Source organism: Podarcis pityusensis (genome assembly GCF_964106645.2).
Source record: "Podarcis pityusensis genome assembly, chromosome: 12".
NCBI lineage: Eukaryota > Metazoa > Chordata > Lepidosauria > Squamata > Lacertidae > Podarcis > Podarcis pityusensis.
Window position 1 is genome coordinate 45,947,998 of NC_138037.1, and position 129,299 is coordinate 46,077,296.

General features: G+C 43.9%; 1 protein-coding gene and 1 long non-coding RNA gene across 4 annotated transcripts; one reads left to right on the plus strand and one right to left on the minus strand.

The window, feature by feature from the left end:
- Positions 1-4,115: 4,115 nt before the first annotated feature.
- LOC308459634 lies at positions 4,116-15,416 on the plus strand. Its single transcript, XR_013978246.1, has 2 exons — positions 4,116-4,234; positions 14,688-15,416. It is a non-coding gene; the product is annotated as an uncharacterized lncRNA (long non-coding RNA).
- Positions 15,417-17,288: 1,872 nt separating this feature from the next.
- ZNRF2 (zinc and ring finger 2) lies at positions 17,289-81,004 on the minus strand. 3 transcript variants are annotated; one of them, XM_080975088.1, is made up of 5 exons: positions 80,106-80,990; positions 52,985-53,080; positions 35,844-35,949; positions 35,159-35,241; positions 17,289-22,058 (listed from the first exon to the last, which is right to left on the minus strand). In XM_080975088.1, exons 1-4 carry the CDS (start codon positions 80,563-80,565, stop codon positions 35,184-35,186), a joined length of 720 nt encoding a protein of 239 aa, XP_080831214.1. In that variant the 5' UTR covers positions 80,566-80,990; the 3' UTR covers positions 17,289-22,058; positions 35,159-35,183. The 3 variants fall into 3 exon arrangements, with proteins under 3 accessions (XP_080831214.1, XP_080831213.1, XP_080831215.1); XM_080975087.1 differs by having other exon boundaries at positions 35,163-35,241; positions 80,106-80,988; XM_080975089.1 differs by lacking the exons at positions 17,289-22,058; positions 35,159-35,241 and adding an exon at positions 40,373-40,445 and having other exon boundaries at positions 80,106-81,004.
- Between the last annotated feature and the right edge of the window lie 48,295 nt (positions 81,005-129,299).

Consider the following 129,299-nt stretch of genomic DNA (forward strand, 5'->3'; position numbering starts at 1 on the left):
TAGTCAGTAAAAGCTGAGGAGGAGGGGCTGTTTGGAGAGATTCCCCAAGCAAGACCTAACCCCACCCCCCACGACTGCAAGTAGCCTCCTTCCTTAGAAACAAAGACACTGTGAGATGAATACTCTGAAAGAGGCATGCAGGGGATTTGAAGAAAAACTATCACATGCTGCAATGCAGCCGTGTTCTTTGCAAATAAACACTGCGGTTGGGGTTTTAAACAAGGCGGATAATTCTGTAATCACGTCGTAACCAAAGAACTATCTGTGCTATTGTCATGCGAAGTTAATGGACTTGTTCCCAGTCCCATCAAGACATTTCTTTAGTTGAATTGCAGCTCAGATCTAAATACCAACCCACCAGTGGACCGCGACACCATTAAAGAAAAACCATTAGTACAGCAGAGCATTAAATCTAAACAAGACACCGAAACAACCCAGCATGAAATATTTATTCATTGGAAGCATTTTTTTTAAAAAAAATAACCTTGCTTCTTAACGGGGGGGGGGGGGGGGAGAGAATCTCCAGAGCAGTTTATAAGACAAGTCCCTGCTTATAGTCAGCAGTACAGTGTAAAAAAGCAACTCAAAAGGAAAGAGGATTGTGTGTGGAGAAGGAAAGATGTGAACTCAGACACTAGTTCTTAATTACAGGATACTTGTAAAGATTGGCTGGAATGGAAAGAGTGCAAAGGGAGGAAGAGCTCAAAGTTGCTGAGCTGGTGAAAAGACTCAGCCATATTCCTCTCTCTCTTTCTCTTTCTCTCCCTCTCTCCTCTCCTCAACCTTCTGCTGATGGAATTGTTGGTGCTAGATGACCACGTTCAAAATACAAAAAACCCAAAAGAAGCCTCACTGAAACAATAACTTCCAAAGGCCTGGGCAAATAAAAATAAGCACTGGTGGGGCATCCCTTTAAAGCAACGGTGGGGAACCTGAAGCTTTTCTGACGTAAAGGTAAAGGGACCCCTGACCATTAGGTCCAGTCGTGACCTACTAGCCGTCAAGGTGCAAGTAGATAAATAGGTACCGCTCTGGTGGGTAGGTAAACGGCGTTTTTGTGCGCTGCTCTGGTTCGCCAGAAGCGGCTTAGTCATGCTAGCCACATGACCCGGAAGCTGTACACCGGCTCCCTCAGCCTGAAAGTGAGATGAGCGCAGCAACCCCAGAGTCGCCTTTGACTGGACTTAACCGTCCAGGGCTCCTTTACCCTTTACCTTCTGAAGTAAGAAAGATGGTGACTGGGGACAGGGCCTTCTTGGTGATGGCACCCTCCCTACCCACGGAACCTTTTCTCCAGGAAGGTTTGCTTCTTTCTGGTGCCTGGCAAAGACCTTAGGGAAGTCTTGAAAGCCTTGTTTGCAGAGCTCCCAGAGAACGAAAGTCACTCATCTCCCTGCTTTTCGCCCCCTGCATGATGTCCTGGCAGTGATGTCTAGTACAGCTTGCCACTGACACCTTCCCCCATGTGTGGAGCTTCGACACCAACAGCAGCATCGGCACTAGGGAGTAAGCTTTCCATGCAACTCAGGAAGATCCACGTCGCGAATGGCATCAAACGTTACAGGTGAAGGACGGGAACAGGGCATCCTCTGGGGATACAAAGGCGCATCCCTGTTACAAAGGAAAGCTTTATCCTGCCTTCTTTCTCATATACCCGAATGCGTTTGGCTACCTGAATGCAATTTACACACAGTAAATAATTTAAGCCAGCAAAGAGCTACATGCTTTATAGCTTAGGGCAAGTGAGAATTGCTTGTAAGCAAGGGAAGCTTTTTTCCAATGAGAAGAGAGCTGGTTATTTCATTTTCCTTGCCCGTTAAAGTGCTGGTAGTGCAGTTTGTGCCCTCATTTGTACCAGGGCAAAGGAACAGCCTAATACGATCTGTATCTTCACAGGCAAAAAATGTATTAATGCCTGGACTCTGCACATCCAAGGTCTATTAATTAAATGCAACATTCTGCTGTGTGCCAGATTCCTCAAGTGTACCAGGAACTCATCTTGCAGTATCCCTGTAGAGAGAGAAAAAAGTCCATCTTCTCCTGCATTACTCATTTAAGAGGCAATGATGAAGTACTACTTTGAGAACCTATTGCTAGAGGGCTCCATCTACTAGCTGTCAGAGGATAGCTGCCTGCCCAGGGAGATTTCTGTGCTTTGCCCTGGCAATATTTACACTTTAGCTTCTTCCAGCCTTGAACCTGGCAGCCGAAGCTGCAGGCTAGGTGACAAGTTCCGGACCTCGCTGATAGCTTGGCGCAAGGTCCTTAGACACAGACAGCAAGATCTATTGAACCGTTGCTGTTTGAAGGTCCAACCCCGAACAGAAAGAAACACAAAGAAGCGATAAGGTGCGGCGCAGAAGTCCAAATTGGTGGATGAGTCATACGAAGCATGTCTGGAGCACAAAGCAAGAAAGCTGTGTGGTGAAAGGTTAAGGAATCCTGCCAAGTGGGATGTGCCTTTTAAACTATTTGTCAGCCTAGTCCGCAGTAAAGCATCATTCTTCTCAGGTTGGAATACACCGGGTTCAAAACACTTTCCGCAATCAGGCAGGCTGGTTCGATGATAGTCTCTCACAAACCCTCCCAATATCTTCCCCAACAAACATAAAAGTCCTTCCATATGAGAAGACCCTGAATTACGCAGCAACCTCATTTCAAAACAAATGTGGGAGCAATTTAATACAATGCCCTTTGAACTCCTATGCCCAAACAGCATAATAACTAAGGGTTAGTATTTGGCCAATGGGATGCGGGTGGCGCTGTGGGTTAAACCACAGAGCCTAGGACTTGCCGATCAGAAGGTCGGCGGTTCGAATCCCCGCAACGGGGTGAGCTCCTGTTGCTCAGTCCCTGCTCCTGCCAACCTAGCAGTTCAAAAGCACATCAAAGTGCAAGTAGATAAATAGGTACCGCTCCAGCGGGAAGGTAAACGGCGTTTCCATGCGCTGCTCTGGTTCACCAGAAGCGGCTTAGTCATGCTGGCCACATGACCTGGAAGCTGTACGCCGGCTCCCTTGGCTAATAAAGCGAGATGAGCGCTGCAACCCCAGAGTCGGTCACGACTGGACCTAATGGTCAGGGGTCCCTTTACCTTTACCTAGTATTTGGCCTCTGCACCGATTCCATCACGAGGCTACGACGCAAGGATCTGTAGTTTACCCCTTGCAGAGCTACACTTTCCAGCACCCTTAGTAAGCTACAGTTCCCAGGATTCATTGAGGGAAGCCATGTTGCCAGAAGATTTTTATTAGGAATTGTAGGTACCGATATCCCAAAGGAGCAGAAAATACTTTCTATGTGTGCAACAGCCACATGGATGCTATTAGTCCAGAGATGGAAAGAAGACAAAGTCCCTACTAGAGAGGAATGGCAAACTAAGCTGTTGGAGTACACCAAAATGGCAAAACTGACTGGAAAACTCAGGAACCAAGAAGACAAAAACTTCAATAAAGAATGGGGGGGGGGGAGAATTATAATGTATTTAGGAGACCACTGTAAGCAGATGAAAACATTAGCAGGATTCTAATAACACCTGTAATGTAACAAATATTATGGACAATATGGAGAGACAGAAAATATGGATTATGAAATAATATGCAGTTGAAAATGTTGACAATAAGACCCATGGAGGGGAGGGTGGGAAGTCTGGAGATTCGGAGAAATCTCTAAAGATGGATATGTATTTAGTATTGTCCTGTGGTACTTCATATATTCTTGGGACTCCCAGCCAGCCAGCATGGTCAATGCTGAGAGAAGTCAGGAGTTTGATCCCAACAACAGACGTAGGTTAGTGTTACATGTAAACCTGGCCAGTGTGCTAAGTTTCATGTAGACTAGATGGCTTTGAGGTGTGATAGGAATTTTGAGGTCTTAGATATATGTTAAATGTTCATAAGTGTACCAACCAAGCACCTACACAGATCAGCACAGGAAGACCGACCTGGAACCATTTTGATTCCTAAACTGAGCAAATGTTATCTCTGCAAGGTCAAAGTGGGAAACCTCCCCATTGTCTCTTTCCTCACAAATCCTGCCTTAAGGGCACATTTAAGATATGAATAGGGTGTGAGCCTGTGACAAAAAGACTGGCCAGACTCCCCAGGGTATCCAATCAAGCAACCTTCCAGACAGGAGATAAACGACGACAGGAGCAAAACAACATTCAAATTTCTGTTGTAGACCGCCTTTTCTGTGATGTAGGTGTGATGTATCGGGGGGGGGGTGGTCTTAGGTTACACCCCTTCTGTGATGTATGTATGATGTATGGAGGGGTGGTCTTGAGCTCCAGGGCAGGGAATGTCTATATAAGGCCTTGCATGCCATTGTTCTGGGTTCCTCCTCCCTCCTGTGTGTAGTGAGTGAGGACCCTGTTGCAACAGATCAATAAAGATCAAGCTTACTAGCGGCTTTGCTTCTCAATATTCTCTGATTGTCCTCTGTTATTTTCTCCTACCAATAGGGAACCTACGTAAGGGCTCTTGGATACCCCATAAGGGAAAAGGGCAGATTTTTGTTTACAACAGAGGTCTCCTACCACACTGTAGGATTCTGCAAAAATCTGATTCACTAGGTATGGATGGATTTGAAAGTTCAGTATGAAGCGTTTAAGGACACTCTTTCCTCTTGCTGCCACTTTTCCTTGGCATCTACAATCGCTCGGGCTACTCTGCGTTGATTCAGATTCATAAATTGTGCTGTCACACATGGATCCATAATAGGCCAGGCCAAAAAAACGATAGCCCTAGCTCCCTCAGAAGAAACAGGCCAAGATCCAAACATTGATCCGTGTGCAGATGAGTGGTGGGCTGCAATCCAAGAAGAGGATGTTGTACTTTGCAAATGGATTTTGACTTCGGCACAAAGCTGAAGAGCAGACAGGGTAGATAACATATCATCCTTGAGAGAGAATACCTAATCTGCCCAGCAAGGCTATTCGCAAACTGCACTGCAGTGGAGCGCATGATTATGACCTTTCTATTTTATTTTATTTTTTGAAGAGCGAGCCCCTTCTATATAGGAAAGCCTCTATAAACAAAAAGGCCAGAATATCCTGAGCCAAGGGAATATGATCTGAAAGAGAACTGAGCAAAGAATGCAATCATGCAATAGTCTCCTGCTGGAACTGGGTTGTCTTTTCATTGGCACGTGAATATACAAACCTTTATCTTGAGCCAGGCATTGATGCTGGGCCCAGCAAGATCTTTTTTTTAAAAAAAAAAAAGTTAAAGTGAAGCTGCTTTTATTATTTTAAACCCCAGGGATAGGCAGTCAGTATTTAATCAATTAAATCTGTAGCATAAAGAAAACAGGAATTGAAAAGCATGCTTATTTCAGACATCAGAATATTTGTTTTAATAAGAGACACAGTGAGCAATTCCATATTGAAAGACCAAATGTCTCTTTGTTCTGCATCTATCAGAGAATGCCCACTCTCTGTCCACAGAAATGGAATTACAGACGAACCCCATTGTGTCCTATGGCTATGTACATTTTTTACGTTGATTGTACCTTGGAAGTCAAACGGAATCCGTTCTGGAAGTCTGTTCAACTTCCAAAACCAAAGTGTGGCTTCTGATTGGCTGCAGGAAGCTCCTGCAGCCAGTCAGAAGCTGCGGAAGCCCTGTCGGACTTTCAGCTTCCAAAAGAAAGTTCGAAAACTGGAACACTCAATTCCGGGTTTCGATCGTTCGGGAGTCAATTTGTTCGGGAGCCAAGGCGTTTGAGATCCAAGGTACAACTGTAAAAGCAAAAGCATCTGAATTATTTTTGTTTTCTTAAAAAGTGTTACTTGGAACAAGCCGTACTAAGTTTGCAAAGGACCCTTTATGCTTTGGCAATGACACATAATCAGCCTGCTCCAGAAATCTGTTGTTGTTGTTGTTTAGTCGTTTAGTCGTGTCCGACTCTTTGTGACCCCATGGATCAGAGCACGCCAGGCACTCCTGTCTTCCACTGCCTCCCGCAGTTTGGTCAAACTCATGTTAGTAGCTTCAAGAACACTGTCCAACCGTCTCGTCCTCTGTGGTCCCCTTCTCCTTGTGCCCTCTATCTTTCCCAACATCAGGGTCTTTTCCAGGGAGTCTTCTCTTCTCATGAGGTGGCCAAAGTATTGGAGCCTCAGCTTCACGATCTGTCCTTCCAGTGAGCACTCAGGGCTGATTTCCTTCAGAATGGAGAGGTTTGATCTTCTTGCAGTCCATGGGACTCTCAAGAGTCTTCTCCAGCACCATAATTCAAAAGCTCCAGAAATCTAGATACTGCCAAATGTGTCCCTTCAGAGTGACCGTGATTAGGCTAAAGTCCTTTTAAAGCATTAAACTGGGTTACGGTAAACACATAAAAGGCGAGGACAGTGAAATTGAGTGCATCAGCTCACCTATCACCATTCCTGTGGAAGGTCTGAACTGGGGAGCCAGCAAAAACCATGGAGACTCTCCACTTCCCCCCATCTATGCACACATTTTAGAACTGGGTAAAAAATCAGTGCAATAAAGCATGCAGGGAACCTCCACCAATGCTCCCCTCTTTAGATCTCTGCCATTCATAAAGTGACGGGGGGGGGGGCAGCTAACATACTCATCCCCACCCACGTGCTTGCTTTAATCTAATTGTGACTCCTGCCAAGGGCTTAAGGAAGGGTTTAAACCAGAATTTATGACATATTTATCCAGAGAGATTTACCGAGCTTGTAAACTATCCTGGACCTGAAATAAGTAAATGTCTAAAAATGTGTTATACATTTTTTTTAAAAGCAAGCAAGTAAATATCTGTAAAATGTCCGGTTACTCCTAAATGCAGTTTACTCAGGTGTAAGCCAGGCTTGGAAGATCAATAGTATAACTGAGGAAGGGAAGGTACTCTTGTCAGTCTTCTGTGTTAAGAGCGTAGGTCATCCAAAATCCCATTAAAATTTACACTTCTGTTATATCTATCTACTGCTGCAAGTTGTAGAAGAAAAACATTTTGCTGGCTTTTTAAAGGGTTTTCTATCAACTGAAATGGCATGCGCCATTTTTGGTCTGCTTGCTTTTTTCATACTGTTTGGGTGAGGGAAGTTGCCACATTTGTACTAGCGTTTGTTGTTTCAAGTGAATGTATTAAGCAAATCGCTCTTGACTGTATTAGTAAAGGTAAAGGGACCTCTGACCATTAGGTCCAGTCGTGACCAACTCTGGGGTTGCGGCGCTCATCTTGCTTTATTGGCCGAGGGAGCCAGCGTACAGCTTCCGGGTCATGTGGCCAGCATGACTAAGCCGCTTCTGGTGAACCAGATCAGTGCACGGAAACGCCGTTTACCTTCCCGCTAGAACGGTACCTATTTATCTACTTGCACTTTGATGTGCTTTCAAACTGCTAGGTTGGCAGGAGCAGGGACTGAGCAACGGGAGCTCACCCCGTCGCGGGGATTCGAACTGCCGACCTTCTGATTGGCAAGCCCTAGGCTCTGTGGTTTAACCCACAGCACCACCCGCGTCCCATCTTGACTGCATTACAGACATGCAAATGTATGCGTTGTTGTTCTAACCTTATCTTGGTCTTTGGTGATGGCTAAAACTGGGAACTGAAACAAGCCATCAAAACAAATGTTCTTCAACCTTGGGTTCCCGGGTGTTGCTGAACTACAACTCCCATCATCCCTGACCTTTGGGCTAAGCCGGATGGGGATGATGGGAGTTGGAGTCCAACAACATTCGGAGACCCAAGGTTGGCAAGCAGTAAAATACAGGGAGTTTCTAAGGGTCAAGTTTTGCATTTGGCTAGATTCCCTGGACATGGTCTCCAAACTCTACGTGGGGCTACCTTTGAAGGTGACTCAGAAACTACAACTAATCCAGAATGCGGCAGCTAGACTGGTGACTGGGGGCGGCCGCCGAGACCATATAACACCGGTCTTGAAAGACCTACATTGGCTCCCGGTACGTTTCCGAGCACAATTCAAAGTGTTGGTGCTGACCTTTAAAGCCCTAAACGGCCTCGGTCCAGTATACGTGAAGGAGTGTCTCCACCCCCATCGTTCTGCCCGGACGCTGAGGTCCAGCGCCGAGGGCCTTCTGGCGGTTCCCTCATTGCGAGAAGCAAAGCTACAGGGAACCAGGTAGAGGGCCTTCTCGGTAGTGGCGCCCACCCTGTGGAACACCCTCCCACCAGATGTCAAAGTGATAAACAACTACCTGACATTCAGAAGACATCTTAAGGCAGCCCTGTTCAGGGAAGTTTTTAACGTGTGATATTTTACTGTATTTTTGGTTTCTATGGAAGCCGCCCAGAGTGGGCGGAGTATAAATAATAAATTATTATTATTATTATTATTATTATTATTATTATTATTTTATAAACATAGTACACAGTCAGCGTGTAGCAGTAGTTAATGTTAGACTAGGACCAGGAGATCAAAGTTCAAATTCTGATCTCAGACATAAAGCTCACAGAGGGACTGACCTTGGGCCAGTCATAGTTTCTCAGCCTATTGTATCACAGAGGGTTGTTGTGAGGAACCAGGGAACGGGAGGGATATTATTATTATTATTATTATTATTATTATTATTATTATTATTATATTCTGCCCTATACCCAGAGGTCTCAGCATGGTTCACAGAAAAGATCATAACATATATAACCAGAATAAAAACAACAGCCCAATACCATGCCCCACGCCCCTGAACAGTGCCACAATTTTAAAGGGTAAAGGTAAAGGGACCCCTGACCATTAGGTCCAGTCGTGTCCGACTCTGGGGTTGCGGTGCTCATCTCGCTTTATTGGCCGAGGGAGCCGGCATACAGCTTCCGGGTCATATGGCCAGCATGACTAAGCCGCTTCTGGTGAACCAGAGCAGCGCACAGAAATGCCATTTACCTTCCCGCTGGAATGGTACCTATTTATCTACATGCACTGGTGTGCTTTCAAACTGCTAGGTTGGCAGGAGCAGGGACCGAGCAACGGGAGCTCACCCCGTCGTGGGGATTCGAATCGCCAACCTTCTGATCAGCAAGTCCTAGGCTCTGTGGTTTAACCCACAGCGCCACCCACGTCCCTCTGTAGTCAGAGACCACCCCCCAAAACATCATACATACATCACAGAAGGAGGTGGGCTACAGCACAAATCCTGTCTGGCAGGATAGTGATAATGGTTACTTGATTGCTTCACCTGGCCAGCCCGGCCATTCTTTTGTGGTGGTAAATACTTTAATTCCTGAATCCAGGTCATAGGCTCACCCTATTCATACATAAAGATACCCCAAAGACAGGTAAGCAAAAGACAAAGGAAAGGCTTTCCCATTTTCTTCCTCCTAGGCTCTGTGGTTTAGACCACAGCGCCACCCGTGTCCCTTATTATTATTATTTTTGTATAGGATGTCAAACAGATCAACCAAAGGCCTGGTTAAAAAGGAACGTTTGTTTGTTTTTTTTAATGATATTTATTGAGATTTCAAAAACAAAAAATTACATAAAAGACAATGAAAAATATAGAGAGAGAAAAAAAAGAGAAAAAACATACAAAATGCAAAGTATAAAAAAATATATAGAAAGAACACTTAGAAACAAATTTATCCTTTCGTATCTTACATTTCATTTCCTTACTTTCCTGACCTCCTCTCACCTCCCTTTTTTGTATTCCGGTTCAATTGGTTAATTCAGCAATTCCTTTCCCTCTTTGTTTTTGTCTTAGTCCTTTAACTTAATATATTATAGCTTTAGATTCTCACCTATTAACCATCCATTTTTGCATACACCTTTATGACATTGCTGCTAAAACCACTTAACTTCATTCCGACATCATTCTAACATTCATTAATTTTACAATATTTCTGTAAATAGTCTTTAAATTTCTTCCAATCTTCTTCCACCGACTCTTCACCCTGGTCTCGGATTCTGCCAGTCATTTCTGCCAGTTCCATGTAGTCCATCACCTTCATCTGCCATTCTTCCAGAGTGGGTAGGTCTTGTGTCTTCCAATACTTTGCAATAAGTATTCTTGCTGCTGTTGTAGCATACATAAAGAAAGTTCTGTCCTTCTTTGGCACCATTTGGCCGACCATGCCCAGGAGAAAGGCCTCTGGTTTCTTCAGAAAGGTATATTTAAATACCCTTTTCATTTCATTATAAATCATCTCCCAGAAAGCCTTAATCCTTGGGCATGTCCACCAAAGGTGAAAGAATGTACCTTCAGTTTCTTTACATTTCCAACATTTATTGTCGGGCAAATGATAGATTTTTGCAAGCTTGACTGCTGTCATGTACCACCTGTATATCATTTTCATAATACTCTCTCTTAAGGCATTACATGCCGTGAACTTCATACCTGTGGTCCATAACTGTTCCCAGTCAGCCATCATTATGTTATGTCCTACATCTTGTGCCTAAAAAGGAACGTTTTTGCCTGGCGCCTAAAGGTGTATAATGAAGGCGCCAGGTGAACTTCCCTGGGGAGAGCATTCCACAGATGGGGAGCCACTGCAGAGAAGGCTCGTTCTCATCTTGCCACCCTCCGGACCTCTCAAGGAGATACACAAAGAAGGGTCTCAAAAGGTGATCTCAGAGTCTGGGTAGGTTCATATGGAAAGAGGCAGTCCTTGAGGTATTGCGGTCCTGAGCCGTTTAAGGCTTTATAGGTCAAAATAATGCATGACACCTTGAGCTTCTTGGAGCAAAAGTACAATAAGTGCCCCACATTTCCTCTGATTTGATGCCCTCCCAATCCTTTTAAGAACTTGCACTACTAGCTCCTCCCTCACCCCAATCCAGTATGCCGCACAAGTCCACTGAGCAATTTTCTGAAGACAGCATTCAATAACAAAATAAAGCTACCAAATTAATGCAGAGCTACCCAAGTCAGCAGATTCCATATTCCATTTGCTGGTGAGGAGAGCCTTCTGCAAACCTCACCATCACACCGCAGATCATTGCCTGCTACAGATCCTCAAAGTGCTGATAACTGTGTGATAGAACTCCTATCACGCAGGGAGGCGATGTGGCTTCTGAAATTCTGCCTTGGCAGGAAACGTCAAGACCCACATAACAACCATTTATCACACTTGTAAATTGCGTGCTCTTGCTGGGAAACGGAGCAATGACGACAGGCGTGATGCGTTTGTGTTTCACCCGGGTGATGGAGCGAGGAAGAGGAGTCATTCTGAAACATCGTGTTAAAGAAATTCAGCTAGCATAGCCTAAAACGGGAGCATTTTGCTCCAGGGTGGGCAGGAAGGCAAAGTGATACAACTGTCATTGGGATCGGCTAGGGGAGGGAGAAAAGGGCTTCAAAAAGAACCAGTCACATACAGTGGTATCTTGGTTCTCAAACTTAATCCGTTTCGAAAGTCCGTTCCAAAACCAAAGCATTCAAAAACCAAGGCACACTTTCCCATAGAAAGTAATGCAAAATGGATTAATCCGTTCCAGACTTTTAAAGACAACCCCTAAAACAGCAATTTAACATGAATTTTACTATCTAATGAGACCATTGTTCCATAAAATGAAAGCACAATCAATCAATCAGTAGCTGAACTGGGTTCCCCGCAGTCACACAAACAAAACAAAAGAGCTGCAAAAGCAAAAACGCAAAATAAATAGCAAAAACAGACAGAAGTGTGACACTCAAAACAGAAGTGTGGCACTCAAACTGGAAGCAAAACACTCAAAACGGAGCATGTTCGGCTTCCAAAAAAAGTTCGCAAACCGGAACACTTATTTCCGGGTTTGCAGTGTTTGGGCTCCAAGTTGTTTTGAGTACCAAGACGTTTGAGAACCAAGGTACCACTGTACACACACACAGGTCACAGGAAGAAAGACACTGTGCTTTGATCCAAAGTCTGAAATGGAACAAAACATGTACTACATCAAGGCATCTCCTGCAAATCAACAGTTCTTGTTTAAAGCTCCAGCCTCCTAGAGAGGCACAGGAAGTGGCGTGGCCAAGACAAATGACAGGGCGCCCCTAACCCCAACCCCAGATGCTTTACGTAGCCTTGTGGAGAAAAAGCATCAAGCCACTTTGCTCCACACTCAAAACTGAAACACAGCTGCACTTTTACCCATTACTTAGTAACCAACAGAGGGATTAGGACAAATTCAAAACCACTTGCTCAAAGCTAATCATTCTTCAACATGCTCCTCACCACCCAACCGTTGTAAGTAGCTGGGCAATTAAGGAGTAGCAGAACTGTGGGTTGGGTCTAATCTCCCTATGGGGGCCAAGCAGTAAAAACCAGTCTAGCCCGGGTGGATTGTCAAAACAAAGATTTTAAAGGGTCCTTACCAGTTTTAGTACATGAAAATGCTATGTTTGCACCTTGCCTTATAGGCAATGATCTTGCTTTCTGAAAGCATTTAGCTCAGCAGCAAAAAGAGCTGTCGCCAGATCCTAAAGGGTTAACTTTTTGGTGAATGTCTAGCCAATGTGTTGAGGAAATGTGTTCCTGTCATTGGAAATGTAAATCAGTTTGATGAAGTTTGTGAGCCAGCAGAAATTTCCTTGACAAAGTCTGGTGAGAATACCATGACTTCTTCATGGTAGAAATTCTACCTTGAGGGAGTTTGTTCCTGGAGATAAAGTGTTGATTTTGCACAACAGGTTGGTCAGGATAGTTAAGCTGCACAGCCAAAAGCTGATATGATATCCTTCAAACAATTCACATGGTTCTTCTTTGGCAAGCACTCATAGCCAAGTAAGATTGTCTTCCATAAACACAGTTTTAAAAGTGAGTCCAGAAGTGACTGTGGAGGCCAATTCTAGATTCACAGGTTCTTCCACAGTGGGGCCGTAGGTTTCCGGGCGGGATTTGATCACGGTGACGGTTTGCCAAGCGTGCCTTCCTCTTAGCACGTTCCTCCCTTTCGTCCTGAGTTTGAGTGTCTTCAAAGTCCACGACACTTGTGGTAAAGGCTGTTCTCCAACTGGAGTGCTCGCAGGCCAGTGTTTCCCAGAGGTTAGTTTTTATACTACTTTTTTTAAAATTTGCCTTGAGAGAGTCTTCAAACCTCTTTTGTTGACCACCAGCATTACGCTTTCCATTTTTAAGTTCGGAATAGAGTAGTTGCTTTGGAAGACGATCATCAGGCATCCACACATCATGACCAGTCCAACGAAGTTGATGTTGAAGAATCATTGCTTCAAGACTGGTGATCTTTGCTTCTTCCAGTAAAAAAAGGTAAAGGGACCCCTGACCATTAGGTCCAGTCGTGGCCGACTCTGGGGTTGCGGCACCCATCTTGCTTTATTGGCCGAGGGAGCCGGCGTACAACTTCCGGGTCATGTGGCCAGCATGACCAAGCCGCTTCTGGCGAACCAGAGCAGCGCACAAAAACGCCGTTTACCTTCCCGCCGGAGCGGTACCTATTTATCTACTTGCACTTTGACGTGCTTTCGAACTGCTAGGTGGGCAGGAGCTGGGACCGAGCAACGGGAGCTCACCCCGTTGCAGGGATTTGAACCGCTGACCTTCTGATCGGCAAGTCCTAGGCTCTGTGGTTTAACCCACAGCGCCACCCGTGTACGCTGGCATTAGTTCGCCTGTCTTCCCCGGTGATGTGTAAAGCACCTGACCACCTCTCCAGGTCCCACCCAATTCACAAAAAGTGGGCAGCGCAATTCGGAGGGTGCAACCCGGGCTGGTTGCCGCTCCAAAGTGCTGCGCACAGACAGCAAAGGGTAGAAAACCTTTGTGGCTTTGACACATCTGTGCTTGTTCAGGAGCGCTTTTGCTGAACCGCAATTTGCAAGCTGATTGAAGTTCTTTGGTTTTGCATGCCACAGTTTGCTTGAGGGCAGGCAGGAGGGGTGGGCATGTTGCACCGAAAAAAGGTATGATGTTGACACAAGATTCTCCCGTATCCCATCAGGCCTAGAAGGATAGCTTGTTGATCTTCCCCTTCTAGTGCGTGATAGAGAAGGCAGGAAACTCTCCGGCTGACTGCACTCCGAGCGATATTATTCATCTGTCCCTGGTTTCCCGTTATACGCAGATTAAGTCCAGCCAACAGGCCCCATTCCATCCCTGGCATAAGGAATGTAATATCTAAGCAAGTCTACAGGCACGTACACTACATTAGACCAATGAAGCACAACCCTCGTAATTTGAAGGCAGAGCCAATACATAGAGGAGAGAGAGATGGTGAGGAGGCCACAGGTGCTCATTTAAATTCCACACATGAACTTCTGCACCTACTAGACTGGAATAATTTCCTTTTGCAAAGTCGGAACAAGGCTACTCCCGACTATCAAGGGTGCCCACAGTTGATTTTCACGGGGAACCATAGCCAGTGGCAATAGAAGACACTGTGATAGGAATTTTATGGTCTTAGATATATGCTAATGTTCATAAGTGTACCAACCAAGCACCTACATAGATCAGCACAGGAAGACCAACCTGGAACCATTTTGATTCCTAAACTGAGTAAATGTTTTCTCTACAAGGTCAAAGTGGGAAACCTCCCAATTGTCTCTTTCCTCACAAATCCTGTCTTAAGGGCACATTTAAGATATGAATAGGGTGTGAGCCTGTGACATGGCCCAGGAACTAAATATTTATCATTACAAAAGACTGGCCAGGCTCCCCAGGGTATCCAATCAAATAACCTGCCAGACAGGAGATAAACAAGGACAGGAGAAAAACAACATTCAAATTTCTGTTGTAAACCGCCTTTTCTGTGATGTAGGTGTGATGTATCTGGGGGGTGGTCTTAGGTTACACCCCTTCTGTGATGTATGTATGATGTTTCTGGGGGTGGTCTTGATCTACAGGGTGGCAATTTCAAAAGTCTTTATAAGGCCTTGCGCGCCATCTTTCTGGGTTCCTCCTCTCTCCTGCGGGTGAGGGGAGCACCCTGTTGCAACAGATCAATAAAGATCAAGCTTACTAGCTGCTTTGCTTCTCAATATTCTCTGGTTGGCCTCTGTTATTCTCTCCTACCAATAGGGAACCTATGTAAGGACTCTATATGGGCTCTTGGATACCCCATAAGGGAAAAGGGCAATTTTTGTTTACAACAACACCCACTTATGCCCTATACAAATTCAATACATAAATAAAAAATAATGTTGGCTGCCAGCGGAAGCTAGTAGTTTCAAAAGGTTTCACAGTAGCCATAGGCTAAGAGGTAAGTTTTCTTTTGAGGATATAAGGGTGAATTCAATGCATGCAGCATTAGAACTGTGGAAGTTAAGAGTGTCGTGCCGACAATGCATGTTCCATCTTTGTGTGAGACAAATGCATCCCTTCCAACTCTACAATTTTATGGTTCTCTGTTGTTGCAATAGGTTCCTTCCCTGCCTCTGCATTGTCTCAAGAACTGTGGTGGGGTTGTGGCATTTTTAGCAAGGAGGGGAATTTAAAGATCAGAAGATCAGCCGGTCGAGCAAACGAAAGGGTTTGTTTTATCCAAATGCAATTAAAAAAATTAATTTCTAATTATGCTAAGTTGCCTTGCGACAGTTTTCATATTACCTTTCTTCAAGCGGTGCAGAGACTGAACATTTGCAGGCTTGCATTTAACAAACGGACAAGGAGTGAATCTTAACGAGTTGGCCCCGTTCATACAGAACGCTCTTCAACAATTTATTTTCTGCTAGGACTCTTGTTTGGACAGACAACAGGGGAGAGATCAGAGGCACAGATGAGGCAGATGAACTGGAGATTGTGTAACATTCCTCACTAATCCCCAGCCAGCTCCTAGCTCCACCCATCCAGCTCCAATTGGATTCAGTTCTTGTGTGATCACATTGCTTCCTTGACAACAGAGCCTAGTGCAGCAAGTTATGGTCAGTAAACCTGGAAGGTGTCTAGCAAAACTGCTGAGCAAGGTTTGCAGAGCCTTTATTAGAACAGATTCAAAATTATAGAACATAGAATTGAGAGTTGGAAGGGACCGCAAAGGTCTTCTGTTCCAAACTGCCTTCTACCAAGTTGGACCAGGCTGCTAAGCACCTGTTCTAACTCCTCTTCATGTTCTTTCGCAGCTCTCTCTCTCTCTCTTCTCTCATATATTTAAATCAGACACTAGGAAGTGAATCTGGGGCCTTAAACCAGGATTAGGCTGCAATCCTAAAAACACAATGCTTCCTGATTTAATAAACATGCATAGGATTACACTGCTAAAATATGTGCTCTACTACTGAGCTATGATGATGATGACGATAATTTATTATTTATACCCTGCCTACCTGGCCTGGTTTCCACAGCCACTCTGAGCGGCTCCCAACAGAATATTAAAAACACAATAAAATATCAGACATTAAAAACTTCCCTAAACAGGGCTGTCCCCCAAAGGTACTAGACCAGGGGTCGGCAACCTAAGGCCCATGGGCCAGAACCGGCCCACAGAGACTGTTTAACTGGCCCACGAGCCACCCCCGAACCAAGCCGCCCTCTCGGCAAGTCCCCATGCACAGCACTAAACCGGCACAGTGTGGCGACTCTCTTCTGCGGCTCCGGAAATCGCTTCTGCACATGCCCAGACGCCTGTGCATGTCCACGTCGCCAGAAATCGCTTCTGTGTAGGCGCAATTTCCAGCATCTGGGCATGTGCAGACACGATTTCTGGCATTGTGCTGCACTGGCCCGGCCCACGGAGGATCTCTGAGGGAGTGATCCAGCCCATGCCCGGTAAGCCTTGCCGACCCCTCTACTAGACAGTGTGGGCTCTTGGCATGGGGTGAAGGCAGGATTTGAACACCTGGAACTGATGGCAGAAATGGAGGATAGTTACAGGGACCAAATCTCTCCATATGAACCTACCTGGACCTTGAGATCATCTTCTGAGGTCCTTCTGCATGTTCCTCCTCCACAAGAGATCCCAAGGGTGGCAACACGAGAACAGGGCCTTTTCTGCAGTGGCTCCCCGTTTGTGAAATGCTCTCCCCAGGGAGGTTTGTCTGCTGCCTTCATTATACATCTCTAGGTGCCAGGTAAAAATGTTCCTCTTCAACCTTGGCTTTGGCTGACTGATATCCAATGCCCTTTAAAAATGCTTTGGGGAGGGGAGGGATTATTTTTATTATGCATTTTGTGTTTTTATATTGTGCTTTTATGTTGTGAGCTGCCCTGAGACCTGTCGGTATAGTGACGTATACAAATTTAATAAATAATAATAGTAATTACAACTAAGCCATTGCCCCATAGCAGCTGGTGAATAGGGACCAGAATGAGTTAGGGCGCAGTTGAAGATACACCCCACTTTTCCTTCATTACATGTTTTTCTAACAGCAAAAATCCAAAAACACAACAGAAAATCAGAGTTCAGTTTCCTGTTTTAAAAAGCCCAGAAGATACCCAGTCATAATGGAAAGTGTGCTTCAATTTTTTTTATTAACTTCTTGTACATTATTTTACACAAATGGAATGTTAAAACATACAACCTAGATCAGTTAAAAAAAGGGGGGGGGGTGTGGAATCAATGATCATTTACCGGCAGACCAAGTACATGATGAACCTTTTAAAAAATCCTCATTTCCCCAACCATACAGCTCAGTTAAAAAAGTTACAAACGTGTTACATTAGACGTCGCTAATTGCACTCTGTTTTATTAGCAGGGTAAGGAAGGAAGACTTCTTGCCCACTGCCACTACCAAACATTAAGCTGCGTCCTGCTCACAGTTCCATCTAACGTGTTGTGGAAATGAGTTAGTCCAAACAGCTGATTCATAGCATGAATCTAATGGTTTGAAGAGCACACACTCTTGGTCAGTACAGATAGTCCTGAATCGTTGCTTGGTAAAAAGATAGCCTTCCAACTTAACTATGCTCAAATGCGCCTTCTAACTGCTTAGTTTCCCCCTCGCCATTCTTCAAATTATTCTTGCATCTTCTCAAAGCTGGGGAGATGGTGGGAGGTGCAATCTTGCTTCATACATGAAAATAAAATATTTCATCCCTGTTTAATGAGTGCATCCCTTATCCCGGTGGTTTGCATGCTATGCTGCAGAAAATACTGGGAAGTCTGTTAGATGTTATACAATGAGAAGATATGGGCAGAGAAGTTTTCTGTTCAGACACTGTTACCACCCACTATAAATCCTGGCCTACCATGAAGTTCTGGGTGTGTTAGAGGACATTCCCTCAGTTCGTCAGAAGGTGTGGCAAGGCCTGACGAGACTGGCCAGTACCTCATGTGAACTGTCTTAGAATTTCAGAATTCTTTCCAAGGCACAGTGGCTCCTTGGTGGCAAAGAAAAGGGGGAAAAAAGACAACAGAAAAAGGATTCCCTGAAGGTTTTTAGTTTGAAACCGCAGACCATACAATTTGTGAAGGAGCCACTTTTTGCAACTTGCATGAACAATAGTTTGCCACTGACGACACTTAAAAGAGAAAAAGTGCAAATGTTTTGTCTAACGAAAAGGGGTTTAAGGACTCAATGAGGATTCACTCTGTATGTCGCCATGTGTAGGAACAAGGGCAAGCAGTTTGCTAGTTGTTTGATGCCTTCTGAATGATAAATCCACAGAATCTGGATACATGAAAAATTCAGTATTGGGTATCTTTTGAGATGTTTAAGAGAAGTGCAAAGTAACCAACTACTTCATTTAAAAAGCCTTGACTTATTAGAAGGTCATCTTTAAAATATTTCCCTTTCCCCCCATCACAATCCAGATCCAAAAATAGCCTCAAAAATGAGCAACAGTACCCTTAACCCTCTGCATCTCTGCTTAACGTTTGTTCCAGTAGATCTAACATTTACCTCCATCAATCAGTCAACTAATATTGTGGCCAACTAATCTGGCAATTCATGTTTGCAGGCTGGAATGCAAAGCAAAATCTTTGCTGAAGCAACTTCTGAAACACTTAAACAGATGCCACATATATAAAGAACTAGACTGACAGCAAGCAAAGTCTGCACATCATTTATGCCATTTCTTTCAAGCAGATAGGGATTCTTGCCTTTTGGCAACTCAGAGACACAAAAAAAGTAGTACCAAAAGCAAGTCAATTTTCCAAATAAATGCTGGACAGCTTTGAGTCTTCAGCACTGTTTTGCATTACTTTTACAGTTTCCACCACTGTGGCACGAAACATACCAATGTACTCTAGAGAATGCCTTCCAGCAGCCTGAGAATTTTCCAACAGCAGCAACTTACATTGTTCTGCTTCTGAACTGCAACCGCAAATTTGGCCTCCTGACTGAGTTAATTTAGAACAATGCACTACTGTCTTTTCAATATATCCAGCAGAACACGGAGCAAACACCGTACTTAAGAACCGAACCTGGCTGGCTGCACTTTGGAGCTTTTCAGTTTCATTGCACAGGGCTGGATCAGAAGCCAGAGCCATCTAAAGAAAGCTGCTACTATTGGACACAAGGAAGTGGTTGGGCCAAAATGATGGGAAAAGCTTCTCCTCTGGCGAGATCTGTATAATGGAGTGCTAATTGAGGTCAACAAAAGAGTTTGCTCAAATAAAAGAGGCAGGGCAGAATAAGGCTCAAGACTGCAGTGTGCAATGACTTAGAAGGAGGAAGTAAGGAGGAAAGAGATTTGAAGCTTAAAGTCTAAGACAAGGAAGTATAAATAGCAAGTTATGCTATCAAGAAGATCAACACTGAGATTAGCTCATTGGCAATGCAGAGTGGGGACTTTCCATACCAGCATGTCTGCTTGACAAAGCAAAATCGTATCTGGAAAATCCCACTCTGGCTCAAAACCAGCCAAGAGAATAAATGACAGTAAAAGACAGGTTTCTTCCTTTTCTTTCCTTAAGTGTACTGGAGTAGCAAGCAATATAAACATATATTTCTGGACCCACCTGCTTTTTTGTGTGTAAGGAGACTGAATAGAATAAAAGCTTTTGAGGCCTCAAAGGAAAAAGGTACTTCAGTTAATAGATACGTGAAGAAACCAGACTGAAAAGTGCCCAGTCTGAAATATTCACATTCCAGGGCCATTTACAAATTACATGGAATCAAACTCCAGGTTGCTCAAGAGTCACAGCCAATCCTGGCTCCCTGATATATGAATAGGTATATTGATTAACTCTTCCTCCTAAGAGCTCCTGTATACCAGTGTTACACGTAAATCTAAAAATGTAAAGTACCAACAGGACACTGGGAAAGGTGGAGAACGATAAGTTAGTGCAGAAAATCACAAGTACATTTACATTTAAATTACTGCCTTGCTTATATTGTCCCAACCTCAGTGTCTGGTACCAGCAGTAATGATCCCTGAAAAAAAAATCATTGAATCCCAGCAGCTGCAGCAAAAGATCTGATTTAAGTTCAAGGGAGGGAAAGTCCCTGAACGGTACGACACAGTGCTGTTACATGAGATGGAGACATAATTTAAAGCCAATGAATGCAAGTCTTTACTGTCAGAAGGTAAAAAGAACTTGAGATACCAGGAAGGAGTAACAGGCTGCCTACAGGCTAATAAAACTCTTTTCTCTCTCTATCCAATATCCTAAAGCTACAAGAAACCACCATATTGCTTCCTTTCATTTGACAGAAGTAGGTATTGGGTGGCAAAGACAGGTTGCCTTGCAAGGTGGGGTGAGGGAGACATTTGCAGGGCAGACATAGAAGTGGGCTACTTAACCCTTCTCCATTTGCCACTTTTTTTGGTGGGGAGGGGGAGTCTTAACAGAAGCATAATTTAATTCTTAAGAACAAAATAATGTGAAATACATCTTATTTTTTGCTATATAAACATGTGAAAAGTTTCAATCACCTTTATTCAACGCTTTTGTTACAAACTTTACAAGGTACTTTTAACAGCTTCCAAAACGGGTCCCTTTTTTGTGTGGAAACAGATATATTCTTAACAGCTCACAATTTTACTTAGTGAGCTTCTTCCCTACCCTATCCCATACCCCTCATTTTTCAATTTATGGTAAGCCACAGTAGTGTAAAGTTTTATTGGTTCAAGAAATATAGGTGGTTCCTTCAAACGAATGCTCACAGTTATGTATGTTTAAACCCATTTATATCAATGGGATGAAGGATGAGCAATTGGGTACAGAATTATAGCTACTGTCAAAAGCCTGGCTAACAGCACTGAACATGAACTACTATGATCTGCCACTGAGACAACCTTGAATAATAATAATTAAAAAAAACAGACAAAAGTCAATCCAGGTCCCATCCCCATGAAATGTATCACTTTGCCCACCTTTGTGACTACTCAGCTAGAGAGAAACAGCCTGGAGATTAAAGTAGTACAAGAAAATAACTACCTGAAACATGTTTAAAAAATACCCGTTAAATTACCTTAACTGGCAGCACTTGAGATGGTAATTCTTATTTCCCTATAATTTATTTTAAAAAATATTGCATAGCTGCTAAATTATGCTCTCTCTCTCTTTTCTTTTTTAAGTTTTGTTGCTGCATTGATATCCACAAGCAGTAAAGGTGAATTTTAGTAAATGAACACAGTATGCGGATTTCAATTAACTCTATAGCCTGATCAACGACGTCAATTAATGATCTGCCTTGATTACATTTTGCTCTTTGGGCTGCACTCTGGCAAAGCTTTACTTAAAAAATAAAAATAAAAATCCTAAGTCAAGGAATGTTGCATTCTTTCACAGAAAAAATGTGAACAGCATAAAGGGTGCAAAATTTCATGAGGAAGTTCACACCGCTTAACTGTATGTACTTCATAGATTGCCTTTACCCCCAATGCCAAGCTCCTGGTACACAGTGGGAGTGGGGCGGATTCCAACTCCAAAATGGCATTTTCCTTGTACAATGTCCCAGAATCTTGATCCGGAGCACACAGCTTCCATTCAAGAAAGAACATGAGAACAAACTGCTTCTGTAGACAGTTTTCTTTTAAAAATAAAAAATAAAAATAAAATGAAAGTTAGTAACTTTGGCCTGTAGATACAAAATGTTGTCCGTAAAGTCTGTGGGAAGAGGACTTTTCCAGGATGTGCAGCATTTTCAAGAATCCCTGTGTCTCCTTTAAGCTGAGTGTCGGTACACTGAGCTTCCAGCTTCGCATCACTTGTCCCGTGTCGTGTTCCATCTCCCTCTTAACTTTCCAGTACAAAGTGAACAGAAGTCCAGTCTCACGTCGGCATCTGAAGATGAAACGCCAAATCCTTTACACGTGATGATCAGTGTGAGAGACTGGAAAGAAATTCACAGAGAAGGAAGTTAACTTTCTTGGAAATGGAGTGTGTTCTATAAACAGCAGTTTTGGGTTTTTTCGGGGGGGGGGGGGAGTATGAGTCTCTCTGGACACCACTTAAAAATAAATTGCCCTTGTGTGTATAAACAGCCATAAGAACCAGCTGATACTGAGAAAACGATTCACTTGTATTTATCCTGTAATAGTGGTGTATTGGGGATTTTGAGAAGGAATACTTTTCTCCTTGGCATTTCCCATAATTTACCACCAAGATGTGCTACCCCGTCCCACATACAGTGGTACCTCAGGTTAAGTACTTAATTTGTTCCGGAGGTCCGTTCTTAACCTGAAACTGTTCTTTTTTTTTTTTTTTAAAGCAATTTATTAAGTTTTACAATAAAAATAAACATAATAAACAATGTAACATTGATCTTAACATATTTTCACATTTTCTTTGGACTTCCTCACATCTCCCGCTCCCATTTTCATCGTTAAAACATTTTGTCAGCAATTTATCATCTTATTTAAATTCTTATATCCCTTCTATATTTCCTAATCTTATAATTCTCAGAAGAAGCTAAATTTCACAGTCTTACTTATTTTCTTAAAAACTTCTAAATTTAGTGGTGCTCAGTTATTTTGATCTAGCATCTTATTTAACATTCACTCAAATTGCAATACTTTTGTAAATAGTTCTTAAATTTCTTCCAGTCCTCCTCAATCCTCTCTTCTCCCAGGTCACGGATTCTGCCGGTCATTTCAGCCAGTTCCATGTAGTCTATCAGTTGTATCTGCCATTCTTCCAGTGTGGGTAGATCTTGAGTTTTCCAATGTTTTGCGAGAAGTATCCTTGCTGCTGTTGTTGCATACATAAAAAATGTCTGGTCCTTCTTTGCCACCCCTTGGCCGACAATACCCAAAAGGAAAGCCTCTGGTTTCTTAGTGAAGGTATATTTAAATACCTTTTTCAGTTCATTATAAATCATTTCCCAGAACGCCTTCACTTTAGGGCAAGTCCACCAGAGGTGGAAGAACGTTCCCTCGCACTCTTTGCATTTCCAACACTTATTATCAGACAGGTGGTAAATTTTAGCAAGTTTGACTGGGGTCATATACCATCTATAAATCATTTTCATTACATTTTCTTTCAGGGCGTTACATGCAGTAAATTTCAATCCATTACTCCACAACCTCTCCCAGTCCTCAAACATGATATTATGCCCAATGTCCTGTGCCCACCTTATCATAGCCGATTTAACCGTTTCGTCTTGTGTATTCCATTTCAACAGCAAGTTATACATCCTTGAAAGTACCTTAATCTTTGGTTCTAACAATTCTGTTTCTAATTTCGATTTCTCCACCTGGAACCCTAGTTTCTTATCATTTTTAAAAACTTCTTTAATCTGAGCGTAATGTAACCAATCTCGCACTTTGTCTTTCATTTTCTCCAGACTCTGCAATTTCCAATTGTCTCCATCCTTTTCTAGTATTTCCCAATATTTTGGCCATTTAGCCTCCATATTGGGTCTTTTTCGGGCCTTGGCTTCCAAAGGTGAAAGCCACCTTGGTGTTTTATTTTCCAGCAAGTCTTTATATTTTGTCCAGACATTAAACAATGATTTTCTGACAATATGGTTCTTAAAGGCCTTATTTGCTTTAACCTTGTCATACCATAAATATGCATGCCATCCAAAGGTATTGTTGAACCCTTCCAAATCTAACACATCAGTGTCTTCAAGAAGTAGCCAGTCTTTTAGCCAGCAGAACGCTGCGGCTTCATAATACAACTTTAAGTCTGGCAGGGCAAAGCCCTGTTTGATAACATTGAGATCAAAGGAGGAAAGGGATAAGATTTTGGGACTACACTTTGTAAAATCACTGGAGGTGTTGGATAGAAGAATTGAAATTTATAAAGATATCCCAAGACTACTGCTTGATCTTAGAGCCGCCTATTCTGAACTTGTTAAACTACTAAGGAGCAACGCAATTCCATTCAGGTGGGAATTTCCCCAAGGATTATCTTTTACCTTTAGAGGGAGAAAGGTCAAAGTGAGAACACTTGAAGAGAGAGACAAATTTCTGTTTACATACGGAGAGGACCTTCAAAAAAGAATTGAACTACCTTCTGGGCCTGAGGCAACGCCAGTACCAACATCAGCATCTGTGGAACCTGAAGACCCTGAGAAGATACCACCCCTTGAAAAATAACCAGATAGTTCAGGATGTCTCTGCAACTGTTGAGCTGGAATATTAATGGTTGTAACATTCCGGAAAAAAGGAAGAAAATATTTCATATATTAAAAAAAGAACAATTGGACATTATTTGTTTACAAGAAACACATGTGACGAGGCTCCATAGAAAAGTGTTAATAAATAAAAGATTGGGTCAGGAATTTGTATCTTCGGACAAAGTTAAGAAGAGAGGCGTGGTGATATATGCAAAAGAGAGCCTGTCACCTAAATTCCTGTTTAAAGATGAACATGGAAGAATTTTGGCTATTGAGATACAATATCAAGGAGAGAAACTGCTGATATTAGGAATTTATGCACCTAATGAAGGGAAATCGGAATTTTACAAGAAGCTGCAGGAGACAATGCTGGACTATCTAGACTACAACAACATCATAATGATGGGAGATATGAATGGGGTCGTATCAACTAACATGGACAAGTCACAAAGTCAAAATGTTACAAAAGACGGCAGACTACCTAAAACCTTTTTTGAAATGATTGACAATATGGATTTGATTGACATTTGGAGGACAAAGAACCCACTAGGAAGAGAGGGAACATTCTTTTCTGAAGCCCAACTGACCTGGACAAGAATCGACCAAATATGGATTTCTAGAGGCCTGGCGCCTAAGGTTAGAAAAGTGGAAATCTGCCCAAAGACCTGCTCCGACCATAATGCAGTAAAGATGGACATGACACTATTACCAACTGGATCCTTCAGATGGAAGATGAATGACAATTTGTTTAGAGATCAGGAAATTACCAAGAAGGCCCAAAAAGTTTTGAAGGACTATTTTGAGATAAACATGAATAATATGGTGGAAAAAAGAATAATCTGGGACGCAAGCAAAGCTGTAATGAGGGGATTCTTGATACAACAGAATGCAGTGAAGAAAAGAACACAAAATGAGAAAAAAGATAAGATTTTGGATAAAATAAAAGAATTAGAGAAGAAATTAAGAGTGAATCCGAAGTCACAGCCAACTCTGAGAGAAATTAAACTTTATCAAACACAATATTCTAAATTGATAAATCAGGAAATTGAATGGAAGGTTAAATTAATGAAACAAAAAACGTTTGAGTCGGCGAATAAATGTGGAAAACTGCTAGCTTGGCAGTTGAAGAGAAGACAAAGATTAAATACTGTTACAAACTTAGAGGTTGATGGAAAAAACATCCAGAATCCAGTGGACATTAGAAAGTGTCTCCAGAGATACTTCAAAAAATTATACACCCAAGGGCCACAAGATGAGGTTGAGATTAAACAATTTTTGGCAAAAAACGGACTATCTAAATTGTCACAAGAAAATAGGACAACCCTGAATTCTAAAATAACACGACAGGAGATCGAACAAGCTATCCAGAACATGCAACTTGGCAAATCTCCAGGACCAGATGGGCTGACCTCCAAGTACTATAAGACATTGAAAGACTATTTGATACAACCTTTGATGGAGGTCAGCAATGAAATTATGGAGGGGAGGAGGGCACCGGAGTCGTGGAAGGAAGCGTTTATCACATTAATACCAAAGTCGGAAGCTGAAAAGACACAACTTAAGAACTACCGTCCCATCTCTCTTTTAAATGTGGATTACAAAATATTTGCAGACATTTTGGCAAATAGATTTAAGAAAGTTTTAAATGAAGTAATTCATAAGGACCAGGCTGGCTTTCTCCCAGGAAGACATCTGTTTGCTAATACAAGGAACATTATTGACATTTTGGAACTTTTGCAAACAGACATAAATACAAAAGCAGTTTTAATTTTTATAGATGCGGAGAAGGCCTTTGACAATATCTCCTGGAAATTTATGATGGGAAATTTGAAAGAGATGGGAGTGGGACGGGGTTTTGAGAATGGGATTGAGGCGATATATTCAGAACAGAAAGCTAAACTGATAGTTAATAATGTGGTTACAGAAGAGTTTAAAATTGAAAAAGGGACACGACAAGGTTGCCCTATCTCCCCTTTGTTATTTATTTCGGTTCTGGAAGTGCTATTGAACATGATTAGAAGGGATCGGTTGGTGGAAGGAATTCAGGTCGGTCAGAAACAATATAAATTAAAAGCTTTCGCAGATGACCTGGTTTTGACCTTGCAGAAGCCAGAGCCCAGTACGAAAAGAGTATTACAATTGATTAATGACTTTGGTCGGGTGGCTGGATTTAAATTAAATAAACAGAAAACTAAGGTTTTGGGGAAAAACTTGACTAATACAGAGTCAGAACGGTTTCAGAATGAGACGGAACTTAATGTGGTTAAAAAAGTAAAATACCTAGGGGTAAACATAACAGCAAAAAATCTAAGTCTATTTAAGGACAATTATGAAAAATGTTGGACAGAAATTAAGAGAGACTTAGATAGTTGGTCAAAATTGAAACTTTCTTTGTTAGGCCGAATTGCTGCTATCAAGATGAATGTATTGCCAAGGATGTTGTTCTTATTTCAAACACTTCAGGTTTTGGACAAAACGGAGTGCTTTCAGAAGTGGCAGAGAGACATTTCTAAGTTTGTCTGGCAGGGCAAAAAGCCCAGAATTAAGTTTAAGATATTAACCGATGCAAAACCTGAAACTGTTCTTAACCTGAAGCACCACTTTAGCTAAGGGGGCCTCCTGCTGCTGCCGCCGCGCCGCCGGAGCACGATTTCTGTTCTCATCCTGAAGCAAAGTTCAGGAGGGACCTATTTCTGGGTTAGCGGAGTCTGTAGCCTGAAGTGTATGTAACCTGAAGCGTATGTAACCTGAGGTACCACTGTACAGAGCAGCAGGAAGCCAAACCCTTCTGCGTTTCACATGATGGCAGGAGGAAGGAGAAATAAGAGGGAAGCAGCCACGCAAATTCTCCCCACTATTGCCCACCATTTTCTCAGTGCCCATATGATGTATCTGGGCTTGGCCAAAAAGTAGTGAGCTCCATAACTCATTTGGACGTGAAAACTTCTTTTGTTCTTGGACTACCTAAGCAGGAGAGAGCAGGAGAGAAACCTGCTCTGCAAGCAATGCCAAGCCAAATATGCCCAAGTGAGTTGTTGCAAATTTAGAAAATTTGTCCCTCCTGCTGGTCCTGCAGTTGCCATCTTAGTGCTATATGTGAGCCCAGGCTTGTGGTTTGTCGTGGTCCAAGCAAACCACAAGCTGTAATCGGAGTTAGCTCTCGGCTTACCGTTCATGGTTTGTTTGGAGCAAGACCAGCTACAAGGCTGGGCTTGTATAGCTAAGCCAAACCATGGTTCAGCTTCTGGAAGTACAGCAACAGCAGGACTGGCTGAAGAGCAAAGAGGCTGTGATTTTCTAAACATGCACCTGCATGCTTGCTTGTTCATGCCAAACCATAGTTTGGCTTAGCATTATGTGTGAATTGAGCCACCGTTTGTCACAATGCTAGTTTTTCAATACTGTATTAACATGTTAACAACAGAAAAGGCTTGAGGTGCAGGGAGTATTTTTAAATGGCAGCACCCATCATTCAGTGCCATAACTCCTCCCCACTCCCACCACATCTGTATTGTGGTTTCTAAGATGACCGAAGAATGCAGAAATAGTAGATGAAACCTGGTAAATAGTAAAAGGGAGGGGGGAGAAAGGAAAAAGAAAGGGCCTTCTTTGATCAAGGCTATGGTGATTGTCAGGGAACTGCCATCGGAAGGAAGGGAAGTGAAAGGGCTCACACAGGTTGGGAGAGACTCAGCAGCTGAAGAGGGAACCAGTAGGGGGAGAGGAGCTGAGCTGAGGGAAAGGGAGCTGGAGGGATGGATCAGAGACACTTCCAGCGAAAACAGTGGGGAGGTTTCAGGACCTCCTGTAGGGACACCCACTCCTCGCCGGAAACTGTCACGCAGAGAGTCCAGAAGACGTGTTTCCGTTAAGGAGCTTTTATGTTGGAAGCGATTCCGAAAGCAACCACTGTCGGAATCTGCCAGCGACTGACGGAGCCATGTTTAAGGGGCTCCGTTACAGACAGAGGTTTGCAAACTTGACCAAACTCTGAGGGACTAGGATTTTACACACAAGCAGCTCATCGTCCCATCACAGCATTCCGACAGTCTTCGTGAGCAGCTTGTGCAGGAGAAGGCATCATGAGCAACCCAGCCGGAACCGGAGAAGCAGGAGCTGGAGCGGGTCCAAGCCTGGAAGAAAGGTACCGGGTGTTGGAGGTCCAGCTAGCGCTGCAGACGGCGAGGCTTGAGGAGAGGAGGGCTCAGGATGCAGACAAAAAGGGGAAAGACACCCAGCTCATCAGAAAGGTACCAGGATTGGTGCAGAAGTTTGGGGGGGAGCCCAAAGACTATCATGGCTTTCGGACAGAGATGCAATATGCCCTCAATCTGCAGTTTGATGAATTCCCTGACGAGGAATCACGAGTGGCTTTCGTGATTGGGCATCTTGAAAAGGGGGCGAGAGACTGGGTTAGACCCCTGATGGCAGCGAATAGTGACGTCCTAAAGGACACGATGAAGTTCTTTCGCGCCATGGATCTGATGTTTTCCAGCGATATTGAACAGGGAGTGGTCCGCAGACAGTTAATGGCTTGCAAACAGGGGAGCCGATCTGTCCGTGAGTACTGGACTGAGTTCACCATGTTGATCCATAAATTGGGGTGGGATCTATCGGCGGAACCCATTCAAATGCTCTTTGAAGAAGGGCTTTCTTCGGCTGTGAAAGACGAACTTTCCCGGGCGCCCAGGGCGGAGTCTATGGACCAGCTGACCAAATCAGCGCTGACCATAGGAGCGCGCCAGGAGGCGAGAGCATTGGAGAGGCGGGAAGGGAAGGGGGAACGTTGGAAGGAGTTCCGCATTCCAGACATTCCAGAGCCAACTTTCCCGCCGGCAGAGCCGATGGAAATCGGAACAGCGCGCGCGCGCGCAGTTTCAAAGCCCAGTGAGGGGGGAAAGAAGGAGGGAAAAGGCGCCCGGAAATGCTATCTCTGCCAACAGCCAGGTCACTTTGCCAGAGTCTGCCCCCAGAGGAAGGAATGGCAAGGGATGGTAGGAGCTGTGGAGGGAAGAGAGGAAGAAATACCGAAGCAAGTAAAAGCCAACGCCTGGCTGCCACCGTCGGGGCACAGCAGCCAGGCCAAAGAGCAGTGAAAGTGCCCACGCCAGAACCTCCTAAACCCGCCCTAGTGATAGAAGTGGCGCTAGAGCTGCCAAACGGACACCCTCTAAAGATAAAGGCGCTGTTGGACTCAGGCAGCTCCTGCAATTTCATGAGCAAAGAGTTTGCAGCTGAACACCAGATACAGACGATCCCTTTAAGCAACCCCCTGCAGGTGACCACGATCGATGGCAGGGAGCTGTTGGGAGGAGAAGTCAGCTTGCAGACCGTCCCAATGATAATGAAGGTGGCAAGGCACACCGAACTGATAGCGTTTAATGTGGCCACCTTGGGAGGAGCTCCCATTATATTGGGGATGAGCTGGCTAGCGTTACATGATCCGCTGGTGGGCTGGCATCAGAGAGTGGTTTCTTTTGGTTCAGCACATTGCTTAGAACACTGCAAAGAGGGAAAGGGTTTGGCAGGGGCCCAAGCCACCCTAGCAGGGACTGAAGTAACGGAGAACGTGAAGGTACCACGACAATACGCAGATCTCCGCGACGTCTTCAGCGAAAGGGAAGCTGACCAACTACCCCCGCATAGACCCTTTGACTGTCAAATAAATTTACTCCCTGGGGCACAGCTCCCTGTAGGCAAGCTGTACGCCATGTCAGACAGAGAGATGCAGGAGCTAAGAGAGTTCATTGACAAGAACCTGAAGAGAGGGTTCATCAGAGAGTCCAGGGCGGTGGGGGGCAGCCCAGTGTTTTTTGTGGATAAAAAAAAACACGAACAAGCCGAGGCTTGTGTGTGACTTCAGGGCCTTAAATGCAGTGTCAGAACCAGTGGCTTTCCCTATGCCCAGGATTGACGACATTTTGACAAGGGTCAGGAAGGGAAAGATTTTTACTAAACTGGACCTAAGGGGGGCGTACAACCTGATACGAATAAGGAAGGGGGATGAATGGAAAACCACCATGTTCACCCCTTTGGGGGCATTTGAATATTTAGTTATGCCCTTCGGCCTACAAGGAGGCTCCGCGTGCTTTCAATCGTTTATGAACCATGTCCTGGGGCCTTTGCTTTACAAGAATTGTGTGGCCTTCTTAGACGACGTGTTGGTGTATTCTGAGAATGAGGAGCAGCATGCGAGAGACGTCAGAGAAGTGTTGAGCAGGCTGCAAGCCAACCAGCTGTGGGTGAAACTGGAGAAGTGTCAGTTTCATACCAAGGAGGTGGAATTCCTGGGGTATCGCCTGTCAGACAAGGGATTGGCCATGGATCCCGGCAAGGTCCAGGCGGTGCTGGAATGGAAAACACCCAAAACAAGGAAGGATGTGCAGAGGTTCCTAGGATTTGGGAACTTCTATCGTAAGTTCATCCGAAACTTTGCCCACCTGACGGCGCCCATTACGGACTGTCTCAGCAGTAAGAAGAAGTTCGTTTGGACTGAGGAGGCGGAGCGAGCATTTGAGGAACTAAAAAGGGCCTTCGCCTCGGAACAACAACTCCTGCATGTGGATTTACAAAAACCGATGAGAGTGGAAACTGACGCATCAGACAGAGCTATTGGGGCGGTGCTTCTGCAGCCAGGGAAGGAGGAGTCAGAGTGGAGACCGTGTGCTTTTTTTTCGCGAAAGCTGAACAAATCCGAGAGGAACTACACGGTGTATGACCGAGAACTACTAGCCATTCATGAGGCGTTCCGGAGATGGAGGCACCTGCTAATTGGCGCACAACATAAGGTGCAAGTGTGCACTGACCACAAGAACCTAGAGTATTGGAGGACGGCACGAGTGCTCAACCAACGGCAAGTGAGATGGGCCCAGGAGTTCTCCAAATTTAACTTTGAGATTTGTTACGTGCCAGGCCCAGAGAACATTAGGGCGGACGCTCTCTCACGCAAACCTGAATATTTGGAGGGGGAGGGAGCACCCGAAGAGAGACATGTCATTCCAGAGGACCGCTGGGTGTGTGGGGCGGCATTGGTGGGACAAAGAGAACTGGTAGAGGAAACAGAGAATGATGAATACGCCCAGAATAAGCTCAGAGGTCTTAGGGGTGAGGGAGAGGAACCAGGGGGTTTCGAGGAAAGAAATGGAGCTTTGTATTACAAAGGGGCACTGTATATCCCTGAAGGAGACTTAAGGGGGAGGGTACTCAAGCAGTTGCACGACAGCCCCACGGCGGGGCATTTTGGACAACACAAAACCATGTGGTTGGTCACCAGGGAATTTTGGTGGCCTAAGGTGAGGGAAGATGTACGGGAGTATGTAAGAGGGTGTGAGCAATGCCAGCGAGCCAAAGGGGAGAGGCGGGCACCGGCGGGGCTATTAGAACCCTTACCAACCCCAGAACGACCTTGGGAGGCAGTGTCGATAGATTTTATGACTGATCTGCCGAAGTCCAAGGGGAAAACAGCCATCATGGTGGTGGTAGACCTACTAACAAAGATGTGCCACTTTGTAGCCTGCTCGCATGCAGTCACGGCGGAAGAGACAGCGAAGTTATTTGTAGAACACATTTTTAGGTTGCACGGGGTGCCATTGAGGGTGGTCTCAGACCGAGGAAAACAATTTACTTCCAGGTTCTGGAGGAAGCTCATGAGCTTACTGCAGGTGGAGGTCAACTTTTCGACTGCCCGGCACCCTGAAACCAACGGGCAGGCGGAAAGAGCAAACGGGGTCCTCCAGCAATACCTGAGGTGTTATGTCAATGACAGAGAGAATGACTGGGTAGAAAAGTTGGCGCTGGCGGAATTTGCCTACAACAATGCCGAGAATGTGTCCACAGGGATGAGCCCCTTCTTGGCTAATTATGGGTGTCATCCCAGGGCTTTCCCAGGGGGAGAAGGGGAGAGATGGGGTGTCCCGGCAGCCGAGCATTTTGTAGAAGAAATGGAAGCAATCCATCGTCAGCTCCAACTCAACTTAGAAAGGGCGAAGGAAGAATACAAGAGGCAGGCAGACAAGAACCGAAGGGAAGGTGAAACCATAAGGGTGGGAGATAGGGTGTGGCTGTCAACCCAAGGGTTGCCGTTCAAAGGAGGTTGTAAGAAATTAAGACCCAGGAGATTGGGTCCCTTTGAGGTCATTCAACAGGTCAACCCAGTGGCTTTCAGGCTCCGGTTACCCAACCACATGAAACTGCACCCAGTATTTCACAGGTCGTTACTGTCACCGTATGAGGGGGGACGAGAAGGGATGGCCACTCGGGGACCGGTCATAGAAGAAAGGGAATGCAGCAGCCATGTGGCAGAAATCCTCGACGCCAGATGGAAGGGGGATCAGGTGGAGTATTTGGTAGCGTGGGAAGGAGAACCGGAGTCAGAAAACACTTGGGTAATGGCAGAAGATATCAATGACGAGGTATTGATAGAAACGTTCCATCAAAGGTTCCCAAGGAAACCTCAGCCTGTGGAGAGGTTCCGGAGGGAATACTTTGGGACCACCGATGAGGAGGAGGAGTTGGAAGGATTCTCGGAATCGGAAGGGGAAGGGGAGATGGACTCTGAGGAGGTGGAGTACTTCGAGACCAGGAACCGCAACAGGTGGAGAGAAGTGTTCGGGACATCGGAAGATGAAGGAAGTTCATTCCGGGGTTTTGCCTCCTCACCGCCCGTAGAGGAGGGGGCGAGAGGGGATGAAGGGGGCCCTGGAGGGGAGGTGGATGTCAGGGAACTGCCATCGGAAGGAAGGGAAGTGAAAGGGCTCACACAGGTTGGGAGAGACTCAGCAGCTGAAGAGGGAACCAGTAGGGGGAGAGGAGCTGAGCTGAGGGAAAGGGAGCTGGAGGGATGGATCAGAGACACTTCCAGCGAAAACAGTGGGGAGGTTTCAGGACCTCCTGTAGGGACACCCACTCCTCGCCGGAAACTGTCACGCAGAGAGTCCAGAAGACGTGTTTCCGTTAAGGAGCTTTTATGTTGGAAGCGATTCCGAAAGCAACCACTGTCGGAATCTGCCAGCGACTGACGGAGCCATGTTTAAGGGGCTCCGTTACAGACAGAGGTTTGCAAACTTGACCAAACTCTGAGGGACTAGGATTTTACACACAAGCAGCTCATCGTCCCATCACAGTGATTAACAATCAAGAGACCACATGAGTAACGCTATGGGCACAGTGAGACTTTTCACTATACATTTCCATTAAACAGACATTCATTGTGGGTCACAAAAAAACATTTCTGAAAAATTAATCATGCTTCAAGAGCCATTTTTGATACAGCATGTGAGGGCTGTTGTTCAGGGTGCGTGTAGAGAGGAAAGCCTTCCTGGTACCTGCGAGCCTAAAGGAGTTATTTGTATTGTGCGCCAACTCAAATAACTTGACACAAATGCCAACAGGCATTTAAAAATAGGAAGTTTAGAAAGTATTGCTGCCCCCTCCACCCTGCTCTAACACAGTTGTGGTTTTCAAGTTTTAAAAAAATATGCCTGAAATATGACACACAATATTTTTTCCTTGTGGGGATAAAGTCATGAAAAAGATGTTACTGAATAGTAACATGTCTAGTTCCAGCAAGTCACAACTGAGTATGCTAAGAGACAACTCTTTAAAGAGCATCTCAAATGGCACCGATTGCTGGTCTTTGCCAGACTGTCTTGTTCCACATTGATGATGCCTGGTGAAAACAGCTACCACTGTCATTACTAAGCATTAGGCACCAAGATGCTAAGTGCTACATCTGGGAAGACACAGGGTAAGAACTGGTGTCTGAATGGCGCAGATAATGCCTTTATAAAGTGTTTGCCATAGCAGGGCCGCCATTTATTTACATGCCACTTCAGGCAGCAAAATGTCTTGGGCCTGCACTGCTGCCCAGAATGGTAAGATGGCTCCAGCAGAATTGGATTAATAATAATAATAATAATAATAATAATAATAATAATAATTTTTTATTTATACCCCGCCCTTCCCGGTTCAGAAAACCGGGCTCAGGGTGGCTAACAACAAATTTAAAACAATTATAATACGACATAGAAGCAGCATAAAATACAGTATAAAAGCATGAATGACAATAAAATTCAAAGTTCAAAAATCAATTTGGGGAAAATCCGTCCAATAAACATTAGATAGTCACCAGGGCTAGCTGGCTGAATTAGTCCTACTTGGGCCAGCGAGGAGGCCAGGGGAGAATTAGCTGTGGGGTCCCAGAGTGGGTAATCTTCATAAAAGAGGAGGGGGAGGGAAGAGAAGGAAAAGATCAGGCTGAATTCAAATTAAAGGCCAGGCGGAATAGCTCTGTCTTACAGGCCCAGAGAAAGGAGGTTAAATCCTGTAGGGCCCTAGTCTCATGGGACAGAGCATTCCACCAGGTCGGAGCCATCACTGAAAAGGCCCTGGCGGAGGATAGTCTAACTTCCTTAGGGCCCGGGACCTCTAAACTATCGTTATTCGTGGACCTTAAGGTCCTCTGCAGGGCATACCAGGAAATGCGGTCCCATAAATATGAGGGCCTTAAGCCTTTAAGTGATAAACCACCACTTAAAGGTGGTTTATCGGGTTAAGGCAGGAATTTCTTGACACAAAAATCCCCATGGCAAGAGTAGGAAGCAGGTGGTTCAGGCTGCAAGGATTCAGCATTCATCCCCATCATCAGTGACAGGATCGACGGTCTGAAGTCTCTAGCATGTGCAAGAATCAAATACATTTAACAACTGCGTCCAATCCCAGAAGTTATTGTGCCAATGTACCATTAAGAAAAGTAGCTGAAACAAAAGGTTATTGGAGCATTAGAACTCATGTTGTGCTACAGCCAGATATTGAAAGCTACTCAGCTTTATAGATTGGTCTTTGGGGACAGCAACCTATATGACAGTCGTTACCTACACAAAACAGGAAACTCTGACGTTAATCTGAGGGATGTTCAGGACAAGATCTGTTTACTTCAAACCATTCGTCTATGCATCTACGAGAGAGAGACAGAGAGAAGAATTATTTCTTTACTGCAGCTGAAACACAAAGAGAAGTTTGCTTATCAGTCAGCTCCACGGAAACAGAATTTTTTCCCCCAAGTAAATGCTTTCTTTATAATGAAAGTATCGTGTTAACTAGGGCAATCATTCAGAAATGGTTAACAGACTTGTAATTGATTAATCAATCAAAAAGCTATATATTGGAAAACCTCAGTAAAGGCGTCTTTTTGAGGGTCCTTGCATACTATGAAGTAAGATTTCCAAAGAAAAACAATTAAGAGGAAAAGTAAATATGCTGAGGGGATAAGCTCTAGAAATTCCACCTTGTCAAATCTCATTTTTAAATGCAAATCTATTAAAATTATTTCAGTGAATTATTAGAATGGTTAAGTGGAACAGATTCCCCCAGGAGGTTGTGGACTCGCCTTCCTTAGAGGTTTCTAAGCAGAGGATGGATGGCCATCTGTCATGGATACTTTAGTTGAGCTTCCTGCCTTGCAGGGGGTTGAACTAGATGACCCTTTGGGTCCCTGCCAACTCCACAATTCTATGATTCCAAGTCCCAGCTGCTGAATTCTGTTTCGCGTGTACTTACCCTTTATGATATATGCATAGACAAGGCAATCGTGCTATTGTATCCCCTTGCTGCAGCTCTTCCAGGCATATTGCACACTCTCCAGCATCTTTACTCAGCACATCCTCTACAGACACAGGCAAAACACAACAGAGACAAAAAAATATATATTTCATTCCCAGTATTGACAATATCCTTTAAAGAAATGGCAAGGAAGATGAGATCTATCACGTTGAACATTCAATGAAGTTAGCAGTCACAAAATCAAATCATACTGTGGTTTGATTTAGTCTAATGGAATACTGTTGTGAAACAAGCTACTGGAATGTAGGGCTAAAGATTACAATACCTCACATGCTTGTGCAGATAGAAAACAACAAGGAAGACCTGCATCAAAGCTTTCCAGCCAGCCATGCCCTCTTCCAGTAAACTCCAATGCATCCCACGCTCTCCCAGTTTTCCACCCTTGAACAGTTAGACAGCATTCTGTGACCACTAAGCATGCTTGGTCCTCACAGGCTCTTTTGGGGTTTTCCACCTCTTAGGGATTTCTTCCAAAGCCTTTTTGTGTGTGGGGAGGTGTTGCTTGGGGGTTTCTCCCCAAGCCTACCAACCTTCGTGTTCTAAATTGATGGTACCCACTTGGCTACTAAGGATCCACACTTGGAAAATGAGTTATTTATGATGGTATAAAATATATTTCAACTCAGATATAGACAGAAAATAATATAAATGCTCTCTCAGCCTTCCCCATAATTCAAAGATCAATATTTATAGTATATACCTCCTTACGGAACAGAGACCTTTATCACCTGAAGCCTGAACATGGAAAAGAAGCACCTCTGACATACTAGATTCTGTACATCCCTACTGCTGAAGTGGTGATCATAAAAAGTAACTAAACATCAACACTAGATACACCCATTCGCTTCCAGATTGCAAGTTGTGCAATATGGTTTCCAGATGGCATAGGGCTGGACAAAACCTGAGGCAGAATTTCTGCAAAATAAGCCCATGTGCTTGATTTCTGTAGCTTTACCTCACCAGAGTTCGCTCAAACTGGCAGAGGTTTGCCAGAGCCAACTACTACTCCTGCGCTGACCTGGAAAGCAGTGTTCCACGGACACCACCTGCCAGGCTTTCGAAGCAGCTGATGAATGTGAAAGAGGTTTAAATTCTGCACAGCATTGCCAATTTTGGATTAAATTGTGCTGAGTGCCTATCCATGTATGCTGCACCTAGAACTGTCTCTTACAAGAAGTGGATTGGCCTTGCCTTCTGCCTTTGCAAGCTAGGGATGGCTAAATCTATGCCTGCCATATCTAAATAACAAGGATATTCCAGAACCAGTGTGACCCTCCCTTTTCCCTTGCAATCCATGTCCATTTCCACTTGATTAGAAGTTCAAAACCAGCTCCAGAATTTGGAGGCATCTCTTTTTGTGGAGTGAAAATGAGTTCTGATGGTGTAAAACCAAAGGCATGTGACAACACGCCATAATTTAATTTCAAAGTAGGTTATGAATGATGGCACATAGATACCTTAAATGGTTTTCTTCCACTGAAGAAGCAGAAACTGGAAGTTTACAACTTCTTAACTAATGAAAGAGTAAAAAGTTTGTAAGTTATTCATACAACTGAATAACTTTTCAAGCATGCTCTCTATTTGACCAGACAAAAACAGCCAAGAAGGGGTTCCTCCCACCCAAATTGAGCATTTTCTCAGTAATTTACTACTAGTAGTGGATACAATGATCCCCCAAACGGGGATATTTTTGTAGGTGACAAAGCTGCAATACCAATGCAACAACAATTCTGTGATGAATCCTTTGAATTAATGTCAAGATTTACTATAAACTGATCTCTCTGTGTTGAGATACAAATCAGTAAGGAAAAATCAGAATTGCTAATTCTCTCCACAGAACTAGGGCTTGAAACAAATTCTTATTTGTTCCTGCGAAATCTTTATGAAATACTTTTCAGGCAATTTCAGTATGCTACATGAAAGGTAACCTTCCTATTTCCACAGTATGAAGAATTCGCAGAAGCTGGTCAAATTAAAATGTCCTCAGTTTATAAGAAGCAATTTCTACCTATACTGGCATGGTTTTATGAACCTCCTGTTTCTAGTCAATAATTAAAACATGGATTGCATTCACATGTAACACTAAACCACAATTTAGCACTATGTCAACATGCCTGAATGGGCCCGAGCCAAGAACTGGGCTTACATGCTCCATTCTGTACTCCTCTTCCCAAATGGCTAAGATAATGATTTTGGTAGTGTTTCGTTTTAGTTGGTAGGATCCTGGTTTAAACATACATTTTGGTAAGTTTCATACTATGCCAACTTGAAACCAAGTTAGCTTATTACAACACAGTCGTATCTTGGTTTTCGAAAAGCTTAGTACTCGAACGTTTTGGCTTCCGAACATCGCAAACACCGAAGTGACTGTTCCGGTTTGTGAACTATTTTTGGAAGCCAAATGTCCAACGGGGCTTCTGAGGCTTCCGATTGGCTGCAGGAGCTTCCTGCAGCCAATCAGAAGCTGTGCTTTGGTTTCCGAACGTTTTGGAAGTCGAACGGACTTCCGGAACGGATTCCATTCGACTTCCAAGGTACAACTGTAATTAGATTATTTGTTTGAATACACAGTAAGGCTGGGGTTAATTAAAGCATAACTAAACTCTGCCAAAGTAACCCTGGCCCTATAGGAGAAGGAACACACAACCCTGGCAGTTCACTTGTGCTTGCCTGAACTCATCTAACACTAAAGCAGGGGTGAGGAACCTCCAGACCGCAGGCCAAATTTGGCCTACATCCCAAATTGGCCAACTAAGCTGTTTTCCTAAAACCACGCCCATCATGCTCATGGGTACAGATGTGGCTGGAATGGCTGCGCAATCTAACTTCCCATGGGGAAACTTGATTGTGCAGCTGATCCCTGCAGAAAGCAGCTTTTCTGGCCCTTTGCTCAACTCCTGGGAAACACAGAGCTTGCAATGTGCTTTGCACAGCATTTCCCAAGCACCCAACAGCCAGTTGTTTGGCTATTGGCCAGGCAAAGTTGGACTGTGGTGATGGAGACAGATAAAATCTGGTCCACCAGGTCAAAAAGGTTCCCCACCCCCCTGCACTCAGCCATGATCTAAAATTATGGCAATCCAGCCAGTTGGCAGGGTATGAACTCCAAGCTTTTGTGGGATACTTAAAAACCAAGGGAAACCTGATTGGCATGGACAGCGAGGCCTAAGTGTCTTATGCCTACACTATGAAGAAGCTCACTCTGTTTTACCGACTGATTCACTTGGCACTTTAAAGGCATCTTCTCTAAATATCTATTTATCTGATTTATATGCCTCCCTACACCACAAGATCTCTGGGTTGTTCACAAGATAAAAGATGCTGAATTTTCTGTCCAATCCCCAATCACCTCTGAGCCTCATCCTGGCAGGCTTTGAGCTTGCACAATCCACTGTTATGAAGGCATAATTTTTAGAAGCAACTTTAAAATTCAAGTCTCGTTTCAGATCAAATTGATGTAAGCGCCTAATGCATTTACAGACTTTCCCACAAAGAGCCATTTCCACAAGTCTACTCTACAGTCTCCACGGCGGCCAGATAAGCTAAGACTCACATACCACAAGGCTCTCCTCAGTCTCCTCTTCTGCATAGCAAATGTTGTCACCGTAACATTGATGTACAGAGAAACTATACCCTAAGCAACTGCTTGGAGTGAATCAATGCCAGATTCTGAGCACAAACCCAATCATCCCTGGTTTATCACCAGTGTGGCATGATAAATGCAAAGAGAACATGACACACAGAGAGAACAAAGTCATAAATGAACCTTGCAGCAAACCAATTTGTACTGCTGTGGAGGTTTCCATAACTGCCATGATATCACTACCTGCTGCCACAAGGCAACCCAGACTGTGCAGACAGCACTTAGTCACACCCTTGCTTAGCAAGATCTATGATAAAGAAATAGAAGCCCCAGAGTTCTCTCCTACATCTGACCTGGCCTTGCTTAAACCAACTTCAGGTTCAGCTGCTTACAGTGGAGGCTAGTTAGACATAACTTATTATATGCTTTGATATTTAGTAGTTGGGTATGTAAAGATTTTACCACTGGAGAAAAGGAGATAGCTACTTAAAGGCCAATCAATTAAATGCTGCTTGTGCGTCAGTGAACTCAATATACTAGGTGCTTCTGTAGACATTTATATCAAGTCTGGAATCAGTAGCTTTCATGCACCCAAAATGCAAAATAAAAAGCTCTTCTTAGTAAACGTCTATACTAATGTAGGTCAAGGCAGCATGAGTAAAGCAGACAGCAAAACAAAAGCCTGTTATCTGCAATATATATTGGTTTTAATGAAAGCATCCAACAGGATTCCATGCTCTGCTCCATAACAGAAATATTTGCCATTCAGACGAAGCATCCAAATAATTCATCTGTTTCAGTGGAAATGGGGGCGGAAAGGGGGAGGGAAGGAGAGAGACAGACAAGCACTACAACTTGACTGATGAAAGATCAGGCATGTTACCTGAATACTTTTTTGTTCTTGAACCCTCAATGATAGCAGACCATCACAAAAGCAGCACACAATGTGCACTCCCCTAGAAAAATCAAGAGTGATAATAGATTTTATTTTAGTAATAGTACAGAAGCCGCCGAGAATAAAATGCTATTCCTTGGCCAGTGACAGTTGCCCTAAGTTGCAGAGATACTTCTAATTTCCATAACATGTAGATGTTTTTTAAGTGCCTGACATTTTGACACCCCCCCAAAAAAAAAACTTCATCTCCTTTGTGCTTATTTTACATGCCAGGGCAAGCAACAATGGACTCAAGTGCTTAAGTCCTCAAAGCAGAACTCTACTGCATGCAAAGAAAAGAGAGAAACTTAATAAAGTGTGTGTAAAATTAGTGAGAAAGCTTGTTGTTGTTGTTTTTTAATTATGTACTGCAGTCACTGATACTGGCAAATTAAGCAAACATCTTGTATGTCAAGTCGATTTCATACAAATATAAATTGACAATGATCAAACCAATCTTAAAATCTGATACATTAGTAAATTGTAAAACAATGCAAGTGGCATAGCCTAATGAAAGTTATAACATACGGAAGAATCTAAGAAGAGCCTGCTACAACAGGCAAATGGCACTTCCAGTCCGGCAGCCAGTTCTCAGAGTGCCAAAGTAATACCTATCGGAAGCCCACAAGCAGGACCCAAGCAAAAGAACACTCTCTCCTCCTGAAATTTCCAACAACTGGGATTCAGCAGCATTCTGTCCCCAACCAAGCTATGGCAAGAAGCTCTGGATGTTTTGATTTTACTCTTAACGAAGGACAAGCTTCAAACCTGTCTGTAGTTTTATTTTTACACATTTAGCAAGACTTCAATATGGCTGTTAACAATGCATTTTCTTCCTGGTAAGTCAAGGGATTGTGATGAGTTAATACAGTCATGCTTGCCTCAACCTCTCTTTGTTGGCATGTGTACCTGTAGAACCGTACCTCCCAAAATAGGGTGTTATTTATTCTTGCCTTTCAATCAAATGACCCTAAGTTAGGATCTTACGTTTTCAATTGAGGGGCTCTATAAGCACACATCCAAAGTAGACATTTACAGCAAACACATGGAGAGCAGAGTAGGGTGGACTCCAGGAGGTGGCCAATGCTGCATGTAATCATTGTTCTGAGGATGTTTACCCATTCTGAGTGCTTACATAGAGCCACAATGAAGACGGGAATACCAATATAAAAGACATATGACTTCCCTGAAAGTTTTAGACCTCAACAAATACAGCACTAAATCACTTCACAAAAGAAAAATGGTTTGCGTACATTAAGACCAAAATTCAAACCTTAGCATCTCCAATTATGGGTCCAGGCAGGTCTGAATAATGTCTCTACCTTAGACCTTGGAGGGCCAGCCAGGTTAGACAGTACTGAGCTACATACATCAATGGGCTGATTCAGGGCAAAACAGTTCTAGCACCTTATAGACAAACCAGTGTACTTGCAGAACAAGCTTTTGTAGTTTGAAATAACCCCTCTTCACTGTCATAGCTGACAGTTACATAGCTGTCTTCACTGTGAGAGTTACACCAAAGTTTGGCTTACCGTAGCATGTCATCTGAGCCCAGGCTAGTGGTTTGTCATGAGCTGTAGCCAAGATTTGTTCTTGGTTTACAACTTGTGGCTTGCCTGGAGCAAGACAAATCACGTGCCTAGGTTCAGACAATGCACTAAACCAAACCGTGGCTTGGTTCAGAGCAGCGAGACCAGAGGAAGAGCAAAGCAGCTGCGAGCCACAATCTCCTCTCTGGGAGCCTGCACCAAGTCATGGTTTGATTTAGCGTTGCACGGAAACCGAGTCAATATACATCTGTGAGGGGAAGCAGCTATGAAGGCAGAAGCTAAGGCAGCACCTATGTTCAGAGTCCTAACCACTAAGATACTGACACCTCCTAGAGAGACTACTTTTGGGGTGTTTACAGGAAACCAAAAGCACTGAAAAATGCACAAGGGAACCATGCTAGCTAGTCCAGTCCCACCCCCAATGACCATGACAGCCATGTCCCTCACAGCCAGGTGTGGGGCTCCTCAATATAAGGAGGAATACTGAGTAATTGCAGTAGTGAAAGATAGTAGCGTGTGTGTGTGTGTGTGTGTGTGTGTGTGTGTAGTAATCAGGAGGTTTCCAACAAATGAGGGGGCTCCCCTTGGTCTGGACTCTGCTTCATCTGTTGCAGAATATGGTGGCTTGTGGGGGCAAACTGCTGCCAGGAATTAAACCTGGTTTGTAGGATTTTCACCGACTGCCACTCCGCTACTGGATCAAATTCAAGGCATTGCCACTGTAAGATCCTTTACAACTCAGGACCAGGTTACATGAGAGACAACCTCATGCCATATATACTAAGTGGGTCGCTGCTGACTTCAGGAGAGCTTCTCCTTCAAGTTCCAAAGATATCAGAAGCTCCCTCCACAGTAACTTGGAGCAGGCTACACCAGTTTTGTAGAGTGGTATTCCTGTCACGTTATATGACAAACACACACTGTACTTTCTAGAAGCTATTGAATATATTTTTGTTCAAGGAAGCTTTGCAGCTGGATGGATAGCTCTCTGCCTGCTTAGGATTTGCTTGTGTTGTTTTTATTGTATTTTGTATATCACCTTAAGGTATGTCTGCGGAAGGTGATTAAACAAACTGAAAGCAGTAGCACCAGAGTGTCCCATTGAATGAACTAGTCCAGGCTCAGATTGACTAATGGAAAGGAAACACTTGGGAAATTCTACTTGGAATTCAACTCACCATCGTTGTGAGCCTGGACCAGTTTATTAACAAGTAATTTTCTAGACACTACGGTGGAAAAACATTATGGACATAAGCACCCTCTGTTGGAAACCTACTGACAACTATATATATATATCTACATGTTTTTGTGTAGAACTGCCTCTGTTCTGACTCACAACTAAAGGATTTACACCAGGTGTTTCAGTCTACAATACTCATCCAGTGAAATAAAAGTTCCACAGTGTTGTAGCCAGAAATAAATCTACTACAGGGCAGACCTAGAAAAGGAAAATGAATGCTACTTGTCACCCAAGTAAAACATAAGGTGCCACAAAAAAGTTGTTAATGCATTATACAGTGGTACCTCGAGTTACAAACACCTCAGGTTACAAATGCTTCAGGTTACAAACTCCGCTAACCTGGAAGAGTTACCTCGAGTTGAGAACTTTGCCCCAGGATGAGAACAGAAATCGTGTGCTGGCGGCGCAGCGGCAAGAGGCCCCATTAGCGAAAGCATGCCTCTAGTTAAGAACCATTTCAAGTTAAGAATGGACCTCCAGAATGAATTTAGTTTGTAACTAGAGGTACCACTGTAGTTTTAAATTTTCACAATGGAGCTTCCCCTTTGAAGTTGTTTTGTTGAAAATGGGGACCAATAGGAATAGATGTAATCCTGCAAGTTCTGAAGTATTTGGATGTAGACTTGCTATGGTAAAAACCTGCATAGCCACATCCATTAGGAGACCACTCCAGTTGAGTTGCATGTGTACACAACTGTTCAGGCACCTCTTCCACTGTTATTGTGGATGTTAGGTTCTGTATTCCACCATAGCTCTCAGCCTGACATTTTGTACACAATTCCTCAACAGCATGCAACCAGGGCCCTTAGATAAGCATTTCAAAGGTAAGATTAACACATTAGCTTAAACCCCTGTAAGTAAGATGACACTGTTATACAAATTATGGAAACACTGGGTGTTTCCAGTGTAAAAAATGTAAACAGTCAACACTGTATGAAATAAGCTACAATGTTAAACAATGTCACAATTCTCCGTCTTGGCGCAGCAAGCATTTTCCAATCAAAAATCCTTCTCAATAGTTCAGAAATTCCTACTTGGATTTTAACATAATCAAACCAGCAACACATACACACCCCTTCCTGCAATAAAAATTGATTTAAAAAACAAAAATAGGTATAAATTAACAGTACTATATTTTCATCTGAAATAGAAAAGATCGTTCCAGTATGCGTAACTCTGTCACAGAGTCGCAACCCTGGAAAAGACTGAGGCAGGCATAAATTGCAACCCTATCTGGTGTCTAAGCTGTTGCAGAAAATGCTGAAGTCAAGAATTTCCTTTGCTACTGACTCATACCACATCACATTTCAAACAAAATCCACATTGTGAGAGATCAATTACAGCTTTAGGATTTATTTACTTTTTAAAAAACACCAAAACACTTTAGCTAACAGTATACCAAAAACTCACAGACCTAAACTTAAACCTATTGCTTTCAATAGGTCTGCTCCAATTATGACTAATGTTGATTAAAGCTGCAATCTGATACACACTTAACTGGGAGTATGCCCCATTAAGCAGATTTCTGAGTAGACATACACAGGGCTGCAATGTAAGGTATAACAACTGCAAACCTGCAAAATACAGTCATAAGGACAGAGAAACCCTGAAAAAGAAAACTGCTTTTATTGATTCAAAGAGCTACATCAACAAAATAATTGTGGTCTCTTGTGAGATGCTTATACGGTCAATCAAATAAAATTACTCCATAAACATAGTGAAAGATAAGGCTCAGGTTTGCCCTCAGGTACAGTTCCTAGCAGTCATAAGACTGCAGCAGTTGCAGACACAATTTATGATATCCTCGGAATGACCTTTAAAGTTAGAAACTGATTAAGTGTAGGACATTCCAGGTAGTTCTTATCCAGCAGAATCACGAGGTACAGAAAACAATCCTTGTGCATTTCTCATAAGAAAATGTACGCATACTGTATTGTAAATCTACACGTGCAAAAGCTCCACACCCTTTTTTCTCTGAACTGCTTTTAGTGACTTTTTGCATACCTTTCTTAGCAATTCATTCGTATTTGTGAGATTATCAATTCCAATGGCAGAAGCATTTCAGTTAATGGCAAAAGTAAAACATTTGCTCAAGGGCTTATTATTTGCTTAATGTGTGGGATTCTACCTAGGGTTAGTAAATCAAAAGCTTTACTGGTACCAACCAAAACCACAATGTACTTGTGCAAGCTTGTGGTTTTTCAGTTAATTCTAATACAACTGTTTTACTATTCGTGCGTGGAATAGTCTTAACAGACCAGACCAGCTACTCTGGCTTTTATTGTGTAGATGTAGAAACATCTCCGAATAAAACATAGTTGAATATCACCCTATAAAGGTGCAATTTTAAAAACTGGCTACATGATTATGGTGAAACCAAATCTAAGAGTTATTATAGAAGACACTGCAAGACAAGAAACTAGGGTTAGCAAACAGTGGAAGAAGCAAGTGTCATTGGAAAGCAGGGCAGCAAGGTCAGGGTGACTCACCCAAATAATGAATATGCAGTATCGCCCAATTACATATTTGTAATACTGTAATTTAGTCTGCATGATGGCTGAAGTCTGCCTTAGAGTCTAGAGATTAGATACTGTTATATGAAAACAGAAACAGGAAAATTTCAAAGAATGGATCTTGTGAGGGGCAGAACAGCAACAAGACAATCAACTGGATAATGAGAAGGGAAAACCAAACTAAGCCTAATGGCTCTGATAAGAAACTCAAGTACAGTCAAAGCAGAAAATAATGGGTCAGAGTCCGCAGCTAACTTAAATCAGTTGCATTTACCCATGTAACAGCTTTAAATGAGATAGCAGTAGCGACATTCAAACCTTGTTAAATTAATCTTGTATTTGGATCCACTTCTTTCTCTCAGCATATTTTAAGAGCATGTGGAATGCATGACTGCATGTGTACATTTTAGACCATCCTAACCTAAGGTTTGCATCTGGCATGAAAACAAAGCACCCCAAAGCTCCCAATTGCAGCAGAACCCAACCATGCTCCATCTTACAAAATATAAATTTATAAAATGCAAAATGCAGAGTTTCATTCAGGTTGTTTATAGCATGTGTAATGCCTTTCCAAGGACTCACCTAATTGCAAGACAGCAGATGCGGCACCCGAAGAAAACTCCTAAGCACCTAGTTGCTCAGATTCCTAAAAATGTTGTGCTAGTGCCAGTAAGTTCAGAACGTTTGTTCTGTCTTCAGAGAGCTTGACTCTAAATGTATGATATTGGCTCCAAAATATGGATGCTGCTGCCTAAGTATATAAAACATTTCTCCAGCACCAATGATCCAGAATTGCAACTGTTATTTTGCTTGATTTGTGTGTGCATGAGCTGCTGCTCATAATGGGCCCTGTTGTTCACAATGCCCATCAAAATAGGTTCCAACTGGGACAACTGATCTCAGTGATCATGGGTTGGAGGAGGAGTTACGCTAAGACGAGACCATGTCATTACCGAGGAGGCAGGTTTAGTCGTTATTTGAGGACTATCCCTTACTCCGGGTCTGGTCTTGTCCGGACGGATACTGGAATCAGCAAGGGATACCCACATGACCTGAAGGTGCTGCTGTGCAATGCCAGGTCAATGATTCATAAGGCTACTGCCATCCATGACTTGATCATGGATGGAGGACTTGACCTGACATGTGTAACAGAGATTAGGTTGGATGAAGCAGATGGGCGTGTCCTTGCCGCTGCTTATCTACCAGGTTTTTCTTACACACAGCAACCCATGCCTTGGGGGGGGGGGGGTTTGCAGAGATTTTTAGGAAGTCATTAGTTTGCACCAGGCGTCCTACTGGGAAGACCTAGTTCTCTGAGTGCATGTTCTGAAGTTGGGCAATAGGGGCAGTGGACGAGTGAAACCAACCACCTGTCTCCTTGATCCTTGCCCATCCTGGCTTATAAAAGCTAGCTGGGCGATGGGCTTCACAGGGTGGTGAATGCATCTCTCCGTGAGGGAGCCTTCCCAGACCCTCTGAAAGAGGCAGTTATCAAACCGCTTCTCAAAAAACCATCTTTAGATGCTGCCAATATGGCCAACTATCACCCAGTCTCAAATCTTCCATTCTTGGGCAAGGTGACTGAGCGAGTGGGTGCTGACCAACTCCAGGCACGCCTAGAAGAAGCAAACCATTTGGATCCCTTCCAGTCGGGATTCAGGCCTCATCATGGGACTGAAACTGCCTTGGTCGCACTGGTCGATGATCTCTGGCGGGCTAGGGACAAAGGTGAGAGCTGTTTCCTAGTTCTGCTGGATCTCTCAGCGGCTTTTGATACCATCGACCATAACATTCTTCTGGACCGTCTAGAGGGGCTGGGAGCTGGGGGCACTGTTATGCAGTGGTTCCGCTCCTTCCTCCTGGGCTGTGTTCAGAAAGTGGGGGGGATGAGTGTTCAGCCCCTGGGGTCTCACTTGTGGGGTGCCTCAGGGTTCTGTCCTCTCCCCCATGCTTTCCAACATCTACATGCAGCCGCTGGGAGAGATCATCAGGGGGTTTGGGTTGGGTGTTCATCAGTATGCGGATGATACCCAGCTCTACCTCTCTTTCAAATCAGAACCAGTGAAGGCGGTAAAGTCCCTGTGTGAGTGTCTGGAGGCGGTTGGAGGATGGATGGCGGCTAACAGATTGAGGTTGAATCCTGACAAGACAGAAGTACTGTTTTTGAGGGACAGGAGGCAGGCAGGTATGGAGGACTCCCCGGTCCTGAATGGGGTAACTGTGCCCCTGAAGGAGCAGGTGTGCAGCCTGGGAGTCATTTTGGACTCACATCTGTCCATGGAGGCGCAGGTCAATTCTGTGTCCAGGGCAGCTATTTACCAGCTCCATATGGTATGCAGGCTGAGACCCTATCTGTCCACGGACTGTCTCGCCAGAGTGGTGCATGCTCTAGTTATTTCTCGCTTGGATTACTGCAATGCGCTCTATGAGGGGCTACCTTTGAAGGTGACCCGGAAACTACAACTAATCCAGAACGCGGCAGCTAGACTGGTGACTGGGAGCGGCCACCAAGACCACATAACACCAGTCTTGAAAGATCTACATTGGTTTCCAGTACGTTTCCAAGCACAATTCAAAGTGTTGGTGCTGACCTTTAAAGCCCTAAACGGCCTTGGTCCAGTATACCCGAAGGAGCATCTCCACCCCCATCATTCTGCCAGGACACTGAGGTCCAGCGCCAAGGGCCTTCTGGCAGTTCCCTCGCTGCGAGAAGCCAAGTTACAGGGAACCAGGCAGAGTGCCTTCTCGGTAGTGGCACCCTCCCTGTGGAACACCCTCCCACCAGATGTCAAAGAGAAGAACAACTACCAGACTTTTAGAAGACATCTGAAGGCAGCCCTGTTTAGGGAAGCTTTTAATGTTTAACAGATCACTGTATTTTAATATTTTGTTGGAAGCCGCCCAGAGTGGCTAGGGAAACCCAGCCAGTTGGGCAGGGTAATAATAATAATAATAATAATAATAATAATAATAATAATAATATATTATTCCAAGAGTCAAAGGATAAAGTACAACATTTTGTGATTCCTGGACTGCCAACATTTGGTGTATGAACATCGGACCTTCACTTGCAGGGGTACAAAGCACAGTGCTCAGGTTTTTATAACCTTGAATCCTTGCCTGTGAGTGAATTAACATTCCAAATTGAACAAGACAGCAAGCTGCCCTAGAGCTTTCTCTTTTGAGTTTTGTGCTGTTTTCTGTCATGCTGTATAGCATATCATGCTCAAGAACATTTACTACACTAAGGCAAGAGACCACACGACAGAGCTGCTTGAGATATCGCTTAGACAGAGACTGAAACAGCTTTCAGTAAGGCACAAAAAGGTAACTATCCGCTCCAGAGTTTAGAAGGCAGTTTCTCCTCTGAATAATCCATTTCAAAATCCTAGATAATGGCAATCATCCGGCCAATTCTCTACTTTTTAGGGCAATCATTAGTTAGTAGGACCTAGGTTCTATGTGGAAAACATCATCCAAACCAGCACAATATGATGTGCATTATGCAAACCTTCCCAGGAGCCTATGTAGTCTTCTGGGGGCTCTAACCCTTTGTGGGTCATCACTGCACGGTACAACATTAGCATGTCATCTACTAAGGATTTTGGAAAGTGGTTTGTCTGTCTGTTCATTCTCTTGTCAATTCGGACACATCTTTAGACGGCATCACCAACTAAGTACAAGGGTTCCCAAGGTGGGGACAGAAGCTTTTAAAGATACTTAGATGCTGGTCCCCAATATTTTTTGCTTTCCAAAAATTCCTGGGCAGCACTGGGCACTCCCCACTATCAGGAAATAAAATTAAATATAGGCCTGAAGAAGGAAGGAATGCCTCCAATTGAATAACTACTACATGTGTGTCACACCCGCAGTCAGGACTCCATATGGTGCAATTCTGCAGTGTGGTAGAGTGTGCAGAAAGCAGCTTCCTGCAAATCTCAGCTTTTTCTTTTTTAAAAAAAATAAAAAGTTTCTAGAACTTTAGAAAATGTTGCAAATTGTGCCAGCTAAAATCTCAGAATGAAGAAAACTGGCTGAGAAGGACTCAGTGTGCTGGGCTGCAGTGTTAGCCCCTCCTTTGATTTGCAACAGTAGAAACAATTATGTAAATCAAGAAAAACTATGCACACTTGCTCAATTTCTATTATTTATGAGGGTCATGGAGCTCAGCATTTCTGAGCACTGACTTAAAAAAAAAAAATGCACAGAGTATAACCACCATGTCATTTAAAGAAAATCAGCACAACTATACACCAGTGTCTCGAACAGAGTAGAAATGAAATGCTATTCCTGCCCTCTATTCCATCTCTTCAGTACCGAATGCATCACTAATAGTTTTAACTCCTCAGCACCAGGCTGTAGTTAAAAGGCCATTACCTCAGAAGCCAGAAATAGCACAAGGTAGGCATATCAGAAGGGTAATATGCAAATAGAAAACTCTTGAGAACTGCACAAGCTATACAGATTGTAGCTACACACAGTATAATAAGCAAGCAAAGGGGGGCATTCTCCAAATAGGGAACCTTATTACTGGTATCATTACTTGACATCTGAATCGCCACTTTAAGGGGCAGCGATCAGCTGCCTGTTCATAGAACACAGTGGCTCATGAAGCCATTGTTTTTGCTGTTGAGTGGAAGCTGGGCGACAGTCTTTCCGTATTGCTAAGTAAGGGTCATTTTCAGGGTCATTTTTTTTTGTAAGGAGCAAGGAAAATAAAGAGAAGCAGTCTGAAATCAAAGTTTCAGCACAATATACCTTGTAGCAAGTATCATGCTTCAGGCTCTGAGACTGGGGGAATATGGAGGACTAGGTAGAAACTTTCCATGATGTGTAGCTACTCAGTAACCCAGTTGTTCAAATCATCCTGAGGGTGGTGAAGATACATGAAGCACCCTCCTACTTTCTCAGATTTCTGATCAGGTATGTTAGTGCAATAATGAGGTGGTTACATGCAACAACTGACCAAGATAGTCTTGGCTTATGAGCCAGCCTGGGTGTGTGGTTGCCCACAAATCTTTCCCCATCCCAGCTCCTCCAGGATGCGCAGAGAGCTTGGGGAAGAGACAGGATTCCTCTCATTTGCAGTGTGGCACCAAAAAAAGGAAATAAAAGAGCATTATGGATTTGTGCCATTTTTTAACCTTCTCCAACCCCCAGTGCTAATGAGATTTGATAGCATTGCTTCCCTGCTTGAAGCATTCGACATTGGAAAGATGTATTATGAATCCACACATGTATTTATGGATGCCTGGCTATATGCACAAAAAGCTAAGTCGCAATCTTCCTTTGAAAAGGCTGCTTTGTCCATCTTCCCTTGCAATCAACAGCAGCAGAGGTGGATGACTTCTTTCCAGTGTGGATTTATACTTCACATGGGGCAACAATGAGGCAAAACAGATACGGCTGGTGTTCTGCATGAACTGCTAGCACCAACAGGTTTGATCTGTCCTCTAAGAATATCATACTAAACACTATTGTGGTTGTACAGTAGCTTTACAAACTTCCTTACTGTAATAGCTTTACATTTCTAATCTGTTTTAAAATCCACGTTACACAATGGCTTATTTAATATCTAACCATCTAAAAAGATCACAACAGTTCTCAAAGAGTCAAATAGGACAAGGCTCTCTCTAGGCTAAATGCCTTCAACAATGGAATAATAATTTTTAAACCCTGTAAAATAGCATGATTTACATACTGGGCAAGACAGCAAGAGACCCGAAACATTATCTTAGCATAGTTGTAAAAGGCTGCAAACATATTGAGTGTAGTGGAAAACGTGGAAATTTAATAGTTGTGGGAGAGAATGAATTGCACCGATTGAGCATGTTAGAAAACTATCAAATATAAGTAAAAACCTTTATGTACATTACAACAGAAAGTATCCCAAAATTATGCTGCAATAAGTCGTTGCAGATTTATACTTTGTAATCTTTCAAGAGATCCAAATAAAATAAAAACAAACATATAATACTTAACTAAAACACAACATTTTGTGTGGTCTGAGAACTTCAGATGTTATAAAAAGGAACCACTTGTCACATGTTCTAGGCAACAGAAATATTCCTGTATCTACTGTATACTCCTAAAGCCTACACACTTCTCCACATTGTAGTTTTAAGGAAAAGATATGGACCCAATGTCTGACCACAGAAAGTAAAAAGTACATACAATAGGACTCATTGGATCACACAAAATGCTAAACCATAGTTTGACATTATATGGATGAGACACACTGAACCCAAGCAAGCACTGGGTTCACATAGCCCCCCTTCCTTATTCCACGCAGCCACAAGAAAGACTTCTGTAGTGCTTACTTTTATTTCCAAATATTCTCGACTTGGTGTTATGTGAACAAGGAATCCCAGTTTAAAGCAATGGTTAATTCCTAAACAAACCAAATTCAAACCATGGGTGATGCAAGTTATATTGTTTGGCAATTACTATTTGTATTAAACCAGGATTCCTGGTTTCCAAATAATATTACCAAGAGATCCTTTTAAATTGAAAGTAAACTCAGTAGAAGTTGTTCTTCTGGCCACACAGGAGAAAGAGGGCAAAAGGAGAGGGGTGTATGTGAACCCAATGTTTTGCTCAGGATTTGCTCAGGATTGCTCAGTGCTAAAATATGATTTGTTAATTATATTATTTCTGTACTCTTACGAGAAGTTAAGTAAGTGTGCATCTGGATAAAAGAATCTGGGAACAAAACAGACAGAACCACCAACTCCTGGTTTACTAGCTTAAATCTGCTGTTTGTGACCCGCAAATGTATCTGCTCTTCAATGACCTGCTATATTGACTCAACTTTTTGTTTTAGCCTTGATGGTCAATTATTGCCAGGATTTCTGAAATAACCAATTTTCATTTTCAGTACTCCAGAGGAAGGAGATATTTTAGTGCCCCATTCAGACAATACCAAAAAGTCAGGAAACTAGAAAAGACTCACTTGCACGACTGAAATACCAAGATTTTATGTCCAAACAATAATTGTATCCCAACTAGTTTCCCAACTAGAATGATTATGGCTCTTGAAGAATGAAATGAAAACAAAAACATATAAGAGAGGCATCAATGAAATGGATGAAATAATTAACAGAATGGGTCAGCAGAAATGTGAGGTTTTTATCAGTGTCAAGTAAGCATTAGTAAATAGTTCTTTGTATTTGCTGGTTTAAATAATTGTATCAACTTAGTTCACAGCTGATCTTAATTCAGTTACATACTACAAGCAGTAATTAGCTTACTTTCTTACCATTGTAGGTTATCCTTGGTTTTGTCAAACACATCACAAGATGTAAATCCATTTCATCTGAAGAGACAAACTTGGAACAAACAGGGCACTTGAATCCTAAAGCAAAAAAGAAAAAAGGAGAGAAAAATATTGAGAAGTGTGACAACTTTTGTATAGCTCCATCTTTTCATTATATGTAAATCAAAATATTTCTTTGGTTTATGGAAGTGTCATTATACACAGGTATTAAAGGACAACACTGCTTTAGAGGACAGGTGCTTTGCGCTTAACACAAGTTAATGATGCAGGCATACTTTATTCTTTGCAAATTCATTTTGATACAAACTGGGAAAAGAGAGTGTGTGGAAGCAGTTCAGTTCTGGGCTAGACTAAGTTGGCTGTCAGTTCAAAATAAATTGCACTGCACTAACAGTGAGAAACACTGAGAGTCAACAAGGACATTCTCAATTCAGAGGAAATGCCATAAATATGGACAAGAGAAGAGAACTGTATACGACACTGATATTTTTTAACTCAATAGGGAGAATTAAATAAAAAATTCACCTTGTGAAATCTGGTAGTGGCCAACGACAAGAGATGGCAACCTAGCCAATATTCATTTCCAATGTGAGAGAGAATGAATCAAGATTCATGTAAAGCTGGACTATATAACTGCAGATTAACATTGCCCAAGGCAGCAACAAAACTAGGCTTTATTTTACATGGGTCAAAAACCCCGTTTGGTACCCCCCCATGCACATTTGCGCGCACACACACACACAGGTTGGGAGCATCAATGGCCCTCCTCTGGGGGCTTCACCCGGGGTAAAAAACCCAGCTAGACGCCCCATAGCTACGACTCTGCCCAAGGAACCAGTTCATCACAATGTAGTCTCTGAAAATCCTTGTTGTGACCTTACCCTACATATGTAGGAATCTCTCTATCCCTGTCACATACTAGCAACCCCATAATTAGGACTAGGAAGGATTAAATCAGTTTTGCATGAAACTAGGTCAGAGAGGCTAGACATCTGCATGACCACAACCGCACAGTGAATTGTGGTGTCTGATTTCCAGTATAGCATCTGTTGTATATTTCACTTCTGAGAATCTTCGCTTTGTTTAAGAACAATATCAGCAAGTAATAAGCTCTTCTGGCTTTATAAAATGAATATGAGACAGACAGCTCCACTTTTACATTAAAAATGCACAAATTAAAATTCATCAGAAGTCCAATAAATGCTAACTATTTTTATGAAGATGTAAATATTTCTATATGCTTAAGACTTTCTGTCCACCAGACTGTTTTGAATGTTACACAAAAGTTCAAGAAAAGTCTGACAAGCCCAATATTGGAATAGATGAAATTCACCATTGCTCCCCCTCTCCTGTTAAATCAGAAATACTAACTTGGAGATCCACAGAAAACACGTTTGCCATAGAAATAGAAAAGAAGTTAAATACTATGATCCTGCATTATTGATATGGCAATGTTACTGTAACCATGTTACAGTACTAGATATGGCAATGTTACTAGATACCATGGCAAACCCCATTATCAAACAAAATAATGGAATAAACTGTATTTAAAAAACCAACCAACCAACCAACCAACCAACAATTGTGATTTTACACTTACATCTTGTTAGCATTAAAAGGACCAGGGAATATTTTAGATGAGTACAAGCTTCTGCTGGAAGTCAGCATGTTTGCATGGTCATGGTAAGCTACAGTTTGAGATAAATCAGGCAATCAAGGCAAAACTTCCGTTTTTAGTTGCTGCATGAGGTCAAGGAAACTACAAAGTACAAACCAGGATGAGAGACAGTAAAATACTACTCCGGAATTAATTTTGTTTCAGGCAACATGCTATTGAACTCTAAACCAATCCAATTTTCATGAAGGAAAAAGAAGAAACAAGCATTTTATTTTACACAAAAAAGTGCAAGATGACAGGGCAACCTGGGGCCCTTTAGATGTTGCCGGACTACAACTCCCATCATCCCTGACCTTTGGTCCTGCTGGCTAGGGCTCATTGGGGTTTGACAACCTCTGAAGGGCCACATGTTCCCCCATCCCTGGCTGAAGGGAACATTCATGGACGTTCTTGCAATAGCTTTTTGATCTACTTGTGTTGTAGTTCAGATATGATGATACAATGCTATAAGTTCTGTATTGTGGGGCGGGGGGGATATGATGTGTGAAAAATGGCAGAGAATGACCCCTGAGTATCTCCTGAACCTAGCTCCTTGATGTTTTGAATTGACGTCTAGTTTTGTTCTAGTTTAGCTTATGAAAATAACTCCCACAATTTTGTCCAATGTAATAAAGAGGGAAGTGTCTTTTTCATTTGAAAAAACCAAGTAGGCACATAAGATACATAGGGCAGGAAGGTGTACATTGGCAAAGTCTTCTGAATGCCTAATCTGAAAACTGGTAGAATAAGGCAACATTTCCTTTAAGTGAACAGCCCCCTTGCCTAACCAACAAATCCAGAAAGCCTTCTTGTCAAAAGAGGAACATCACTTGACCAGTATACTTATTCTATACTAGTAACAGGAACAGAACCAGAATGAGAACAAAGCAATATACAAACAAAACTCAAAGTGGGAAGTAGTATTTATTACATGCTGACAACTGTAGGCTTACTGAAAATGTGCTAAACCCAGAGAGGAACTTGCTACTCCCTGGTCCTATCATCATCAACATCATCAGTTAAATTTCTATACAACCCATCATCCAAGGATCACATGGTAGCTTACAATATAAAACCACAAAAATACACATAATAATAATAAACAAAAACAATAACTTGAGCACACACAGTTTAAAAGGCCATAGATAGTCAAAGGCCTGAGAGAAGAGGAATGTTTTTGCCTGGCACCTAAAGATATATAATGAAGGCGCCAGGCGAGCCTCACTGGAGAGAGCATTCCAAAACAGGGAGCCACCACCAAAAAGGCCCATGCTCATGCTGCCACCACTCTCTCAGAGGAGGCGTACGAAGAAGGGCCTCAGGTGATGATTGCAGGGTCTGAGTCAGTTCATTTGGGGAGAGGCAGTGCATCTTGGCAGCGAACCCAAAAACAAACCTGAGTACAGATTGTGGTTAGGGAGAGAGTTCAAGCACAACCCTGGGTTTGGATAACACACTGAGCCAAACCTGCCACACCACACTGAGCTAAAGGGGCCCGGGAGGAAGAAAGTGGGCACATTCTTCCTCCTGGAGCCAGTAGTATGGCTTAGCATTACGTGTGAATATGGCCATCCTGTACCTTCAATAAAACAAAAGCCTTCTAGATAAAGTTACACAGGCGATTTAGATAATTTAGTTTTCATTTAAAAAGAGAAGGTTTAAACCCTTATAGAGAAAAGAAGAAGAAGAGGGGTATATAGAGCAGTGTATCCTGCTCACCCAAAAACCAGAAGATGGTTAAAGTGAGATCAGGCATGTGCGCGCACACACAAACAGACCCATTAGCTGCTTCAAAAACTCAGCTTCAAATTTCACCCCTTGGTTTTCAAAGGTTCATTTGGTTCAGAACACACCTGATGAGAGCAGAGTGTCACAGCTAGTTTTGAGGAATGTATTGCAGCATTTTATTTTAATTTAACAAAATCTGTATACTGCTTAACTGTGAATAAAACCTCCAAGTGGTTTATAAAGGTGGTTCTTCCTACTTACACAACTAAAAACTTGCAAGAATGGCCTGGTTTTCACAAAAACACTAAGACACTAAACCATACTGTGGCTTAGCATTATATGCAAGCCGGGCACAGCAGCTTAACTAAAGTTTGCTTATTGCCAACAAACCATTTTCTGGAGCCACCGTTTGCTGTTTTACAAGCCAAGTTAACACAGCATTCTTCCTTAACCACTGTTAATTGCTGTCAGGGAACTGCCATCGGCTCAGAGGCAAGAAATAGAAGGGCAGTTGTGTTACAGGGAGCCTCCGAAAATCTTGCGAAGCAGTTCCTCTTCCAGGGAGGAGGAAAGCCCCACCTCCGGTGGGGAAGAGGTGCAAGGACCAGAGGATGCTGGTGGGAGCCTTAACACCACTCCTGGGCAAGCCGGACAGGAGGGAAACACGCCCTTGCCATCGCCCATCCTACGCAGTAGTCTAAGTCGCAAAGAGGGAAGGAGAAGGCTGGCGGTAATGAAACTCTTATGTTGGGGGAGGTCCAAAAGATGACCACTCCCGGATTCTGCTAGCAATTGAGCCAGACATGAGCTTTGGGGCTCTTCACTGTAAATAGTTTGCACCAAAATAAAGCCTGTAAAAGACAGGTTGGAGTCCTGGCTGATTACTCTCGAGCAACCGCAACAGCCATCTGACAGTTGCCTATCCCAGCCCAAATGTTCATCAAGCCATAACGGCATCTGGCAAGAGCAGCTATAAAGCAAATGGAGGGAAAAGTCATTGTTTGACTCATGGTTAACTTGTGGTTTGTTAAACTATGGCTTGAACAAACCATGGTTTTGCATTATATAAGTGCAGGCCTTCTCAACAGATGGGCTACATCTTGTTTTCAGATCGTCCTAATAACCTCCATTCGCTCTCTTTACCCAGAAGCTTATTAAGTGGCAATACAAAAAAGAATGTAATAAGTTTAATGGCGATGATCAGGCACTCAGTAGGTTTATGATAGTATTCTTATTTCATTCTTATTTATTAAATTTATATACCACCCTTCGTCACATCTCAGGGTGGTTCACAGAATAAAATACAAGATGTTGAGTTTAACTGAGAAAGTAAAGCCATTTGTGCAATTTCAAACACAAGTAACTGCAGCCTTCATCACATAACATGCCACCAGTATTCACCAAAGTGCCACAGGGATTAAAAATCCACAATAAATCACTTCCTTCAGTCGGATGCTAAAGGAGAAAAGCATACAAACACACTATACACATGGAGATGCTTGAGACTTCAGGGATTAATTACTATTTTTATCTCTCTTTGCTTGCCAAGAATTTTCTATCAATAGCCTAGACTGGCTTCTTTTGCACTGCATATGGGGTAAAGAAAGATGAGTTAGGATGCACTGTTACTGGCTTTGCTATCCCACAGGGACAACACACTGGTTGTGAACACACTGGCTTGGGAACCCTCAGCACCCTACAAATAGTTTAAAAAGTACTTTGAAAACTGTTACTGAGAATCAAGCAGGACATCCCCTTTCACTATGAAAAGCTTGACACAAATAGCACAGCCTTCCATTTCTGCCACAGCTTCAGCTACAGTTTGCATAATTTAAGCTGCTCACAATACTGTTTGTACTGTTTCCATATATATATATATATATATATATATATATATATATATATACATACACACACACACACACACACAGAAACACACACACACTAAACTGAAGTTAATCAAAAATGGAATCAAAAGCTTCCAATCTCTTCTCCTAATAGACACCAAGATGAACTGAAGGAGGAGAGGGGATGGGGGAGCATGCAAGCCCAAAGCTCAGGGTTGCTTGTTCCCTTCACAATAAGCCAAGGTCTACCATGAAGTCCAAACACAGACTTCAGTGTCCTGATTATTCTTACTTCCAACAATTTCTTCAACTGGGTAATAGCAACTATCTGAGAAAGCACTCAAGGTAACAGACGTGTCCATCGGATACAAAGTTTTCACTGAAGTCAGCGAGGGTCTAATGTCCTCACTAGGCAAAACTTTGTAAAATCTGATTTAATTGAAATACTTACCGGTAGCTAATGGTTCCTGGAGGAACACAGCAGCAATAAAGAAAGAAAGGAAAACCTTATCAATGACAAAAAAAGTCAGAATGTAATACATACATATGTGATGGAAATTTCCGTTAGATAAATGTGAAGGTCAGGTTCTGATGCAACTTTTTGCTTCAGGCCTAGTGCAGAAATAGTGCTAGCTCCTGCAGACTTGGGTTTGTGAGTTAGAAATCATGCTCAGGAACATGCAATTCCTCCTCTTGTCCAATTCAACCATAGTTTAATCTTACACCTTCACCAATGCTAAAAATGATTAATAGCATCCAGACTCGCTTCTTAACAAAAATGTGAAACTACTGTTTAGTGGGTTTGCAAATTCTGGTTTAGAAGGGAACGTGCTGAATTTTGACTATGACTACTCATAAAATATATGAAGGCAGCTTACAACATAAAATACAAAAAATAACAATCAATGAACATATTAAAAACATCAATGAAAATTCAACAGATACTGTTGGTTAAAAAGAAAAAAATCATATTGTGAAAACCTGTCGAAAAAGGATCTGCCGCATTAGGATTGGTTCCTAATGAAGGCCAACTAAACTTCCAGGTCATGGAAAAGCCCCAGAAGATCTCCGTGACTGAGGTGGAGTACAAGAGATCAGGTGGTACTTCATGCCTAAGTTGTTCAGGGCTTTGCAAATTCACAAAGGAGCCTTGGAATTGGTTTGATAGCAAATTGGCAACCAGTGCAGTTCTCTCAGCAGTAGAGTAACATGTTGTCTGTAATTTGCTCCTGTGAGGAGCCTGGCTAATGCATTCTGTACTCGTTGCAGTCTATGGACCAGATACAAGGGAAATCCCACAAAAAGTGTGTTACAGTAATCCAGCCTCTCCTGATTCAGATGAAATGGATAAGTAGAGTTGGGTATCATCAGCATACTGCTGATACCTGGCTCCAAAGCTCCTCATGGCTGCTCCCAATGACTTCATACAGATGTTGAATAGCATTGGGGACAAAATAGTGCCCTGCGACACCTCAGAGCGCAAACATCAAGGGGCCGAAGAGCTGTATCCCAATGCTACACTTTGTTCATGATCCTTCAGCTAGCAATGGAACCAACGTAGCACCGTGAGACCAATATCCACCCCACAGAGTCAGTCCAAAAGGATACTGTTTTCAACCATGGTATCAAAGACAGTTGAGAGATTGAGCAGAAGGAGCAGGATTGCACTCCCACTGTCCTTCTCTCTATAAAGGTCATCCATCAGAGTGACCGAAGCAGATTTGATCCCAAACCCAGGCCTGAACCCAAACTGGCATGGATCCAGACAGGCAGTCTCATGCAGGTATGTCTGCAGTTGTTCTGCCACAACTCTTTCAATCCCTTCCTCAGGAAGGATGTATTTGCAACTGGGTGATAGTTGTTACAATCCACTGGTTCCAGGGTTGGCCTTTTCAATAGTTGCCAAGCTGGTGCCAAATGTATTGCTCTGCTTTCTTTTGGACATTAGCAAGGCTGGGGGGAGTCTTGTTGTCTGGGCAGCCCCAGACCTCCATACACACTGTCAAGGCTTGCGGCCCAAAGGGGTCACTTCAGTGCTGCTAATACAGCAAAAATAATGTGAGTCACACCAGTTACAAGTTATGAGTCTCTGCAGTCACAACAGCCGCTGTGATTCTCCAGAGTTTTGACTTCCCACCCCGGAGGAGTGAGCCATAGTCTCTCGAGACAGATGCCAACAACAACAACAATAGGGTAGGTTAAACAAGAACTTTAACCTTAATTTTAAAGTCGAATCAAAACACAATATTTCATAGCTGATCACATTGGTGAGACAGGTGATAATGCAATTCTTTCCCACTCCTTCTTGCCAATTATTTGTAATTCAAATCAATATTCTTTAATTACCCAAAGGTCCATGTTGGTATCTAAAATAGATATGTTATCTACTTTAATGTGAGGTATCTAAAAGCCAGTCTAACCATAAAGCCACAGCTGTCATACAAGGGGGAGAGAATAGTTCTCAAACAAAAAACAGATGGTCCATCAGCATGCTGCCTAGAAACAAGAGCAGAAACAGAGGATCAGGGCAATGCTGATGTCTCTAAAGAAAGAACCTTGAGGAAGAAAAAGGGGGCAAAAAGATGGGGTTACCTGAGAAAAAGCCATCTACACAAGGTAAGATGCACATCCATCCATTTGCACTGCACAGTCAACAAAGTGCCAACTTCCACTCTCTATCTGGTGAGTAAAGGAAGAACAGCTGTATCATGCATTACCAGGATGGCATGGAAGCTTCTTCTCCACTGTCTGGTCCCACACCAAATGGCTCCTCTTACAGATAATCAGATCTCACATTACTCGAGCCTATTAGGAAACAGCTCCCTAACTAATGAACAAATCGGCCTAACAGTGCTTTTCCGCCAGTTTCCTCCCATTCCACCCAGAAAGCAGCCCCTTTGCAGTATTTTCCTTTTCTTTTTTTGGCCCTTGCTTAAATCGAAGACATTTATAAGTTTCATGTGTTTTATTTCTTTTCAGTTACTATTGATTTTAATCATCTTTTGAATGTCTATTGATAATTTTAATGTTTCATTTTGTATTTTGTGTAAACCACTTTAAGGTTCCCTTACAACCAAGCACTACATAGATTATTTTTAAGTAAGTTGTAACAAACAACAGTAAAACTGACAGTTAAGAATCAAGCATCTCCATTGATAGCAGTTGTTTTTGTACCAAGTTTGATCGCTAAAGGGAAAGAGGAAACGGAACTGTCAGAGCCCGCAGCAAGTTTTAGCTAACACAACAAAGAAAAAACATACGCTAGTGAAAGTTGGTAAAGTACTGTATTTATTTACCAGAGAGGCTGCTCTATTTGTCTGCAGCAGCAAACAAAATATTTGTCTGATGAAATTGACCCTAATCCATGAATGCTTACACCAGGGGAAAAAATTGTTAGTTTTAAGGTACCACAAAACTCTTTCAACAGAAATAAAAGAGAACCAAGGTCACTTGAAAATGTATTTAGCATTATACCTTTATTTCTTAAGAAATGTTATCCCACTTAACTTCATTACTACATGCAGTAGAACAGTCTGGCTGCACAGGGCTGGCCTAAAACATTTGGTTGCCTGAGGCAAAGAACGAAGCTGCCCCTTCCATTCCATGGACAGAAGCTGACTGGGCTGGCAGCTGAATCTTGATTCAACACTGGCAATGGGACAGCATCCTTCAGTGCACCCAAGGGAAGCAGGCTAGCTTAGAGAGTGCATGACAAGCTCGTGGCACACATAGTTCTGATCTTTAACAGAAGCAAATAGCCAAGGAGTTCAGGTGATTGGTCCTGTATTTTTGTGCACACTGGTAATTGCCTCACTATGACTAATGGTAAGGCTGGCCCTTAGGCTAGCACGTTTCATTTTATATCAGCAAAGGTACAAAGTAGCTACAAAATGCAGCACTTGACCTCTTTACATTCACTATTTTGTTACGTGCGTTGGTGCAGAATATGTAAAGCACAACACAGGGTAAAGGAGTTTTGAATGAAGCAGGGCCAAAATGCAAATAAGGCCTACTCCATATTGTGGTTGTTGCGGAGCTAAAGGCATATGCTAAGCAGGAAAACAGCATCAGGTACCCGATGCAAATGCAATCTTCAATAACAATCGTTTGAGACTAAATTTATTGGGGGGGGGGAGGAAGCAGACAACGTGTACTATATAAGGATCAATTTATTTTCTCATACAAGTGCTTAAGGAGTGTCAACACAACTACTTTAAAAATGTTGAAGAACTGGCTCCTGGGGGAAATCAGAATTTTAATCCATTTCAGGTCAAAAGAAGAAATAGATAACATAAATTATTTTGTGGTATTTTAACCTGCTCAACTTCTCAACCATTTGTGAGTGTTTTCCTGCTTAATTTACAGTGTGTCCGTTTCTTATTTGCTTATTTAACTAATTTATGCATCTGATTTCATAACTCAAAGAAGCATGAGAAAAAAATTAACAGATAAAAGTTTAACACTGCTTTTGCAATATTATATCTGTCCTTATACAGTTTCTGCATTTTTGGAATATAGATGGCCCAAAGGATGACCTCTGATGTTTGGTAGAATTTTTTTTTTTTTACGCTGTGGTCACTGAAGATTCTATTGGACTTCTTTGTATAGCTATACCCCTGTATTGAGAGGAATTAACTCTTATTAAAGTATATATTAAAGTATGTATACATTAAACTGACTTTAGCATCAAATGCATCTGACTGGGTTTTCAAGAGGTCTATCTTACCAACACTTCATTAATAATCTGCTTTCCCCAAGCACAGAAGAATTAGCCATGAGAAAAAGTAACATCAGTAGTTATCCCAATCAGCTGAAAAGTATACTTGGAAATAACTTGGTTCAGAACCCATTAAATGCATTTTAGAATACTTTCTAGCGCTTGGAAGCTCACTACAGAGAAGCAAAGGGCAGACCTCTGAGGAAAACACCCAGAGTCTGGCTTTCACCAAAGGCCCATTTTGAACAATACATTTTGCACCTTGTTGACACACAAACTTACTGCAGCTTGTTATGAAGGACAAGCACACGTAATCCTCAGTGATAAAATCTTATGCTTGGCATCCAAGGGGTTTCAGAATCAGTCTTTAACATTACCAACTAAAAGATCTTAAACAGAAGTCAGAGGAAACCTCTGTCAGAGATCCTATACATGAAACTATTCTGTTCAAAATAGAGTGACAACTGAGATATTCCAGCTCCTACTTGCAAATGTTTTGAAGAGAAAAAGCTACAAATCACATAACTGTCCCATCCATAACAGACCCTATATGCCTGCATTTTGTTCCCTGGTACGTGGTTGCAAAAAGCAGCGAACATATTTCACTGAAACTGAAAAGAAGAAATCTGTGTTGGTGAAGCATATAGTACAGCAATTGCTCTAGGTGCAGTCACAATACGTTTTCTTGGCTTTGATTTCAGTGCCAAGTAGGCTATATGGGGGGTGGGGCAGCAGAACAAACACACACAAAACACCTTGTAAGCCAATGTAGACTCAAAGTGCAGATTTTAAAAATTCATCTCAAAATATATATTGATATATTCCCTCTGTGTGTGTGTGTGTGTGTGTGTGTGTGTGTATTCTGCATATATATTCCAGTATTTTCCTATTAAAGTGTAAGATAACCAGAAAAGTTCCATGTCACAACTTTTTAGGGGGGAGAAGGGACATTAAGTGGGGCACCTCTCCACCTCTTAAAGTATTCCACTTGATATTGTTGAATGTTCTGTCTGCCTGGTAAAGTGACCAGTTTAACTAATGTAAGCAAGTGGAACATAGAATTAGCAAGATTTTGTGCTTTCAGGAGCTAGCAATCCGACCATGAAATAACCAGAGTCCTTTGGAGTCTTTCCAATGGGAAATTATCTCTCTTCTGTCAACTGGCCCTAAGACCTCCAGGTATAGGGTGGTATATTAATTCTAACAACAACAACAACACTGCCAAAAAAACCCCACAAACCTTGCTAGTTCACCTGCTTCCAAGCAGCTAAAAGCATCTTGCAGCCACTCAGAAGCTTTGGTTTCCGAATGTTTTGGAAGTCAAACGGACTTCTGGAATGGATTCCGTTTGACTTCCAAGGTACAACTTGGTCATGAAGTCTCAAAACCACCTCTCATCACATACAATGAAACAATCAGCTTCTGGAACACACATCCCATGCCAGTCTCCATCAGTGCCTGCAGCTACAGACTTTCTGGCCAATAACTAGCATACATATTTCAATCAACCACAAGTATCTGAAATGCAGGAACAGAACACCTGCTTTATCTAGTCATTCCCTACAGTAACTATTTATAAACATAGGTGGAACCGGCACAGCAGTATTATTGGAAAAGCACCAATGCAAATACGTACTGAGGCCAGTAGTATAAAAAACTGATGCACTCCTTGCGAAAGTTAAAGACTTACAGGTTAAGGATGTGCTTTACTGACTGCTTTCCACCTTCTGTTTATGCTCTACGGATCAGTAAACCCCACTGGACTTTGAACGCATGAACTTCAGTGGTAAGAGAGAGAGAGAGAAGAGAAAGAGTGAGTCAGCACTTGTCCCTTGAGTTGTGTCAGGGTTCACTTTTTCTTCCAGTGCTGCATTTTGCATGAGAAATATTTTGTGCTGCAAAATTTTTGCCTAAAAGAAATCTTAGCCAAATGTAATTTCAGTGGTATAAACTATTTGTTACTCCCTTGTCAATACGCGGAGGCATGAGATGAAAAGGGCAGGGCACTTGTAGGATTAGAAGAGGGCTTCTGCAGGAAAAAGATTTTGAAAAACAATGCCCCTCAATCAAAAAAATGACAGGCCAGAACGTTGCATATGTGCAATTTCTCCATACCATTCGGGTATATATGTTTTAACAACAAGATGTTCCCCCCCCCGCCCCCCAGAGTACACAATAAGAAAATGTATTCAGTACAAGACCTACAAAAATGAACAAACTAATGAAGAGCAAAACTGTTAAGGGGCAGCTATATAAATGCAGTATAATAATTTTATTTTTTAAATTACGTCTGCATTTTTCCCTGTAAGGTTTTGTATAGATAAGATTGAGAGTGCTTTAAAGAGGCAGGGATTGCACAGGGACAAACCTCACCATTCTGAATCATGCCAAGTCAGCCTTCAAAAGCAGTAATTTTAATTAGGGAGGATTTTACTCATGAAGCTTGAAAAACAGAACATGAATGGAGATCATCTCCAGGTTTATAAAGTGTAGAATAAGAAATTCAGCAAGGTTACACAGCTTCCTCCATAAACAGAAGCAAACCGAGGTTAGCATTATTTACGCTTCAGCTTTATTGTAGTCTCTGTAGGTGTAAACACAAGGAACTTCCACGTACTGTAGTCAACTATTCTGCTTTGCTATTCCGCCTTATGCCAAAAAAAGTGGTGACTTTTTTTAGATTGCATCTGACCATCTGCGCCAATTGCCATGCTTTCAAATGCATTTAGGATGCTTTCTAGGGCAATCCGAATAAGCGATTCACTCCTAGCTTCCATAAGATGTAAACAGCAGTCCAGCACCATTGTTTCACGGCAGGGATTCTATGCCATCTGAAGATATAGTCCCTGTATGTCAGGCATGTCCAAAGTCCGTTTTGGAGGCCTAATCTGGCCTGCCGGTCGGTTTAATCCAGCCCCTGTTGCAGTTTTTCTCCTGGGGTAAAATCCTTTAAAAACCCTCAACAACTTCAATCCTAAAAAAAGGTTGGCCCCTTGGTCGGCCCTCACGGCCCTTCACTTCATCAAATCTGGCCCTCTTTGAAAAAAATTTGGACACCAGTGCTGTATGTGATACCACTCTATTTGACAGCTTTCATTCTTCCTGCCATGACAGATAGAAATATATATCAATAGCTTGCATGCACCAACTTCCAATGCTTCAGCTTCCTCCCTTACTTTCCTAGTTGTACAAGTTAAACTTTCAGTTTTCTTTTGATTTGTCTCTATGGACTTAAGTATTCTGGAAAATGACAATGCATCCTTCTATTACTGACTGGAACTCGACTCAGACGTTTCACGGCATTCTCTTGAAATAAGGCAGTTCTGTTATACACCTCCCTTGGTTTCGATGTGATGAGAAGACAGCACCAGATGCACAATTCAAAAGAAAAAGTTAATGATATCGGTAACCAGAACTTTTAATAATCTAGCTGGTATTGTGGTTGTCATGAAATAGATAGCACAGAAGCCCTAACACAAATCTTGGGCGTTCAGTATCTTGACTGACACAACCAAAGCAAATGGTAGAGGAATGAAATGCTTCGTGGCCCTGGAGGGAAAGGTGGGCTGAAGGTTGCAAAGAAGTTATGTCTGCTCTTGTTCACAGTAGGAAAAATATTTAACTCTCCCCCAAAATGAAACATCCTCAAGGAAGAAATTTATTCTCCTTTTCATTTTAGTCATTAGCAGGAGCAATTACTTCAATACTTCTGTGGTACTGCCCTTCAGCAGATTTTAATAAGCAGTTCTTCTCTTAATGCTGACAAACCCTTGTATCAGAGCACACATCTTAATCCTTTACTCTCTTGCACATGACACATTCTTATTTTGTTGTGTTTGGCTTTAAAAAAAAAGTTTTCTTATAATGGATCATTTTACACATTATCCAGGCATAAAGGGAAACCACACTGACAATGTCATAGAGCCAAATCCTTATTATTTCATTTTTTTACTCATTTCCCATGAGGCATTCAGCAGCAATTTGCAGGGCAGTACTGTATAACATATTCAAAACAGATTGAACTAGAAATAGCACATACATAAAATCAATTCAAATCCAAGAGAGATGCCAACTGGGGTGTTTTTTAAGCTTTCTTGAAAGAGGAATGTATTTAGCAGGCACCAAAGAGACATATCACCTGTCTGATATAGAATGGGAAGGTAGGTGTGCCCACACTAAAAGCCTGATTCAGACATTGTGCAGAATGGACCGCTTGATAAGGATGATATCTGAAGGATGCCCTCTCCTGCAGAACACAGTGATAGGTTGAGTATGTAGGGGATGAAATAATATTTTAGATATTCTGGTACCAGGCTGTACAGGGCTTTGTACACCAATGTTGCCACCTTGAGTAGCCTGGTAGCTAAATGACAGCCAGTGCAATTCTTTCAGCAGTAGCGTAATATGATGATGATATTCCACTCCAGTGAGCAGTCGAGCCATCACATTTTGCAATAACTGCAGCTTCTGGGTCAGCCTCAAGGGCAGTCCTCAAATTGTCTTGCAAACAAATAACAGCAGGATCCCACAGGATCTAGAATTCCACTGCCTGGATCAGAAATAAGCAGACCCCAAAGAGTACAAAACAAAACAAAACAAAATTCCACTGAGGATGCAAAGAAGGCAGAAAAGTGGGTGTTCTTCACCATCTTCACTGTTATGCAGTAGGCACGGCTCTGTGTTCTCACTCATGTTCAGTCAGTTCTGCAGCACATCTTCTACATCCTGCACTCTACTTGTCATCCAGTTTGTTTCATTACCATTAGGTCTCTGGTAACCCAAGATGCAGAATGCGTTCCACAATCCTTATCCTCTGCCACATTCCATGCATAAACATACAGCCAGGAAGTGCCCACAGTGACTTCCTCATAATACAGCTGCAAGGGTGCTTAGAAGACCAACCACCCCATCGTGGGGGGACCCAGATGTTGTTGGACCTTGTATCTCCCACCATCCTTAACCCACTGGACCATGCTGGATGGAGCTAACAGGCGCTTCAGTCCAACAACACCTGGAGAGCACTGGGGTTATGTCCGGGAGTCCACAAAGGCAAAAGCATGCAAAGTCAGAATGAACCCAGGAACTGTCCCGGCCATTTGAGATCTCACAACGTCTCGGACGGCCCCGCAAGGGCCTTGTACTACCACTTGAGAGCCCCGTAGGCAAGGCGCATGGCTTAAAAAGCTGTTTCTGTGAATGAAAACCCTTCAGATGGCCCCGCAATATCTTGCGAGAGCCTCCAGAGCCCGATAAGCTAAGGTCTCCCTCCTCTTTACTATGTATTTATTTGTGATTCATCTAAAGCTGTGATTGTGTAAGAAAAAGAAGCATAAGATGTGGACCTACTGTACTGTGAAGAACCAGTTAAAAGAGGTTGTAACCGGAAAGTATGCACGTGATGTTCTGCCTTATCCACATGGAGGAATTCAAACAGTTTGAAATATAGCGCTATAACACACTATTTATGATATTTACTTCAGTTCCCGATGAAGGTAGATACCAGAATGGGAGAGGAGGATCTGTGTGCAGGATTCCCTTCGGTCAGGACATAGCAAAAATGTTGGGTTCTGAAATTAGAAACTTCTCCTTCTTACTACAGAGTGACAGCAAGCAACACTGCTGATAGTAAGAGACCAAAGCCAACTCTCTCACCCTGTCTCCAACATCCATGGAGTTTTGCTACAACCCAGTAGGATAGATAGTCTGCCTTATTGCCCTTTTCCAGCATGGGGATCAGTATGTATGGAGAAAGTAGATATGAAAGAAGCAGAAACACAAAATGGGCATTGGCAGTCTATCAGCCACAGCAGTAGACAAAGAAAGATGGGTACATTAGTTCTTGGCTCCTAAACTACACCTATCCTTCTTTCTTACTAGTCTAAGAAGAGTGCACACCAGGACAGAAAGTTGTATGAGAACAGTTCTTTTAATTGATACTTCTTTACTGGTGTAAGAACAAAAGCCCAGAAGGATCAATATTAAAACACAAGAGTTTAACAACTCAGTGAAGGATAAAAGTGGTCCCTGCAAAAGCATCTTAAACCTAGAGAAATTGATGGAAACTTCAGAGAGACTGATGTTAACGACAGTTATAATCATAATAACTACTGTTTTGAGGACCCTATAAAACAACATGTGAATAAGGCCTTAAGGAAGTTCAGCTCCTACCCCTCCAAAGCCTATTTACACTGAACTATTCAAGACTTAATAGGTATCTGGGCTGCATATGGAAGAAAGAAGAGAACCACTCCCAAGCAAGTCCATTTCTAAGATGACAGGAGAGATGAAGCACTCAAATATGGTGCAATAGTTTCTATCTGACACAAGAGGAACCCAGGATCAAAGCTCCCACACCCCAGAGTATTTTCCAGTACATTTCCTGTCTTTTCCAGAAATACTGGTTTCAGCAGCAGTGCTTCAATTTAGGTTACAAACCAGGTTTACTTTAGCTTTTCTCAAACATACAAAGATGTGCTTAAGTAAATGGCACAAACGTTTACTAATTTAAGGAAAGCTTCTGACAAACCAGTGTGAGGTCTTACAGGTTTTAGGAGCCCACAGAAACCTAAGCATGCCCATATTAATATTTTCATTACATCATTTTTTACTAGAAACAGATTTTCTTGTGCAGAGACAATAATCTACTATTTGATGGTTTGGGAGTACAGTTCCCCAAAGCAACTCAATTAATTGTCTCCAACAGAAGCTTCCATAGAAGGAAAAAAAATAACTTTAAATACAGTATTGTAAAAATAGTGACTCAGAACTGCACAGCATATTGAGCATATGCTGAAAGCAGCAACAGGCAAAATATGAAGCACTTTGGACATAAATTAGGCTAAATGCTCTTTCATGAACTACAATTTTGTGGGAATTATTCTAATTTATGTCAAGTGAGATAAAAAAATGTATTTAAAAGGAATTTAGCTTGGGTCTTCAACCATGCCTTAAGGAGTAACATTAAATAGGGGAAAAACCTAATTTTAAAGAATTTATCAGGAATTCCAGATGTCAAAAATGAACAATGGTTTCATGGCCTTCATGTTTCCAGTCCCACTCCACCCTATACACAATGTTTTTTAAAACATAACATATTCACAAAATATAAATTCACTTATTAGGATTTATGTAATTGTGCCTTTAAACAGCCAGGCCAATTGCAAAAATAACATTCTTACATAGTTAAAAACTAAGGTCCTGTCTCTTTCCTTTCTACCACAGTCGAAATAAAAAAATTCCTTCCTGTAGCACCTTAAAGACCAACTAAGTTAGTTCTTGGTATAAGCTTTCGTGTGCATGCACACTTCTTCAGATACAGTGTATCTTCTTCAGTGTATCTGAAGAAGTGTGCATGCACACGAAAGCTTATACCAAGAACTAACTTAGTTGGTCTTTAAGGTGCTACAGGAAGGAATTTTTTTATTTCGACTATGGCAGACCAACACGGCTACCCATCTGTAACTTTCTACCACACATAGTCTTATCTATTTGAATTCCTAACACATCTGCTTATCTATTTAAATAATTTAATTTCAGCTCCACTCCTTTTCTTCATTGGTCTATCTTGAGTTCTCAGAACAATATTCTGGAACATTTCAACTTTAAAAGATTGCAGGATTTTTCTTGAACGTCTAACTGAGAATTAGTGTCTCCTACATAGGCAAGTACACTGGTGTGAAAACTCGCAAGGAGGCGCACTAAACCTCTTCACACAACTTATTTCCAAACTTAAGTCTTTGTATGCACATGGAAAGTTCTTATTTGTTGAAGGATATTTCTTGTTTTGCAAATGGAGGCCCATCTAGGTAATGGTCAGGCAGAGAGAAGACACAAGATAGCCAGTCCAGCCACAGCCCACTAGGATGACTTTCATTCAAACACTTAATTTGCAAGATGGGTGAGGTGAAAAGCAGGCAGGGAATTCTGAGATAAACTAGCTGCTTATCACAAGGTCTCCACTTCCCCTCTCCATTGGCATGACTTGACCAAACGAGTAGAAAGGAAGCCTAAAATTTGAGTATAAAGGAAGTGGCACTCCTAGCTCCAACAAGGACCTTCATTCATCGCTCACAGGGAACAAACAGGCACACATAAAGACAGGTATATGCTTTCTCCCTGCATCTCCATTTCTTAAATTAGTGTGAGTCCTGCTGGCAAAATTGTTACACTCACTTCTGTAGGCTTTTGAGAGTAGGTAGGGATTCTTCCATTCTTTAGATCAAGGTATGTATGATAGCATTTGCTGCCATCTTAAATTGTGATTGTCTGAAACAACATTTATGTATTCTATTATTTTCATTTCATATAATAAAAGGCAGGAATAGAGACAAACACATAGTGTCAACATCCGTTTGTGTTCGTGTATTCTATATACAACCTTTCATTTGAAATCACAAGGCAATGAACAGTTAAAAAATATATATATACCAAAAAAGCAGCCAATTGGCCAGGGCAGACATGACATTAACAAACTGGTATTAAATGGCCAGCAAAGGCTTGAAAAAATAAGTGAGTTTTTGGCAAGGACAGAAGTGATTTCAGTGTTATTGCTTGCCTTAATACAAGGGCGGAGCAGGGTTGATTCCACAGAGAGGACACCAGAATTGAAAATGTGCTTTTTATGCTCTAGGGCAAGCATATGAGGTTTTTGCATTTCCCCAAAGCTGCCACTCTATTAGAACTCTTCTCTAATTTAGACTCTAGGCCAACACAGAAGGTAATACCTACACATACATGAATCCAACCACCTGTATAGCAATCACTGGGGGCGAACCTAACATCTCCATGACTTTTTCCACACTCATAGATAGGCACCTATATTTCTTCTGATTGGGATGAAAGTAGTTCACTTCTAACTTCTCAAAATATCTGCACTGCCAAGTAACTCAAATCCCATTAGATAAAATTTAAAAATATTTTAGGAGTGCTTCTGTCTCCACCTCCTAGGATTTTTAGTTTTTGAAATAAGCAGTTTTAGCATCCATGGATATTTTTTTAAGGGGGAAGAGAAGAACAGGAAATTTGGTGAAAGGAGAAAAGTGTTACCTTAACAGATCTTTTAACACATAATAGTTTGCCAAAGCCACTTAGAATGAGAGCCAGTACAGTCAATATGACAAAATCCATCTGGAGCGCTTTCTACAGTAGCACTCTCAATGTATGAAATCAAGACTCTATTTTAATAAAAGAAAAACATTAACTCATTTTGTTTTAAAAAAACTTATTAAATTTATGTCCTTCCTTTCCTCCAAGGAGCTCTAGGCAGCATATATATTGCCCCCTATTTTATCCAACAGCTCTGAAAGGTATATTAAGCTGAAAGATAGTGGACTAGTTCAGCATTATCCAGGGTCATTCAGCAAGTTTTAGGACTGAGTAGGAATCTAGCCCCTGTTGCCATGCTGCCCTTTATATGAACAAGGAGGAGATGAAGAAGACATCACACTTTCCCCCAAGTCAACAAGAATAATTCCTCCCTTAGTGCATGCATGTCTATCAATTTAAAAGGGGGGGGGCCACACCACACCACCCGCAATGCTTTGGATCACTGCTATAATTTGAATACTATCTTGCTTGATTCCTCCAGGTCTTCCATCCATATCTTCTCATAAACTTAAAACTCAAATCATTTGGAGACTTGAAATAGTCACATTTTAAAATAGTGCTGTAGTTATCCTCCTAAAGTCTTAGAAATAAAATAAATAAATAAATAAAATATCCTCCTAAAGTGTTAGAAATAAAATATTTCTTAGGCAGAAATAAAATAAAGTTAAAAGAATAATTGTACAGTTTATATTTTTTTAAAACCCTATATATATCATGAAAATAATTGCAGATTAACTCTCATGACAGAAGTAGCTACTCATATCATAGTTTCAGTTACATATAGGCTTAAATATTGGTTTTTAAATCTTTTTCTTATACAGTAATTACAGAAAGTAAACCACAAATTGACTGCAGTCAAACTCAACATTAACTGCAGAAACAATTAATTCAGCACCAACCCTATAAGCAACTTAAGTTAACTGTCTAATTAGCAAACCTTTTACTTAATGCTGCAATGCGAATCAAAGTCCAAGTCGCATAACGCCTTTTTAAAAAATAAGAACACTTAAGTTATGACTCCAGCTTTCAAAAACAGTATGTACCAGAAGTATGTTCACAGTATGCAAGGCAACTACTGGGAGCCCCACCTAGTCAAGCTTGGGTGAGTTAAAAGCAGCCCTCCAAGTCACTCACCACCAAGACAATTTTATTACCATATGAATTACTGCAAGCTCATGTGTAAAAAACAAGCAGTACAATAAAATCCTGTGATTAAAATTACAACACTGCTTATTTACATTGTAGTGCAAAGGTAATGTAGGGAATGACACTAAAATAAGAAAAACTCAAGTCTGAATAGTAAAATGCCATTTCCATTTTAAAGAAAATGAAATTTCTAAAGCTGCAGTCCTCTGCTGAATAGCACATTACTGTTCGGTACCCCGTAGCACAAACCCAAAGCAATTATTAAAGCAAAAGATGCAGGGTAGAATCCAATGTACAATGTTGTGACATCTGCTTGCTCAACAAGACTTCTCCCTCCCAAAAATCTGGGGGGCACACAGAGCGGTATAGACAAGTCGAGAGAAAGGTGAAGCTCTTCTGAACAGCATAGGATACAGGCCCTAATGTCATTCAAAAATATGTCAGTTTAAACCCAGAGTTGAGTGTATCTGACACTGGCCAAGCCCCCAAAAGCTGGTAAATCAGAAGCTAAAGCCAATGCTTTAACAGACTTGCTCCATCATCATCAATGATGATGGGCAATGTCAAGAACTGTGCTTGCTTGCTTACAACTTAGTCTCCATGCACAAACCACTTATTGGTCTTTCTGGCCCAAATCTAGATGGGGAAGGTACAAGTGCCTGAGACCAGCAAAGATGCTCCACATTGTCCTCGTCCTGTATCACCTTATGGAGCATCAGAGCTTGACAGTGTAAGGCCCAAGTGTAAGACATTCACGTGTTTTCCCCACCACAATGGAAGGAAACAGTGAACAGGGCGCACTTACTGCATTTATGCCTTCAGAAAGGCAGCATGAGGCCCCCAATCCATACTTTCTTGTCCTACCCCAACATAAACATAGGGTGGGAATGAGAGCCCTTACATTGCAGAAAGGCGGTGTAAGGCAATGATCCCTCCACCTCCTTCTCTCACCACCTGGAAAGCAAACCTGGAGACCTGAAACTTTGTGCTGCCCTTTCTGCCTTCATTCTGCTCTAAAGGTAAAGAGACCCCTGACCGTTAGGTCCAGTCGCAGACGACTCAGGTTGCGGCGCTCATCTCGCTTTACTGGCCGAGGGAGCCGGAGTACAGCTTCCGAGTCATGTGGCCAGCATGACTAAGCTGCTTCTGGCGAACCAGAGCAGCGCACGGAAATGCCGCTTACCTTCCCGCCGGAGTGGTACCTATTTATCTACTTGCACTTTGACGTGCTTTCAAACTACTAGGTGGGCAGGAGAAGGGACCGAGCAACAGGAGCTCACCCCGTCGTGGGGATTTGAACTGCCCACCTTCTGATTGGCAAGCCCTAGGCTCTGTGGTTTAACCCACAATGAATGGCATGGCATGCATCTCAGAGAGATACAGCGCCAGAGTCACCATCCCTGCAGTTATATGCTAAAAACCGGGAAAAATCATGAACATGTCCAGCAGCTCCAGCAAGCCAGGAGGTCTCTCCCTTGTGTACTACAGTCTAACCACTGCACCACCTTGCCACACTCCACAAATAAAAGGCATTGCACATAGCATCCACTAGACGACTCCGTTTGCAAACACTGAAGTCTGGTGGGGGGAATCACTTCAGAATTAATCTCAGCATGCACTGTAACTTGGCCAGCAGTCGCTGCCATAGGTTTAATGGAGCAGGAAAAGCTTAATAACCTGACCAAACCAATGAAATAGTGTGCTTCCCTCAGTGCTCTGAATGTCAGCAGTTTTCACCAAAATTGGAAAGAAATGATATGCCTGTTTGAAAATTGGAGTAAACAGTAAGTTGTCAGTTTGCAGCAACTTTAAACTTGCTGTACCTCTGGAAATTTTTGTTGGATCTGTTTTAACCTTGGCACATTTGTACACTTCACCAGGTATTCCCTATATTTCAAGTTTCAAGTTATTACATCAAGATGTCATTTTTATGAGCAATAGAATTTTGAGGCTTATGATGACAGAGCCTTAACTAAAAGAGCACTCTTGTGCCCTCTGACTTACTGAAAGTACAAACTGTTTTTATCATACTGGTCCCAAAGAATAAGAGATATAAGGCGCTGATTTATTTTACACATTGATGAAAATTATTCCATAGGTTAATACTCCCATTCAGAACAAGTGTAAAATGCATTATTCCCATTAGGATTCTTTCACATCTCCTTTACACAAGGGTACAAAAGTTTAATAAAGGTACTGTTTAATTAGAATAAAAAGTTAAAATCCTACTATTATTTAGAATGAGAAGAGCTCAATTAAAATTTTTTTGGGAAAACTTGCAGGTTTATCTTATCTGAATACATTTTTTCTGTGACGTGGAGGGGAAAACTATTTCCAGTCCTTTACTTTTCTGTGGAAAATTTTCTGATTCTTATATTCAATAGCAACAATGAATAGATGCCAACTGCAAATAAATTTTAGGAAAGCTTAGCAGTTTCAAACTTTGTAGCTTTTGCTGATAAAATACAAGTAAAATAAGCATGCTAAATTAGATCATTCTTTGGGGCGTTAGAAAATTTTCCAATTCTATTTCTTCTAAAAGCTCTGCATAACTTCAATTATTTGCTCTCTTTAAGGAAGGCTTAAAGGCCTATTTCATTCTTACTCCCTTGCAGGCAATAGGCACTGCTATGCTATTGTACAAATGTTAGTACTAGGGCACCAGTTTCATTAAAATGCTACTGTTTCCACAAAAAGGAAGTGCTTTTCAGAGTGCTCACATGGGTGCTGTAACATCTAAATCGCAAGATGTGAAGTTCCATAAAAAGCAGGAGCATATGCTTGTGGTACTTGCACAATTATACTCATACAGTAATCACAATACCTGTGAATATGTAGAAAAGCACTACAACTTCCCTTGATACAAGATACTGCTGATTCTAAGTAGTCAGAAGCAGTGCCCCCTGCCCCTTCCATTCCCAGCTGAAATTTAAAAACAAACATCCATACACTCATCCCTTGAAATGGGGAATCCTCCATGACAAAGCTGCTCCACACACATTGAGGAAAATTATAGAACTTTTATTCAATGCAGAAAATAATAATCTGACAGAAACACTCTAATACGAGTTACACACTTATAGAACAGTTTGTATAAAACTGCTCCTTCGAACATAGGCTTACAGTAAGATCCTAAACATGTTGCTTCAGAAGCCCAATTGAGTTCAATGAGACTTATACATTGAATTCTATTCCTAAGTATCAGATTGGAGCCTTCATGTACCACCACAGTCGCAAGTGGAATTCTAAATTGCTTGTCTTCATACAGCCAGGCAGCCAACGTTAGAATCTATCTATTGAATAACTATGTCACATGTATGTGGTCAGCAGATGTTGAAAAGGCTTTTCATCCGATCTACTTTTGAACAATCCTATTCCACTTATCAAAAGCTTTAAAATAAGGAAATCTCCAGTAACAAGATATCCTAAGAAGCAGTTATTTACACATCATTAAAGCAGTTCAATTCACCAGAAAACTACATGAAAACATTTATATTATAGCTAAGAAGCATAAAAGCTGCTGACTGAAACTCTTACATTTTGATCGTTTATTTTATGCATACAGGGAAAGCACAGGATATACTACATTAAAATAAGCAACCCTCGGTCTGCAGTCCTATACCTCTTACCTGAGAGTAAGTCCTATTGAATTAAATGGTACTTCTGCGTATACATGTACAGAATTACATTCCAAAGTTTTATTAGAAGGGAAACCTTGAAACTCAAAAGCACTACAATACGAAGCAGCTCACTGCACAGAGCAAGACTGCCTACCTATACAGACTGCCCAATTTTGGTGGGTTAAGTATTATATTATATTATTAATTTTCTGGTTATATATTTTCCCTTTCTAAAAAAAAGAGAAAGCATTCTGGACATTAGGATGTTGATCAGAGGTATTTCCTAAAACATAGCTGCAACACTGACCCAGCCAGTTGCACCTACCATCATTTATCCTAGGAACCCCACAGTTTTGAAAAGGATGTCTCATGAATTTTACATCATCCTATTTGCTCACAAGATGAAACAAGCACCTTGCTGCTTCTCCTATGCAAGCCTACAGAAGACTGCTATCATACAGGCTTCTCACAGACTCCTCAACACACAATTATGGTTTTAGAGACCTCACACAGGTCAGCACCATTAAAAGCGAGAGACACAATCAAATAGAGATTTGGTTCAACATGTTACCCATCCCCAGGCTAGGTGAACTGTTATAAAGATAGGGCTGCAAGAAAATGCAGTATTTCTGCATGAATTCGGAACCAAAATTTGCCCTATTCTTATTAATGTCATATTAATTATAACAAGCTACCTTGTAAATTTTAAAAACCAATATTATTTTTAAGCTGAATTCCTACTGAACTCAATTGGATTTCATTCCAAGTACCGTATATATGCACATAAGATTTTGTTGTAAAATGGCACAATTAGTTTTTATCTTTCACTATCTTCAATTTTACTCACTTTTCAATAGTTTACACTTCTATATAATTACACTACAGAATTAGATCTGTGTACAACTTTTGTTACTAGAACTGCTCTTACCCCATCTGAATGTTTTTGCCTATGAACAGAAACTTTGTTTCAAATCTGCTGCAACTCCAATAAAACCTTTTAAAATAAAAAATTGTAAACACCCTCCGAATTCATTAACATAAAATTAGAAACAAACTGCTTCTATTCTTGCATCAGCATCTAAATAGAGACTTTGGTCAGATTTAAATACACTGCATGGATGTGCAAATACATTATCCAATTAAGCCCTAATTATATAAATGGTTGGCAGGAAATATTATAGAACTACTAACAGCTATTGAAGTTGTGGGCCAAATAAATACTTGCGGTATTGTATAGTGCTGAAAGTTAGTTTTTCCAGTTCCTGTTTCAAGGGCATTTTAAAATCCAAACCAACAAAGCAGAAGACACACACTGGTCAGAGAGCAAAAGAATTTTCCTAATCTGCTGAATTTAAGAAAAAACTTATCAGTAGTTACTTCAAAGAAGCAGGAAGCAGCAAAAATCTGTGATACACCCATGCCCACCTGCCACCCTTGTAACGCTGTGTTATATGTGAAGCACAAAAAGGAGAAAATCAGTCGATGAAACAGTGAAACTTTGCAGCATTCTTCAGATGAAGTTAGCAAGCAAAATCCATGCAAAGCACCTTGCCATTAGGTGAGAACAACAACCCTCCACACATCTGCTGAGAAGTAAATTCCATGGACCTTGCTCCCTACTATGTATGCGAAGGATTACTGACTTAAACTGCAATCCTAGGCACACCTACTTGGGGGGCGAGTCTCTCTCAACTCAGTGAAACTTCAGAGCAGACATGCATAGAGCTGTGCTGCTGTTAAGTCAGCAAACCTGGCCAAACTTAACAGGAAGCAAGCCCTACTGACTTCTGTGGATTTTATTCCAAACCATATATGGAACCAGCAGCAGCCTTACCCCCCACAATAGAAACCTTGCTACTGCTTGTCAAGTGGACTTACAACTCCTCTGTATACATTTACATGATAAAGAGGAGACAGAGGTGACCACCTTCCAGTATCTAAAGGGCTGTCACATGGAAGATGGGAGTAAGTTTGTTTTATTCTGCTTAGGAGGCTGGGAACTCCAACCAACGGATTCACTTTAGAATAAAGGAAGATCTTTCTGACAGTAAGAGCTGTTCAACAGTGGGACAGACTCACTCAGGAGGTGGGGAACTCTACTTCCTTGGAAGTTTCTAAGCAGAGGCTGGGTAACCATCTGTCATGGATGCTTCGGTTGAGATTCCGGCATTGCATGTGGTTGGACTAGATGACCCTTCCAACTCTACAATCCTATGACAATTACATTTATATCCCACCTTTCCTCCCAAGAGCTCAAGGTGGTTCTCCCCCCTCTCCATTTCCTCCTCACAACAACCCTGCGTGGTAGGCCAGGTGGTGAGTCAGTGGCTAGCCCAAGGTCACCCAGTGAGCTTCATGGCTGAGCAAGGATTTCAACTTGGGTGTCCATGGTTCAGCACTCTATCCCCTACAACACACATGTGGGTAGCGTGGCTCTACCACCAGTGGCGTTTAGAGAGAAGATGTACAGTCAAAACAGCAAGCACAAAGTCACAGGAAGCCCTAACTAACAGTCACCAAACTAGCAGTCCCCCACCCTCAAAAATCAAGCACATTTCGGCATGGGTGGGTGAGAAATGTCGCTCTAGAATCTTGGTTCCCAACATGGGGCACACTGATTTTTAAGGGGGGCAATTTGAGAATGAGTTATTAACAGTGAATGGCCTTTTAGGCTTCCTCCACATGAATAGGAGTTCACTTTTTGAATAGTAAGAATTATATGGGGGGGTGCATCAGGATTTCAGAGATGCTTAGGTGGGGCATGGCCAAAAAAAGGTTGGGAACCACTGGTCTAGACTAAGCACTAGCTCAGTTGGTTAGAGCATGGTGCTGAGAAGCCAAGGTTGCAAACATGGGGGGGGGGGCAGCTGCTCCCCCAAATCAAGAAAAAATCCTTAACTAACTGAGGTTCTGGCACTCCTAACAAAGGTCGGGCCCCCCCCCCCAAAAAAAATCCTGGCTACATCCATGATTGCAGGTTCGATCCGGTAAGGGGCAGCTGCATATTCCTGCACTGGACTAGTTGATCCTCAGGGTCCAGTCCAACTCTACGATCCTGTCAACTCTCATTTTGTAAGAATCGTAGGAGTCGGAAGGGACCTCGGGGGTCATCCAGCCCAACCCCCTTTGCAATGCAAACATCTATGTGCTCGAACCCACGACGCTGATCTCCTTCAGAGCCTCGCGCTCTACCGACCCCCGGCCGCCGCCGCTCCCCTTTTCGCTCCTCTCTTTCACGCATCCACCCATCCACACGTGTGCCATTCCTCCGCGTTCTCTTTACCTCCGAACAGGTGAGGCGAGAGGTGGGCGGGCAGCGAGCCGATGACGAGCCGGGGCCCGCCGCTGCCGTGTCCTCCCCCAGCACCGCCGCCTCCACCTCCTCCGGCCGCGGCCCGTTCCCTGCCCCCTTCCTCGGGGGTGCTGCTGACCGAGTCCTGCGAGCCGTAGAGGCCGCTGCTGTTGGGGATGTTGAAGGCAGAATGAGCCGCGCGAGCCCCGGACGCGCCCGGCCCGCCTAGAGACCTGCTCCGGGGCGCCGCCGACGCCACCGCCGCTCCGCTGGCCGAGCCGCCGGGCCCCGCGTGGGGCTGCCCTCCCGGGGCCAGGTGCGTGTACCTCGCCGCGCCGCCTGCCGGCCGCCCGTTCGCGCCGCCGACGCCGCTACTGGAAGGCAAGTCCCCCCCGGAGTAAGCCCGGGTCCGGCCATTGGCGGCGGCCGGGCCGCTCTGCTTGGCGCCCATGGCCCGCCTTTCCTCGCCGTCGCCGTCTGGCTGCGGTTCCTCTCAGGCTCGGCCGCTTCCCTGCGCGGGGCGGGGTAGGCGAAAGCGCGCCGCCCTCGCTGCTTTCCCCGGACCCGGCAGCTGAGGGAGAAGAGCCGCCGCGGCTTTCAGCGGGCGGGCCCGGCGCTGAGGCGGCGCTGCCTCCGCCGCGGCGAGTCCCTCAGAAGAACGACGGGCGAGGGAGAGGACGACGGGGAAGCCAGTACCGCTCTGCCAGGGAACGCAGCCGCTGCCCAAGCCCTCGGCCCCGCCGCTCCCGCCATCGTCGCTGCCGCGGTGGTCGTCGTGTGAGGAAAGAGGCGGCGGCAGCGGCGGCCCGTCGCTCCCCTCAGAGGCCGCTCGCGCGCTCGCTCAAGTGTGAGGCGAGGGGGGCGGCACCTCTGCGCAGCCGCGCCTCCCTCGCTCGCTGGCCCGGCCGCCGCCGCCGCCGCCGCGCCGCCATCATGGGAAGGGGGCGGGAGGGAGGCTCGAGGGCCGCCGCCGCCTCCCGCTCCGCCTCCTGCCTCCGTTCAGCGCCGGGAGGTGACAGGCGCCGCCCGCTTCTGAGGGGCCGCCAGGGCGGCTGGGCCCGCTGGTTGGCCTGCCGGAGCTGAGGAGGACGTCCTCTTCCCGACGTGGGTTTTCCCGCCACAGACGTGTGCTCAAATTCATTATTATTATTATTATTATTATTATTATTATTATTATTATTATACTGCCCTACACCCGCTGGTTCACAGGATAAAATCTGGACACAAAGACACAAAACACACAATCGAAATAAAAACAAAAAACCACTCAGTAACTCCCAATAAAATGGGGGGGGGGGAGATGCTTAGCATATCTACCTAGGAGCCAATTCCTAGGGGATCCTTTGCTCCCCGCTCCCAATTTGAGGGGGCTGCCCCACCAAGTTGATGGACATTGTCATTCAAATTGTGGCTGTGTTCCCTGTCATGTGATCAATTATGCAGGGCGGGGCTTACCTCCCCCCCCCCCCCAATATTTGGTTCAAGTTGGCACCCCTGGAATATACAGTTGTACCTCAGGTTACATACGCTTCAGGTTACAGACTCAACCCAGAAATAGTGCTTCAGGTTAAGTACTTTGCTTCAGGATGAGAACAGAAATCGGGCTCCGGCGGCATGGCAGCAGCAGGAGGCCCCATTAGCTAAAGTGGTGCTTCAGGTTAAGAACAGTTTCAGGTTAAGTACGGACCTCCGGAACGAATTAAGTACTTAACTTGAGGTACCACTGTATACATAAAAGCCAGCTCCTAGGGGGCTGAGGTCCCTTTGCTCCCCTCCCAATAAAATATGTGAGGGCCCTCCTCCAGGTTGATGGACATTGTCGTTCAAATTGTGGGTGTGTTCCCTGTCATGTGATCAATTATGCAGCACGGGCAGGGCTTATTTGTCTCTCCCCCCCCCAATATTTGATTAGAGTTGCCACCCCTGGCATACATACTTACATGCATTTTATTTGTATGCATCATTTTATTTGTATTCAACCCATGCTCAAGGAGACTTGCGGGGGGGGTTGGGGGGTTGGGAATCACATAAATACAAACATAACCAAAGGTAAAGTAAAGGTAAAGGGACCCCTGGCCATTAGGTCCAGTCACGGACAACTCTGGGGTTGTGGCGCTCATCTCCATAGCTGTCAACTTTCAGATTTGAAAATAAGGGATCAGCAGCCTCGAAAATAAGGTATCAGCAGCCTCACCAGTCCCGGGGACAATCTACGGGATATCTAACAATCTGGGATAGCAGCGGGAAGTAGCGGGAAACGGTGCTGGAATATGGGAATTTCCCGCAAACAAAGGGAAGGTTGACAGCTATGCTCATCTCACAGCAATAAAAGAAACATCAAAATGCACACAACCAAATTGAAACATACATCAAATTGTTCAGCCAAACTGAACAATTTCCACATAATTTATAAGAAGAGCTGAAATAAAGTTACAAAAGATCAATATCAATAGTAGCCATAACAACAGGCCAAGAGTCTGTTCAGCAGCCTTCTTTTTTGTGGCTGGAGTCAGTCAGGGCCCTGCCCTCCCAAGCCAGGTGGGAAAAAAGCCCGTAAGGCAGGGAGCAGATCTTCCAGGGCTCTCAGCCAAAGTATCTGTCTTTCAGGCAACTGTTAAAGGTAGAGAAAGTGGGGTGGGGTGGGGGAGAAGGCGACAACTCTTAAACAGCAGGTTTACGTAGTGGTAATTAAGTATTTACTGGTATGAGGGAGAGGAGGGGTTGTAGTTACATTGCAGAGTTTGGGTTGGCCCGCAGGGTGACCTTGGGCTGGTTTGCTGTATCTTCGCCAAAACCACTGAACAGGTTTGAGCTGTTGGGTGTAGGGTGGGCTGAGCATGTGACAAACCGTTGCCAGGTGTGATAGGTACACACCGCTGCTGCATTTTTCAAAGTGCTGCCGTTCAAGCCTGCTTGGAGTCTCGCTCTGGAAACCCTAATTACGTTTCTGAACACAGAAACATAAGAATTGCCCTGTTGGATCAGACTGTGTCTATCAGGTCTGTGTCTATCAAGTCTATGTCTCATCTCACAGTGGAGAACCAGGAGCCTATGAGGAAGTCCACAAGCAGGGCATGAGTACAATAGCAGGAGCCCACTCACGATTCCCAGCCACTTCCTCAAAGGCATCGTGGGACACGCATTTCTTTTTGGCCAGCAATGGATGTTCTGGAATCGTCAAACATATTTGGTCAGGCAAGTGCACTCTGTGCATGCTCATGCCATTTATTTTTGACGCTCCTAATTCCTTAATCCGTTCTGGGAGTCCATTCGACTCCCGGAACGGTTCGAAAACTAAGGCGCGACTTCTAATTGGCTGTAGGAGCCTCCTGCACTCAATCAGAAGCCGCGTCAGACGTTTGGCTTCCAAAAAACATTTGCAAACTGGAACACTCACTTACGGGTTTGCGGTGTTCAGGAGCCAAAACGTCCGAGTACCAAGGTGTTCGACAACCAAGGTACGACGTATAAGCAATTCTGAACTAAAATGCTTCTCAGTTTTGATGGGTGATAAGTATCTGTGCAGGGACGCGGGTGGCGCTGTGGGTTAAACCACAGGGCCTAGGACTTAATCATAGAATCATAGAGTTGGAAGAGACCACAAGGGCCACCGAGTCCAACCCCCTGCCAAGCAGGAAACACCATCAGAGCACTCCTGACATATGGTTGTCAAGCCTCTGCTTAAAGACCTCCAAAGAAGGAGACTCCACTACACTCCTTGGCAGCAAATTCCACTGTCGAACAGCTCTTACTGTCAGGAAGTTCTGTCTTTCAGGCAACTGTTAAAGGTAGAGAAAGTGGGTTGGGGTGGGGTGGATCAGAAGGTTGCCGATCAGAAGGTTGGCAGTTTGAATCCCTGTGACGGGGTGAGCTCCCGTTGCTCTGCCCCTGCTCCTGCCAGCCTAGCAGTTCGAAAGCACCTCAAAGTGCAAGTAGATAAATAGGTACCGCTCCGGCGGGAAGGTAAATGGCGTTTCTGTGCGCTGCTCTGGTTTGCCAGAAGCGGCTTGGTCATGCTGGCCACATGACCCGGAAGCTGTACGCCAGCTCCCTTGGCCAATAAAGTGAGATGAGCGCCGCAACCCCAGAGTCATCCGCGACTGGACCTAACGGTCAGGGGTCCCTTTACCTTTACCTTTTAAGTATCTGTGCAACTGTAATGCTTAAGTGTCCACAATGCCTTTGCAAGGGAAGAGGATGAGAAGGAAACCATAACAACGTGGCCATGTCTCCCTAAGCTCACTAGGCGTGGTCACTTCCCAACAGCCTCACCAGGCCTGCTGGTGGCTGTAAAAGACCAAGCACACTGAATATCTGTACAGCATGCAGCAAAAATTGTGCACCATTAGCACAAACTGGCCTTACTTGCAATGGGATGGCGGTGTTAATTTAAGAGAATTAATTTAAGAGAAACTGAAAGACTTTCCAGTGTACTGAATCCCAAAAACCAATCTAGGATCTATCCCTGGGGTATAAGCAAGAAGTTTTGCGCTAGCAAGACTCCCATCCTATGCGTGCTTACCTGGGAACAGGAAACCCAGTGAAACTAAGCTAATATCTATAGGATTGCACTGTTTGTGGGTTCAGATTTTGTTCATTCACTAGGAAATCCTAGCTTCAGCTGTTGCAACTCTTTTGTAGCTTCTTATGCTTACATTTTTGTACAGTACTGTATATATGCCGAACGACACTGTACAAAATTTGTCTTCGAGCGAGACGTCTCAAAAGCATGGCAAAGAAATGATCTGCAAAGTTATGCTATTGGGAGAATGACATTTCAGTTTTAAAGCTTGATAATGGGTGTTTGAGTCATGGTGGAAGTTATTGCATAAGTTAATTAAAAATTAAAGGCTGCACTTTCATGTTAGCTAGCTGTATAGCAAAACCCAAATTACATCCCCTGAAATGGAAAATTCAGCAAGATGAAGGAGGTAGAGCTGCCTTTTTACACAAGTCTGGTTTTCAAAGAAATTGAGCATCTTTCATGCTTTATCCTGCAGCGTTTAGACGAATATAAAAACTTTATCGGAGACCTCTGAGACACAGTAATTGAGTAAGTTATTATCTATGTTCCTGTGGCAATGTGAACAAACTGTATTTCCGAAAACATGTCCCATCGCAAAAGAAAGAACAGCCATTGCATTCTGTGTATATGGTCCTTGGTTATGGTAATATCCCTGATTTTGGTTCCATTTCATAAAAGAGGTACCAACTTGCCTGCAATGTTCCTTTTCTTTTTTAAAAAATAATTTTTGTTAAGTTTCTTACAGATGCAACACATATCACAACAAAAGAAAAACACAAAAAACACAAAAAGAAAAAAGACAATATCACAAATATAAACAAAAAAGAGAGTAAAAACAAAATACCGGTAAACACCTAAACAACACAAATTAATTAATTATTTAGACTTCTAACCTCATAAACATATTTTAGGCTTCCTCTTAGCCATCCCATCTGAATTTCCTTGTAATTAAAATGTAGCAGTTTTCTGATATTTTTAAAAAACACAATATTCCAATTAAAATAAAATTTCTTAACTTTCCTTAAAGTTCAAAATCTTATTTATTTAATTAACTCTTAATTTAATCCTAGGCCTATTTTGGTACTTTCAAGTAATTTCTAATTTTTAATATCACAGTATTTATTCAAATAGTCCTTAAATTTCTTCCACTCTTCTTGGTATTCCTCTTCTTTTTTGGTCGCGGATTCTTCCAGTAAGGTCAGCCAGCTCCATATATTCCATCATTTTCATCTGCCATTCTTCCACAGTTGGTAGTTCTTGTGTTTTCCATTTCTTGACTATTAAAATTTGAGCAGCAGTTGTTCCTTTGAGTTTGAGTTTGCCACCTGCAACACTAAATCAATTACTTGCCACGCCCCAAGGACCTTAATTGCCAACAAAAAGGGAATGGCAGGATAAATTATTAGATTATACTGAACTGGCCAGATTAACAGAGGCAATTAGGGGACAGCCCAGACAAGAATTTCAAAAAGAATGGGGGAAATGCAGAGAATACTTTACCAAACAGTCCCCCCAAATATATACCTGGACTTGTTTCGATTAATTTCTACAGGAGACTTTGCGGTTTTTAAAATCATAACTAGGAAAAATTGTAATAATATAAAAGAAACAGTATACAAGAAGTAAATAAGGAGGCCATTTACAGGATAAAGGAAGTCTTTTATTTTTCTGTTGTCTTTTCTTTGTGTGAGGGGATAGGAGTTTAATTTTGATGATTGTGTTTTCAATGGTGGTGGGTTTCTTTGTGTGTATGAGTGTTGTGAACTATGTTGTAAATAAATTATTAATAATAAAAAATAAAAAATTACTTGCCGTGCCCTTTAGTATCTTCTGGTACAAAGTAGAAGGCCCAAGCTGTGAGCCAGGTTACTGCTTTGCACAATTAGAACTATTTTTATTAAGCTAAAGTCACAAATTCTTCTAAAATGTAGGTGTAAGCCATTTTCCACTCACTACTTCTTTCTTCTTCCTTGAGCGTGTATTCATGATATACTTGTAAAATTAACAGTTCTTTGGAAAATCTTTTTCTATTATTTGACTCTCCTAATTTCCTGGGGAAGGAGGCAATTATATTCTGTCACAACGAAAGGCAACAGAACATGATGCTTTATCTTGAATCATCAGGATAACCCAAGACACTCTGTGTGTTCTTAAAGCGCTTCATTCTCAATAAAATGGGAAGGACTAAGCTGCTTCAACTCCAATTGAATTTATCACATGCTGGAAAAGAAGAGGTTTACCTTATCATTAAGGCCCAGTCCTATACTAAGGATCCACCAGCTGGGGTGCCGTGGGAATCCGTGGAAGCCTCACCACACCCCAGATGTGACTGCAGAATTAGTCCGCTGGCAGAGTGGTTTAACTGGTGAAGATACTGTGATGGAGAGGGGGAGACATGGCAGAGTCATGGGCAGGACATGGGTGGCAAAGAGCAGAGACACATGACAGATCCAATTCCCTTTCAACCGCGGGTGGCGCTGTGGGTTAAACCACAGAGCCTAGGACTTGCTGATCAGAAGGTCAGGGGTTTGAATCCCTGTGACGGGGTGAGCTCCCGTTGCTCGGTCCCTGCTCCTGCCAACCTAGCAGTTCGAAAGCACATCAAAGTGCAAGTAGATAAATAGGTACCACTGTAGCGGGAAGGTAAATGGTGTTTCTGTGCGCTTCTCTGGTTCGCCAGAAGCGGCTTAGTCATGCCGGCCACATGACCCGGAAGCTGTACGCCGGCTCCCTCGGCCAATAAAGCGGGATGAGCGCCGCAACCCCAGAGTTGTTTAACTATTTTACCTCCAGCACTCTCATATGTTAATGTCACAGGATGGGCCGGAGCATGTGTCACGCACGCTTTTCCAGGTAGAAGGAGTGCCCGTGCACACATGCTATTTCTGGCACTCCTGCTATTTCCAGCGCACATCCAGGTCAGAGGAGCGCCTGTGCGCATGTGCACAGGCGCCATCAACCCATAATGATAATAATAATAATAATAATTTATTTATACCCCGCCCATGGACAGCTTCCAGAAAAATATTAAAATACTGTAATACATCAAACATTAAAAGCTTCCCTAAACAGGGCTGCCTTCAGATGTCTTCTAATGGGACGCTTCTGATGGGAGAGCGTTCCACAGGGTGGGTGCCACTACTGAGAAGGCCCTCTGCCTGGTTCCCTGTAACTTGGCTTCTCACAGTGAGGGAACCGCCAGAAGGCCCTCGGTGCTGGACCTCAGTGTCCGGGTAGAACAATGGGGGTGGAGACGCTCCTTCAGATATACTGGACCAAGGCCATTTAGGGCTTTAAAGGTCAGCACCAACACTTTGAATTGTGCTTGGAAACGTACTGGGAGCCAAGGTAGGTCTTTCAAGACCGGTGCTATGTGGTTTCGGCAGCCGCTCACAGTCACCAGTCTAGCTGCCGCGTTCTGGATTAGTTGTAGCCCCACGTAGAGCGCATTGCAGTAGTCCAAGCGGGAGATAACCAGAACATGCACCACTCTGGCGAGGCAGTCCGCAGGCAGATAGGATCTCAGCCTGCGTACCAGATGAAGCTGGTAAACAGCTGCCCTGGACACAGATTTGACCTGTGCCTCCATGGACAGCTGTGAGTCCAGAATGACTCCCAGGCTGCGCACCTGCTCCTTCAGGGGCACAGTTACCCCATTCAGGACCAGGGAATCCTCCACACCTGCCCGCCTCCTGTCCCCCCAAAACAGTACTTCTGTCTTGTCAGGATTCAACCTCAATCTGTTAGGCGCCATCCATCCTCCAACCGCCTCCAGACATTCACACAGGACCTTCACTGCCTTCACTGGTTCTGATTTGAAAGAGAGGTAGAGCTGGGTATCATCCGCATACTGATGAACACCCAGCCCAAACCCCTTGATGATCTCTCCCAGCGGCTGCATGCAGATGTTGAAAAGCATGGGGGAGAGGACAGAAGTCAATCCCCACTTGTTTAAACCTGGGACCGTCCCTGGAAAACAGGGACACTTGAAGGGTATGCATTATCTGCTACTGCAATATGAGTGCATTGTAGATTCCAGTGCCGAAGGCTGTTTTAAAAGTTCTAAAATTAAATGAAGTAATTTAGAGGAACAATAAATACATAATTTGTTATATAATAAATATAACTAGTTGCTTATTGAAAAATACAAAGCATTATTGTCAAATGTTATTCTACCCCCTTATCAGAATCCAAAGGAAGGGTCCTTGTTCCAAGAGTTTTGAACGTATGTTTAGCCAATTTGTTCATGTCCCTGCCATTGACAAGCTCTTCTGCAACCGTATCATTAAGAGTTGGAGAATGCTGTCCATGTGGCTCTTTGAGCATAGCAGCTTGTGGAATATTACATTTTTGTGTAAAAAACAGCAATGCAATTATTGGGTAATAGCAGTCTGACAAGTAAAATAATAGATCAAAACTGCAAGAAGGGCTCTTAATACATTCAGCATTAAGTGTTGTGCCCTGAAAACTGACAAGGCCACACTCCCGACTTTTCCTGCTCCATCTGTTGTTGTTGTTTGATTACATTTATAGCCCATCTTTTTCTCCAAAGAGATCAAGGTGGTGTTCACAATTGTCGCACTCTCCATTTTATATTCACAATAATCCTTTGAGGTAGGTTCATCTGAGAGACAGTGACTGGACCAAAGAGGTCTGTTCTTAACCTGAAACTGTTCTTAACCTGAAGCACCACTTTAGCTAATGGGGCCTCCCGCTGCCGCCAGAGCACGATTTCTGTTCTCATCCTGAAGCAACGTTCTTAACCCGAGGTACTATTTCTGGGTTAGCGGAGTCTGTAACCTGAAGCATATGTAACCCGAGGTACCACTGTAATGTTATTATTTATACCCCGCCCAACATATAAAAACATCATATAACATCAAATATTAAAAACTGCCTTCAGATGTCTTCTAAAAGTTGTATAGTCCTTGACACCTGATGGGAGGGCGTTCCACAGGGTGGGCGCCACTACCAAGAAGATCCTCTGCCTGGTTCCCTGTAACTTTGCTTCTCGCAGCGAGGGAACCACCAGAAGGCCCTCAGAGGTGGACCTCAGTGTCTGGGCTGATTGATGGACGTGGAGACGCTCTTCAGGTATACTGGGCCGAAGCCATTCAAGGCTTTAAAGGTCGGCGCCAACACTTTGAATTGTGCTCGGAAACGTACTGGGAGCCAGTGTAGATCCTTTAGGACCGGTGTTATATGGTCCTGGCGGCCGCTCCCAGTCACCAGTCTAACTGGCGCACTCTGGATTAGTTCCCCTTCTATAAAAAGTGCAGTGACCTCAGACAGACCTTTTCGGGCAGGTTCCAGGAAAAGAGAAATAAAAGGGAGGGGGGACTATGACGATTAATTCAGCACAGGGCACAGCAATTTGCCTTCCTGAGAATCTCAGCTTTGGTTGTGTAAAATGCCTAACCTTCACCATGCTGAGTAAGGTTTCAGAAATGTGCTGTTTGATAAAGGGAACATTGAGGGCTATTTCCAGTATCCAGGGACAAAATGGTTGTGCCTTTTCTATTCACTTTCTACAACACCCCCCCCCTCCAAAAACAGAGAACGAAAGAGTAAAAGCAAGAAAGGAATGTGAGCAAAACATGTACCCTCCCTTCCCTGTTCCCATGCCCAAGGGATCAAGGTGGGTTTACAATGCAAGCTTATCTTATTTGTTTTTACAGCAATCCGGTGAGGTGGGTTGTGTTAATAATTTGCCCCAGGCCGTCTGGTGAGCTTTCTAGTTGTCAGCACTGACATAGCCAAAACTTTCAGGCAAGCTATGAGACCAAATATCACTCTTAACACCATAGCTGTCAACTTTTCCGTTTTTTAAAGGGAAATTCCCTTATTCCGAATAGGATTCCTCGCAAGAAAAGTTGACAGCTATGCTTAAGACACTGCTTGAGAGACAAAAAATAAGGGAAGTGAGATATTTGACTGCACTGCTTTTTGCTATTTACAGTGGTACCTCAAGTTAAGTACTTAATTCGTTCCGGAGGTCCGTTCTTAACCTGTAACTGTTTTTAACCTGAGGTACCACTTTAGCTAATGGGGCCTCCCGCTGCCGCTGGAGCATGTTTCTGTTCTCATCCTGAAGCAAAGTTCTTAACCTGAGGTAATATTTCTGGGTTGGCGGAGTTTGTAACCTGAAGCGTCTGTAACCCGAGGTACCACTGTACTTATGTATTATACAATATTACACTTCTTAGTCACTTTTTTCAAAAAATGAAACTCAAATCAGCACCCAAGCAACAGAGAAACTGAACCAGTGGATGAGCTTTATGGTTAAACAGAATTCTCTGCAAAGCAGCATCTCAGGATAGTTCATTCACAATCTGAGCATATTGACTTGTTATAGCAGAACCTTGAAGGCTCAATGCAGACCCCTGATCTGCCCCACAGGGGCAGAAGTATTGCCAGTGAGAGTCAAAGAATCATAGAATCGTAGAGTTGAAACGGCCCACAAGGGTTGTCTAATCCGACCCTCTCCAGTGCAGGAATCTTTTGCCATGGGAAGCTACAAAATGGGGCAAGGAGGGGCAAAACCTGCCTGATATCCGCTGGAACCAGCGCCAGCCCCAGTGCTGTTACTTGACAGGATCAGGCCTGATCACTGCCCCAGCTCAATACTGGTGCAGCAGAGACTGGGGTTTGCTTGCCTTCCATCCTGGCCAGAGCTGTGTATCCGGCAGTGGCTATGCCAGTTCATCGTGCCCCACCGGGGTTAGGATTGCTCTGCAAGTCATGATCCTAAGGCTAATCACACTTGTCTGAATATTAATTCCTTTTAAATCAATGTAACAATGTAAGAGCCAGTGTGGCGTAGTGGTTAAGAGCGGTAGACTTGTAATCTGGGGAACCGGGTTCGCTTCCCCGCTCCTCCACATGCAGCTGCTGGGTGACCTTGGGCCAGTCACACTTCTCTGAAGTCTCTCAGCCCCACTCACCTCACAGAGTGTTTGTTGTGGGGGAGGAAGGGAAAGGAGAATGTTAGCCGCTTTGAGACTCCTTAAAGGGAGTGAAAGGCAGGATATCAAATCCAAACTCTTCTTCAAACTCTTCTTTCCCATAACATCTTTATGCATACACCAGTCATTTTAGGGACTATGGAGGTTCACAGAATGGGGCTTTCCTGCGTCCCCTTTCCTATTAAAGTCCCTCCCTCCCAATCTCTTCCTAGAGGTTGGGGGTCCTTGGGAATGATGTGAGGTATATTGCAGAGGGCTGCAGATGATTTTGGGGGGGGGGGTCAGCAGAAGTCTAATCCCCCCCTTAAGGTATATGAAAAGGGGATCCATTTAGGATTTATATTATTTTTATTTCCAATTGTGAAAGTCTGTAATGTGTGTTTGAAGAAATTTTCATTAATACATGTATATTATTCCCTCCAACGTGGGTTGTGATGTCCTAGGAGAGAAAAGTGTTTAGAATGTGTTATGTACCAAGTTGAATGGGATCCAAATGCAGCAGTCTGATTGGTCCTAGAACAATGCAGCGGTATGATTGGTCCGCAGGAGCCACCCAATCCAGCTCCAGGTGGAAGTGAATCCGCGACCTGATTGGCCTACAGGAGAATCCCGGAATTAGTCAATCACGTGGGGCCCATTGTGTCAATAATGTATATAAAGCAGACATTCTGGGGAAACTTCCATTCCCCCTTACCACTATGAGCTGAATAAAGAGCATGAAATCCACTCTTGACTCCGAGTATATTTCAATTTCCAATTGTGAAAGTCTGTAATGTGTGTTTGAGGAGACTCAATACATGCATATTATTCTCTCAAACGTGGGTTGTGATGTCCTAGGAGAGAAAAGTGTTTAGAATGGATTAGGTATGTGGGTAACTAGTATAGTAAACAGAGGGTGCTTGTTGGAAGAGAGAGAGAGAGAGAGAGAGAGAGAGAGAGAGAGAGATTTCTGCAGCAGATCACCTAGACCAGTCTAGTGTTCTAGCAAATACAGAAAATGTTTTTTTTCCCCTTGAGAAAGGGGAGCAATAAATTACTCCACACTGACACCTAGTGATAATAGTTTTGGCGACTTAGACATTCGGATTTGAGAAAGAATAGCTGGTAAATTACCTTCCCAGGCACCACTGGCAAGAAAGGCAATAGCTGGGTTAATTCAGTAGTGTTCTCATTTACTCATTGACATAGAGGGAAGGTGGGGAAAGCAGAGCCACTGAGTTATTGTCCCTATAGCCCTTCTTTTTAAAATTGGATTTTTATTATATATAGTACTGTACTCGCATATACAAGATTTAATATTACAATATTTGTGACCGTATGCAGAATTACAAAATAAATCATAGTACATTGACTTACTGTGTAACATCTACTGAAATTTGTCCTCTGATCCTCTAACAATTAATTAAGAGGTAACCAGTTTTCTACATTTGCCTCCTCTCTGTCCCTCCTTTCTGTCTCACATAGCTTTTCAATTTAGACATAATAGCATAATCCAATAGTTTGTTTCCCATTATTTTATGGTAGGAACCTTGTTTATGAGCCGATTCTTTGAATATGTTGTTCTGGCCACAATAACCATATATTCTACACATTTTTGTACCAGCAACTTTCGTATTTTGTGCAAATAAATAAGAGCATTAAAAGAAAAAAAAATATTTTAGATTGCTGCTGAAGAACCTCTATGTACTGTTTCCTCCTCCCCTCCAAACCTGCGGTGTGGAAGCAAAAAAAGGAAGCGAATGCTACAGCAGCATGTTTCTGTTTAACTGTATGCTGTGCTGTTCAGAAATACAACCAGAATTCAGTGAGCTTGAGCTCAAGTTCAACCATACGAGAAAGAGAAAGTCAACCTGCCATTTTAGTCCCAGTTTCATGTAACATAGGTTAAGCTCACTAAGACAGAGTCACTCACAGGTAAAGTGCATAAAAATGTAGCTTGGGGAGGATAATACACTGGGCTAGATCCAGACCCTCCCAGGGACCTCTATTTTCCAGGGACAGTCCCGGATTTACAGAAGCCGCCCCGGTTTCTGATTTGATCCCAGAATGTCCCGCTTTTCCTTAGGATGTCCCTTTTTTCATTAGAGAAATGTCGGATGGTATGGAGTTATACGACCACCAAGCCATCTGAAGGTGGTCCTTTATGTTGTCGTTTAGTCGTGTCCGACTCTTCGTGACCCCATGGACCAGAGCACGCCAGGCACTCCTGTCTTCCACTGCCTCCCGCAGTTTGGTCAAACTCATGTTAGTAGCTTCGAGAACACTGTCCAACCATCTCGTCCTCTGTCGTCCCCTTCTCCTTCTGCCCTCCATCTTTCCCAACATCAGAGTCTTTTCCAGGGAGTCTTCTCTTCTCATGAGGTGGCCAAAGTATTGGAGCCTCAGCTTCAGGATCTGTCCTTCCAGTGAGCACTCAGGGCTGATTTCCTTCAGAATGGAGAGGTTTGATCTTCTTGCAGTCCATGGGACTCTCAAGAGTCTCCTCCAGCACCATAATTCAAAAGCATCAATTCTTCGGCGATCAGCCTTCTTTATGGTCCAGCTCTCACTTCCATACATCACTACTGGGAAAACCATGGCTTTAACTATACGGACCTTTGTTGGCAAGGTGATGTCTCTGCTTTTTAAGATGCTGTCTAGGTTCCTTCATGGATCACTGCCTTGCCGTGGCGAAGGGGCTTGAATAACTCGGAGAAGCTATGAGCTATGCCGTGCAGGGCCACCCAAGATGGACAGGTCATAGTGGAGAGTTTTGACCAAACGTGATCCACCTGGAGCACGCACCGGCAAGCCACTCCAGTATCCCTGCCAAGAAAACTCCATGGACAAAGACAAAAGGCAGAAGCACCTGCTTCCATTTTCAACTAACTCCAGTTTCTTCTTCATTTTCTGCACAGGGAACAGTGGTTTGTGTAGATGTTACAGCACGGTTTGTTCAAATAAGCTAGGATTTTAAACCGTGGCTTGTTCTTGGCTTGTTTAAACAAGGTAAAGGTAAAGGGTAAAGGGACCCCTGACCATTAGGTCCAGTCATGGCCGACTCTGGGCTTGCGGCGCTCATCTCTCTTTACTGGCTGAAGGAGCCGGCGTACAGCTTCCGGGTCATGTGGCCAGCATGACTAAGCCGCTTCTGGCGAACCAGAGCAGCGCACGGAAACGCTGTTTACCTTCCCGGCGGAGCGGTACCTATTTATCTACTTGCACTTTGACATGCTTTCGAACTGCTAGGTTGGCAGGAGCAGGGACCGAGCAACAGGAACTCACCCCGTTGTGGGGAATTCGAACCGCCGACCTTCTGATCGGCAAGTTCTAGGCTTTGTGGTTTAACCCACAGCGCCACCCGCGTCCCTTGTTTGAACAAACCATAGTTTAGATTAGCCACCATTTGTCCTGCTGTGGACAATGCTGGGCAAAGCGATCTCCTTGGAGCTGCACCAGAAGAAAAGAGAGGAGAGGAAGCACATAAACCTAAGGCTCCTCTGGACTAGCTTTCAGACAGGCTGTCCAAGTGGAAAATTAGTCACCTCACACTCAGTTGTGTGAACGGGTTCAGTTCCATTAATTCCAGTGCTGATTCTGTTATGTACTGAAGTTTTCACCCTGGGACAGCAGGGGGATACTGTAGATAGTTTTCACTCAGGTCCACATATGCAAATAAGGGATTGAACGTGACGTTCAGTGATTGGATAGTTACAGAAGGTGGTTACTGTTGCAATGTAGTGGAGCTCTATATAAGCAGGCTGGCTAAACCCTTCAGTTCAGTTTTGTTCTGGCCTGTGAATAACCAAGGGCTGTTTGAAGAATCGCTGTGTCGTCTGATATGTTCACCCACAACTTAACAGATTCCATCTAAGAGTACGCAATTGACTGTAGCCCCAGAGGTTAAAATGGTGGGTGTCTGTTTCTAAAAGTAGAGTATCCCCCTTGCCCTTTTTCAAACTCTGTGAAATAACGCGTTTGCAGAACAGAAGCCCTGGTGCTATGTATAGGCTTTGCTTCACAAGCTGAGATCGTCTAGGATTTTAGAATGACACTACTTGACAGGCTCCAAGAGAGCAGACAGTTTGGAAGCCTCTGAATGAAAGCCAAGTCGCATTTCCTTTGTTTGCAGCCCTGCAAATGCCTCGTGCAGATGACTGAAATCCATGTGCAATTCATGCATGAAAGGAGAACTGGGATTGCGGTGGGCTCAGACCTCCATACATTGATTAGTTCTTCTACATAGGCTAAAGCCTCCATGAGTACGAATCGCAAATATATGAAAGGCTCTTTCCCTGTGATTTTCTCCTCTATGCAGATGCACAAACACATATATGGAAGCTGGAGAGAGGACCAGCAGGCACAATCCCTGAAATATATTCGGAGTCCTGTCGTTGAGTCCCGTCTGATTGGCTGATTCCGCTTCCCTCCTGGAGCCTGATTGGTCTTTTCCTGCAAGCCAATCAGTTGTTGCATTATAGGACATAGCTGTCAACTTTCAGATTTGAAAATAAGGGATCAGCAGCCCCACCTGTCCCGGGAACTATCTGCAGGATATCTAACAATCCAGGATAGCAGCGGGAAGCAGCGGGAAACGGCACTGGAATAAGGGAATTTCCCGCAAAAAAAGGGAAGGTTGACAGCTATGTTCTAGGATCCTACTTGCCTATTGTTCTAGGATCCAAGCTTAGTACATAACAATCCCCTTTCTCCATATGCTCTTGTTTTACACAGATTCAAATTGTCTGTACAGTATAAGGATAGCTTGTAATTCCTCTTTGTATTATTATTTTTTTAAAGTCCTAGAAGCAGCAAGTCTGTAAATGAATGTAGCCTGGCGCTGTAACGTGATTACTGCTTTCCTGGATTTGCAAATGGAGCCAGAACTATTATGGATCAGCAGGAGTACCAGCTTGGGCACGGGTGGCGCTGTGGGTAAAACCTCAGTGCCTAGGACTTGCTGATCGTAAGGTCGGCGGTTCGAATCCCTGCGGTGGGGTGAGCTCCCGTCGTTCGGTCCCAGCTCCTGCCCACCTAGCAGTTTGAAAGCACCCCTAAGTGCAAGCAGATAAATAGGTACCGCTTTCTAGCGAGAAGGTAAACAGCGTTTCCATGTGCTGCGCTGGTGCAGGCTCGCCAGAGCAGCCTTGTCACGCTGGCCACATGACCCGGAAGTGTCTTCGGATGGCGCCGGCTCCCGGCCTCTTGAGCGAGATGAGCGCGCAACCCTAGAGTCGGTCACGACTGGCCCGTACGGGCAAGGGTACCTTTACTTTTAGGAGTACCAGCTTGGCCCCACAACCATGTATGCCAGGGCTGTGGGTGCCATGCAGCGTGCATGACCCTGGCACCAACATTTGTGGGTGCCTGGCCCCTTCATGGGGAGTTTTGTGGGTGCTCAGGGCCCAGGGAGTTGGCACCCGTGCAGATCAGTCAGGTCACATTTGCTAACTTGCTTGCTCGCCTGTGCAGTAAAGCAAGATTGCATATTGTAGCATTCTTTAAAAGTAACTTTACAGTCTATGCTTTTGCTGTATCTCAACCATACCCTACTATAGCACAAGAATTTAAGCCTGTTTTCAAGACTTGACAGTGTGAAACTGCTTCAGCTGGGGTGGGTACATGTAGTATCTTGTCCCATCATCGTTAAAATCGCATTCCATGCTTCAGTGGTGTTGAACCACAAAGCTCTCCCCCAGGTGTAAACCGGCAAACCTAATTAGAACAGGGATTAGTTGCTCCAGGTTTTCTGCAAATCAGTAATGCCATCAAAACACACTATAAATCATTAGCTGCTATCTTTTACCAAATCAACTCGAAGCTCATATTACAGGGAAATCAGAGAGCCGACAAGCCGGGAGTTATTCTTGATCTGAAACTGAAGTCGTGTACCTCCTTGGGCCTAGATGAAGGACCGCTTCCCCATCCTTGAACACTTAATGTTCTCCCACTCAAGCAGGTTGTTTGAGAATAATGCGAGCTGATAGTGGGACAATCCAACTTCTTGGAATTCACTTTCACTTTCCAACCAGAAGCAACTCTGTCCTTTCTTATTGGGTCCATTCCACCTGAGGTAGGGCCCAGTGAGACAACAAGTCAACGAATAATTCCCGCAAAGTTTACATGCCCTGAGTTTGCTCCTAGTTTCCTTGAGCAACGAGAAGTTCCAGGACAGCTGTATAGTTTCTTTGGATGAAAGAGCACTAGGGACCTAGAATACCTGTATCATATCTGCTTCGTTTACAGATACACCAACAGAAACCCCCTTTTCTACACAACTATTAAAGGAGCCCTGTCCTCTTTTCCAGCTGGCCACCCGGGCCTAGCCATGGGTTATTCATGAATGGAAATATAGAAATAGAATAGAAATCAAAATACAGGCATACTTCGGGTTGAGCATTTTCAGTTTGCGCTTCGCGGCGACCCGGAAGTAATGGAGCGTGTTACTTCCGAGTTTTGCCGCTCGCGCATGCGCATGCGCAGACGCTCAAAATGACATCATGCGCATGCGCGGAGGTGGCGAATCGCAACCCATGCAGACGCGGGTTGCGTTCGCTTCAGCATGAGAACGGGGCTCCGGAACGGATCCCGTTCACATCCAGAGGTACCACTGTAGAAATACTTTATTGTCACTGTACCACTTGTTTACAGTGAGATTAAACGAGCCCCCTTCCCCCCACAATCTCTCAGTCCTTGTTACACTCTGTGTGCTGTCGTATGACCGCCAACAACCAAACATCAGCTGCAATGTTGCTGTCTTCAATTCAGCAGCCTCATGGCTCAGCTCACGGTTAGAAACTGTTCTTTAACCTGTTGGTGCGACTTATGCTTCTATATCTCCTGCCCGATACTTAACTAATTGGCCAATTGCGTCGCAGATAGCTTGGTTCTGTCCCCCGCCCCAAACATAAATCCTACCCACCCAACATAAATCTTAGCTACACCCATGTCTGCACCCCAGGGTGATTTTCCTTTAAGCATTTCTCTCTCCTCCTTTGGGAAGGAGGAACCAGCCCTCTAACAGGCTACTGGAGCCCTCCTGCCCCCTTCCTAAAGCCTGCCGGGATTTGAGGGGGTGGCAGGAGGGCCCTGGGACCCCTCGGAGCATCGCACCTCCCTCCCTAAGCCAGACAGAAGCTTCTTGGGCTTGGGGAAGGAGGCGCCAGGGGAACGTTTAGGGGACTAGCCTAGTCCCCCTAGTCCAGAGGTAGGAACCTAAGGCCCGGGGGCCGGATGCGGCCCAATCGCCTTCTCAATCTGTCCCGCAGACGGTCTGGGAATCAGCATGTTTTTACATGAGTAGAATGTGTCCTTTTCTTTAAAATGCATCTCTAGGTTATTTGTGGGGCATAGGAATTCATACACATTTTTTCCCCTTCAAAATATAGTCCAGTCCAGCCCACCACATGGTTTGAGGGAGGGTGGACTGGCCCATGGCTGAAAAAGCTTGCTGACCCCTACCCTACTCCACTGACCACACGCCACTGGAGTGGACCATGCCTAACAACAAGATGCGTTACTGTTATTGCTGTTATTATTTGTTGTGTTTCTTGCCCACCTTTCTACATAAGGTTGCAGGGTGGGTTAAAGGTAAAGGGACCCCTGACCATTAGGTCCAGGCGTGGCCGACTCTGGGGTTGCGGCGCTCATCTCGCTTTATTGGCCAAGGGAGCCGGCGTACAGCTTCCGGGTCATGTGGTAAGCCACTTCTGGTGAACCAGAGCAGCGCACGGAAATGCCGTTTACCTTCCCGCTGGAGCGGTACCTATTTATCTACTTGCACTTTGACGTGCTTTCGAACTGCTAGGTTGGCAGGGCAGAGTGGGTTACAGCGTATAAAAACATAATACAATAAAGTCAATAGAGCACAACCAAACTACTTATAATTGGCATCCTGAATGGCGGAGAAAAGGGGAAATGGCACTGAGGGCTTTGTCTTGTTCACAGTTACAGTTATTTTATGTTTTTAAAAGTGTGTTACAACGTAATGGTTTAAAATGATATCTCCCTTCGTTTATGTGAGACAGATATCTCCAAGAAGGGTTTTGTCTCCTCAAGAAGGTGCCGTTTGGCAGTTCTCCAGAAGATAAGTCAATCGGAAGAGCTTTTCAGAAAGTTGCGTGGAGCTTCTTTCCCCACCTGACTTGTCTTTTGAGATCTGGGAACCTTGCCAACCTCTTGAAGATCTAATTGCTAACATGGATGGGGAAAGTGATGCTATTATTAGGAACCCTATGTATTGACTACTTGTCAACAAATAGATGTGGCCAGACGTAAATGCAGCTGTGGCTGAAATTCTCAGTGGAAATGAACTGCAGAGAGTTTGAGAGATGGTGCTGTGGTGAAGGAGACCCCCAAAGGCTGATTTCCCCCCTGAGAATCAATTTCCCCTCTAAAGCACTATTTTTGCAACAGTCTTGTGAAAGCCTGAAGGAATCCTTTCCTAGTTTGCTGCCAGGAGCTGTAGAAATGAGAGACCCCGTGTGGTAGTGTGGTTACAGTACAGTGGTACCTCGGGTTAAGAACTTAATTTGTTCTGGAAGTCTGTTCTTAACCTGAAACTGTTCTTAACCTGAGGTACCACTTTAGCCGATGTATGGAAGTGAGAGCTGGACCATAAAGAAGGCTGAACGCGGGGGGCCACTATGGGGCGCATTGGAAGATGGCCGACAATACCATCTCTCCGACCCACACGGGGTAATTAAGAGGCTGTTATGGGAGTAGGCAGCCTCCCTTGTTGCCCCAAGGAAATGGGGAACACTGCCCTTGCCTGCTGTGCCCATAAATCACCCCCTAATTCAAAAGAAGGGGGTGAGGGCCCTAGGCAGAATGCCCCCGTGTGGACCTCGGCTCTCCTGGACGCTGTCTCTGATCGTGCACTAGTTGCAGCAATTTGGAATAATTAATTACAAAAGAAGCAAATGCACATATTTCAAGTGAAGAAGGGGAGTGAAGTCTGCTAATTTAAGTGACCTCTGCGAAAGAAGATGACGGGCTGGAGAAACAGGAATATTTTACGATGAAGATACACCAAAGGCGGGGTATGTTGACAACGGGGCTGAATGGGGGGGGGGACCTTTTTTACTTTCCTTCTATGTGATTTACAAGAACCCCTCCTCATTAGAACCGTCGGTTGAACTGACCCAAGCAGGATGATTAAGGTCTCTGTGGAGATAAACTTTAACCAAAAGTATGCTTTATGGAGACCGAGAAGCAATAAGAGCTTTTGGGAATGGCACAGCAATTAATTCGGAGTCGCCGTCTTGCCAAAGGATTTATAGCCAGGAGGAAGAATGGACTTGTTTTCAGACTGCATTCCTAGTGAATCTCCTCAGAGGTTTTGAGAAAGGAGGCAGATTGGTGAAGATTAATGACGCTAAGACTGTTTTGATGTATGGAAGTGATGTTATATGGAAAACGTCTGGATATGGCTACTGGATAAAAAAAATAATATCCACGCAGGATTACAAACTGTTCTAACCAGCTTGCAGAGACTATCAGAGATCACAAAGAGAAAGGAAAAATATATGAAAATAACAACAAGAGATGTGGAAAAATAATAAGAAAGGATTGGATAGTACTGTGAACATCATAAGGTTAGATTTGTGGACATTAAAACAGCAGTAAGAAGCAAGAAGTTGATTGGATCCCTTCGGAACTTGAAATATGGGTACCCCCAACTAAAATTTAAAATTCGGCTGTGTAATTTGGAATTTATGTAATTTGGTTTGATTTGATGTGATTGCTCCGTTAATAAAAATTATTCTTAAAAAAAAAAAAAAGAAGAAGGCTGATCGCTGAAGAATTTATGCTTTTAAATTATGGTGCTGGAGGAGACTCTTGAGAGTCCCATGGACTGCAAGAAGATCAAACCTATCCATTCTGAAGGAAATCAGCCCTGAGTGCTCACTGGAAGGACAGATCCTGAAGCTGAGGCTCCAATACTTTGGCCACCTCATGAGAAGAGAAGACTCCCTGGAAAAGACCCTGATGTTGGGAAAGATGGAGGGCCCAAGGAGAAGGGGACGACAGAGGACAAGATGGTTGGACAGTGTTCTCGAAGCTACCAGCATGAGTTTGACCAAACTGCGGGAGGTAGTGGAAGACAGGAGTGCCTGGCGTGCTCTGGTCCATGGGGTCACGAAGAGTCGGACACGACTAAACGACTAAACAACAACAACAACCATTTTAGCTAATGGGGCCTCCCGCTGCCGCCGCATCGCCACCGCACAAATTCTGTTCTCATCCTGAAGCAAAGTTCTTAACATGAGGTACTATTTCTGGGTCAGCGGAGTCTGTAACCTGAAACGTCTGTAACCCGAGGTACCACTGTATTGGACCAGGACTGGGGAGACCCAGGTTCAAATCTTCACTCAGCCAGGAAGCTTACTGGGTTGCCTTGGGACTAGTCATGAATGCTCAGCCTAACCTATCTCTTATAGTTGTTGTGAGAAAAAATGGGGCGGAGGGTGGGCTCAATTGAAGAAAAGGCAATACAGTGGTACCTCAGGTTACATAAGCTTCAGGTTACATACGCTTCAGGTTACAGACTCCGCTAACCCAGAAATAGTGCTTCAGGTTAAGAACTTTGCTTTAGGATGAGAACAGAAATCGTGCTCTAGTGGCGCGGCGGCAGCAGGAGGCCCCATTAGCTAAAGTGGTGCTTCAGGTTAAGAACAGTTTCAGGTTAAGAACAGACCTCCGGAACGAATTCAGTACTTAGCCCGAGGTACCACTGTAGATAGAGAATTAAATTGAATGCAATTCCTGTTATTGAACCTTTCAAAGTGCATCATTCCAGCACTGCTTCCAATTTGGACAAATAGTCATTTGGAAAGTGGCTGCATTAGTGGCAAGTTTACTTGGTGGGTGCGACATTACTGCAAGGTATTAACACAAGTCTCTTAAATCTCCTGCCATCATAAACTTCATTTTCACTATTTACAACCCTTTTCTCCCCTTCAGAGGGGGTTACTCCACCTTTTCCCACAACAAAATAGGGCTATCTGTCCGTATAGTTAAAACTATGGTTTTCCCAGTAGTAATGTATGGAAGTGAGAGCTGGAGCATAAAGAAGGCTGATCGCCGAAGAATTGATGCTTTTGAATTATGGTGCTGGAGGAGACTCTTGAGAGTCCCATGGACTGCAAGAAGATCAAACCTATCCATTCCTAAGGAAATCAGCCCTGAGTGCTCACTGGAAGGACAGATCCTGAAGCTGAGGCTCCAATACTTTGGCCACCTCAGAAGAAGAGAAGACTCCCTGGAAAAGACCCTGATGTTGGGGAAGATGGAGGGCACAAGGAGAAGGGGACGACAGAGGATGAGATGGTTGGACAGTGTTCTCGAAGCTACCAACATGAGTTTGACCAAACTGCGGGAGGCAGTGGAAGACAGGAGTGCCTGGCGTGCTCTGGTCCATGGAGTCATGAAGAGTCGGACACGACTAAACAACTAAACAACAACAACAAAATCACTGAGTGATAGACAGTGATGGAGAAACCCGATGTCTGAAGTGTTCCTGCCAGCAAAGCTCGACCGTGGGAATGTCATCTCCTCCGTTTTGCGGCATCTCAGGGCTGTGTGCTTTTTTGTTCAGGCTCATCCTCTGTCGTTAATCTGAAGAGGGAAAGAGTGATGGATGTGGGAACAGAGCACATATTCCCCAGAGCACTTTGTGAGTCCTTGAAGCTCATAAACAGATGATGCACTGTAAAGGGATGTAAGAACTGGAAATGGCAACAATATAGAGCCAGAGGGCATGCACCAGACAGGTACAAACAGATAAGGAACACACATGCAAATAAATAGGCAGGCAGGCGTACACGCCTACTCTGTGGTACTTAGCTACATGACAATAATTGACCCGTGCGTCATTTCCCCCTTATAATACATCGCTACACAAACAAACAGACCTGTGGATCATACCCTAATGAAAATACAGAAATGTCTGTTAGTTACAAGGAAATAACTGATTTTCCATTCATTTATTTGAAGCTGCAGCTTTGTATTCTTCTTATTAAAAAAAGCACGCCTAGACATTCTGTTGTTGCACCCATAACCTAGGCTTAAAGGTAAAGGTAAAGGGACCCCTGACCATTAGGTCCAGTCGTGGCCGACTCTGGGGTTGCGGTGCTCATCTCGCTTTATTGGCCGAGGGAGACAGCGTACAGCTTCCGGATCATGTGGCCAGCATGACTAAGCCACTTCTGGCGAACCAGAGCAGCGCACGGAAACACCGTTTACCTTCCCGCCGGAGCGGTACCTATTTATCTACTTGCACTTTGACGTACTTTTGAACTGCTAGGTGGGCAGGAGCAGGGACTGAGCAACGGGAGCTCACCCCGTCGTGGGGATTCGAACCGCCGACCTTCTGATCGGCAAGTCCTAGGCTCTGTGGTTTAACCCACAGCGCCACCCGTGTCCCTAACCTAGGCTTAAGGTACCATTTATCTCCTAGCTTTCATATCTCAGTTTCTAACACTGCATTTGGAAGCATGGCTACCTTGCCTAGGGAGGTAGTCTGGCAGCCGAAGGGCAGCACAGATGGGTATTTTTCAAGTCTTGGTGCCATTTAAAAATTCACAGTGCACCTTGTATATATGCTTTGGGGTTGATTATTCAGTTCTTTCCAAGCGAAGCCCTGGATAGGTTAGCTTGCTGAATAAAAGGGCTCTCTCCTGCGCCAAAAAGTTTCTATTTTGTAAATTACATTCCGTCCCCTTGCCTGTACATGCCTTTTCATGCTGAGGGAGGAAACTAGTTACTCTGTGGCTGGTTCTGGGTAGTATTTCATCTTTCTCCTCAGCTAGAAACACGGCCCCAGCTCTCCTCCCATGTGAGGAATGACGGCCACATTCTGAATTATGAAGAAGTACAGCGCGGAGACAGCAAGTTGAGTTACTCATACGCCACCCAAGTATTTATGCATGCAGAGCTGCCATCACGATTTATCTGCATATTTATTCCTGCCTTTATTCTGCCCGTTTAATTCTCAGGATGGTATTAAACATTAGCTGTCGCTTGGCTCTCTTTGGAACTGCAGCCATAAAGGAATCATCCCGACCGACTAAGAAGGCCAACTACTAATTCTTGCGACAGAAAAGCTCTCCTGTGAACTGTCTGGCATACCAGTCGGAAAACCATCTGTTGAATTTGCATGTGCCCATTTTGGAATTAAACGTGTCCTGTATTCCAGAGTCTCCCTGGCCATCTCCTTAATAAATATTGTTTGGGGGAGGGAGGGCAGTGTTGCCCATGAGCCTCTCACTGGCTGCAGAGGCTGCAGTCCACCATTGTGTGCCTCTGCACCCAGCCCTGTTAAAACAATGGTTGTTTTAAAACCTATTGGAAAAGTTATATAGAAAGGTTTCTTGTTTTGTGCACATTCGATTGTAAGATAAAATATATGCAAAGGGTCTTGACAGGAAGTCAAAGTTGAAGAAAAGATTTTGGAAGATAAATGGGGGAAAATATTTACTTTCATTATTATCATTTTGTGTGCGGGTGTGGGTGTGTGGGTGTCTGCACATATGTGTGTTTTTGTTTGGGAGGAAATAAGACAGTAAATAACAAATAACAAACTAAATATTGATGTATGTAAATTTTATTTCTTAATTATATTTAGTGGTAGTATGGTTGTATTATTTTTTTTTGTAACATAAAACCATTCAATAAAAATTATTTAAAAACAACAACAGTTGTTTTAAAATCTAGAGCCCTCTGTATTGAATTCAGCATTTAAAGGTGCCAGATCTCTCTCCCCCCCCCCCTCACACACACACATATAAAATTTTCAAGTTGCATTTTCTACAGATCGGTTTCATTTCTTGTGAGACATTAGTGTTACATACAGTGTTAGGTTAGGAAGAAAAGAGGGGGAAAGGGGAATGGTGAGTGGGGTGGGGTCGCAACGCTTCTATTCTTCTTCTTAGTGTACGTGTGGGGTTTTGTGTCAACGCCACTTGTTCTTTTCCTATTCACTTGTTGTCTTTCCTTGGTGGTGAGAGAGGTTGGAGGTGGCCTAAGGTGTGGTTGAGGGACACGGGTGGCACTTTGGGTGAAACCACAGAGCCTAAGACGTGCCGATCAGAAGGTCGGCAGTTCGAATCCCCACAACAGGGAGCTCCCGTTGCTCGGTCCCAGTTCCTGCCCACCTAGCAGTTCGAAAGCAAGTCAAAGTGCAAGTAGATAAATAGGTACCGCTCTGGCGGGAAGGTAAACGGCGTTTCTGTGTGCTGCTCTGGTTCGCCAGAAGCGGGTTAGTCATGCTGGCCACATGACCCGGAAGCTGTACGCCGGCTCCCTCGGCCAGTAAAGCGAGATGAGCGCCGCAACCCCAGAGTCGGCCACGACTGGACCTAATGGTCAGGGGTCCCTTTACCTTTACGGTGTGGTTGGTTGCCTTTGGTTGGCCATAGTGAGATTTGTTTTGGGGTGTGAGTGGGGTGTGTGTTTGGATGATTCTTGTCATTGTCTTGTTGGGCTGTATATGTGACAAAGGGGAACCACACTGGGGTGAAGGCGTCTTCTTCTATTTGTCCCTGTGTCCGTTTCAGTTTATTGGTTAGTTTTTCTAACAGGGCTGTTTCCCATACTATTTGGTGCCAGTTAGCATTTGAGAGATTTCCCCAGGCAATTGTTAAGCGGGACAGAGACGAAGCGACTTTCCCTGGGAATACATTAACGTTCATGCCTTCTTTGTGTAACATTCATAGCACATTCTTGGATCCTCCCGTCGCTGTTTCTATGGCAACAGGGCATAATTTCTCCGTGGAAAGCAGGCCTCCGATATCCAAGCATGCTTGTGCAAATCACTTGCTCGAGGCTGGATGAGAAACTGTTAGAAAAAAGGAAGATCTGTGGTATTTAGTTACCTGGCACTGTGCAAGTATTACATTTGAACAGATTGCTTATTTCCATCATGTGGCTGTTCTTTGGGGGCCTCACCCCTCCAATGTTCAAGTTAAGCATGGGGGAGCATGCAGAGAAACAACAGTTTCAGTCCCCTCCCCTTGCAAGCTGCTCCATTTCTCCTGTTAATAATTCCTGGATCCTCAGAGAAGGCACTGTGCCCAGAGAAGCAGCAAGGCTGTGGAATAGCACGCTCCTCGCCATAGATGAGTTGCTGAGTTTGGCAGACAGATAATAGCAAAGAGAGCACACAACAGTTTTTGTTACGTACTGAAGTTCTCACCCTGGGCCAGCAGGGGGATACTGTAGATAGTTATGCAAATGAAGGATCGAAAGTGACGTTCAGTGATTGGATAGTTTATATGAAAATGAAGGATTGAAAGTGACGTTCAGTGATTGGCTAGTTACAGAAAATGGTTACTGTTGCATTCTAGTGGAGCTCTATATAAGCAGGCTGACTGAGCTCCTCAGTTCAGTTCTGTTCCAGCTTACAAATAAAGAGCTGCTTTGGAAGAATCGCTGTGTCGTCTGATATGTTCGCCCACAACTTAACAGTTTTAGTCCAGCATCAGATCACCGGACAGCACTATGTTGGAGCTGATGGCAGATAAAAGGCTACCCAGCTAGACCTAAAACACAGAAAACCTGGAATATTGTTTCAGCAACAGTCAGAGAACTATGGTGGAACAGCAGGGGAACCATAAGGAAAATCATCTATCAGTATCAGGTTGAAGTTATGGAAGTAATCTTACAGACCTGGAACATTTTGATCACAAATAAGAAGACTAGGAAACATTACTTTTACTGTATCTTCATTCCTTTGGCTTGTTCCCTACAAATTGGTGCAAGGACCAATTTCTTACTTTCGCAAGCTGTGTGCTCTGCAAACCTGACTTCCTGCTTCAAGCACAAAGGTATTCCACGGATAAGTTATTTGTCCTTCAATGGATGATCACCATGCCACGCGGAGATACGGCAATAGAATGCTACTAAGAGTGGTTTTAAGGGACGTGGGTGGCGCTGTGGGTTAAACCACAGAGCCTAGGACTTGCTGATCAGAAGGTCGGCAGTTCGAATCCCCGCGATGGGGTGAGCTCCCGTTGCTCGGTCCCTGCTCCTGCCCACCTAGCAGTTCGAAAGCACATCAAAGTGCAAGTGGATAAATAGGTACCGCTCCGGCAGGAAGGTAAACAGCGTTTCCGTGCGCTGCTCTGGTTCGCCAGAAGCGCCTTAGTCATGCTGGCCCCATGACCCGGAAGCTGTACGCCGGCTCCCTCGGCCAATAAAGCGAGATGAGCACCGCAACCCCAGAGTCGGCCACGACTGGACCTAATGGTCAGGGGTCCCTTTACCTTTACCTAAGAGTGGTTTTCAGACCCCCTTCCACATTGTATGCTAAGGAAGCCCTGTGCATCTCCCACTTGGGGCAGGCATAGGCAGACGCAGCCCTCCAGATGTTTTGGGGCTACAACTCCCATAATCCCTAACCACTGGTCCTGTTAGCTAGGGATGATGGGAGTTGTAGTCCCAAAACATCTGGAGGGCCGAGTTTGCCTATGCCTGGCTTGGGGCATGCTGTAGGGCACATACACCATTTCTATGGCACATTAGTTAGATCATGGTCAGTGGACTGGTTTGCACATCACGCCAAGGCAAACCATGGCTTAGCATGAATGTGTGAGCATGTTGGCTACTGGAGAGGAGGTTACAGCCGTTTTGCTCTTTCCCCATCATTCTCCTATGACCAGGAAGATAAGCCATGGTTTGGTGTAGTGTGTTATCTGTTTTGCCTATCCTGGAGAAACCATGAGCTATAAACCATAGGGCAAACCTTGGTTGCAGCTCATGGTTAGTCTGGAGAAAGCTAACCTATGAGCCCAGGTTATGGTGACATGCCAAGAGTCAAACCTTGGCTGAACTCACTGCAGAGCAGCAGAACAAAATACTGAAAGGAGCAAAGCAGCTGAAATCTCCTCCCAGAATCTGCTTATTTGCACTAAGCCATGGTTTGGCTAAACATGATGTACAAGCCACATTAGTATAAAAAGAAAGTGAAACTAAGTTTCCCTGTTGAAGCTAAAGATCAGTAGTGATGATTAACTGTCATTAAGGCAGGACTTGTGCTATAAGTGTACTTTTATTTTCCCAGGCCTTTCTCTAATTTAGCTTCTAACAGCCTAATCCTAGACATGCCTACTCACAAGTAAAGGTAAAAAGGTAAAGGACCCCTGGGCGGTTAAGTCCAGTCAAAGGCAACTATGGGGTGCGATGCTCAGTTCGCTTTCAGGCCGAGGGAGCTGGCATTTGTCTGCAGACAGCTTTCTGGGTCATGTGGCCAGCATGACTAAACTGTTTATGGCGCAACGGGACGCCATGACGGAAGCCAGAGCACACAGAAATGCTGTTTACCTTCCCGCCACAGTGGTACCTATTTATCTACTTGCACTTGCGTGCTTTCAAACTGCTTGGTTGGCAGGAGCTGGGACAGAGCAACAGGAGCTCACCCCGTCACGCGGATTCGAACTGCTGACCTTCCAATTGGCAAGCCCAAGAGGTTCAGTGGTTTAGACCACAGAGCCACCAGCATCCCTTGTCACAAGTAAACCCCAAGGAGGTCAATAGGGTTTCAGCCTACATCAGCTTTCATCTCTGCCAATTGATTTCATACTGCTTTCGTGAATCTATAGCGGCTACTGCTTTCATTCTATGTTGTATTTTTAAACTTGTTTTTATAATCTATTAACACAAGTTGCCCTTTATTGAAGGATGGACTATTAATGTGTCCATCAAACACACAAAGAGAAGCTTCTCCTCCATTACTGTCCTTTTGATTAAAGAAGCCCTAATAAGCTTTCAAGAAACTTTGTTCCCATGTAAACACTTACAATGTTAGTTGGCTATAGGTGTGTTCATGCAATTTTCCATTTGTACATTGTGTGAAGGAGGAAGCACGGTGTTCTTTGGCAGCATGCATAAACCTTTCCGAAAGCTTTGTCTAAAACTTGATTAGAATCAGCAGGAGTGTCGCAGGTAATTCTCATTTCCTTCCATAACAGGGACTATTACATTAATGAAAGCTTCAGTCTGCGTACCATAGACTGTTTGTTGACTTCATTGTATTGATTGTTACTGATCAAACCATTTAAGCTTTGCTCAATAAATTATTGCCCATAGTCCATTCATCCTGTTGAAATCTCCAGTGCATTTTTCTAATCCTGGCAGAAAAGCCAGCTTTCTCCAATTCTTTTGGCAATAATAAACATGTTGATTGATGATTATGAGCTGTCATCATTTAGGACTCTTGTTCCACCCGGCTGCATGGTCAGATTGTCAATGCTGAACAATTAATTCCAATGCAGTATATTAAAAAACCAACAAACAAGGTCAATGTATGACAGACCAGTACTTCCTAAATCCAAATAATTTGAACGCAAACTTTGTACCAAAAAAACAAAACCTGTTTAGAAGAAAGCAGACATACCTATCATGATGAGCGCAATTATAAATAGACTTTGTCCTTCCCCAAGACAAATAACCTGATTAGGAGAATGTGTTCTGCTACAGGAGCCATTCTATACATGGCATGCTAATGTAGCGAGATGGAGCAAACGATCACATTAATAGATTTGTCTCTGCAGTAATGTAATGAGGCAAAAGGAGAACACAACCAATGAGATCAGGTGGGGGGAGGGATTTCCAGGCTTCATGACATCAGCCACATTGATCTCAATGGCGTATAGCGTTCTGAGCTCTTTGAGTCTGCCTGCCCATTTAGCCAAGCTGTTTACTAACTAGACACCAGCCCAAAGCTACATCTGGGAAGCAGTGACAAGGTCAGATCATTTACATTTTGGCCCTATCACTTCAGCCCTTTTTTCATTTGCGGATGGGTGCTAATGTTTTTAACGGGTTGTTACATTCTGTTGAGGGATGCGGGTGGCGCTGTGGGTTAAACCACAGAGCCTAGGGCTTGCCGATCGGAAGGTCGGCGGTTTGAATCCCCACGACGGGGTGAGCTCCCGTTGCTCGGTCCCTGCTCCTGCCCACCTAGCAGTTTGAAAGCACCTCAAAGTGCAAGTTGATAAATAGGTACCGCTCCAGCGGGAAGATAAATGGCTCTTCCATGCGCTGCTCTGGTTCACCAGAAGTGGCTTAGTCATGCTGGCCACATGACCTGGAAGCTGTATGCCGGCTCCCTCGGCCAGGAAAGCAAGACGAGCGTTGCAACCCCAGAGTGGCCACGACTGAACCTAATGGTCAGGGGTCCCTTTACCTTTACCTTTACATTCTGTTGGCTCAAACCAACAGTGTGTCAGGGACCAGGCTGAGGAGGCCTGCACTGAGGAGGAATGGTGGGAGCCAACCCCTCCGCCTGCTCCTACTCCTGAATATTCCCAGGAGCAGGAGGACAGTATAGATTTGGAATAGTGGTTTGCAGAGGGGCACAGTTCAGAAGGCAGAAGCTGGGAAGTACTGGATGGGGAACAACTAGGAGAATAAACACTGAAAGAGAGAGAGGGTTAACAGATTCACAGTCGTTGGACAGCATTCCTCCGCTCTCCCCAAGGTCGAGAAGAGCTCAGAAAGTCTCAGAACAGAAAGTGCAGAGGGTACAAGCTCAGATTACAAGATGTAGGAGTGATGGAGATTAATAGGGATGGAGGGGTGTGTGGGGTCCTTAATTGGGAACATCGCCAATCTAGGAGACGAGTCCTTTGTTCTCTCACTGTGATTATTAAAGATTCTAACTGGTAAGACGTTCATTTCGTTTGATCCTTTGTTTACTGCCATGGAGGAAAAAGCTGATTTCCCCAAAGCCTGATAGTCCATCTAGTTCAGCATTTTGTTCCATGCCATGGGAGGTTTGGCCCTCATCAGGGGAGGCACGTTGGCTCTGAATCTGGTGGCTGCATACGGCCAGAGAGTAACCATCAAAGACTCCTTCCCAAGGGTAGTCAATGAGCAAATCACACTGGCCATCTCCAAGGGGAACCAAAGGTGTGTTGGACACAAATGTGCGAATCAAGAAGAAGGAGGAGGAGAAGAGTTTGGATTTGATATCCCGCTTTATCACTGCCCTAAGGAGTCTCAAAGCGGCTAACAATCTCCTTTTCCTTCCTTCCCCACAACAAACACTCTGTGAGGTGAGTGAGGCTAAGAGACTTCAGAGAAGTGTGACTAGCCCAAGGTCACCCAGGAGCTGCCTGTGGAGGAGCGGGGAAGCGAACCCGGTTCACCAGATTATGAGTCCACCGCTCTTAACCACTACACCACACTGGCTCTCCCCAAACATGTGTAGTAACAATCACATCTTTATTCCCAACATTCTCGTAGCTTCTTCCCCCCACCCCTCTCCTCCCCATTGCTATTGTTCCCTATCAGTCAAGCATTCTGGAAAATAGAATCTGCGGAATCAGACTACAGAAGCTTATAGTAGATAAATTTCCAGGTACAAAGAGGGAAGGAAACTTGCCACTATTTGGATGAACAACTTCTCGCTGGAAATTATGGGAGTTCCTTTCGATTTACTGGGATGGAATCTCTGAGACGGAATGCTGATTCCCTAATCGTACATTTCTGGTTTATTTTGCTGGCAATTCGGCCCCCACCCTCCCTGTCCATCTCTGGGAAAAATCACTGTCAGTCTGAAAGCTCAGCTTTCCTCAGACTGATGACATTCACTTTCACAGGTCACTAACCACACCGACTGTATTTCCTTCGCTGTTAAATGCCAATAGACTGAGAGACAACAATATAGTGTGAAAACTATACATGGCTGGCAGAGTCATTTCTACAGGGTAGTAGTAATCGGTTGTAAAACCACCAAGAAAGTGATGCATTTGGAAGCAGCCACTGGGCTCTGTATATTGATATACACAGAAGGGTTATTCAAACTGGCAGTATTTGTAGAGTCAATACTAGCAGATAGCTTTGTTTCTTTGCTCCAGTAGCAGTTTGCTGCTGTTCCTCTCTCGTTGCCGTGGAGTGACTGGTTATTTTAAATCTACCTGAGAGCCGGAATAAGTCTCAACATCGAACAACTTTTAAAAGTTTTAAATTCAGATTTTGATGTCAATGTTTGGCCTTTTAATCCAGCATTTGAAATTTTAGAATAAGGATTTGATATACAGTGGTACCTCTGGATGCAAACGGGATCTGTTCCGGAGCCCCGTTCGCATCCTGAAGTGAATGCAACCCGAGTCTGCACGTCTGCGCGGGTCGCGATTCGCCGCTTCCGCACATGCGTGTGACGTCATTTTGAACATCTGCACATGTGCGAGCGGAGAAACCTGGAAGTAACGTGTTCCGTAACCTGAAAACGCTCAACCTGAAGCTCCTTCAACCCAAGGTATGAAGAAATGGAGGCAGTGAGAGATTTTACTTTCTTGGGCTCCATGATCACTGCAGATGTTGACAGCAGTCAGGAAATTAAAAGACGCCTGCTTCTTGGGAGAAAAGCAATGACAAACCTAGACAGCATCTTAAAAAGCAGAGACATCACCTTGCCAACAAAGGTCCATATAGTTAAAGCTATGGTTTGCCCATGGTTTATTTTGTACAACATGGTTTTTATGGAGGGCATAAAGAGAAGGGGACGACAGAGGATGAGATGGTTGGACAGTGTTCTCGAAGCTAACAGCATGAGTTTGACCAAACTGCGGGGGGCAGTGGAAGACAGGAGGGCCTGGCGTGCTCTGGTCCATGGGGTCACGAAGAGTCGGACACGACTAAACAACAACAACAACAACAAAGTATCCTCCACTGCAAGGACCGCCACACACACCTCAATTGTGGCACACACCATCATTCAAACCACAGTGGAACACACGTTGGACAAATGTACTGCTGCGTTGCTTTTGCTGAAGCGAGACGTCTTTGGCACAGCCTCTGCTGCTTCCTTATGCTAAGTCGTCCTGCGAGTGTAATTGAAGACACTTCAAACGCCAGAGACATTCCGCTTTGATGCTTGACCTCCGACTGGCTCAATGAGCAAAACGCTTTTAATATGATCTGATCGTAATTGGGAATTAAGAATAATGGAAGAGGGGTTGGCATGTATTCGGTAGCTAATATCAAGCAGAAGACCCTTGGGCAATTTGGACATCTGAAAAAAAAGAGCCAATTAAAAAAATGTATCAAAAAGCCAAGATTGCTCTCAAAAGTCCCTAAAGGAGGATAAAAGCTGGCAGTGGGGGGTTGGAATAACGAGGGTTTGATGGAATTACTGCTGGGTTTAATGTACAACATAGGTTGTTTTTTTCTCCTGGTACTTTATGAAGTTATTTATCGGCGTTACGAATTTATTTATTGAAAGGGACCTATTGCTGGCTTATGTTGTTCTTACTATTATTTTGTACAACATCTGAGTTTACATAAAAGGAAACAGAGTATGGAAAATGTTACGCGTTTGTGGGTACTGGACCCCCATTAACCCCCAAATCCAGCAAGTGTTAATAGCTAATCAAGTCAGGCTAGCTTTCTGAACCCCTGGATGCAGCAAGTGTTGAAATATAAGCCAGCTAGGTTCCTGTTGAGGTCTGGGGAGTGGGCCATTAAGAGAACAAAGGAAAGGGGGCTGTGTGCCAGATGTAAAATGTGTGGAGCCCCTCCTTCAACTCCTAGATACCGTATTTTTTGCTCCATAAGACGCACTTTTTTCTTCCTAAAAAGTAAGGGGAAATGTCTGCATCTTATGGAGCGAATGCATGGTCCCTGGTGCTGAATTGCCCAGGGGCAAAAAGCAGATCATGCTTTTTTTTTTTTTTTTTTTTGAAAGAGGAAAGTGGATGTTGAAACAAAGCTGCTGATCGTTTGCTGATCAGGGAGAGAGATAAGGGACTCTAGAGATAAAGGAGGCTGCCTGGGAGGGGGGAGATAAAGACAGCAAACTTGCAAAGGGGGGAAACAGAAAGACTAAAGCTATGAGGAGAGAAATTAGAAGAAAAGGAGGAGCAAAAAACTGCTCCAGCTAAGGAAAAGACACTAAGGCAAACAAGAGGGAAGGGAGTGTTGAAAGGAAACAGCTGATCGGTGGGATCGGAAGAGAGATAAGGGATGCTAGCAGAGGCTGCCTGGGAGGGGGGAGGTAAAAGCCCATGGATCCTCAGGATTTTTACATTGGGTCACCCCAAATTCACCATCAGATCACATGTCTGTGGCCACAGTATGAACCACAAAAATCATACATCCACTATTTCGTTCAGAATATATTTTTTTCTTGTTTTCCTACTCTGAAAACTAGGTGCGTCTTATGGTCAGGTGCCTCTTATGGAGCGAAAAATACGGTAGTTTGAAAGAGCAGAGTTTTTAGAGCAGAGTTTGCAGGTATGAGACCTAGAAGTAAAGCAGAGCACAATGTTTGAATTCAAGGCTGTGGGAGAATTAAGACCCTTTGGGGGTGTTAATGCTGTGAACCCCTCCATCATAGGCTCGGGTTGTGTATATATGTGTGAATAAACCATATATCATAAGGACACTACAGTCTCCTCTGTGCCTTGTTCCCAAAAGGAAACATGAACCCTGGGTAAGCACCTGGAACCCCAGGAGTTTTGTGCTGCTCAGAGATTGGGGTGGCACACAACAATATTCCCCCCACTTTTCCATTCTGTGACTTATCTATAAACAGTCAGTCCTATTAATCCTACTTTCTAGATCTCAAACTAGGAGCATAATTTCACTCATGAGATGGAAATGCACAGTATGAAGATATTTAAGATTCATCAGTTAAAAGGTTTCTAAAGTACAAATTGGGCCAAGCAGGTATAGACCATTGGGGTGCATTTAACGAAAGTCAAAGCCCCCCCCCTCCAGTATATATCGCAGTACTCCCTCTTAAGATATCACTTGTAGTATATGAAGTTAATATGTTGTGAATATTTGACAGCTGATATGGGTTAAACCACAGAGCCTAGGACTTGCCGATCAGAAGGTCAGCGGTTCGAATCCCCGCGACGGGGTGAGCTCCTGTTGCTCGGTCCCTGCTCCTGCCAACAGTTCGAAAGCACCTCAAAGTGCAAGTAGATAAATAGGTACCGCTCCGGAGGGAAGCTAAACGGCGTTTCCGGGCGCTGCTCTGGTTTGCCAGAAGCGGCTTAGTCATGCTGGCCACATGACCCGGAAGCTGCACACCGGCTCCCTCGGCCAGTAAAGCGAGATGAGCGCCGCAACCCCAGAGTCGGTCACGACTGGACCTAATGGTCAGGGGCCCCTTTACCTTTATGCAGTAGGAATTAGTAACTGCTCCAACAAAATAGGCTGGATTGTATGTATTTGTGGATATTGGTAGAGTCATGCTCCGGCCATGCCATTACATTGTGCAGGGATGAAATCATGCAGAATTACTTTGTAATTTGCTCATAACGTGAACCGTGAGAAAGGAATAGATCCCCACAATTAGTCGTTGGATTCAACATGAAATTTGAAACCTTTTCAAAACTGCAGAAATGTGTTGTTGTTGTTGTTGTTGTTGTTGTTGTTGTTGTTGTTGCTGCTGCTGCTGCTGCTGCTGTTGCTGCTGCTGTTGCTGTTGCTGTTGCTGCTGCTGCTGCTATTCACATTTATTTTATAAATGTTAAATACTTTTAGATTGGGTCTTAAGCATAAGCTTGTGAATGTGGGGGTATAGAAAATAAAGCATAGCTCAGCCCCAAATGGCTGTCACAGCACACACCCTGCTAGTGAAACCCATATGTTGCAAGAGAATTAATTTCCTTCATTCCCCCCCCCCTTGACAAACCCTTGTCAACACAGCGATGTGTTATGCTTGCTGACATTCATTTCCATGCCTCTTGGTTCCAATGCACCATCTTTAACTCAAGTGGAGATTGACGCAAGTTGACATCCACGCTTTCGTTGACTGAAAGCAAGAGAGACACATCGGGGGATGAAAGCAATCAGACAGGGAACATTACCAAAAGTGCAGAATACAACGGCAGAAACCCATTTTAAAACCCACATTCCAAAATACACAGTTCAGCAGTACCTTCATGTCATAAGGACCAACCAAAATGTCCACAAAACATTAAAGAGGCTATTTTTGATCATTTTCTTAAAACTGCTGACTTGTTTTCTCCTGCTCCAGAGGCTAGGACCTGAAGCAATGGATTCAAGTGAGAAGAAAGGAGATTCTGACTAAACATCAAGGAAGAACTTTCTGACAGCAAGAGCAGTGGAACGGACTCCCTTGGGAGGTGGTGGACTTCCATTCCTTGGAAGTTTTTAAGCAGAGATTGGGTGGCCATCTGGTATGTATGTTCTGGTTGAAATTCCAGTATTGCAGGGAGTTGGACTAGATGACTACAATTCTACGATGTTCCATATGAAAAAGTGTCTCTCAATTTTGAGTTATTTACAAAGCAAAATAGTCCTCCTAGTGACAAAGTGGCCGGGTCTGAGCTCTCCTTTAAGATTAGCAGGCCTTCCGGTAACATAGCTAGATCTGTAACTGATGTTGCTATGTGAGTCGGTTGTCAGAACACATCTCGCCTGGGAGGGATGATGTAGATGTCACAAGTTGTGAGGGCAACAGACTGACCCATACGTGTGCAGATTAGAGCTGAAACTCATTTGCCAAAAGTATTCTCCTCAAACCACTAGTCCACGTACGCTGATGAATGTTGATGGGAAATGTTCTCTGGGTACCCGAAGACGAACTGATAATATTCATTGAAGATTTATTTGCATCCACATTTGACTTGCAAAGATCTGGAACTTTTGACAATATCTTAACAGCTGCCGTGCCATTAGCAATCACTACCTGGAAGAATCTGACAACAGCATCCTAGCTCAATAGCATATTTTGTGTTTGGACAAATTTACCCATTGACTGAAAGACATTCTTTGCTCATGTGTCAGCAGATTATCCAAAAGTGTGTGCAATGCACATTTTAGCTTTAATTTTGCAAAGGCTTCTTTCTGAATAATACATTGTTGAGCAAGTATGCTCCTGCTAACGATTATGGGACAAAGTGCCAAAGGTGGTGTATTTAACAAAAGTCATTGCCCACCTTGAAATATTTCACAGCAGACCCTTTTGATATCTCACCGGTTGCATATGGAATCATAGGTGGAGTTGGAAGGGAACCTGAGGATAATCTAGTCCAACCCCCTGCAATGCAGGAATATGCAGCTGTCCCTTGCGGGGATCAAACCTGCAACCTTGGCATTATCAGCACCACTCTCTGGCAAACGGTGATATGTTGTGAATATTTGACACCTGATATGTAGTAGGAGTCAGTAACTGACATCTTAACGTGCAGCAGCCAAGACATGACCGTATCCGAGCACCAACATGTAATAAAGTAACAGTATCTGTTAGAGGTCTTCACATAAAACTTAGAACAATGTCTATTAAATTTATTTATGCATTTAACCAACCCCAACAGCTTAATTTCAAACTGGTACAGTCATTGTTGTTGTTTAGTCGTTTAGTCGTGTCCAACTCTTCGTGACCCCATGGACCAGAGCATGCCAGGCACTCCTGTCTTCCACTGCCTCCCACAGTTTGGTCAGACTCATGCTGGTAGCTTCGAGAACACTGTCCAACCATCTCGTCCTCTGTCGTCCCCTTCTCCTTGTGCCCTGTATTGAGCTTGATGGACTAATGGCCTGACTCAGTATAAAGAAGCTTCTTTTGTTCCCACCGTATCACCAGACTGCATTTTCAGGGGAAAAGAAGGAGAGCTGGAGGCAGGGAGGGGGGCAGGTCTTTCCTTGCCCCCAACAATGCATCTTTAGCATTTTCAATGCTAAGACCTTGGGATGATCTAAGCAGAGCTTCCCAATCAGGGTAGGCGCTTGGGCAAAACCCACACTCTTTAAGGGAAAGCTGGCCATCTGTCATGGTTGCTTTCATTGAGATTCCTGCAAAACAGGGGATTGGACTAGATGACCGTTGGACCCCTTCCAACGCTACAGTTCTATGATTCTTTTTTAAAAATTTGTTGTTGTTGTTTAGTTGTTTAGTCGTGTCCGACTCTTCGTGACCCCATGGACCAGAGCACACCAGGCACTCCTGTCTTCCACTGCCTCCCGCAGTTTGGTCAAACTCATGCTGGTAGCTTCGAGAACACTGTCCAACCATTTTGTCCTCTGTCGTCCCCTTCTCCTTGTGCCCTCAATCTTTCCCAGCATCAGGGTCTTTTCCAGGGAGTCTTCTCTTCTCATGAGGTGGTCAAAGTATTGGAGCCTCAGCTTCAGGATCTGTCCTTCCAGTGAGCACTCAGGGCTGATTTCCTTCAGAATGGAGAGGTTTGATCTTCTTGCAGTCCATGGGACTCTCAAGAGTCTCCTCCAGCACCATAATTCAAAAGCATCAATTCTTCAGCAATCAGCCTTCTTTATGGCCCAGCTCTTATGGTTAAAGATCTTTTGTGTTATGAAACAAACAGATAAACAGGGAATGGTATTTATCGTCTCCACTTTCAATTCATTATCTTTTTCACAGTTTATTTACATTTAGTGAGAAACAGTTTTGTCATAGACATCTTGCAGTTGGGGGGAAAGAGAGGGGGAGAGAGATGGGGGTATTGTTCTTTCATTCTGTTGCCTAGTGTAGGTGGTGCTGTGGGTTAAACCACAGAGCCTTGGACTTGCTGATCAGAAGGTCAGCGGTTCGAATCCCCACGATGGGGTGAGCTCCCGTTGCTCGGCCCCTGCTCCTGCCAACCTAGCAGTTCAAAAGCACGTCAAAATGCAAGTAGATAAATAGGGACTGCTCCAGCGGGAAGGTAAACGGCGTTTCTGTGCGCTGCTCTGGTTTGCCAGAAGCGGCTTAGTCATGCTGGCCACATGACCCGGAAGCTGTACGCCGGCTCCCTCGGCCAGTAAAGCGAGATGAGCACCGCAACCCCAGAGTCGGTCACGACTGGACCTAATGGTCAGGGGTCTCTTTACCTTTACCCATGGATATGTCCTGTGTGTGTGTGTGTGTGTGTGTGTGTGTGTGTAGATATAGATGATATATAGATGATATATAGATGATATATAGATGATATAGATATAGATAGATGATATATAGATGATATAGATATAGATAGATGATATAGATAGAGATAGAGATAGAGAGATAGAGAGATAGAGAGATAGAGATTAGAGGGTCCCAAGCTTGGTTGGTTACAATTCTATGATTCTGTAATCTTTAAAAAAAATGTTTTTTTCCCTCTCTCTATACAAAGAAAGTGGGGCAGCAGCAGTAGGTGCATCTGGGGGAAGGATTATATATTACTGAACAGCAGTCCTGAAGGCTATCATCTCGAGCTGCTGGGAAACAAAATTTGCAGCCCTCCTGAGTGGTATAATTGACAGGCGTTAAGGCAAAGTCACAGCAGGAAGAGACAGATATTGCAGGGAGAGGGCTTAGCAAATGTCACTTCCTTCGCCCTCCTGCCATGCGTTTCTCCTCTTCCCTTGCCTCCTATCATCCATTCTGATTGGCTCTCCCAGGGACTCTGCGTTTGGCCTCCTTGTCAGAGACCCAGCCCTGGGGAACAGGAACTCAAGTACCCTGTCATTGGACTGTCAAGTGCTGTATTGTTTCTGAAACGCGAAGAAGAGCCAGTGTCTTGATTTGGGCTGAGCTGGAAGCTTCAGGCACCGCTAATTGGAAATCCTTCAAGTTTATCTCCGCTTCTGCTCCCCAGAAAACTGAGATCACAGGGGTGGGAAGGAGAGGCCAGCATCCCCCCAAAAGAAGCAGCTGGCCCCACTTGCCCCCCACTTTATGAACTGTCATTAACACATGCTGTTATTTTTCTTTCTCAACCACCGAGAAATATACTTTGCCCCTTCTGTGTCTCCTCTCCCATAATTTTTATTATTATTCTGGTGCTGCCGCTGTCTGTGATGGAATGATAAGATGGTTTTCCTTGTCTAACCAGAGACCTTGATTCTAGTCCAACACTTTAGCCACTGTGCCTCACTGCCCCTACCTTCCAGCACTCTGTCCGGCAAATAAAAAGGCACTCAGATGATTGACACGCTCTTGTGTGTCCCCTACCCAAATTTATTGAACTTATTTTCAATGCTGTTAACAGATATTTCATTTGTACAGCTTCATTTTGGCTTGCGATGGCTTCCTTTGGTGTGCTCTTAGGCTCCCTCACAGATCAGTTGGTAGCACATGAGACTCTTAATCTTGGGGTTGTGGGTTCGAGTCCCGCATTGGGCAAAAGATTCCTGCATTGCAGGGGGTTGGACTAGATGACCCCCAGGGTCCCTTCCCACTCTACTGCTACGATTCTGTGATTCTGTTCCTCCACTGCAAACCTTCTGCCTTTCTGTTTTTTCTGAATCTAGTGGGGAAAATGTGAGTTGGGCAGTTGCTGTCCCTCAGCCAGGTAAAATCCAGCGCTCGATGAATCGCCAAGCGACTGGCATTGATTTCCCTGCGGTTGAATGTGGCCCATGCTGAGTGAAAACAAGCACAGGGAGGTCCTGGGAAGCTTGATGTGAATTGCAATGGACAAAGAATATCGTGGCATCAAATACCTGGGGCGAAAATTCAATGCACTTCCATGGAGTAAGCTGCCGAAAACATAGCTTATACTGACCTCTAGAGGTCGACAAGAAATGTTGGCACACAACTTTTCCGTAAAAGCCAGTCTGGTGGAGGTCTCCGTTCAGTTGCTGCAGAAACAACAGTGACCTTACAAACCGGCCGCCTTATTATGAAATAAGATTTGGAAATGCATCTAACGTCACCCTGTTGAATCTCTTGGCTCTTTGGCCTCTTGATTACAGACCTCCATGTATGATATATTCAGTGTAGAAACAGGAGAGAGTTCATTCGTATTGTGTTCCAGGTTTCCAGCTGTTTTTGGACTACAACTCCCATCATCCCTAGCTAGCAGGACCAGTGATCAGGGCTGATGGGAGTTGTAGTACAAAAACAGCTGGAGACTCAAGTTTGGGAAACACCAATTGGTCCTATAAGCTACACCATGCTTAGAGAACTGGATCCTGCCAGCGGGCCGGATCCTTATCTCCCTGCATCCCTGTTGGCCAAATTGGATAGGTGAGTGGGGGCCACCCACCTGCCAGTCACCTGACATCACAATGCCACCAGTGACCCACTTTCCCCCTCCCAGTTTGAGAAGGAACCGTGCAGGGTGTTTTGAAGCTTCGACAATGAGCTGGTCATCGAGGCTTTGATCTCTGCAAGCACCGGCAATCTGTGCACATCACAGATTGCGAGTGCGGCTGGAGCACCTTTTGGGCCCGTGTAGTGATCAGATGGGATTACCATGAGGAATTATAAAATGTACATCAAGCCACTGTGTCCACGATGAATGCATTGTGTTGACTGGGTTTAATGTATTGACAATAATTTCTGATTAAATCCCATAAGCGTCTACATTTATGCCATTTTCCTCTACTGCCCATTTCTCTTTCTTGACAAGTCACATGCACAGCCCAGCACACAGCCCAGTTGCTTCACCATGCATGCATCCTGCGTCATCAAAGACAGTGGGCAGTTTCTTTGATGTAGTCTTTCTGATATGTTAATCTTAGGATGTTAATCTTAGGGTCAGGAAACAGATCTCACCCGAAGGTGATAATGATCGCTGTCTTCCTGGCCATCCTCCTTATCATGTATACTGCTTGTTTATCCTCCTTATCATGTATACTGCTCGTTTATCACCTCGGGGGTTGCCAAATGCACTCCTTTGTAGTTCTGTTCCTCTGGCAACCTGCACAGAATTTTGCTTAACGGTTGCCATTAATTTCATTTTAATTAATTTTTATAATGAAATGTTTTTAGAATGTTGGATTATTTGATTGTTTGATTATTTGATTGTTGTTAGCCGCCCTGAGCCCGGCTTCGGCTGGGCAGGGCGGGATATAAATACAATTTATTATTATTATTATTTACCCCAAAAGTATGTGTGCTTAATTAGTTTTGGTAGTTTAACTTTGTCCGCACGTGGGGTTTGTTGAAATGCTCAGAAGAAATCTGACTGGTTCTTTCGAACACTCTGTAAAAAGTTCTTCGGTGAATAAAACGACCTGGGCCAGGGAGTGAAAAGAGAGAGATTATTATACGCACCCTTCCCAGAGTCTTGCTGGTTCAAGCCTCTGTGTGTATTCTTATTAATCAGAGTTCAAGCCTTCCTTTACTTTGGGAACGCCTCAGGCGCAGCCCCATCCCTGCTTGCTGTATGGCAGGCGGGTGCAGCTTGGCGGAAATGGCCTCGTTGGCCATAAGAGGAAGCCTGGCAGATCTATTTGTGCCATGGGCTGACGGTTCCCCATTGCTGGTCTACCCTGACTGGCAAGAGGTGGTGCTGAAGGTTTTCAGGCAGGAGTCTCTGCGCTGAGTGGAAATGGCAGGATTGAAACAAGGACCTCCCACAAGCTCTGCCACTGAGCCCCATCCCTAAATGAACGCATCTCTTTATCTGCCTAGCAACCAATCAGCCAAGGACAGCGTTGAATGCATCTGATGAATTGGGCACTGCTGGGCCGGCCCTTTCATGAGTCAGAATGCGGCACAGACCTCAGGTGTCAGATGGGGAGGAGTGGCATATTGCATCTTCTCCGTCCATTGGCCACAGGGCTAGACATCTCCCACCTACCTACCCAATTGGGCTGGCTGCCCACGGCCACTATTAGTTGGCCAGGTCATGTTGCTTGACTAGCCACCTCCTGCTCACACTGGCTTTGGTAGCACAGGCCCTCCGGGCCTTGCCTTAAAAAGGGGTCCTTCCTCAGAGTAAGGCATGGTGGAAACCAGAGGCCTTTCTCCTTGGAATAACAGGTTTGGAATTGCCCAAAAAATATGTTGTTATTTTTGTATGCCACAACTGCTGCTCAAATATTATTAGCCAAGAAGTGGAAAACACAATAACTACCAACTGTGGAAGAATGGCAGATGAAGATGGACTTCATGGAGCTAGCTGACCTGACTGGAAGAATCCACAACAAGAAAGAAGAGGACTATCAAGAAGATTGGAGGAAATTCAAGGACTATTTGAATAAATATTGTAATATTAAAAATTAGAAGTTACTTGAAAGTACCAAACAGGTTTAGGATTAAATTAGGATTTATCTAAATGAATGGGATTTAGAACACTAAGAAAAGTGAAGAAATTTGATTATAACTGGAATATTGTTGTTAATGATATTGGAAAGCTGTTGCATTTAGATACAAGGAAATTCAGAAGGGAGGGACTAGAGGAAGTCAAGTAACATGTTTATAAGGTTGGATTTTTAAATAATTAAGTTAGTTTGTGTTTATCTGTTGTTTTTTATAGATGTACTTTTTTGGTTTTGTTATGGTTTGTTTTTTCGGTTGTGCAATGTGTTATAATTGTAGAAAACGTAATAAAAATTATTGGGGGAAAAGACAAGAGTAAGGCATGGTGGGTTAGGCTGCCCAAATACGTTCTGGGATACTGTGACCAAGCAAGAGAGGAGGAGCTGAGTATGGGAGGAGGAAGCAGAGGCAAGTGGGCTACTCGCAGCAATCCCAATGTCTTGCACAATAATCAAAGAGCTTATGAGGCTGGGACTGTTGCCAACTCCTATATTATAACAATATTGTCAGGCTGCTTCCAGCGACTTCCATGGCCGGTTGCCTGGGAACGTACAAAGACAAGGAAATGTTTCTTACTGTCTGCTTTTTATTCAGTACTTACAGAGAGAGGCTGTAGAACCCAGCCTCTTGGATAATGGCGTTGTCCCGGGTCAGTCTCCACCACCCCTGTCTCTCCGACTTCCTTACTTGTCACTTCTACGGGTGCTGCTAAGTGCCCTCTGTCTTTGAGCTCTTTGCTCTCCTACTTCCAAGGCTCACCAGGTTCTGGGAGAGGTGGGGTCTGGAATGCTTTCTAAAGGCACTGTGTCCATCAGCTGTCACCCCCCCCCCAGTGCTTCCTCCTTGTCATGGTCCGTTTCATGGGCGATCGAAGTCCTGGCAGGGGATGTCAGGACAGGGGGCAAGATGTCAGGGTGGGAGCAGGAATGGGGGTCCAGAAGCCAGGAAGCCAAAAGTCCGAGGGTCAGAGAGCCGGGAGTCAAGAAGCCAAGAGTCCAAGTGTCACGAAGCCAGGGGTCTGAGGATCAAGAAGCAAGGAGTCAAACACAGCAGGGCAGGGAACGTGTTGCTGTGGCAAAGAGCTGAAGGGAAATGCTGACCTTATATCCCTTCCCGGCTCTTGCCACCAGGTGCTGTGAGTTACCAATCGGCCTCACCTGTGCGGCCGCGCCTTGCCTCTTCAGAACAAACTTAGGAAGGCCCCAGTCCTGCAAAGTCCTACTGGTCACAGGGCCTGGCTCCTGCACGCACACCTGACACTCCTCTTATTTCTCAACTTTCCTCCTCATCTGCCTCTGAGCTGTGACCTCCTTCAACCCCCTGTTGTAACTGTCTTCCTCCTCCCTGGAAAGGTCAAGCTGGGGAGACGATCTCCACCATTCCTCCTCAGCCCAGACTGTGAAAATTTACACGGCAACTCTGTGGGGCTGAGGACAGCTCAGCCCCCACAAAGCATGCGGGGATAGGGCTGAGGTCCCCAATCTTTTTATTTTAAAAAAGTTTTTTTTAATTCAAAATTAAAACATATTATCCAAAAACATATCATCCTTGTTTTCCCTCCCATTTTTCCTACCTCTCCCCACCCTCCCACACAAAATCCACCCACCCCCAACCCCCAACTTCCCTCAGTTCCAGTCTTTGGTTTCTCTGAGACTGCTGTTTTCTGCATGTTACAAAGTTGTATAGATCCTCAAACTATTTAGCTGATTATTATCAATACAAAGTTTGTGAATGTTTATTCAAAACCTGCCAAGGAGTCCAGTTCACTTTGTTGCGTCTTCAAATACTTTGTAAAGGGTTCCCATTCATCTTTAAAGTCACAGTTATCCTTATCCCGTAGCTTATATGTCAGTTTTGCCAGTTCTGCATAGTCCGTCAATTTTTCTTGCCATGATTCTTTAGAGGTCCCCAATCTTGAGGGACCGGCCCTACCAGGCCTCCCCACAGCAGCAGCAGGCCCCACTGAGCCTCCCCACACTGGTTGAGGGGCCTGCTGGGCCTCCCCGTGGTAGTGGAGGGCCTCCCCGCTATGACAGTGGGCCCTGCTGGGTTTCCCCACGATATTGGAGGGCCTTGCTGGCCTCCCCGCTGTGGCAGAGAGCCTTGTTGGGCCTTGTGACCTCCTTCCGACATGTGTGACATCACACGTGTGATGTCACACACATTCAATGAGCCACCTCAATGTTATGCCGAACTCAGTGCCTCTGTATAACAGTAACTATATGTGAGGGCCTGGGAATCTGAAGGGAAGTTTTCTTTCTGCTGTTCTCTTACTGCACATAACTGTGGCATTGTGGGAAAGTCTTGCTTTTAGCACTATTGCTTCTTCTCTTGCATTCTGGGAAGTCTCGCTCATAATCTTCTCTCTGCTTCTGCACAAGAGTCTGAGAATGTTCTGAACAGTTCCCATTGAGTTCATGAAACAGTGTATCCTGACCTGTTCTTAATGCATTGCTGACCACATCTACAGAACGTGATTGTTGTATTCCTTCATGTTATGTTCTCTCAATATCAATCTTTAGTTATAATTTAATTAGGAGGTTTCATGCCTGTCTAGTTCCAGCTCTGTTTCCCAGTCTTTGATCTATCAGTGATAGATAGTTGTATGTTATTCCCGCCTTGTACCTATGTTAACCAATCAGCAACAAGTTGCTTTGTGTTTGTATCAACCAATCAGCCACAAGCACACCTGTGGCAATGTTTGTAATATTCAATAAAAGAGAGTTCCCGGGGCTTGCCCCGGCAGACGCCTCTCCTTTGACACCCACCACTCGTCTGTCGTGATTTCAACCCAACAGGAATCAGATTTGGATGCTGAACCTGAGGAACCCCAGCCTGCACAGGATTCCCCACTTCCAGAACCAGCTGAGCCGGGGCTGGGGCATGAGCCTGAAGGGTCCTCACCTGTGCTGGATCCTCAGGTGCAGTCATCAGCTGAGTCTGCTCTGGCTCCTGAGGTGATGGAGGACCCATTGCCTGCAGGTGCTCCACTCTCAGCCCCGTCAGAGGAAGCTGAGGTTGCTTCGGGGTCCGGTAACCCTCCAGCCTCTCCTGAGCTGCAGAGGCTCAGGGCAGAGAGGCGGAGGGAACTAAGTTCCCACAGGAGGAGTGCTCGCCTCCAGGCCAGGAGAGGCGAGTCACCTGTGGGCTGCCCATAGGGCCGCCCTATGCCTCGGGGCAGATAAAAGCCAGTCAGCCCCAGTCCCAAGTTGGGGGAGCAATGTTGTTGGTTGTCAGTTCTAGCCTGATCCCTGCCCTGCTTCTCTGCCAGAGCTCTTGGCCTCACCCAACGCCCTGCGTTGCACCCAGCTTCAACTTCTACGGACTGCCTTCATATTGCACCATTGACCTTGGACTGGACTCGGACCTTGCCTCTTGGTTAGCCCCCGGGACCAGAACACACTATAGGTAGGATGTTTCTCAAACTATATAAATTTGTATGTGGGGGAAAGCACTGTTGATCTTGGTCTCATGAGTTCATCCCTCCAACTTGAACCATGGCCATCTAGCACCACTAAAAAATAATAATAATGAAGCATGCTTTGGCATGTCTGCCGAAAGTGTTTCCTATGCAGAGATTATCACTGCATAGGAAAAAGTGCAACGCACAGAGATGGCTTTGAATTGTTGAGGTGGAGAGGGTTGCTGTAGCATGAAGAATGTGACAGGCACTTTGATGGCAAGTTTTTGATATTGAGCTACATTTTTAGATTTGGTGGCCAGGCAGCAGGGAGAAGGCAATAATGGGTACGAATGCATCAATCAAAAGGGCACATCTTTTATTCAAGTTACCATTCTGGGGAGGTTATCTTTCAGATTTATAGTCCCAAAAAGAAACGCGTCTTTGAAGAAGGAAACACAAGCGCCAACAGATGCCCTACTTTCAGTGTGGCAAATGGTTCTCTCTCCTAGCAGGAGAGGTGCTGTTGCCGTTTTCGCATGCCATGGTGCTTGGATCAATATCTGCATTAACCAAGTTAAATATGAAATCTTTTGGATTTTTTAAAAACGAGACTTTTATGGCCTAATTGCAGAGCCGAGGAGTGAAAGGCCTTTGACAGGCAGTGGAGTCTTTACATCATCGTGCCGTCACAACACACAAAGGGAATTTCGGGAAACTCCAGCCAATAATTTTATATGGCACTTCTGCCGCCTTCTGTTTGGTGCTATGCACGTCAAGCCATTTTTCACACACAGATGGACTTCCACACACAGAATGTCTTCCATAAGATCCACTGGCTGAGAACAGATGGCCACTTAAATGCACGCTGGCTGCTGAAAAACACACCACACAGTGCTTCTAACGCTTTGGTCTGGCCATTTATTGATGGAGTTACGCCACCTCTCCTTTGGCCCTTGTTCCAGTAGTTTCAAACTGTCAAGGTACTGGTCTCCGTTTCACCAGAGACTACAGGCAACCCATTGGGCTAGCACTGTCTGGTGGGGCAGCTTTTAAGCACCACCGTCTGGGGGATATAGCCGACTGTTTCGTTCTGCTTAGCCCCTGGGCTTTGGCCGGTGAGAATGCTATCCAGGCTTAAGGTGGGCATTGGCAAAGGATGGCAAAGGCCGGCCAGCTGTTTCTGCTAGTAGCTAGCAAGGGCCCATTTCCAGCTTTCCATGCTGAAGATGCCAAGGACAGTGGTACCTCGGGTTAAGAACTTAATTCGTTCTGGAGGTCCGTTCCTAACCTGAAACTGTTCTTAACCTGAGGTACCACTTTAGCTAATGGGGTCTCCTGCTGCCGCCGCGCAATTTCTGTTCTCATCCTGAAGCAAAGTTCTTAACCCGAGGTACTATGTCTGCGTTAGCGGAGCCTGTAACCTGAACTGTCTGTAACCTGAAGCGTCTGTAACCCGAGGTACCACTGTAATTACATACCTTTCTGTACTTGCGGAGTTGTACAGGCCAGGAACGGTTCGTCCAGTGGGGTGGAGCCGCAGGAATAGCCTGCCAGGAGGGGGAAGACGAGGTGGGGCTGTGCGGTTGTACCAGCAGCGCCAGACTGATTTCCTATGCAGCCCTGGCCTTGTCCCTCCTGAAAATCATTGATGACGCTGCCAGGTGCCTAGGGTTGTGGCTCCGCCTCGCCAGGTGAGCTGCACTTGAAGCAGTGCGTAGGGGCAGGCCGATGCAGGACATTTTGCTTCTTCCAAAGAAGGCAGACATCTGTAGGCAGCCCTGTTTAGGGAAGTTTTTAATGTTTGATGTTTTATCGTATTTTTAATATTCTGTTGGAAGCCGCCCAGAGTGGCTGGGGAAACCCAGCCAGATGGGCGGGGTATAAATAAATTATTATTATTATTATTATTATTATTATTATTATTATTATTATTATTTTACACAGAATATATTTGGTTATTGACAAAAAGAATACACACATCTGTATATAGTGCTACCTCGGTTTTCGAACGTCTCGGAAGTCGAATGTTTCATTTTTCGAATACTGAAAACCCAGAAGTAACGGCTTCAGTTTTCGAACGTTTTTCGGAAGTTGAAAATGCTATGCAGCTTCTGTATTGAGTTTTCCGTAAGTAAATGCTTCTGGAAGTAAATTCTTCGGTTTTCAAATATTTCGGAAGTCGAACTGTCTTCTGGAATTGATTACGTTTGGAAACCAAGGTATCGCTGTATTAATATATGGTCATGTAACAGCTATTTTCTTTTAGTCTTGCTCATTCACATTTTTCTTTTTTCTCATTCTTTTATAAATGAAATTATTCTAATAAAATATTTTTTTTTAAAGACATTTTGCTTCTTGAGGCAAA

Coding starts and splice junctions, on each gene's coding strand:
- ZNRF2 (XM_080975088.1), bottom strand. CDS start 80,565: ATGGGCGCCAAGCAGAGCGGCCCGGCCGCCGCCAATGGCCGGACCCGG. Junction 53,081..80,105: donor CTCGCCTCACCTGTTCGGAG/GTAAAGAGAACG, acceptor TTTTTGCTTTAG/GATTCAAGTGCCCTGTTTGT. Junction 35,242..35,843: donor CTATGCATATATCATAAAGG/GTAAGTACACGC, acceptor TCTCTCTCGTAG/ATGCATAGACGAATGGTTTG.